Source organism: Varanus komodoensis, unplaced genomic scaffold (assembly GCF_004798865.1).
Source record: "Varanus komodoensis strain SLA01 unplaced genomic scaffold, ASM479886v1 scaffold16, whole genome shotgun sequence".
NCBI lineage: Eukaryota > Metazoa > Chordata > Lepidosauria > Squamata > Varanidae > Varanus > Varanus komodoensis.
The window spans coordinates 8,037,658-8,181,836 of NW_025335468.1; the positions used below are offsets into that span (position 1 = coordinate 8,037,658).

At 44.9% G+C, this 144,179-nt stretch overlaps 1 protein-coding gene and 1 long non-coding RNA gene across 6 annotated transcripts in view; both read left to right on the forward strand.

Annotated features, from left to right (window-relative positions):
- The first annotated feature begins 10,894 nt into the window (after positions 1-10,894).
- LSP1 (lymphocyte specific protein 1) lies at positions 10,895-114,664 on the forward strand. 5 transcript variants are annotated; one of them, XM_044425740.1, is made up of 11 exons: positions 10,909-11,271; positions 74,780-74,932; positions 82,596-82,776; positions 90,302-90,601; positions 92,973-93,086; positions 93,686-93,729; positions 94,873-94,954; positions 96,988-97,125; positions 97,385-97,465; positions 98,842-98,958; positions 113,225-114,664. In XM_044425740.1, exons 1-10 carry the CDS (start codon positions 11,192-11,194, stop codon positions 98,932-98,934), a joined length of 1,266 nt encoding a protein of 421 aa, XP_044281675.1. In that variant the 5' UTR covers positions 10,909-11,191; the 3' UTR covers positions 98,935-98,958; positions 113,225-114,664. The 5 variants fall into 5 exon arrangements, with proteins under 5 accessions (XP_044281678.1, XP_044281675.1, XP_044281679.1 ...); XM_044425741.1 differs by having other exon boundaries at positions 10,919-11,271; positions 82,596-82,775; positions 90,310-90,601; XM_044425742.1 differs by lacking the exon at positions 10,909-11,271 and adding an exon at positions 50,369-50,500.
- Positions 114,665-131,600: 16,936 nt separating this feature from the next.
- The window catches only part of LOC123021157, a 12,718-nt gene continuing 139 nt past the window's right edge, over positions 131,601-144,179 (forward strand). The window contains exons 1-2 of the long non-coding RNA XR_006414266.1: positions 131,601-131,663; positions 142,813-142,847. This is a non-coding gene — a long non-coding RNA (uncharacterized LOC123021157). The remainder of the gene's footprint in view (positions 131,664-142,812; positions 142,848-144,179) is intronic.

The following is a 144,179-nucleotide window of genomic DNA, read 5'->3' on the forward strand; positions in this document are numbered from 1 at the left end:
GATAGCCGGTGAAAAAGTGCACTCACTATTGGTTTCTTTTATTTGGGGGCAGATAAAGGGTTTTTTTTCCCATGAAGTAGATCTGACTTGTGCACTTCAAGCTGCCCACCCTTGCCTAGAGTTAACTTTTCCCTTAACACAGGGCTGGGCAACCCTTTCTCTCTGTTGGAAATCCTGTGGCACTCTGGATTTCCCTGGACATCTGATGTGGAACATAAGAAAATCTGTTGGAGTGCTAATGCTGTGGTCCCTCATCTTATGCTCAGCCTGTATATGTATGTGTCAAGAAACCAATCTTCTCTTTTTGATCTTACTGATTGTGAAAGCTCAGGTTTGGGAAGATGGATGGATCTGCACACACTTTTTAAACCATCTGCATTTGTTGCCTTGTGCTGTCAAGGTCAATCAGACTGAATCATTTCAGCAGGGCTTCTGTGAGATCTATGCAGCCTGCTTTGGGGTTTGTCAAAGGCTCTGGGGTATAAATAAGCAAGTATGGCTATTGTTTGTCTTTCTCCTTATATATGTCTTCACTTTGCATCTTGCTTTTTGGTTTATGATTCCTGGGATCATGGATTGGGCCCTGTTCCATTTCTTAGGTAAGGTAAAGCACATGCCCGGGTGGTGGTGGTGATGGTGGTGGTAGGGGTGGTGGTTGTTGTTGTCATCTAAAGTGTTGTTTCCAGATATGTTCTGTCTCTCACATGTCTTTTCTTCCCTCTTCCCCCTTCCTCACTGCAAAGAACCCCAACATGTACCTCAAAAGTCCTGTGTGGTTAGAAACATAGAAACAGAGTGAGTCGGCCTCCCGGGCCATCTAGTCTGACCTCCGGCACCAGCTGGTTCCACTCACGACATGCCCACCATGTGGACGTCCAGCCTATCCTTGAACACCCACACCGATGGAGCCTGAACGACCTCTCATGGAAGCCCATTCCACACCCTTGGGGTCCCAACTGTCAGGAAGTGCTTCCTGGCATCCAAATGAACCTTGGCTCCCTGAGCTTTGATCCGTTGGAGCGCGTCCTGCCTTCCTCTGCAGGGGAAAACAGGTCTTGACCCACCTCCGTGTGACATCCCCTCACATACCTGTATGTCGCCAACAGATCCCCTCTGAGTCTCCTCTTCTCCAGGCTGAAGAGACCCAGTTCCCTCAGTCTCGCCTCACATGGCATCTCCTGCAAACCGGCCACCAACCTTGTGGCCCCACGCTGCACTGACTCTAACCTGACTATATCCTTTCTGTAAAGAGGGGCCCAAAACTGAGCACAATACTCCAGTTGCAGGCGTACCAGTATAGAGTGGTATACTTGATCTGGAAGCCACACTTCTGGCTATGCAACCAAGGGTGGCGTTTGCCCTCTTGACCACTGCATCACACTGCTGATTCATGTTTAGCCTGCAGTCAACCAGTACCCCAAGGTCCCTTTCACAAGTGCTGCTCTCCAGCCACTTGTCCCCTAACCTGTACTTATGACAGCTATTCCTATGCCCCAAGTGCAAGACCTTGCACTTATCCACATTGAATGCCATCCTGTTGTCTCCTGCCCACTTCCATAGTCTGTCCAGATCCTTTTGGATCTGGAGTACCTGCTCCTCAGTTGTGGCCACTGCTCCAGTTTTAGTGTCGTCTGCGAATTTGATCAGCAGACTGTTCACCCCTTCTTCCATGTCATTGATGAAAAGATTAAACAGGATCGGCCCCAGGACAGAGCCCTGGGGGACCCCACTTGTCACTGGCTGCCATCCCGATGATTCCCCTTGGTTCCTTCTGAGTGAGCCATAGCACTAAATCCAGAGACTTATGCTTGGTGAATTGCTACTGCTTTTAGGTCTGAGGCTTGGCAATGGGGGTGGTGGCTCCGAACCCCTATTCTGTATGCCTCAGAGGCTCCTGCAAAGTCTGAGAGTCCCCCTGGCTCAGGTAGAGGTGGATGTAATGGGCGGTGGCAGCCAACTTGAGGGACTGTCCCTGCTTAGAGTGTGGGGAGCCAGGGTAACCTCATCTTCCCTTCACTCTATGTATAAATGAATGTTATCCCATGGAAACATCGGGAATCTCCAGTGACCTCCTCCTAAGGAAACTGGATCCTGACCAAGTGCTGAACCCCCTGAAATGTCTCACCACTCAGAAGCAGGGTGCGTGCACCTAGCAACAGCCATCTCTGTTTCTCAGTGCCCAGCTTTATGCAGTCAAGACAGCACCACCCTTACATGAAAGGGAGCATCCAGAGGCTTGGGGGAAGTCCATGGTTTGCAGAAGTATGCAAAACCATCGATCTGTCCATCTTCAGGAGAGCTCCCCTCATAAGAAGGGTAAATGCCTCCAAAGTAGCTCAGTGAGGATTCTCAGGGGAGCAAAGGGCTGGCTGACTTCTAGGGAGGGGGCATGGAAAAATGTGGGAAAGGGAAGGGGAGGGAATCTCCTGGAAGAGGGCACACAGGTCTTGTTGTCCTGCCCACTTGTATATAATAAATGAAACCCCAGAGCTGCTATGTTGGACAAACTGTGTACGTACAGTGTGGCAACTCACTGCTCTCATCTGGAGTAAGTACAACTCCCATAATCCCTGACTATTGGCCATGCTGGCTGAACTACTAGCTAGCCTACCCATTTTGCAATTCTTGGGAAATTGTTTGTAATCTACTGAGTAGCTTTAGCACAGGCAGGAGCTGCTGTAAGTGAAGCAATGCCTTTTAATCTGCCCCATAAAACCAAGGCATTTTCAGAGCTGGATTCCTTCCGATGCTTCTCACTGGGGGAAACAACATCCAAATGAATAGCAATGAGGCAGAAGCTTCCCATATTCAGAGATCTGTAAGAACTGCAAACCTGAGACAAAAAAAAAAAAAAAATAAAAATAAAAGCAAAGGCCATTTATGCCAGCCAGCTAAAGCTAAAGGTATTCTTTGAAAGCTTCTCAAGCTGAGCAAGGTTGAGAAAATAGCCATTCCTAATGAAGGACAAAGCTAACAACAGGGGAGTGTTTGCCCGGAATTGGAAGCAAGAACTGATTGAGTAGGCGAGCAATAGATTAACATCATTCTTAGGTGGGTCATGCTCTCCCCTCCCCCCCAAGGCAACAGGCCTAAGTCAGCATACCAGCAGTTGTGTAGGGAAGCCGGGCTAATAATAAGTAGAGATGCTGACATCTTTAATAAGTAGAGATGCTGACATCTTCTGCCTCCTATGTCAGAATTCCCTGGTCTTTTAAGCTTAATTCCAAACTTCAGATAAGCTGGATGGAAATGTGTTTTCCCAGTAATATATTGGCTTGATCTTGAATGGGCCACTAAACTTTAGAAAAGTCCCTCTTCTGGTGGAGATGGAAACTGCTAAAACTGGTCTGTGGATATGGATCAATTCATCCAGATGCAGTTTTGGATTCTCCTGGGCAGAATGGCTAGGGACACTGCGCTTCCAAATTTATCCTACACCACTGCCCACTGGGCTCCCCAGTCTGATCCACAAAGCTTCCTTGGGGTCCTCAGGGAAGTGCAAAGATCTCCTCCTGAGCAAGGAGGGTGCATGCCCTGGGGCTGGGCTAGTGCTGGGAGGAGCAGCTGCTTCTCCCAACAACAGCTAAATCCCTTTCTTCATGCTGAGAGAGACACAAAAAGTGAAAATGGGAGTGTGGGGTGAGTACAACAACGGTGGCCATGACTACATGCAGCCTGCCGAGCAATTTGGCCCTTTGCTGAGGATTACTTCTGTACTCTAATCTATAGAGAGAATGTATTTTCAACAATTTCACACCCTTTCGGAAGTGTTTATCCAAACCAGCAGGAGTAATCAGAGTGTGGGGAGAAGCTTCCATACATGGACACTCACAACCCTTTTTGATCAAATGTGCATGGATTTGTGGGGAAAGAACCCCTCACGTCAAGAACCACGGAGTGAACATGAACAAGCATGAGAACCAGTGTGGTGTAGTCTGGATCAGGGCTTAGAAGATCCAGACTGGGTTCTGGTCCCCACTTGGCTGTAAAGCTCACCAGATGATTTTTGCCCAGTCATGGACGCTCAAGCTAACCTAGTGAGGATAAAAGAGAGGTGAAGTATTACCCAATCTGCATTGGCCTCCTTGCAGGAAAAAAGTGAAAGATAATTATAATAAATGAATAAAATAAGCTATGCTCTGGCTCCCCAACCCTGATGTAAAGAGCACTGGCAGTTCTGACAACACTGATAACTGTGGACAATTTAATCCAGATCCCCCTCGTCCTTCTGCCTTCTTGAAAAAGGGGAACAACAGTGGCAAATGTTGATGGTGATGTCCCCCTGTTCAGCTGGGGGAAGTGCAGGCACACGGAAACAGCCGTGAGGGGTTCTGCTAGACAGGAGGGTCATTAGATGAGACAGTATTTGGATTGGTTGTTGTTAGTATTATTGTTACTAAAAAAATGTAATGCTGCTATGAAGCCTGTCTGTATACATATAGTAATGTTATTTTGCATTATTAATTTAGCAGAACATTTATGCAGGAGAGCATTTCTTTATTTATTCTATAAGACTGTCAGAATCCCGGAATCTCAACTCGGGTTCGTAGGAAAGATCAATCTTTATGAACCTCCGCGTCTTTATTGTCTATCCCACAGTTCCCACAGCTGACTCACAATAATGCATTACCAGGCTAGCAGAGATAAACTCACTGCAAATCTTCAATACCATTACAGGGCATTTATAGGTACACAGGTACAGGGCAACTGATGACAGAATGCAGAGATTACAATAAGATTCTGAGGTCGTCACATACAGAACAGATAAAGAAATGTCAGTCAATCACACTGTAACAATGAGATTACAATATTTCTAATTGTCTGTATTGAGACTTTAGTTGAGTAACTTGAACCCATCTCTAGGTCTGCTCAGACATGCAAATTCAAGCTACTAGAAACTATTCATGATAAGCTCAGACCCTTATCTCTAACTCTAAACATTCTGCATGATCAGGGCACATGAAGCCCTCTGGGCTATCAAAAGATTATTGAAAACTGAATTCCAACAATGACTATTTACAATGTATATTTGGGCTAAAATGGCCTGTCTAGTGTAGCTTACAGCTAAAAGTGAGAGAAAGGAGCAGGGAAATGCCACAGTGACAGCTTGGTTTTGAGAAAGAAGACAGGATTTGATCCCACAATGCAAAGGCACACAGGAGTAATGCTTTTCAGACAGGATTTTTCCAAATTTTCCCAACAAGACACAGACATTTAAGATAGCATTCAGCTAAGACAGCCTGTTCTCCTGTTGGCTGGAATATTTGCAGGACTTGTTGTTGTTGTTAGTTGCAAAGTCGTGTCTGACTCATCACAACCCCATGGACAACATTCCTCCAGGTTTTCCTGTCCTCCATCATCCCCAGGAGTCCACCCAAGCTCACACCGATTGCCCAGTAATTAAATCTAGCTACCTCATTCTCTGCCGTCCTCTTCTTCTTTTGCCTTCAATCGTTCCCAGCATTAGGGTCTTCTCCAGTGATTCCTGCCTTCTCATTAGATGGCCAAAGTATTTGAGTTTCATCTTCAGTACCTGGCCTTCTAAAGAGCAGTCAGGGTTGATCTCCTCTAGGACTGACTGTTTTGATCTCTTTGCAGACCAAGGGACTCGCAGGAGTCTTCTCCAGCACTCATGGACAGTACCAAAAGGCAAAATTTGCAGGACAGCAGAATACAAAAGAAAATAATTCTAACAAATGCAAACAAATACTAACAGTGAACATTTATTTTGTTTTCTTCAAATTTACATACCCCCTCCACATCTTTAAAATATATTTTTAGATTTACTTAATTTAAAAATGGAGAGTTTTTATAACTTTATCACATAAACCTGGACGAAAGTTAGGAATTCATCTAAAATGTCGTCAGTTGATGTTGCAATTGTTTGGAATTTAACCTCCTTGCCCATTCAATATCTTCTCAATCTGCACATTTTGCAATCAGAAGCTTCTGTGGAAACATGGCTGCAAATGCTGCAGTGTGTACAACCATGAGAAGAAAGCAAAGCCTAAATCAAAGTGCAAGGCAGAACTCAGAGTAGGACCGGCTCTACCATTGGGCAGAGTGTGGCAGCTGGCTCAGGGGGCAGATGCCAGTGGGTGAGAAGTGAGTTGGTAAAAAGATCTATGTGCACTACACAGCTTGCTCTGCACCCGTAAATGAGCATTCTGCCCTCAAGTGCTGTCCAGGATGCGGTCCCATTGTCAGTTAAAGTAACCTGCGAGATGTAACTACCAGATTGCCTTTGACAGACTCTCGGTTTTCATACTGCACAGAATGAACACTCAGACGCATGGGGAAGATCAACACATTTGAACTTCTGCAGCTTTATTGAATCGGTACCCCAGTACCTGCAGTAACTAACGACAGAATGCTCCCAGGGAGAGACAAATGCAACTACAAAATCACAGCCCATGTACAGATACTTTCATAGCCTGCTGGTTGCATACATCAATACAGTGCTAAGTTTCCAGATAATGTTAGTACAATAGCATCTTGATGACTTTAGGTATGACATAATGCCCTAAACCAATCAGAAATACTGGTAACAATAGTATGGAAAATGTTACTGATTGCTTTATTGACATGTCAGTTCAGTAGATTCCTTGCAGTTTGGATCAGCCTCTAGTGTCTGTTTAAACATGCAAAAGTGTCTGATTGAGGATCCGGTCAGGAAAACTGGTTTGGCAGCTACACTGTGCTTGCCTCTGTGGAACTACAGTAGATGATTAAATGGGTCCATTCAGAAACAAATGAATGTCTTTGTTGAAGGAGCCTGATTAGCTTAACTAATGTTATTTAGTTCTAGCTTAACTAACTCTATTTGCTTTTGTAAAAAGCTGCTTGCTTGAAAGCTTGGTTAGCTCAGTTAACGCTGCCATTTGCTTTCTGTATAACTGCTTGCTTTGGAGAAGAAAAAGGGGAGGCAAAAGAATGTTAGGCAAAAGAATGTTGATAAGGTAAGATAAGAAACATAGACAAAGGGGTAGTGTGAAGAAGACTCCCTGTGCAAGGTCTGGCACACTGTGATCTGATCACACTCGGTCTGTGAAGGGATTGGATGGAGATAGCCTCTTCCACAAGGGCAGGCATGCAGTGGACTTGCAGACCCCGTAAGGGGATTGGGCAAAGGGTCAGGCAGACTCTGGGAGGTGATTGGATGAGGGAACAATGGGGGTGAGATTGTGTGAGAAAAAAAGTAAGAAAAAGAAAAGCTATAAGAAGGATGCGTTGATGGAATGTGGTGTGTTGCTTCCTGCCTGTGTACTGGGAAGCTGACACCTGGTTGCTTTTCTCAGCTGAATAAAAGAACCAAATGAATCTCCGCCTTGCTGAACCTTATTGGCATTTGGTTTAGGGGTCTGTAAGTCACCTGGCTAGCAGGGACATCAACATTTTCCTCAGCTCCCTGCAACTGAAGGGAACACCATACTTCCCTACTGATAGTGTTAGTCTACACCAGCTTCTCCGTCCAGCTAAGAATTCCATCTTCTTAAAGTAACAGCAACACTAAACAGTAACCTGGAATTCTGCTGCTTTCTGAGAACGGGTGCAGTTTTGATTTTATAACAGAAGGGCACATATAAGCAACCCTTTTCTACCAGCATTTATCTGAATTTTCCCAGCACCTTCCACATGTGGAATTTGAGATGCCATCTAATTCATTGCCTAAGGAAACAAATTGTCTTTGGTTGTGTGGCTGTAAGCCCTTTCCTTTAACCCCTCCAATATTTTGTGTCAGTCTTGATTGGGCCTATGCTTTGAGGGTAAGAGAACAGGAATATGTTTATTTTTAATTTTTATTTAGGTTGAATGCATTGTCTCTCCACCAATGGATGCCTGAGATGAGATGTTGTCCAAAACATTGGAACAATTCCCTAAAACTAGATCAAGCTTACTGTAAAGCCTGTATCCAAACCAGAATTCAAACGCTGAAAAGAATACTGAAAATGGGATACAGCCTCAGCAGTTAACCACTCCTGAAGTGAACCATTCCAGAGAAAATAAGTATCGTTTTGAATGTCGGACTGGCTACATGTCTTAACAGGCAAAATAAAGTTAATAGCTGGAGATTTTTCTGGAATGTTCTAAATTAGCAGACTGGTTAAGCCTCAAATCACAGACTTTGGTGAAAAGTATGAAACTTGGCACACTTATACACTGACCCATATTAAACAGTTTTGATATGTATCCCAGTAAGCAATACCCCTTGTGGGACAGAAGACCAACAAATATGCTATTCTGTATTTTAGTCCACAAGCCAGGGCATGAATTCTTACCATATGTTATGAATAATGCTGATAGTGATTTTTTAGAAAGGCTTACATGCCAAAAAAGGGGGGAAAAAGTAGTAGGTTGACAGCAATCATGTGGCTTTGTGGTTAATCACAATGTACTTCAACCTCACCCCTGGCCTGCCCAAGGTGAAGAGACCTGCCTAAAGTAGCACCAGCAGGATACAAGGCCCAGCATGCTTTGTGTAGTTGTCCACACCTCTGGTGTGGTGTCCTCTGAGTTCACACAGAGTACCTCTGCATATTTCAGCACCAGCTACGATCGAGTGGTCTGCCATCATCCCCATATCAGGGAATCCATGACTGACTCTTTTTGGGTCTGAGTTTGAAAGCCATGTGTTCCAAACTCCTTTGTCCTGTTTCAGAAGAGTCGTTTCATGCACGAGCAGGGTTTTGAGCAAGATATTAACACAGAGAAAAGGAAGGCACAAAAAGGAAGTGGTTGGGCGGTTAGCGTAGTTGCTTCATGTTTTCTCATTTCCCCTTCCTTAGCAGAGGCAGGACAATCAATTTGCAAACCATCCTAAAGACATCTCTTGTTTGTTAGAAAGATCCTGTCCTCTGACACACCTTGTTCCTCAGTTTTGTACACTGAGTGTTTTGGATGAAACTCTTGTAAAGAGCCTTCGGGCTGCAGATTAAAATTTTCTGCATAATTAAATAAAAATGCACGATCAAGTCATTTGTGTTTGGGTTAAACTAATAGCTGATTTAGCAGCACAGTGCAAAGGCCAGTAGTCAATTGGTTAAGAATATGAGTTTTAACAGGAGTTACGTCCATGAAGGCTGATGACAAGCTACATCTCTCACAAAAGCCTGGTTGATTCTGGGGCAAATGGTTTTTTGTGCTTGGAGCACTTTGGAGGAAGCATCACCAGGTCATTTTCAAGTCCTGCCTTTACGGATGTCTGGGTCAGAGGCTGAAGGAACTCTGGCCACTTGGCAGGACGGTTGTGCCTGAGGCTCTGTGCATTCATTCAGAGTGAGCAAGTTAAAGGCAGAAAGGCTATTGTGCTTGGAAAGTGACTCCTCAGGACTGCTGGCACTCTTTGGATGAGTGATTGTGGCTGAAAATTGGGGATGTTGCTCATTTGTACACTTTCAAGGCCCATTTCAAATAGTACAGATGATATCTCAGGTACAGTATTAGGACAAACAAGAAGGGAAGGTGAGTACTTTGTAATAGGTTAAGACTGCATGCACCTGAGAGCAAGTCCCTTTGGAGCAAGTCTCCAACAGTGAACTCAAGTGGCAGAGTGCCTATCAGTTTGGAGCAAAATGGGGTCATTCAAAAGCAAGATCATGGGTTACGTAGTCAGCCAGCTTCCTGGGGAGGTATATAGAGCCATCTCTTTACACTGCAAGAAAAACGTTTTGTTTAAAAATATGGCCTGAAAAGCACCAGTGAACCTTCAGAATTCAAACTGTTGATAGTGGAGAAAGGGACAAGAGGGAGGGAGGGATAGGTTTAGAAAAAGCGGAGCTGGACAGGCAGTTCAGGTTTACTTCAACACATTTAAGGATTGCATGCAAAGCCGCCTCCAGCATTCTGGATACCACTGAGCATGGAGCTGCAGACAGACCACGTTGGAGGACGGGTGGTGGGGAGGCAACAGGCATGAGGGCAGGGGAGGAGGGAAACCGATGAATTGGGGAGGGGAGGGAGACGGTCACGGGGGAGAAGAGGGAGGCTGTGGCAGCGATGGTGCCGACAGAGTTGTGCCAGTGTTGCACTCCATAGAGTTCTGATGAACCAGACCAGTGTCATCTCTGAAGAGTAACCCGCCTGGCTGAGTGAAAGGGGTAGGTTGCCATTGTGATGTACTGGCAAGAGCACTGACTGGGATGCAGGAGATCTGGGTTCAAGGCCCCACTTATCCATGAAGCCCATTGGGTGACTCCAGGCCGGTCACTGCCTCTCAGCCTAACCTACCTCAGGTTGTGAAGGCAGAATGGAGAGGAGGAGAATCTTATAAGCCTCTTGGGTTCCTTGCTAGAGGAAGGCAGGCAGAATATAAATGTAAATGTCTGGTAGTAATAGACTGCAAAGCAACCTATTAAGTCATAGCTGGGCCAAGACATTTTGTTGTCACAGACAAAATAGCAGACGGTGCCCCTTCCACTCAGTCAGGCTACATGGTACTCACTTGCCAAGTAATGAGGCAGAAACTCCCACAGTGGCGCACACTTTCTGGCTGTAAAAATGCAACAGTACTGCATGAAATAATATCCCAAAGCAACTATCCAAGGCAGCTAAATCTGTCCCCTCTAACAGGACATTTGTATGCGATTCTGGCTGCTTGAGAGCCCTTAGTGCTTTTACCCCCACCAACTTAAAACAGCTCTTCCTGCTCTGCTGAACTGGACGTTGTCTGAGGGCCATTCCTGCAAGTCTGTGGACTTTGATCCTCTTTCCATCCCTTCAGATATGCTGCATGTAGATTCTTGTTGAAGTTGTGTTGCAACTGCCAAAGCTCCAAGCCCCTGCTATCTGCACAAAGGATCCTTACATAGTCAAAACACAGATAAGTGGAGAAAGAGACGTGAGGCATCCTTGCATGCAAGTACTGATGTGTTGATGCAACACTGTGAGTTTCTGCTTGACTTAAGGACAAAGTTTCCTCGGCGAGCTGCCTGTTAGCCTTGGTTCCCCTTCTGGACTGCATTACTCTTGTGCGAGTGAGTGAGTGGGGATTAATTTTCATCTTTTTCTGCTACGATTTTTCTCTTTCTGAGTAAAACACAAAACTCACACCCGCAGTCCCCACATGGTTTCCGGTACTTCTGCCTTTAGACTCAATACAGGAAGAGTGGAGAGAGAACAACTGTGTTAACTCGCCTTAAAAGACAGTTTGCAAAGAAAATTGCCTCGGCCACGTTCCTAACCAGCAACGAAAATGTCTGATGTAGAGGAATGTCTGAGAGGTGCTGAGAGCGAACTTGGGGTGGAGGAAGTTGCCCAAGGCGAGACACCAAGGTAAGGGCCTTTTCACGTGGCTTGGCTTCACGGCTGGACTTCTGGGTTTCTAATTCTTCCAATGTGGCTGTAATAGCTGGGGCAGCAAATATTAAATGGGAGGGGCTAATTCGAGGCTCACTTAGCAGAAGGTGCCGGGACCGATTTCTCCAGCTACTTTGGTCCGTTCCTCATGTGGTTCCCACATGCAGAATCAGGCCGTTGCTGTTCATGCACAAGGGAATGAGTGCCTAAAAGTGTGAGCTGCACCTGGGTCCCCAGGCCCAACATAGTCTCAGCCATGAACATGCTGGAGGTGGAGAGGGGCCTAGTTTCCACCATCTTTCACTGCAACATTTGCTGTGTGGGTATCATAATTATGTGCTTGGTACAAGTAAGGATAATTAAGGCAAGGTGTCAAGTGCTCCAAATGCTCTGAAGTCAAATGCTGGGTGCTGGGGCCAGGCTAGATGAGGCGATTCCCTTTTGGACTGGCCTCGGTCATGTGGCCCTGTGTGGGGAGCTGGAAAACCCAGTTTAAGGAGCATGGAGAAGAGCTTCAGAACTTCCTTCTTCCCACAGCCGATCTCCCCACAGTTTGCAGGACCAGCCTGAGGTCTTGCTGTGCAGGGTCTCTCAGGGTCTCTGTCCTGCTGCCAGCAAAAGCAGCTTGCATGCTCTGCCCCCTCCTTGCCCCCAGTTGTACTTTTCCTCAGCAGGACACTGACCCTGGGAGTGTGATCTGCCAGGGCAAAAGGTGTGGGGTCTGCAGGAAAAGTGATTGTGGAAGGGGAAGTGTTTTTTCCTGCTCTCCTCAGCCAAGCACCCCTTTTGCTCCTTAAGCGGGACCCCAGTTTTAAGCATGTGGATCTGCCACCATCATCTCTCACGATAACAGTGGTGGGGAGTGCCATTGCCACACATCTCAGAGCATGTCTCCAGTGCCAAAAAAGCTGCCTCTGCAGCTCTGTCCTTCAGGGGAGGCGCTGGCAGAGAAAATTTAATGGCTACTCAGATGCCCACAATGTTCCTTTCGCATGGGAGACTTGGCTGTGCCCTTTCCTAGCAACAAAAAAGTACTGCTCAGCAGTATTATGAACCTGAACACAAAAGTTGCTGCATTTTCCTCAACACAAAGTTATGAAAGTCCAGATGAGAGCAAGCACTGCTGTGCCTGCTTGGCTGGAGGGTTCAGCATTGTAGCCACCCAGGGGTAAAGGGCGGACTGCTGAGGATTGGAACCATGGTGTACAGGGCTGAGGAAGGGCTTTTCTCTCTGCACTGTGACCTTATGACTCCCCACCACCACCACCCACTTCCGCCTGTCTGTCGACCACCCAGGGGATGCTACCATTGGCCCCAGTCACTACAAAGGAAAAAGAAGTTTGTTTGATGCCTGCTTTGCAAGTATCTTTTATACAGATTTGGGGTTATATGACTTATTTCTTAAATATGACTTATTTCCCCTAATCTTACAAGTTAAGGAGTGCAAAAAAGAGACAAAATGACATTTAAAAATAATTAAGTATAAAAATGAGGATTGCTGCCTAAAAATGAAAGCACATTTGCATGATCCTTGGGCATACTTACTGCCAGATTACTCCTGAACCAGTTGGCATTGACTCTTGGCCTTGACTCTGGAGTGCCTTAGTAGATTTATTATCTGAGCCCTCTAAAATCACAGGTGCAGATCCATTTCTCAGCACAATACTATAAATGCAAGGTGACTTTTTGGGATGGACAGTTAGGAGCTGGCCATGTGCCCAAGGCCTGATCTACACCAGGGATTTTTACAGCCATTTTAATGCCTGCCTGCCTGGCACGTCACATAATGCTCATCCGGAATGGCCCTTCTCCTGCAATTTCTGCCAGGATTCAGATTTTTTTTTTAGAGCAGTTATAAAATGACTTTGCTTTCCCCAGGGGATGTGCTTCGGTACTGTTCTGCTGGCAGGGCAGAGTGGTTGCGGCATGTAGCGGGCAGGGAGGAAAGCGCTGAGCAGGGCTCTCAATCGAGCTGACCGCCCTCTGCTGCTATCCTGCCTCCCTTGCCCGCCATCTCCCTGCCTTGCCCTGGGCCCTGGAGGGTGGGTGCAGAGTTGCCTCCCTTCTCCCAGTCTCTTGTCATTTGCAACAACAACAACAGTTTGTGGTGGGTTTTAAAGGGCCATGGTTCTCAACTGGCTCCTCTGTCCTTTTGCCTCAAGGAACAACAACATATAATCCAGGCATATAATCCACTCAGAAGTAAATCCTCTTCTTTTCCATGGCTGTACTCAGATGTAAATCACATCTGTGGGAAAGTCAGCAAAGGAGAGGGACTGTGCTTGCTTCTGGGTGGAGGGGGATGGGGGTGCTGAGCCTGCTGGCTTCATCCCATATGTATTTATTTATTTGATTTATATCCCACCTTTTCTTTTTTAATGAACTCAAAGTGGCTTACATCATTCTCCCCCTCCTGCATTCAGTCTTATCACCACAACAACAACTCTGTGAAGTAGGTTGGGCTGAGAGTCTGTGACTAGCCCAAAGTCACTCATTTGCTTCCATGGCTGAACTGGGACTAGAGCCCAGATCTCCTCAGTCCCAGTCCTGCGCTCTTAACCACTACACCACACAGGGTCCCATGGGAAATGGGAGGATGGCAACAAGCAGCACCACAGCTTCCCCCTCCCCTCTCTACTTCTGCAAGATTTTGTGAGGGTCAGAAAGCAGCCTGCTCCTTTGCATTTATGCCTAGTTTGTGGCTGAACAACAACTTTTTAAAAGGGGCTCTTTCCCTGCATATATTACCTTGTCAGTTCCTCCCACTTCTCCAGCAATTACATTTGTGTGTGACACAAGATCATGTTTTCAACACAGTGGAAACCGCACTGCATTCATCAGCATGAGCCCCAACTGTGAGAATTGCATTCTGCATCAATATTGCAACTGTGTGGCTTCATTAAAGGGGGGTGCTCTTGTGTAGACTGCAGCCAAATGTACTTCATGAACTCTCATTTTGCACAATGTCCAGCTTCCTTGAGTGAATCTGGGGTGAAAGACAAAAATGAGTATAGAATTTAAAAACGGTCCTACAAACTTGTGTAAACATGGTGGAAACGGGTCTGCCCTTTAACAGAAAATGTATGCATAGTGATTTGGGTGAACAAGACAAATCTTACTGTTAAAACATGCTAAGGATGAAGGCATCAGTCACCAGTGCAATCTTGAGAACATTCTCTGAAACTGTGTGGTTTTAAAAGTTGCGATTAAATTACTCTCCTGCCTCTAACTTCTGCTTCTGATTTTACTCTCCTCCCCACCGCTCCACACTTTGAATATGAATGCAGGGACTTGGTCAGAGAAGGTTGTTTTTGCAACATAAGTATGCTTAAGTATTACCTTGGAGTAAGGCCCAAGGTCTTTGCAGCACTCAGACCTGTATCTATTTGTCCTTTTGATTGCAAACATTCCCAGTTAGTTTCTGAGGACTCACTTCTCCTTTGCACATTTTTGAAAAAGTGTCCCAAACTGCAAAGATGGTGATAGCTGTCTGTGATGATCCACCACGTTTCTGACATGAAACCAAATCTGTGGATAGCATAGTTCCTCTGTGAGGCTAGATTGGGATGGTTCCTCTTTCTTTTGGAAAGGTTGTACAATTTAATAAAATGTTGCTGGTGTAAATCACTCTTTTCTGCCCATTTGGGATGGTTCCTTATGCGGTTTTTCTGGCTCAAAATTGTTTGGTACAATATACTGAACGATAAAGGCAGCTTTCCTGGAGTATGCCTTCTCTTGCCAACTGGACAGTATTTTTAACAGATTTCACATGTAAACTGCATTGTGGCAGGAACCCAGGATCAAGGTATAAAAGCCACAATCAGAATCAGCTCTAGAATTATTCAGCCACCCAACATCATTCCTTCTTCGAACAGAAACATTGAAATCAGTGCAATTTATGCTAGTCGCTGTGTTATGTTAGTCAAACCCATTTCATTTTATCATTTCATTTCATTTCATACTCCTTTGAGTAGGAGTAGCATTGGATACAACGTTCTGCCTTGGCAGCATTGGCCCCTTCAACAGGAGCCACACACGCACAGACACTCACACACACCACATACACATTTTTTCCACCATGAAATAGCATTTAGCAGTTACCTCATGGTGGGAATCCTGTCTTAAGACTGGCCCAGCATGGCCAAACGTGCATCCCACAAGCCTCAAACACCACGTCTCTTGACCTTGTGCAACAAGTGTTGTGCCACCTACAAGAGTGGGAAGCAGGCAGGAAGCCCAGACCTGGAGCTACAGAGGACACACTTTGCAGTGCCAAGAGAACCGTATGAGCCTCTCCTTCATCTCCAGCGATGCAGGCACACAGGCCTACCATGCCAGCAACATTTTCTCCCACTGGGGGCATACTTGTGTTTGTGGGCGTGAGAAAAGCCAGTCTTGCTTATGAGGGAATGTCCATGTTCTAAGCATTTGTATTTGGCCTATGTAGGACCACCATGGAGGTCCTCCTGTGTGGTATAGGATTGCAGCCTAAAGCTGCAAAACTAAGCATGCTTCCTAGGGAATAAGTCCTACTGAATACTTCTGAGTTGAAGTTGCAGAAGATTGCACAGTAGAAGAGCTAGTGTGAAGATGTCTGTCCCTCTGTAATGAACTATTTGTTAACCACTTCCTGTTTTCATTGAACTATAGCTTGGACAATCACAGTTACAGACAACATAAAGTGCTGCACACATAAGTCAGTGGAAACTCTTGCAACACACACATTCCTCAATCAACAGACCTACCCTCTCCCTCCTTAACGCACTTCAGCAGTGCAGGGTTTGAAAACAGAAACTGAATGATGCTGCCTTAGCACCCATGAGATGTTCCAACCAGGAGCTTGGTGGCCGCTGCATTTCGCACCAGCTGAAGCTGGGGCAACCGGAGTGAATGCGCAGGACAGGGGCGTTTGTAGAGGCCAACGTCTTGTGAGGCCCTCGCACACCTCTCTTGTGAAGCTATGAAAATAGTATCTTACAGACACAATCAACTATCCGTATACAACCTTCAAGGTTGCCTTCCTCTTCTTGGCTTCTTATTTCCAGTCCCCAACTAAGCTCTGAAGCTGCCCATGTATGGACATTGATTAAGACTGGCTTTGCTGTGCCAGCAGGCTCCATCCCTTCCTTTTGCCACGTTCATCCTCAGCTGTCCTGAATTCTCTAGATCCCTTAGAGGAGACTTGGACAGTCCTAAGTAAGATTACAGCAATTGCTAAGAATATCCAGCACTGGAAGGAGATTGTCTGGGAAAGCTGATACCTGCTGAGGTATCCCTGGACTCCTTGGAACTGCGTTCCAGAGGGTTGGGCAGAGGAATTGCTGCTCTATGTATAACTCAAGGGTGCATGGGTGTGTGTGTGTGTGTGTGTGTGTGATGAAAAAGTAACACTTTCCACTTCAGTGAATGGAAGAAAACTGAAAGGTTGCTAGAGTTTTGCAGTGAAGCACAATTTATGATGCCAGGTTGCAAGGAACCCAATTACCAGTTTATTTAAGGCAAGGTTTCTTATATTTTGTTGTTGCATATCCCTGAAAACATGGGTTTTTATTGTTCCTGATTTTTTGAAGTTCTCTTAGTCATGTCTAGGTTGACAATTAGCATGACTGCGAGGTGGCCGGCACCCAGCAAGGGACTGTGGCCACTCTTGTGTGTCAGACTAAGACTCTTGATAAAACATACTCAGTTACAGTCATGAATATTTGTGCTTGTTCTGAGAAATATTCAGAAACTTTGCCTCAGAAGTTAAAAACAAAATGGATTCACAGTATCAGGTTGTTGAAAAATCAGTGAGTGTGTAGTTCAGGTCCTTTGAGGAACACTCAGAGATAATAGTTGTTTTGCTAGGCTTGAGACATGTCTTGGAAACAGTGCAATTATCAAGCGACACCACCAGACTCTGTGAGAGCAACAACTAATGCAAATGTGAGTTTTAGATACCCTTTATTCAGCTGCAATCCTAAATATGTTTACTAGGGAATAATCCCCACTGAACTTAGTTCTGGCTAATTGTCCTTAGGCCGGGCAGCCATTAGTTTTTCATATCTCCATGAGACTTTTATTTGTGAAGGTCATGAAGGACATAAGCCAAAGGGAACCACTTCAGTTTTCAAACAATATACACTATACAAGAAAAATGCCTGCTGGATTCTTCCCCATTTGAGGGATGTGATCATCATTTAAGTTCAGCAGCGTCATCAGTCTTCCATGCCTTCAAGAAAGGAATGTACTTGTGTTTGTGGTGGTGGTGGTGGTGGTGGTGCTGGTGGAGGGGAGACATATACCAAAACTAGGAGGATGACAGATATAAGAATCTTGTACAGACATCTCAAGAGTCCAGGATGTCCAAGTCATATCATCATAACCAGATGTGACTAGAGAGGAAAAAATGTGCTTGTGATAAGCCTTGCATACATGATAATTCCAGGAAAATGAGCAGGAAACATAGGAACTGGGTAAAGCTATTGTTAGTATTGCTATTAGTAGTACCATTGATGAGCATAGCATTTTACAGACAATGAAATGACAGGTTCTACTCCCAAGGAGTTTACAATATAAAATAAAACACATGGGAAGCAAAAGAGTTAAGGCCTGAGGGAAGTAGAGACAGGGGTAACAAGGAAATAATAATTATTACTCATTAAAAGTGTTTACAGATGAATTTTCTGCTCCCTAGGGCCCTCAAGACAAGTTCCAATGTAAAACAAGAATTAAATAAATCACAACAGGGTAAAAGATGAACTTGCCTATAAACCTTGGTGTCTTCCTCTGTTTTTCTCCATATTGATCTGCACATTGCTATGGATTTGAGTTTGTGCAGCACTTTGAAGGAACATGGAACAATTCAAAGGGTTCACTTTTCTTCAGGTAGGAGAAGAAGCAAGCAACTCCAATATGTGCCTGTGAAGGAATGTCCACATTTGGTGGGCATGCCAAATCAGGCTGACTTTATATGAAGACAGGAAATAAGTGCACCTCTCAGAAGTTTTCCCACCATTGTATGGTGGTACTCCAAGTTGAGGCTGTACATTTTGTTTTACATCTGTCATAGAGGGTTCTGTAGTGGTTATTACATTTACCATGGTAGAAGGCTGCATTATCCAACATAAATTATTGCTGTCAGTCTAGTTTGGCATAATAGTAATATTAATTTATTTATTATGGTTGATTTCATAATATTTATTTATTTATTTATTTATTTATTTATTTATTTATTCTGATTGATTTCTATACCATCCCACAGCCAAAGCTCCCTGGGTGACTCTCTCTTGGAGAGTAGAGATACGATCTAAACATAAAATAAGCATTCGCTCCATATCCCCCATGTACAGCTGTAGTCATATATTAAAGAATTGTATACTGGATGGCTGAAATCCTGGCCTCTTCATATACAAGAAGGACTGTCTGGGTCAGCATCATGGGTAGGCACAGCCAGGCACCTGCATGGGAGGAGCGGGAGATGCCATGGCTTACTTGCCACTGGCTACTGCCTGTCAACCAAGCAAGTGTAGCCAAAGTGAGAAAGAAGACAAGGAACAACAGCTGGTGCCAGGGTGGCAAGAAGGAAGACTTGCTGAAGGGAAGGGCCCACTGGGGGTGTCTTGCTCAAAGGCCTTCCAAAACATGGAGCCACCAGTGTTGATGGCTCCATGTGGTCTCAGAACTAATAGCTCTCCAAAGTCTTGGACTGCTACCTGAGCTGGAGATGCCAGGAATGCATGTCTTGTGTTGCCAAACTGTAGTAGATGATTGGCCATGTTTGCTGGCTCGTGCAGCTGGGCCGTGCTTGAGCTTTCTATCAGTAATCGCGTCTCCCAGATGCATGGCTCTTTGAGGGAGCTAAGCAAAAAGCATTTGTCAACCGGTGGCTGTGGCAGGGGAGGGGAGATGTGAAAAGAATGGTCTAGCAGAATGCAAGAGCTTCAGAAGAATGAGCTTATTTCCATTATCCAGTCAGATAAGTGGGAGCTGAGCCTCTTCCAGCCTGATGGCCAATTCCATTTCAAAGAAGCTGTCTGGAGCAAGGTCAGAAGCAACAAGGGTGGGCCCAAAATTCTACCATGCAATGCCAGTAGCTAAGCCTTAGAAGAGCATTTTTTACATTTTAGACTTGAGGTTATGCTGAAAAACTGCATAAATCCTGTGGAACCAAGTTAAGGAAAGGAGGTGGGGCCAGAGGAAGGGGACACATCCATCCTTGGAACCCTAGAGGGCCAAATCGGGACCTGAGGCCTAACATTTTGCCCCAGTTTAGTTGTTGGCTTTGTGGCCTCTACAGATTACTAGAGGTGTATTCTGCTCATAGTAGGCTTTGCCTCTTGCATCTAGAGCAGCAGTCAGGCCAAACTTACCCTCCAAGTGTTTTTGGGTGCAACTCCCATAGCCTATGATTAATGGGTATTCTGGCTGGGGATGATGAGAGTAGTCCAAAATATCTGACAAGCAAAGGTGGTTTACAGGAAAAAGGAACCTTAAATGTGCCTTTTCATTTCTCCTAGGAACAGGTTAAAAAAGGAAAGTAGAGTGAATCTACTGTGTGGGAGTTTTCATTGTGCTGACCTTTTTGTCGACACATATTCTGTTTGCAGCTGTAGGCTTCAGAGCCCTGGTTCAAATATGGCCATTAGCATCGTGTGAATTTTAAAGAAAGCATTTTAAACGAACAATTTGCTTTGCAAGTGGGATCGCACATAATTTACCTAGGAGTAAGTGATAAATATTGGGGATGCACATCTGCTAGAGCACATATGGATCTGCTCTTGCGGCCATATTTTAAATGACTGGAAATCGAAAGTCTTGGATGGGTATGGATTCATTGGTAATTTCACTTGCTATTTGCTATTACCGAGGATGTTACAATGATGGTGGATTTGCTACCAGTGACTAGAACTGCATTATTGCCCAACTGTAAATCCTTTTAGAATTGTTCTAACTGAAACCAATTGAAGGGAAACTTTAGAACAAGGGTTTACATACCTCCCATCTTAACTCTATATTATCTTATTTTAATCCTTTTCATTATTATCTACATTGCCTTTAAAGTATATTATTAAATACATTGTTACCGATCATTTTAATATTGAAACTTAAATTTTAAAAATGGCTTTCATAAAATTGTATCTGCCCCCAGTAACCAATTGAGTGACTGAGCTTCAGTTGTTGCTAAATTTAGAACAGAAATCTATTCTGCAAGAGAATGACCTTGCATTGATGAAACCAGCCAGACTGAGGAAAAAGTTTGACATTATTTCCTCTTTATTTCTTGATTTTAGAAAAAAAGATAATAAAGACTAGTATGTAATCAGTCATATATGATCAGGATGTCGATGTTATCCTATACATACCTACCTACCTGTGAGTAAGTCCCTGCAGAAGTCAATGAAACCTATGAAATTATATTTTTACCTATATACATACATCAAATATTTATTTGTAGCACTGTACAGACTACACCGCTCTTGGTATATTTGCATGTAGAGAGATCTGTGTGATCTCCTTTTCAGACAGCGTTCCTTATTTGTCTATGTGGGGAAAGTGGTGATTCAGCCGGCAGGACGCCTGCCTCCGCTTTTAAGCAGCCAGAAATCAGGTGCACTCTTTTGCTTGCCCTCAAGAGGGCAGGCTCTACTTTGAGATTTTCTAAAAGTGGTGCAAAAAGAAGGCTGCTAAAGCATTTCTGATTTTATTAAGCCAAATCTCGTGTGGAGTGGAAACACAGAGGGACTTAAACCTCTGGAACGCAAGCGACACCCTGTTCAGTCCTTTGTGCCGAAACTGAAGCGTGCCGGCTTTCATGCTCCTTCTGCCTTCATGGGAACCGTGCAAGGCATGTTTACCTGCCACGGAATGGGCAAAATGCAATCCTTTCCTGCTGGGTAAATGACAAGGGACAATATGTGACAAAGGACAATATGAGTGTTACTTGGCCAACAGCCATTTTGATTAATGACCTTATATTACATCCCAGTGAAGGTAACTATTTAGTATTGTGAATTCCCAAATAAAGACAGACCTGAAGAATTCTTGCAGCGGGTGGGACAAGGTGCCATCCAAGCAATGTGTTTATTTACTTATTTGTTTATCTGGAATTTTTAGCCCACAATTCAGCCAAAAATGGCTTGCAGAACAGCTTACACAAATTAATACTAGGGCAATTCCTGCCCTCGGACTTAGAAAGGCACAACAAAAAAGGAAATTACCTTGGGAGGAAGGAAGAAAAAGAAGTAAAACTCAGGTACTAGTTCTTAGCTTTAAACTTATAGGTGTTCTTGCAGATTGGAAGAAGTCAAGAGAGCTCCTTGCAGCTGCTCCCCTTCTGGCTGGTGGAGGGGACAGGTTCATCTCTCCTTGCCATTGTTTTTCCTGGGGGTGGGGGTGCAGCCTCCCACTGGCCCTTCATTCACATTTAATTTCGAGAAAGCTTTCACTGGGCCAGAATTCACATTCTTACATGATGCAGTCACCATTGATTGACATATTCTGGCAAGATGCAGCAGCTGTTTCATGTCCCCGCATATGGCAAGATTATAACTCTGCATGTTTGCTGTGCATTAGCTAAACCTGATTCCCATCATGACAGTACACAGCAGTTTAGGTGGACAGTTCATGATATGTGGCGGATAAACAGAGTTCGTTGCCTGTGTCTTTCACATCCACCCCCTACTCTTAAGGGTTTGCCCAAGGTTGACTCAACAGGGAGCCACAGTCAAGTCTGGATAACTGCATAGCTTCTCTGCTGAGGGACACGGCCATGGTGAAATAGTGTATCTTTAGACATACCCTTGAAAAAACCTGATGGATGAGGAGTTCCTCCATGCCATAGTGGAGAAGCTGGGATGAGTGAAGTCAGCACCAGCAGCAATCTCTGGACAACTGCCCAAAAATGACTGGGAAAGTCAAGTCACCATGGTGTTGTGATCCCACTCCCCCAGATGAGCCTTGATACAGAAGTGGGCTAGACTTGTCCCAGAAAGTGAGTGTGGGGTGCAAGTTGAATGTTGAAACTTCTTTCAGCCTAAGAGCTGAATTCAATTTCAGGGAAGTTCTTGGGGGCTGCATTCCAGTTGTGGGCAAAGGCAAAAAACAGGGGAGCTACCAAAAATACTAGCATCTAGTAGCTGAAAGCTCATGCTACCAGTGACTAAACCTTAGGAGTGGCATCAAAACTTTTTGAATGGAATAAAAAAAAAGCTGGGAATCCACCAAGTGATCAGCAGGTGCAGGTAAGGGGGTTGGAGGGCAAAATGCAGACCTCGGACCAGATTTGGGATGTGGGGCTGAGATTTAACACTCCTAGTGCAGTAGCTGTTGTGTTGGACTAGGTCCACAGAAATGTGTGTTCAAATCCCCAGCAAGCCATTGAAACTCATTTTGGGCAAACTGCCATCACTCAGCAGAAGTGATGTCACAGGTATGTTTCAAAGTTAAAAGCAGGGAGAGTACCATGTATACTGGAGCTGCCACCACCACCCCCAGCCAATTTTGTTGGATTTGTGGGAAGATTTAGGAATTTGAGAAACTGCTCTGGGCACCAGCACAAAATGCCTAATTTGTGGCTTGTAGCTTTGACATCTATTTGTCACATCCATGGATCTTAGGCTGAATCTTATTCTGTAATGACATTTGTTTCATGTCTATTTGACACCATGTCTCTTTAATAAGAGATTGTTTAAGTGCTGGTAGTACAATACAGCTAATGCTCCTTTTGAACATGTTGTTTGGTGATGTCCAGTATGTGCATCTTTTTTGGGAGGAGGTTATTATACAAATAATTTTTATGCTGGAACAGTCTTTAGTATTCTGTGATACATGTGCTCTTTTGAATTATGTACCTGCTGCTTGAAAATTAACAACCGAAAGGGGATTCTCCATGCCCTTTTGACAGCTAAAAGATGAATATTACCAAACTGGACAGTAAACACTCATCTCCTATAATGAAGTGGACTGAAGACCTTACAATGCTTTCAGTATAGGAAGAGGTAGCACATAGATATAAGAGCCTATGTATAATTACTAGACAGTTGTATACATTACATGCACATACATAGGCACATATATATATTAAACAAGGAAAAAGGGGGGATATCAAGTGCCTGCGGGATCCACATTGGGAACCCCTGATGCAAAGCATCCCCACATACTCAGAAGAACATGGTGTAAATATAATTCCTCAACCAGATACAAAGAGTGGTCTTTGCTTGGGATCTTTATTAATTGTTTGCCTATTTAAAATTGGCCATTGCATAAAACTCAAAAGCTCAGAAGGCAGCATGAAAGAAGTCAAATAAGAGATCGCCATGCCTAAGTATAGCCTCTACCCCGAGGATACCTATATGCATGATTCAGGGGTGCGTGTGCTACATGCCACCATGTCTTCAACTGGTGGCAACCCTCTGAATGAAAGCCCTCCAGCATGTCCTGCCCCTGACAGCCCTGCTCAGCGCTTGAGAACTCAAGGCTGTGGCTTCCTTTATGGAACTGATCCATCTCCTCGTTGGCCTTCCTCTTCTTCTTCTGCCTTGCCTTTCCCTAGCATTTTTGTCTCCTCCAGTGAGTCTTGCTTTCCCAGGACGTGCCTGAAGCACAACAGCATCATTTTAATCATTTTTGTTTCCAGGGAAACTTCTGGCTTGATTTGATCTACGACTTGTTTGTCTTTCTGTCAGTCCAGGGTATTCACAAAGCTCTCCTTCAGCTCCATGTTCTGAATGCATCCATTTTTTTTTCTGTCAGCTTTCTTCACTGTCCAGCTGTCCTGATTCGGGCAAATGTCATACATTATAGTAAAGGCAACAATGAGAATGCTTTGGGGCTTCTCTACATGAGGCATTCATTGTATGCTTGTGATCTCTCAGTGGGGCCTTTTCATGATATTGTCATCCTCCCATCGCCAGTCATTTCTGTAGCATTATTATTATTATTATTATTTAGAGCACAGGAAGTGTGATATTTTCCTAGATGGCTCCATTAGTCCCTACAGATTCTGATGCCTGGCATATTTTCACAATTCAGCTCTATTCCACAGCATCACCTTGTGTCGTGTGATGATATATGTAAGAACATAAAGAAAGGCAGAGAGCAAAAACCTGTTGGTGGTGGGGAGACACTTGGTGTGAAAGACAGTCTAATCTTCCCACAAAGAGAATGGAAGAAGAAGCCTTAGGAAAGGCAACAGAAGAAAAGCCACGCTGGATCAGACCAAAGGTTCACTTAGTCCAGCCCACCATACACACAATGGCAAACTAGCTGCTCACAGGATCCCTCAAGTTTGCCTTCTTCACAGCAGTTGCTCCCTGGGTGACATTTTCAGTGAGTTGTCCACTACTAACCCAAGATCGCTTTCATGCTCAGCCACTGCTAGTTCAAATCCCATCAGACTAGACTTAAAGTTTGGATTTTTTTGCCCCAACGTGCTTTACTTTACACTTGCTTATATTGAACTGCATTTGCCATTTGGGTTTGTTTTTGTTTGTTTGTTTGTTAAAAGTTTTTCTATCCTGTCCCCTACAGAACATCTCTGGATGGCGTACAATAAATAAGTAGAATAAAACAAACCCCACCTGACCATTAATATACTAAAACCCCAGTTAAAATCAATTAAACATTAAAATTTGGATGCTCCTTCTCCCAACTTGGAGAGTCCCTGTGGAGTTCCTCACAATCCCTTTTGGCTTTAACCACCCTAAAAAGTTTAGCAAACTTGGCTACTGCACCACCCACTCCTACGTCCAGGTCATTTCTGAATAGGCTGAAAAGGGCTGGTCCTGACACAGGACCATGTGGGACTCCACCGGTGACACCTCTCCATGGGGAGAGTGCTGGGTTATGTGTCCCATGGAGAGTAGCCCCTGGACTCTGCCTGCAAGCTGTGAGTCAACCGCATCGCTCTGCAGCCTTTTAAAGCGTTAACAGCTCGTGCCTGGGAGATGCAGTTAATTGCTGCTTCAGTGTGTGTCTAGCTGCTTATCTCATGTTTTAAAAATGCAATCATACAGAAAGGACCACAGCCAGGGAAACATGGTGCAACCCGTGTCTTCTCTATAATGTATGAAGTTGTCTTCTGCAAATTTAGATAACTAGGAGTTCTGATATTGTGGGTTTTCTGTAGCCAAGGGAATTCCTGCCCCGTCGAAGCTTGGGCACATTTCCACATGCATGAAAGGTCCTTTTTGCTGACAATGATTTTCAGCTTGAGATTGTGTCAGACAAACTGGCAGGACAGCTGGAACCTGAACCCCGGTTTCCCCTTCCCAGTCAAATCTCTTCCCCACAAGGCTATGATTGTCCACCGCCTGCGTGCCATTCCCAGTCCAGAAATGAAGGAGTTAACCCGTTTCTTGCTACAGATTGGCGTGTATTTTCTTTTTCAGTGCATCCATCTTAATACACTCCAGATGTGCAAGGCAGTTGCCTGAGCATCTTAATCCCAGGCTTCAGTAGTTGGAATTGTCTTTCTCACAAGGAGTAGGATGGCTGCAGACTCTCTGGGGATTTAGCATGATGAAAAATAGGGGCAGAGTGGTGAGCAAACACTTTCCTACCTGCCCCCCGCCCCCACTTCCAGCGCAGGAAAAGGCTGCCAAGACCTCAGGCTCCTAAAAGGAAAATTTAAAAACTCCCTTGTCTGCTAGAGACCGTAAGTGCAGGGGCATTGCAAAGCCTGGGCCAATGCGGTCTGGGCCCCGAATCTTCTGCCCAAAGCCCCACGTCCATTTCAATACTCCGCATGAGTTCTTGGGCGATGCCCCACATCATGGGGACACCCCTAATTGGAGCTGTTAATGGCACACAATTAGTACAGCAGGCCTGTCATTTTTATGACAGGCGCTCAGAATGGAACATGTCAGGATACAGCCAGATGGCTGCAGCAATTCTTATTAATTACCACAGTATTAAAAAAGCTTGTGCAAATTGCACAACCAACCATATTCCACACAAGAAGTGTCCCAGTGATGAGATTTATTTATTTAAAACTTTTCTATACCGTCCCTTCACAGACATCTCGGGATGGTTTACAACAGATTAATAAAATAGTATAAAAATAGAAATATGTGTAGCAGTTGCACAGCATCTGATGTTAAATATAAAACCACCAATTAAAACAGATTAATAAAATATTGGGAGAATAAAAGGGGGTTTGCCTGATGTCGAAAGGACAGAAGTGTTGCTACCAGGAAAACTTCTCTGGGAGTGTGCTCCACAGTCGGGGCGCCACCACAGGGAAGGCCTTCCTCCAGGTAGTCACCCTCCTGATCTCTTTCGAGGACGTTTCCCAGAGGAGGGCCTCTGACTCAGATCTCGAAACTGTGGCATCTTCCTAACAGCAGCACAGCCTTGAAGGGAAATGGAAGGACACTGTCAAACAAAAAGCCTTGCCTGTATTTATTGCACAATAAACAGAAGGTAAGGAAGGGTCCATAGTGATCTATGGTAGTTGCTAAGGCTCTTTATTGTCTTTAGACTGGTTTCATGCAAACAAAGTAAATGGCTAGGCGTGTCTGTAGAGGGATTATGAACCCTAGCCCAAGGCCTCCTTCTCCTCCAGCAGGCACAAGCACACTCTGCCTCCTCCTCAGAGCCCTTCCCCATGGCTGCCACCTCTTTGTCCCCCTTCCCAGTTGCGTGGCTCTCACGAAAAAAGGAAGGGGAGTGTGATCTGTGTGCGGCTGCTCAGGGATCCCTGCCCACCCTTCTCTGCAGCAAATGCCACAGTGGGCCTCTCCAGAGTACCGGCTAGAGGCGAAGAGGCAGCAGTGGTGCCTCCTACTCTGTTGCCGGATGCAGGCAGCCCCATCCTGAGGATAACTGAGCAATGCCTGGCTTATCTCTTGCCAGGCACAGTTTTTGAAGAGGCGTACACTGTGGTTGTTCTTTCCTGCTCTCTTCTGCCAGTCGGATGAAAGTACGTGGAAATTTCCCAGAGGAGCGCCTATAGTCAATGCTCTGTAAAAAATGCACATCTGGTTCGTGGAATCGCCCAGAGTGGGGCTACACATGCAAAGGGACATGGGAGCAAGTTGCAGGCTTGTGCGCATGCCCCAGTTTGGTAGATACTGCGTGTTTGTCCTTGCATGGGCATTCTGCATGCATACTCCTTTTGCATGAAAGGAGGTTTGGGATAATCACATGCATCAGGTGTGTGCATCACATGTGAGCTTTTGTACAGGGGTGCTGTGTTTGTGTGTGAGCCTGACGCTCACACTTGCGCTTCACTGTGCTGGAGCCCACATGTTGAGATGGGCCATTCAAATCTTAAGATCCAAGTGCACTAAGGATCTAAAGTACAGTGTGTGAGTGAGATAACATGAAGTTTGTGCTCACTGCAAGATGCAGCACAATTCAAAGAAGGAACGAGACACACATTGGCCATTTTTCTGTGATGATCAGTTCAGCATCCCAGATTGCAATTGTCCAATGCAATTACCGTATTTTTCGCTCTATAAGACGCACTTTTCCCCCCCCTCAAAAGTAAGGGGAAATGTCTGTGCGTCTTATAGAGTGAATGTGTGGGTGCCCGACGCCCGGGACGCTGCTGGCCGCCTGCACCACGTGGCACCACCTGGCCGGTACGCACTCGGTGCGCGCTGCTCCGCCCCGCTCCTCCGGCACAGGTGAGAGCTGTTAATCACAGGTTGGTGTGTGTTTTCAAATGGCAACCCGTCTTTTAATGAAGCCCATGGGGAAGTGATGGGGAATGTGCCTGTGATTATCAGGAAGCTTTCCATGGATCAGTTATCTGTTAGTTGATCAGACACATTTCTTTTAGGATCAGTGGATATTTGAACAGCATTACCTTCGTGTATGAAGTTTATTCTTCAAAGGCTACTTAGTCCGCTGTGTGTTTGATTTACCGTACAGTATCTCATTTTTTGTCAGAAGTTTTTTTCTATTATTTACTAGTAGGGCAGCGTGGACATTACTGGCTTTTTTAGATTTGTTATTGAATTGTCTGCAGCAGCTCTTGTATAACTGGTGTAGATTGTGGATTCCTTCAGTAATTCCACTACTGACTAAGAAAGTGATGTCAGTAATTGTGAGCAACAGAGCTTCATAAATTCTGACTCTAGTGATGATGAGTTCTATGGGTTCAACAAAAACTAGAAGAGTACTCGAACTTTAAAGTCTCTCTTTTGTTAATGACAGTGATGATGGTTCTTAATGCCACTGTTGACTGCTGTTCACTTTACAAGGTTGAAATACGGTATTACTGTGTTCTGTTATAGTTTATTAAATAGTTTAGTAAACCATTTGATTCAGAATATTTTTTTCCTTGTTTTCCTCCTCTAAAAACTAGGTGTGTCTTATGGTCAGGTGCGTCTTATAGAGCGAAAAATACGGTAGCACTTTTTCCCTTTTAAAGTGGCTTTAAAAAGAGACTGTTCTCTAATTTGTCATATTAAATATGTCAGTTTTATTTCTGACATATGTCCCTCACCCTCTGGAAGGTGCATACTATGCAAGGCTGTCTCATTTATTTTGGCACCTGGGGCAGAAAATCTCACATATACCTCTCCCTTGCATGCCGAACAATTTGCTGCCTTTCATGTTACTCCAATTCAGCCACCTGAAGTACTCAATCACTCTGCATCGTGGCAGCACTGGCCCAAGAGTACCCAAAGTTATATTCGCATCTCAAGCAGAAACTCCCACAAGTGCCTTCCCTCCTTCTTGGCAATATAAACACAGTAATGATGAATTAAATAAACAGCAATTTGCAGCCCTGTGGTGATGATGGCCAAATCAGCTGTCTGAGGAAACTGCTTCCCTCCACCCAATCATGGGGCTGGCTCTTCAAAATGCTATTCAAAAGGGAAATTGCCACCAGAAGGCGCTGGCAGCAAAGATGGGGTGAAGGCTCATATTTGCTTGTACTTTCGAGGCCAGCTAAGGCACCTGATAAAACTGGATTTAGATCATTTATGATTTAAATCATTGCACATGTACTACTCTGAGACAAGGACTAAGAATTTAAGAAATAGCCATGCTTGCTCTTGCTAACTCTGCTTCCAGATCTCTAGAAGCAGACTGCTTGTACCCCCTGCAGCTCATCTGCCCCCTTTTTATATTAGTAGCTATGCAAGTGCATCCAGAAGAGACACCATGTGGAGGTTCCAAAGTTTCTCCTCTACTTTACATTTGTAAAACTAGTCATGAATAGGAGGGCTTGTGATGGAGGGCCTATGTAGGGAGAAACTTCATATGTAATGACTTCTGTGGGCACATTGCTCCCCCATGATTCTAGCTGGAGGGATCCTGTAGGTGTTGTCTGGATTGTGCTTCCTGAAACAACTATTAAGAATGAATGGCATTCAGTTCTACAGGAGAAATGAAAGCAATGTGCTTGAGGATTAGCTGAAATAGCAGCTAAACGTGCTCAAAGCCCCAGGCACTCCATGGCAAGGTTTAGCTGCCTCACTCCTTTGTTCTGGATCTGGAACTTATCTATGTTGCACTACAGAATTAAATATATACCTGTCTACATAAGTATATATTTCATGTGGCCAGGTCTACCTGGTTACATTAAAATGTGACACATTGGGCAGTTCAATACAAAAGACTCCTTTTGCAACCAGTCAGAAAACATTCTGCAGGAATTCCATCTTTTTTTCCTTAATGGATTTTTTTTCCTGGTGAGAAAAAAGATGGCACAAGGGATGGGAAAGAATTGCAGGGTGGTGAATACAAGCGATCATTAGCTGGAACTCCTGTAAAATTCCATGAATGAAGATGGGCAATTTGAACAATAAAACCTTGACTGGACAAACCTATCATTGGAAAAGTCTTAGGACTGAGTCTTAGGAACTGTGGTCAGCCTTCCTCCAAGCTGGTGACCTTCAGATATGTTGGGGTGATGGGAATTGTAGTTGATTTGGATGCAGTAGGTTTGGGAAGGCTGTTATGCATTAGGAAAAAGGCATAGTCAACTATGCATTTGGCACCATTTGAGACTTTGGCTGTTGCAGTCAGAAGTAGCTTCACGGTGAAAATTGTTCTCACCAGATCTACTGTAAGCATTTTACTTCTTGCATCTCCAGGGATTTATGTGCATATTTCTACACAGGCCAGTATTAAGCAAATGCAAATGTACATAAAGACATGACTGCCGTGCTGGTAAAGTCTTTCTGTGCAGGAGTCTTTCAGATTGATAGTGGCCCTTAAAACATGGATCGGAGGGCTATCAATTGTTTATTACTGACTTTGGAGAAATCCTGGGCATTTCTTAAGTGCTGCAGCTTGGCTTTCTTCATAAAGATAAGGCAGTTTACACCAACTGTGAACCTAAACATCAGATAGACATTTTATGTAGACAGCATACTAGAATCATCAAGTTTTCCTATGATTTATAAGTTTGCGCAGCATTTCATGGAGTTAGATCCAGATTTTGCCTCCTGTGAGAGGATTCAGCTGGATCTCAAGGGCTGGAAGGGCTGCCATGGGGAGGAGGGGCAGGGAAGCCCACTTCTGCCAGCACAGCTGCTCCAGCATAAATCTGCATGCACAGACCTGGCCTGCTGCTGCTCATCATCTAGTATGTGTGATTCCCTTAATCACACTCCAGACAGCATGGAAAACATGGTCCTTCCCGTCCTCATGCTTGGGATGGGGAGCGCTGAGAGGGAGCGAGGGGAGGAAAGCATCTTTTGCTTCACCAATGGCATGTATGTAATAAGCAGAGAATGAGGTTCCTCTAGATCTCTAAGAGGAAAATTGTAGCTTGCTGACCAGCCCTCCATAGTCTTTACTTCTAACTTGCTTGGAAAGAGAACTCTTTGTTTCAGAAAGTCCCATTCTGGGCTGCATTTGCTAACAAGCCATTTCTGTTTTTCAAAAGAAATAGCCTCCCATCTCCCAGGGTTTTCTTGTAAAGCAGTTCTTGAATCTTCAAGGCCTTGTTGACAAGAACACTTCAAGTGGGTTAGATAATCTGTCACATTTCAAGCACCATTTTGTCCAGTCAGAATGGCCAAGCCGTGATAAAAAGTCAGTTTCCAAAGCATTCTTTTTTTATTTGTTTATGGCAACCTCCATTTTTTCTTTCCCAATGAGTTAATTTGGAAGCTTTTCACAATCAAGAACATAGAACAGAAAGCATCTCTCCTGCGTCCCTGAAATCCTTTGGGGAAGCATAAGGAAAGAGCGGACAGAGTCTGCCTTTTCCCACATGTTAATTCCCCCCAGGGTTTGAATGAGGAAGGATTAAGACCATGTGCAGACTTGTGGCAGCAGCTTAGAAATGTTTGTGGCTCTTTTACTAGGGGGAAAGTGTAGCCTCCAGCACTGTCATTAAGGAGTTGCCACTCCTTTGTGGTGCCAGATTTCTGAAGAGCTGTAAAGGAGTCACACTGCTTGCTCTGAATACAAGTTTAGATGCTGCTGGAGATCCAGCCATAACATTACAGGGAGCCCTGCTGTAAACTTTTCAGTGACTACCCAAGGAGGCTGATGACTCCAGCAACATGTTGGAGCTTCTCATCTGGTGCAGGATTTCTTTATGGGAACTTTATAGGAGCTATCTGTGGTGCTGAACTCCACTCCCCATATGATCAGCACTATCGAGCACTCTGGAGAGCTCCCATCCAGCTCAAAATACAAGCTGCAATGGGTAAAGAACCCCACTGACATAGGAGTCCCCAACCTTGTCCTTTGAAATAAATGTCCCTAAAAATTGTGATCTAAATGGGCAACAAATGCATGTGTTATTCTTTGAAGCAAGAATGCTACATGAGAGTTAAGGATGGTGTGATACTTCAATCAAATTTATTAATTAGATTTATAGGCCACCTTTGTTCCTCTTGCAAGGAACCCAAGATGGTTCATAACCACCCTGTGAGGTAGATTAGGCTGAGAATTAGTAATTGGCCCAACGTCTGCCCAGTCCCAGTCAAGTACTCTGACTCAAATGTAAGGCTTATCTGGCCTAGGGATTGGAAAGAAATGTGTTCAATTTGCATTGTGATACTGTTACCTAATTTCACACTTTCAAACCACCATGCCCTTCTCTGGGTTTTGGCAGACAAAAATTATCCAATGAAAAAAATGTATACAAATGTTCATATCTTATGGGAATAATGCTAAAGTGCATTATAGTAGTAAAATTACTTGCAACAATTTGTACAGCAGGTAAATATGCATTACAACTAAATTCATTAGGAGAAATTTGCTAATGAACATGTGAACCAAAATAAAAAACCCCTCAGTGTTAAAGATGACTCTGAAGAATGAGTAACTGTGAGAAACAAAAATTGATGAATGTGTCCATGCCTATCCTTATCTCAGCATAATTCTTACAAAAAAAAAAAAAATTGCTGGGCCACACTTCTATGCAAGCTTAGACAGAAAAGTACCCTTCAGCTCTCAGTAGAAAACCCCAGTCAGTAGGTGTTTATTTCTGTTTATCCATCAGTGCCTTTGCCTAATTTACATGTAAATTCCTTCTGTGTGAGCATGTCCACTATGAATGCTATAAGGCTCCTTCTTTTATGATCACCACCATTTATAAAATAGTTGGTGGAAATATAGTAGATGCACAGATCACAGAACTGCACCTAGTTTCCTGCCCCAAAGAGCATACACTTCATAGTTATACAGGAAGAACTTCAGGTTTGCACAACCTGTGATCCAAGCTGGCATGAAAAGGGTATCACAGGGGTGAATTTTGTCAAGGTACCAGTCAGTTATGTAATTGACCGGATCCAGTTTATTGATTTAAAGCCGGTTTCCCCACCCTCGAGCCCTGCGGGACTTGCCCCTGACCTCCACTCATTGATCCAGCCTTCCATAGAGAGCTTCAGTGCATACAGTTTGCTGGAACATGGGCTCTGTTCAGAAGGCTAGAGGAACACTCAGAGATCAAAAGGGCAATCTTGTACAAGCCTCAGTGTCTTCACCAAGAAACTCTTTTAATCAAACTAACAAAAAAGGTCCCTTCTAAATCTTGCTGCTTTGTGAGACATGAGGGCCAGCAGATGCAGTCCTGGACCCCTCCTGCCATGGATTTATTCCCCAGATATGTTGCTGCCAGTGGGCACCCGTGGCCTTCTGGTACTGGTGACCATGGAAAAGCAGGGTGGGGGCTGGGCTCTGATGCTGCATGTGGCTGCAGTACTGATCTTCATGGCTGCAGCAGAGCAGCGAAGCAATTTCATACCCTGGGCTTAACCGATCTGCATATTTCTCCACTTGTGAAGCATAGCTAGCTAACCCTTCTCTCCCCAATCTCCAAACTGCCATCCCATCCTTTACAACTTCTTCATATTTCTTGGAATACTTGTCAGCTCTAATCAATCATCCTCATCCTCTTCTGAGTTTCGCATTTCTACTGGGGCACACATTAGGAAACCTGCTGGCTTGGGGTTGTGGGGTTTGATCACAAAGTCTACTATACACCTTATGGCACCAGGCTAAACCCTTTTTATTTTCTCAGACTTTAACTGTTAAAATTTTATATATTTAGTGTAGTTTATTATATATGAAACTGGTTATTTCTTTAATTAGCTTTTGATGTAATTATTTTTAATCATTTCTATTTATTTATTTATTTATTTATTTATTTAAAAAATTAGGCTGTCCATCACTGTTGTCTCTAGATGGCTTACAACATTACTCTAAATCCTAAATAAAATAAATTAACTATTCCACAACTCAGCATAAAACTACCCTAGTTAAAATAAATAAAATAAATCTAATACAATTAAAATTACTTAATGTTAAAATATTGAACACATAAAAAGGTCTTGACCTGGCGCCAAAAAGCATATAATGACTGCCAGGCGGGCCTCTCTAGGGAGCACATTCCATAGATGGGGCACCACTGCAGAGAAAGTCTATTAGACTGTATTCCTGATTTTATACTTGTCTTTATACTCATTAATGTGATATTTGTATTGGTTTTATCTTGTGATTGTTTACATCTATTCTGGCAGTGCATGTCATGTTTTAAATTTTTAATATGTTGTAAACTGTCCTGGGGACTGCAGGTGGCGCAGTGGTTTAAACCATTGTGCTGGTAGATCGAAAGGTCGCTGGTTCGAATCTGCACAACGGGGTGAGTTCCCCTTGCTCCATCCCAGCTCCTGCAGTTCGAAAGCATGCAAATGCAACTAGAGAAAAAGGTACCACTTCACTGGGCAGGTAAGAGTGCTCCGTGCACTTCGGTGTTTAGTCATGCTGGCTACATGACCACGGAGACTGTCTGCAGACAAACGCTGGCTCCCTTGGCTAGGAAATGGAGATGAGCACCGCCTCCTAGAGTCAGGCATGACTGGACTTAATGTCAAGAGGAAACCTTTACCTTTACCTTTTAAACTGTCCTGAGAGCCATTGACTAAACAGGAAGTATATAAAATGCCTTAAATAAATACATAAATAAATAAAGTTCAGCATGGCGTGGTTGCAAGTCACCACTGGTGCAAGTGCTCCGGCCTAATTGCTTCAGCTCTTCCTTCAAGAGGCTTTTAATTTTCATTTTCTTTCCAAGGTTGTGGAGGAGGCTTGGCCTCTGTTGATTCATGGCTAAGTTTGGCTTCTTAGCTGCTGTCTCCTCCGATAACTATTAGTTAGTACTAGTGTATTTTGGTTTCCCATTGTAGTCAGAAGGAAGAATTCTCCTGTACCCCACTATAATAATTCTTTATTACTAACTGGGGAATGCTCCACTTGTAAGCCACTACACACTGTCCAAACAACTTTGTATATTTATGCAGCATATGCCTTGTGGAAGCAAAAATAATATATGAGAAATCCTGGGCTAAATTTAATTAGAGGTCATGAAGAATGGATTCCAGGAGCTAGAAGGAAAAGAAATGGAGGGCACAATCCTATGCAAGTTTGGACAGAAAGGAGGCCTTCAGCTCCCAGCATGCCCCAGTCAGGGGAGGGCAGTTGCTATGGGAGACACACAATAGACAACACATGCCAGTATAGTAACACATAAAACATAATATGAAACCGTGCATTTAAAACAGAACACAAGGAAAGCAGTAAGCCGGATAGAAGTCAGCAGCAGTGCAAAATGCATTCACACAATTTTTAAAACTGCAGACCTGTGAAAAATAAAAGGGTCTTCCTCACTGGAAAGGCTGCAAGGCAAGTTACAGGCATTTCACAACAAGGGCTCTGCTATGGAAAAGGCCCTCTTAGTAGCCGTTCGCTTGGCCTCTTTCCACAAGAAGAGACAGAGAAGGCTTCTGAGGGCCCTCTTGGGGCCAGGCATATGGAGATGATCCGTCAGGTAACCTTCAAGGAATAAACGTTGCAACATCAGAGGAGAAATTCATTATTTCATACTAGGAAGTGGGCCTAGGTACTCCTGGGTTGGAACAGCCTGGATTTGGATACAGCAGCACTCTGGCAGCTGTGTGAGTGGGACAGATTGTGCCCACCCCATCTGGGTGAGGTGACACCCACTGGTGCCCGGAGGCTCCTCTCCTAGAGCTGTCCCCTCCATTCCCCTGGGACCCACCGCAGGGCAGGGACAGTCACACAGGACTTTCTGGTGCCCCACAGTCCTTGCACCTGTGCAAGGCCTGCAAGATCTGAAAAAAGTGGTGAGGACAGGACTGGGGATTACTAGTTGATAAAGACAGAACAGGCTGGGCTTTGGCATGCCTGATGACATGACAGTGAACAGAGGAAGGAAAGGGAAGGGTCAAACTTGGTTCTAAAATTAATATTCTGAACCTCTGACTATGTTCATGCAATGTGGACATGCATTGTGGTTTGCCACTTTTGATAGCTTGTCATGTTGTAAGAACCTGGACCCATTCCAGAAGGGCGGTGTCTGTGTGGGCAACAAACCACCCTGACAACACATGGGTTGTTATAGGGGTTGGGTTGTCGTGTCATCTGAACCCAGGTGACTGAGGCCGTCAGGGTAGAAGGCAACCCAGGCCAGTAAGCTGCTTGGCAAGAGAGGCAAAGCCCCCTCCCGCTCTTGCCAAGCTTGCTGTGGTGCTTGCCATTGCCAGCTGCCCTACAACTGTCCAAGCAGCACTTTCGGGTGACTGACCCCATCAGGATGTCCCCTGCCACAATTGAGCCATTTTTGGCTCACTGCAACCTTTTTGCCTGCCAGCTCCCATTCTGACAAGGCAAAAGAGCTGCGATGAGCCCAAAGTGGGCTTGTGGGCATGGTAGGGAGCAGGAAACACGCTGGTCCTGCTGCAGTGTCCCCTGGGATACCCATGGACAAAAGGAGGGAGAAAGCAGGAAGGGACAAATAACCCATGGTGGGCTCTATCCTGTGTCGGGTATACAGTGTGTTAATTGTAGGACAACTAACCCATGCTGGCTTCCTGCCAGGGTGGCTTGGCATGGCATGCAAATACATCCCTTTCCTTCATCAGACACAAGTAGGAGAGGCAGAAGAAATGTCAGTGAGGCAAAATGAAAAGCACAAGGTAAATAGCTAACTTTGCATTCAGTGGTGTCAGGCCTTCTGCGTTAGCCAATTTGTAACACTGCCTTTTCTCCCACTAGCCATTTTTCAAAGCGGAAAACCCTCTCAAGAGGGTTCAGCATAAAGGAATAAATAACCTGTGTGGAATAAAGCATGACATGTCACCTCATGAGTCGGGTGAGGAGAAGTTGGCCTCAGCACTCCAGGAGCTGAATTCCAGGGTTCCAAAGATGGATGTTGGGTTGGGGGTGGAAATGGCAAGGAAAGATAATGGAAGAGAGGAAGGAAATGTCTGAAGGGTGAGAAATACATGCCCCAAAATCATAATTCTCCATTCCTTTTCCTGCTCACACCTTGTTCTAGTCTATAGGCGAGTGGAGGAGCAAACTGATTCCCATCAACCAGGCTCCACAAAGCTGTTCAGACTTGCTATGAAAATATTTACATTGAGTTTTCCTGACTGCCTGGGCAGTGGCCACAAATATGCCTTTTTTTCTTTACCTCAATTTGTCACAGACCCAAATCAAAACTCCTTGCAATAACTTGGCCTACACAAGCTCTCAAAGGGTTTTCACTTTCTAAATCTCCACAACAGCAAGTCTCAGTGATAGCAGGGCTCTTGTATAAACATTTTCTTATCTTTCCCTCCCTCCTTTTATGCTTGTATTCTCCAGGTCTTACTGGAACTAGCTTACTGTAACTGCTGAATGTAGGACATTGTGTAGGAGGCAGGCATGGAACTGGTGCTCAGCACTGGAGCCATGCATGGGAAACAGCCATGCTGTGCAGCCCCAGATCTGCACATATTAAGTTTAGGGTATCTTAAGTTTTAATAAAATGGTGCTATGTACAGTGTGTATATTTCAGCCTAAATATAATCCCATTTCTCTAACCAGTGATAAAAAGTCCCAAGTTTGATAATAGTATGTGTCTTCTTTTTCCTTAAGAGACAAAGTCAGTCTGTCCATTTCCACACAGTCCAGTATTTTCTTTAAAATCAGTTCTTCAGTTGGTAATTCTTTGTTCCTCCAGTGCTGTGCAAATACAGAAAGGGGCACATGTTTTGTATGCAGACAGTCCTAGGTGTAATCCCTGACATCTTCAGCCTAAAAAAATAATGGTGGGGATGGGCCAGGTAGCAGGTGTTGCAAGTCAGTGTAGGCAAGACTGGTTTAGATGAACAATGTGTAACAATGTGTGACCAAGGGGGCAAAATCACATGGAGAGCTCCCTGTGGGCAGACACTTGCACAAACCCTTCAGATGTGCAAATGACTCTCTACAGAGCAGGAGCAAAGCTCACTCCCCTCCCATGCTAATGTTTACATCTGTTTAGAATAAGTGCAAAGGGCTGCCAGCTTCACCAAGGCCACCCTGTGATTTGGGTGACTGTGTGAGCTTCTGCATCCAAGTCTTGGTTTAAATTCAAGTCCTCAGGGAATTACCCCACACTGGCTTTCTTACCACTATTGCACTGTGCTTGACCCAATTCTGTGCGCAAGGCGATTTCAGCACAATGGTAGGATTTGCACCATTACGGCACCACTTGGTGCTTGCTTGGAGGAGAAAGGTGCTCTCGTGCGTGTTCCTCCACAGCACTGCTAGAGCCAGAGCTGGGCAAATGGAAAGTGTGGGGCGTCCACACAGGCCTTTGTGTTGTGCTAGCAACTGGGGCTCACAGAGCCTCACTCTGCATATTTCCTTACTGCAAACCCACAGAGCAACCACCCTGGGCTTGTGTGATCATCAGAGTCACCTCTGAGGAAGGGGAACTCCTGAGTATTCTGGTCAGGCTCTTCCCTCTTTTCTTGATAGTCACCGGTTAACTGCGACCCAATAGCAACTTCTAGGAACAGTCTCACCATGGTCTCACAGATTCCTCTTTGAAAGATAAACAGGTATTCGGTCTTCCCATTTCCTAGGAGGAAGCGGAATCACTGAGTGCTGCTGCTGCACTCTTATTATGCATCAGAACATACCTGAAAGCAAAGCAATTCGGGGGGCCCAGTTTGTGTTTCAACTACAAAGCTACCCGTGTTCGTGATGACGTGGGTACGTGATTGCTCTACCTCATTCTCCTCTCAGCCCACAGTTAGTAGCCCATTGCTAGCCATTCTCAGCAGCTTAGTGCTGGCTTGATAAACCGGGGTTGTGCTGGAAAGGGTTCTCATGGTACACAGTCCACACACCCAGTTCAGCACATGTTCAGTCTGTCAAATCCAACTTCTTTGGCAGTGCACAGTGCACTTGTTCAGCTCACTTGTTCATGCATACACACAGCATAGGCCATGCAGACACTACAGTGATTCCCCTTAATGCTCATACAGCAGCTATTAGAGGTTAAGCTTTGCAGAAACATGTGCAGGAAAGAGGGAGGGAGGGAGGGAATCTTCATGTGATGTGGCATCTTTACTCTTGCACTTGTTACACCTCTGGCTGTATGCTAAAGTGCTGAACCAAGAGCATAAGAAGTTTTGGTGCGAATGTAACAAAAACAGCCTGGAATGAAATGGAGGAAAAATATTTGTAATAGGACTCTTCTTGTAAAGAAAAATATGTAACCAACAGTGTCAGCTGGCTTCACTGCCCTTTCTTGTCTTCCTTGCTGATCATCCCACTCTGCAAGTGAATCTCTTCCTTGCTTTTCCTTCCCCGAAACCTGAAATGGTGCATCTGCTCCTGAGGTATGATGCCAGCCTTCCAAGTTCGGGAGGTTTTGTACTGGAAAGCATCCAGACATATGCTCTGGCTGGTATGGCCCAGGGAGAGAACAGCACTATTTGCTATGGTTGTGCACTGATGTCTTTTTCCTCCTTGATTCCTAGTTTGAGACACTGCTTGCTGGCACATCTGGCAGGCTGCTCTTCATGTGATCCTGCCCTTTTGCTCTTCCCTGGCTCCATAGTGGAGCACCCAACACAGCCCAGGTTATTTGTTCATTTATTTATTACATATATTTTTAGGCCGCCTAGAACTGTCGAGTCCTTCCTAGGCGGCTTACAATATCAATCCCCACCATCACCAGGTAGGGCTAGGTAAAATTCCTTCCTGATGCCCACCTGATGGACCTGGGCTAGATGGACCCATGGTACGACTCAGCCTATGGTGGCAGCTTCCTCTGTTGCTAACCTGAGTTTTCTTTACTGTGTTTATTCCTTGTAAAGCATGGTGACGTAGCTCAGCCTATTCTTTCTTTGCTTGTGGAACACAATAACTTGCTAGATACAGACTAATCAGTTAAGATTATTGGGCACTGAGATACTGGTGTAGTGGAATGGGTTAGATAACCATCCATCTTTACAATCTGTCCATGTGATTCGATCCTTGGTTAATGACAGTACCAAGCTATCCTTCTTGGGAATTTGCGAACAAATGCTACCAAAGGGATCAGCACAGCATAGTTCTTAAACCTTCAGTTTCATGGGGATTATCTTTAAAGAGCTCAGCCTTTTAACCTAAAGCCTTCATTAAGTGAAAGGGATTGTATTAAATGGGATCCTGCCTCTAGACAACAGGCACACAATCAGCACATCTTTGTTTTGCTGCCCAGAGCTGGACAAACAGGAGCGGAGTACATGCCCATTGGACTGAGGGCCCAAGTAGCATGCCCAATCTCTAGAAAAAGATATAATTCCCTAGGTCTAGTTTATGCCACATTTTCATATGGATTTAGATTTCAAAGTAGAATGGCGGGATGCAGATAGTTTTGCTGGAGATGAACAAGAACGCTCAAGCTGGTGCAGTTCTCCTCCATGATACCAATGTTTTGAACATCCCATTTTAAAATGCAGCCTTAGCTGACTTGCAAATGACTTGCAAAGTGTAGCTCTGTCTTAATATACTTGAAGAGAAAGTTGACTGTTGCAAAATGCAGTGGGTTTCTGTAGAAATCTCATGTCAGGAACCCCATCAATGAATGGAAAGCATCGAACGGAATTGACAAAATGAAAATTCTTTTCCCTTCCTTTCTTCTTTCCTGCTTTTTGAAATGATGATATGCCAGTGAAATGGGAACTTGGTTTTTGTTGCTGGTGCTGGTGATGTTGTTGAACATACCACCATGCACATTGATGGGGCTAGATGAATAACTAAAGGAAGCAAAGGCGAAGAATTCAAGCATCGTACTGAAGCGCATGTTTACCACATTAGCAGGCAGTGCTGGCCAGAAAGTGCAGATACCTTGGCATGACTGTAAACAGAGAACTGATAAGCAAATTAAATAGAAGAGAAAATGTCCTTGAAAAGAATAGAGATCAACAAATATGGAAACCAGAAAAGTTAAATATTAGCAGTAAGGACATCATGGTTTAAAACTATCTTGGCAAAGGGCCATCCTACATGCAGAAGAGAGACTGGGCTTTTTCCAGAAATCTAGAGGAGGCTCTGAACTGATATTCAGAAATACTATTTCAGTAGCTGGCCTTGCCAGAAACCCAAGTACTATGTTTACATCTTTAGGATGCAATCTTATCCTTTATCCTTGAGTAGTCTCATTTAACTTAATGGGGTTTATTTCTGAGTAGACACATGTAGGATTTTGCTATTAGTGGATATTGGTCTCTAAATCATGTACTGTAAAGCAGTGCATTGAATCTTGGTGGTACTTTTGGAGAGGGTGGTTTAAGGTTCACACAGAAAATGTATTAGTTTTTTAAAAATTAAAAGCACATGAGCTTTGTAAATTCCAACCTATATAGAGAATGGAGATAAATCTCTTCCAAAGCTGAAGCTTGCGTGTCTTGTTCTCATAAATAGGTTTCACATTCTTGAATTAATAAGGCCTAGGACCATGTGTGCGGTTTTTAAATCCCTCTGACTCCTATAATTCAAGATATTGATTGGAAAGGACCTGTTACAAAGTCTACCAATGTAGACAAACATTGCTGAGCATCCACCCTGCCCAAGAAAGTAGCTCTACAGCCCATCTACATAAAGCAGGAGGCTATCCAGAGTTTGAGAATTGGGTCTTATCACTATGAAGATGATACCCAACCCCACCTCTCCTTTTTGACTGATGCCAAGGAAGTTGTGGAAGTCCCAAACTGCTGCCTGGGTGCAGAGAAGGACTGGATGGGGGCTTAGAAGTTGAGGGTCAACCCAGATGAGATGGAGGCTCTGTTCTAGATATGGCTGCACTGTCCCTGAAGGACAGGTCCACATCTGGGAACCGGCATTGCTTCAGAAGGGCCAGGTGGGTACTGCTGCAGTGCAGAGTACCTTCCCCAAGCTGCACCCCTTCCTGGAGAAAGCAGGGCTGGTGACAGAGACCCATGCCTTAATTGGCAAGATCCTGCCCCTGTACGCCCTCCCCCACCCCAGTATATTGTAGCTTCAAGATCTTGCTGTTAGCACCTAAGCCTTAAGGAAGGCATTTGGACCCTTTAGAATGGGAAAGAACTGCCCAAATGCTATGAAGCCAGCAAATGAGTAATGGTCAGTCATAGGGGTGAAGTGAGAAGTAGGCGATGGTCTTCTTGGGAGGTTCAAATTTGTATTTCGCCCTTGTGCCTGAGGAGCTGCAGCCCTGCTTAAATGATTTGGGGCCAGTATATCTGAAGGACTGTCCCATATGAGTTTGCCTGAAATGTACGATCTTCACCAAAAGCTCTGTTATATGTCATACCACCAAGACTGGCTTGGTAGGTCAATGCATGCAGTGGGGCCCTTTCTATACCAGGGCTCCGATTATGGATCTCCCTGCCTAGGGAAGCCAAAGCAGGGCTGTGGCTGCTTAATTTTAGACAGGTTTGTTTTTCTGCTTCTTCTTCAGCTCAGCTGTTTGATATGGGTTTTAAAGGGAATTCTGTTTTGCTTTTAACAGTTCTCAGTGTGTGTTATGTTTCAAAGTATCTATTGCCTTGGGACTAGAAAGTGATTTTTAAATAGTTCACTCAGATAAATAATAATTAAAATCCTCTCTTGTCTCTGGGGTAGTTTATCAACTTAGTTTAGGGGAGATGCGAAGATAATGCAGTCAGCATATATATACCTCTAGTTCATAACAATGATCCTTGAATATAATCAATAGTCCAGAAAATGGGGTCCCATATTCACAAACAGGAATGCAGAGTAGACTTCTTGCTCCAGTTATAGTCATTCAAGGAGAGAATGGGGAAAATTCACTATTTTACCCAAGTTGTGAACCATCCTGAGGATCGGTCTGTTCCAGGCCCTAAAAGGAGGTTATTATGAATAACCTTTTTATTCTTATCAGTGTAAATGGTTTAGAGAATAAAAAAGGCCCCTCTGGGTGAGCATATAGTCTAAAATTTGACCCAGTGGAAATAACAGGGGAATCAAGAAAGAAATGACGGCCACACTAAACAGGAAGCAAAGCACTGCTGTTGCTTCAGTTTCATGGGAGTGAGGAGGTAAGAGGGGAAAGGCCATGGAGACCTTTGTAGGTGAGGACAAGGAGCTTACGCTGAATCCAAGAGCAGACTGGATTTACGGAGGGAGGCTTATGATCAGACCAACAAGACGGGTGAATGATTTTGGCAGCAGAACGGATGTGAAGGGACCAGATTGGGGAACAGAGGACAACTATGGGGGAAATTGCAGTGGCAATTACAAGACGCTTGTTCCTGGGGAGAAAAGCCATGGCAAATCTAGACAGCATACTAAAAAGCAGAGGCATCACCCTGCCAACAAAAGTGCGTATAGTCAAGGCTATGGTTTTCCCAGTTGCAATGTATGGCTGTGAAAGCTGGATCGTAAGAAAGGCTGAGCACAAAAGGATTGAGGCCTTTGAATTGTGGTGCTGGCAGAGACTTCTGCGAGTCCCTTGGACCGCAAGGCAATCAAACCGGTCAGTCCTAGAGGAGATCAACCCTGACTGCTCTTTAGAAGGCCAGATCCTGAAGATGAAACTCAAATACTTTGGCCACCTAATGAGAAGGAAGGACTCCCTGGAGAAGAGCCTGATGCTGGGAACAATAGATGGCAAAAGAAGGGGATGGCAGAGGATGAGGTGGCTAGATGGAGTCACTGAAGCAGTCAGCATGAGCTTAGGTGGACTCCGGGGGATGGTGGAGGACAGGAAGGCCTGGAGGAATGGTGTCCATGGGGTCGCGATGGGTCGGAGACAACTTTGAGACTAACAACAACAATAAAAGAGAGCAAAGCAGGGTGTGGCTGAGGAAGCAAGGGGAAGGCCATGCCATGCTTTGGCAACATTGCAAAGGGAGAACTGACACGGCCATGCGGCTTCTTCATACAAGGGCCCTAATGCAGAGGGCTGGGTGGATGCTGGGTGCATCCATGCATGTGGTAATAGCCTCTATGGCCTTTCCTCCTGACCCCTAACAGCATTCCCCCAGGATGCTCCCAGTCTCCTGAGCTGAGCCCTTCCTTGGGCTTCCAGGGCTGGTTTGTTGCTGGCTGGCTCACCTAAACATGCTCTCCCACCGCGTGGCAGGCACTGCTGCCAGGAACAGTGCCCGGCTGAGCCATCTGGCAGCAGTGCAGAGAGCCCGAGCCCTGACATGCAACACGTATGCAGGGATCACAAAGGGGCACACTGTGCTCCATGGTCAGGGCCCCTGCCTTGCCTTCGGCATCTGCTTGAGTGGGCAGGGGGAGCAGGGGCTTGCAGCTGGCCTTGGTTCTGCACCACTGAGGCTGGCCTGCCACCCCAGGTGGGGTGGTCAGGATGCTGTTGCATCACTGGTGGTGATCTGGACAGCATCTGGACAGCAGCAGGTGGGGCGAGCCTGGTCTCTGTATCCATAGGGGAGGGGCAGGTGAGTTCTCATGCAAGGTGTTCAAAGATAGGCTGGACATGCACATGGTCGACATGTCGTGAGCGGAGCTGGCTGGAGCCGGGGGTCAGACTAGATGGCCCAGGAGACCCCTTCTGACTCGCGCTGTTTTCTATGTTTCTCATCAGCACTTGGAATCTTCTTTACTTCAGCTATGACAGGCAAATGAGTAATTTTCACACTGGGAGGCTTCTCCTTTTCTGTAGGTGGGTAAACCTAGGGGGAAGAGGTGGAGATAGGTGTCAAAAAGATCTGGGACCCAGGCCCACAGGCCAAAAGATGTGCGAATCTGTGTATGCTAATTAACATATGCTCTGATGTCTCTCCCTGTGTTTAAAGGACCCTGTCCTCTGAGGACATCCTTATCTGTAAAAAGGAATGCATGCATGGGGATAGGAAGGCATTTGATTTCAGGTGTGTGTGGGGGGGATCCTCAGGAAGAAAGATTCAAGGGAAGGGCAACAGGAGGTCAATCACACATGGACAAAAAGCCAGCTCATCTAGGGCAACAGAGATTCTCAGGGCACCTGTACCTTTATTTCCGCGGGTGCCCATGGGCAGCAGGATGGTGGGCAGAGAGGGCCTCCTAGAGATTAGGGGCTCTAAATGAAACATTCAGGGCTCCATCCCTGGTCTGCTGGCCCCTAACTTCTGTGAGTGGGCTTTTTTGGGGGAGCAAAGGTGGTTGTTTTCCCTTTTCAGAAGCATTTAGTCACCAGGCTGCTTGACTAGAGAACTCACTGTTCCCTTGAATTGGGACCCACAGTCAGGAGTTCCTTCCCTAGAAGAGTCTATTCCCTCACACTGATTTTTGCAAGAACCTTCTGACCATCTTGCCAAACATGTTTTAGCTTTTGGATTCTTTTGCAACCAGCAGCACATAGCAAAAGGATTGTGTAACTGATGGAGGCTGCTCTGGCTTTCACTCTCTGGGACTCTCTCCCGCCCACCACAAAGACTGAATCATTTCCTCCCTTGAAGTTTCCCTTACCTTTGAATTCTTCCACTTTTGCCATGAGTGGAAGACTGGTTCCCTGTGTAATGCTTTTGTCAGTTTGGCCTGCATTTGCCCTGCTGGACTCCCAGTGTGAGACATCCCTGCTCCGGGGTTCCTTTGCACATGTCTTTCTCACGGTAAAGTGCAAATCAGAGACAGGATAGGAAACTTGTTGGTGCTCTCTACTTTATTAGACTACAATTCCCATCAGTCCCAGCCAGCATAGCAAATAGACAGGAATTTGGGGAGTGGTCATGGGAGGGTACCAGATTTCCTACTCCTGATGCTTAGAACCTTCCAGACTATGGAGGGAGCTTCCCGTAGCAGTTGAAAAGGCGTTAGAAGCATCTGTTTTGGGTATCAGCAACACCAAAGATATCTGCCCTACACTAAAGCACCCCCATAAATCTGTCACTGGTGCTTGTCAATCAATCAATACAGCCACAAACCCATTCAAGAAACAAAGACACCCTCAAATGCTCAAGTTTAATATAACATAAACTGTGGTGTGTGAAATGAAATAAATCATGAAGTACCTTAGAATTACCAAGATAAACATGCAAAGTGCTAAACTGAAATGTACGGACTATGATATGGGATGCTATGGCTTGGCTTAATCCCAGGGAGAAGGGAGAGATGTTTTCTTTCCACAGATGGGGGGGGGGCAGGAGGAGGACATCTGGTTGGCCATGTGGGAAGGGGGTGGCCAGTTGTGACACTCACATCCCAGTTGTTGAGAAGATCAAGGCAATGTCCAATCCATCACTGCTGCTCTTTCTGGGAAAAGTTAGCCCGTATTCCTTTCTGCTGGTGGTTTTAAGAGTATGAGGACAGCCTTCTCCTGGGGACGGGTGTGTGTGTTGGGTGGGGTGGGGGAAATGAAAGTAGAGCAGGGACTCTTCTTTCTCTTTCCCTTTCCCTTGGCAGGACAGTGAACACAGTGATGTACTCTTCAATGTACTTTACTTCAGAAGTAAAGCTGCAATTCACAAAGATCATTTTGGAATCAGCAAGCTGCCTTTCCACCTTCCTGGACTCTCATGCCTTGTGTTGCATTAAATGGGTCATCTGCTTTACAAAAAGGATAATATGGGAAAAGGTGAAAGCCTGCAGAGAGGTGCTTTGTTTTATCTGGGTTGAAATGAGAAACAAGAAGTCATATGGGAGTTGAAGTATTTTTGCAGTGAGTGCATGAGAGGACACAAAACAAAACAAAACCATGGAGAGAGGCTGAAATAATCACAACCCTAGGGAGGAGCTTCCTTCACAAATATTTGACTAAAATTATTCCATCAATGGTAGCATCTATTCACCTGACATGGACTCCATTCTTCATTAAGTTCAACATATCTTTTCTCTCCCTGCATCTGCTTTCACCTTTAATGCCTCTCCTCCTTCCCATGTGGACAACTAATCTCATTGACTTCTCCTGGATCCTCTATGCCCTGTTAGCTTAGGAAATCCATCCATTCGCAAAAGAAGCAATCAAGTGCTCTTGGGTATTGAGGCATGCCTGAGAACACGGGAGGGATGAGGGCTGCTAGGGTTGGGCTCACAGTGGAAGACAGCACATTTGGTGTGCATTGGTGTGCTGCTGCTGTGCGGAATGGGAGCTGTTTCTCTTCCATATGGCATGAGGTGCCTGATCCTGCCTAATCTGGGCTGCTAAGCAGAGTTGGGCCTGGTTGAAATCTGGATGGGTGACTTGAATGTTGAAATGTTGTAAACTGCCCAGAAAGCTTCGGCTATGGGCAGTGTAGATATGACATGTGATGATGATAATGGTGATGATGGTGTTTCTATTTTACAGTAAGTCCAGGTGAACCTGGGATTTCAGCCAGCAACTTTGGGGAAGGCAATTGAGCAAAGCAGGTTCTTCCAGTCTTATGCTTAGCCTGCTCCTCATGACAACCACACTTCCAGCCTCCCTCTTGTCACCCAAGTCAGCTTTTGCATTCTTCTCTGCCCCTCCTTAGTTTGCTACGGACTGTGCTACATTCCAGACTATAATAAGATCACAGTGGCTGTAGGACCATCTAATTAACTAACTATGGGCACTATGTATGTTTAGACAGAAAAAGTCCTAAAGCTCCTAGCATCCTCTAGCTAGGCATGCTGGCTGGGAGATGTTGGAAGTTGTAGGACTTTTTTAGTCTGAGCATGCACAGGATTGTACCTTAACTAAAACAATTTCTAGACTTCTGCCTTCGGGGCAGAATAATCTCAAAGCAGCATGCAATATAAAAATCACACAAATTGTTCAGGATACAAGGCTGCATAAAAACATGCTTCAGTCAAAACCATCAGAACAGAGATTGCTAATTATAAACATTAAAAGCTAAATTTACCAATAAAAAACAAAAGCCTTGACTTAAGGGAAGGTCAGTGAAAATGGTATGGTTCCTCCCAGGGACCTGCAAAGAAGGGACCTGTCAGAACCTGAATGGAAGTTTCCGTTCACTCCCTTCACTGCTGGTGAAACCATCTGAAACTTTTCAGTAGGCTTTTAATGCCCTACTTCAGAAGAACTCTTTTGACACCTGTGGGATTGCTTTAGAAGACCGAGAACTTTGGGGATATCTACAAATAAGCTTGCAATTGTTATGCTCACATTACTGTCACAGCTTAGCCTAAAGAGTCTTTGAAGTGTAGCTTGAAGAAGCGCTGAGAATTCTGTTTGAGATCCCCAGACTTTCTCCACACGACAGTTCCCAAGGTTCCCTGGGGAGAAGAATTATTGTCAGACTTTGGAAGTCTAGAACCTTTTTGCCTCACGGTGCTTGAGCTTAGAGGATTTTGCTCTTCACTGATACCAGTGCGCTGTTAGTATCCCTGGGAAATAGCATCTGGATAAAAACTACCTTGCAGAAACAGCACACGGAGAAGGCACTTACGTGTACCAGAACAGAAGAGAAACTATTCTTGGGTGCCTGAAATTGTTATTTAAAAAATGATTATTATGCCCAACACATTTTAAAACAGAGGAAATATTGGAAAGCCTTTTTGTGACTTATCTGCGAAAAGAGAAGCAAAGAAAATCCTTTCCAAAATGTGTTTGACATAATAACAAGTCTTTTCAGGCCCCAGAGAATATCTTCTCTTGTGCTTCAAACCTGCTTTGCAGACATCAGTGCAAGCTTACAAGCTTATTTTTACTGAAAGGCATGCTTCCTCCCCCTTTCCACCACAGTCTATGCAGCTCCATCATGGCTCCTGTCCTTTTGAATCTGCCATGATGTTTGCCTGGCCATCTCCATCTGAGGGAATTGTATCAAGTTTCCATTTCAGTTGGGATTCCTTGCTGCAGAGAGCAAAGGATATGGGGAATGTGGTGCACTCTTCCATTCTGCTCTTCTATTCTCCACAGTACCATTTCTCTGCACTGAGAAAAGGTATTCTTTCCAACACTGGCCATTTGGATTCCTGCTTATAAACAGGATGTGAATGCAACAGCTGATCACCGCTGAATACTCTGTGATTTCATTCTGGTTGGGAAGTGATGGAATACCAGATATGCCACAGATTCCTAACATGCAAACAAGCCCTTGTTTGGTTGATGGGTTTAGCAGCCCAGTCTAATACTCATTGGCTATGAGCTGATGTGCATGCAAATCGGAAAGTGCCCTTCTATCCCAGCCTCAGCAAAGGTTGCTGATGATCAGATCTTTTTCCAGCTATCTCAAATCGATTCCACTACGTAATTGTCCCCTCACTGCCTGCAGTATGCACATGAACTGGAAAGCACTGTTTAGCAGTGGCTTCCCAGCATACATATACAATGCATGAACATGTATGAAAACCCTTTCATATATGGGTTGCATGGTGGGGCTTCCCTAACTGAAGTTTATTGTGTTCTTGTGATTCCTCATCCATGGTAGTTTGAGGGTGCTTTACATGATGGTGTCACCCTCTAGGGTCTCTCTCATTCTTTCTGAGCAATTCTGTGGCTTTTTAAAGAGCATGAGTAATGAGCTATTAAAGGCTAGCGCACTATACAATGCTACAAAATGTTCGTGTATTTTTGCAATTCCACTGTACTGCAGCATAATCTTGTGGTTGTACATACATTATAAAGAAAGAGAAGTAAAAATCCAGAGTAGGGGGCAGGGAAGGGTCTTAAGGGTCCTGGACTTAATCTTGCCAAAAAACTGGAAGTAGAAGCCTTAGTAAAGTGATGGAACAAAACAAATTAAAAACTTAATGCAGAGGAGTGCTGGATCTTACAGAGGAGTGCTTGCTCTGGAGAAATTTGGAAACAGTGTCAAACAGCCCTGATTTCCAAGGACTTGTGCTGGACTACCCTGGATCAATCTTTCTTAGGTGTAAACTTGGCCAAATCCTCCGTGATACTGAATATAGTTCTACTGGGTCAATATCTCTGTGTCTTAGGAGCTGCTTGCTTGGTTCTTACTAGTAAACGACTTATATTCTTGCTGGGGGTAAACTTTTGCTTCCCGTTCATATAATGAGGAACTAAACAGTGAATGCAGAATGGACCAAAAAGGGAACGAAGGACTAGGCGGAAGAGGTGGTGAGAGAAGAAGGAAAAGCACATTTTGTAAAACCCTGGGGGTGGGGGGGGTGGGGGGACTAAACATGAAAGAAGGGAATCCAGTAAGAGGAAAATATCCCAGGCAGAAAAGACACTCTGAACTTCATCGTGAGCTCACTGGGCGATCGGATGGGAACAGGGAGGGGTCCTTTGCTGGCTTTCCGAAAAATCCCCCCCCCCCCGCTGACATTTCCACCAGGCTTAGGAGGAAGACGTTGAGGTGGAAGAGACCAGGGAAGGGTGGGGTGGGGAGTGGGGTAGGGGGCTTAGAGAAACAAAAGGAAACCAGCTGCAGAACTTCCTGAACAGGGGAAGAAAGAGTGAAACAGAGAGAGGGAGAGAGGGAGGGAGGGAGCAGCAAGTAACAAGATTGTTCAAAAGGAGGGCGAGAGACAGCGAGAAGGAGTGCCGCTGAGCAGCCGTGGGTTCATTTGCACCCACCATGACCAGTGCGGTCTTGAGGCGGAATTCCAGTAAGCAGGGCTTGCAGAATCTGATCAGGTAAGGCTGTACCTGCCCGCAGGCAGGAGCGAGAGCATCGGCACCTTTCTTTGTTTACCCGGGGCTGATGCCTCATCTCACGCCAAGGGATCTCCCCCCACCCCACCCCCACCCCTTACCTAGCCACGAGATGTTGCACTTTTTCGGAAAGCGTCGATGATTTATTTTACTGCATCTTTACTCGAAATTTTTAAAGCAGCAATTTGCGAACGCGGGGGGTGGGGGTGGGACAAAAAAACAAAACAAAACAGAAAGAGCGAGAGAGAGAGAGAGCTTGCATTCGGGGAGGGAGCGTGCGTGAGTCGTGTGAATGGCGGGTGTTGCGGGGGAAGAGTGGGTTTAGGTCTGGATCTATTGATCGCTTTTCCAGAAGTGCCTGGGGGAAATCGCTACCCTGAGTTGCGCCTTCCCTCGCACTTTACCTGAACCTGCTGGGTGTGACTCTTCGGTGTGAGCATCTCCTGGTCGAAGAGTGGAGCTCTCTTCACGAGCCCAAACATATTCGCTTCCCGAGGGTCGCCTCGTCGGCGGATGGGCTGGGGGAGCGCGCGCGCGCCGCTGATAGCTTTTGCAGGGCTCCTAAGCCGAATGAGGCGCAATTAAAGGGACAGAAAAAGGGACAGGTCATTCATTAGTATAAAGGACGCGCCCGTTCACACAGAAGGATACCAACACGCCGGAATCTTCAAGGATCATTTCTGCACAGTGCAAACCGGCTTGTGTTTGTTATTCTCTTCTCTGAATCAAGGAAAGGTGAATTGAAATCCTCTTAGGGGGACTTGGACTGCAAACAGCATGGGAATGATTCCCGTTGGATTTGCTTCTGAGAGTAAGCAATACGTACATGGGGCTGCTATGCAAATCTTTTTGGGAAAAGAGTGGGGTCGTAAAAAAGATTAACTGTTTCTTTTTATATTGAAGCTCCCTCCAGAAAGATGAGGGAACTGAAATCATATTGGCAACTGAGCCACAATTTGGGCGTTTTCACCCTCCAAGGGAGGGAGGAGATGACGCTGAAAAACATTTTTGGAAAATGTTCATTGTTCATGTTAGTTTGTGGGCAGTTTTTAAATCATCCTATTGTCTAACACTGAGAATGGATTCAGAAAGTCTTCTTAGGTGGCAGCCATACTGAGCATATCAGGATGTGTTTGGATAGATTGGGTCGGGTTTTTTCCATGGTTTATCCCCCCAGATGGTCATAGCCACACCTTTTCCCTCTCCCCACACCAACTGTTTGGTGGCTTCCTGGCTTTTGTCCAGCTTCTCCCCATTCTAAATGCTTGAAATGCCTCCCCAAGTTTAGTTACTGCCAGCGAGAGCGTCAAGCTGAAATATGTTGGTAGTCGGGGCTAACCCCTGAATTGTGACTCCTGAAAGCTTTTCAGAAATGGAATTTGGCCCTCAGAAAGAGGTTCTGCACCCCCGGGGTAAATGTTCTCTCTTTACACCCAAGCTCTTATACACACTGGAATACACAACATTGCTCCGGACCGGTGTTGATGTTAGGGTTGTGGGTATAACTTCAAAGCAAAGGTTAAAACAAGTATTAGCATGTGCGCAAATCTGAAGAAATGGGATTAGACACAGATTGTGGACGAATGAAACTGAAGCCCAGTGGTAGGCACAAAAGTTACTAGAGGAGGCAAAACTGAGGACCTTCTTTCTAGAAAATAGGCCTCCCTTATAAGCATTGCTATGACGTATGCTATGAGATGGAAGCAGCACAATCTCTTTCGAAGATGCTGGCCCAAGTTCCAAAGTAGTTTCAGTGAAATCAATGAAGCTACTCTGGGGGGAGGGTTCAGCCCCCTGGACAATATATTTGCCTACAGGTGGGAAGTTCACTCCCCATATTTGGTTTCGAGGTCCATTCCTACCTGCAGGAGTGGAAGGGTGCTCATTTCCCTCAGTGCAAAGGAAGATTGTCTCACTTTGCAATGAGCAGAGAGAGTCTGGCTTGTATAAGCTGGTCCTGGAGAGCAGTAACCAGCTGTGGTAGGAAACCTCAAGATGACTTCAACTATGCATTAGATAGTCATCTAAGATAGCTGAAGTCATCTAAATAGATACTTGACCTAGTTACCCATTCATTCTTTATTCTTAAGCTGATTCTTAATCTTGTTTGATTTCCTGGGTTGTAACATTTTGACAATGTTGGTGGAACCCTCATTGTGCAGTAAATCCCACCAGCTTCAGTGGGACTTAATCCCATGTAAAGTTCATAGGATTGCATTTTATCAATTCAGTCCTATGTGTGTCAACTCAGAAGTGGGTCCACTGAATGCAGGGGGCTTTCCCCCAGCTCCAAGTTAGCATATCTGGGATTGTAACCTAAAGCTCACTAATTTCACTGGAACATTGGCATTACTTTTTCTGGATTGCATCCAAAAGTTATATCTTTAAAGAGTTTTTTTTTTAAAGAAAACAAAATCTGCCTGAGGGGGTTAAAAGAATCTAATCTGAAAAAGAGAAGCCCATTTCTCAGCGTGGGGCACAAGAAGTGCATGGAATGTCATTTTGAAATAACACCATTTGTGGGAAGTCTGGGAAATGTAACTAACTTCAAGTGTCATGGAGCTGTCAGAGGCAGTTGCAATGCTCCTAAAATACAGGGTGCTTACACTTAGGAAACTGAGCTGAATTGGGTGGTAGTAAGTTTAGCAATATAAGACCAGCTAAGATAAAGAGGGGCTGCCCTATTTTTTTCCAAATTATAATGCTGAGCAGAAATGTCTTGCTGTGTGGTAAACAACACAGACGTCAAAACGCATTCTTATAAATTATGGGATGAGGCAGAGTCAGAAAAGCATTGAAATCAGCTGCCAGGACTAAAGTGAATTCCTTCACTTGCAATGATCCCAAACAGATTTACCATCCTGTTTGTAGTGTTCTTTAATGAAAAGGAGGAGTAAAGGCACTTCATGCTTGATAGTCATTCAGTGCTGAATGTGGCATGGGTTTAGTGTGACAAACCCCAATGGCTTAAGCAGCACTGTAAAACAGGCAAGAAACCCCAGAATCCTCACTTCGGGGGTTTTGTGGAAGAGAGCTTCAGGTACCTCCTTTCCCTTCAAGACAAGAAATATCGTAATCCCCCTGAGTAAGGTATCTGGCCTTACTCCAACGAGAGATATTCAGGATACCTTGTGCTTGGTGTTCTGAATATCTGAAGTGATGAATAAGAGATTACACTAGAGCCAAGGATCAGCATGATGGAACCTTGAAACACCCCTCAGACCAAGGTACCAGTGCAGTATATTTGAGCTCAGGCACTCGCCTAGGTAAAAGTCACCCTTCATACAAGATATGCTAGTGCAGCGGTTAGACTGCTGAACAGGAAATTCATATTCTGATCCCCACTTTGGGCTAGTCACTGAATCTCAGGGTAACCTACCTCACAGGACTGTTGTGAGGCTATAGTGGAGAAGAGGAGGATCTTGAGGATCCCTTCCAATACAGCACGATCCTCATTAACTAATACACTCAGTAGTGACTCTGGAGAATGCTGTGCTTAAGTGTAATTGATTAACAAATCAGTTAAGAAATGAGTTAAAAGGTTCAGTATCTTAAAAGGATAACATACAATCCTATGCATGATAGACCAAAAAGCCCTACACTTCCCAGAATTGCCTACCCAATGTGGCTGTGTATGTCCCTGTCAAACAAACAAACACAAAACCCAACCAATTACCCTGTTAAAACACTGTTTTACAGTGACCCAGGATTTTGACAGCTAATTGTCAAAAATTCTTCCCCCAATAAAGCTGGTGGGATACACTGTTGCAGTTTCCTGGGTAGTCTTGTGGACAAGTGCAAAATGCGCAAGAGGACAAGAAAATGATAACCATCATTTTGCAAACCATCATATATATCTCACTGCCCCCTTTTCATGAGCCAAGATCCTGTGCAACTTCGCTTCCTTTTACAGTTTGCCTTTTGACAGCTGTCAAGAGGAATAAAAATAAAAACCCTAGTTAGAACCTCTTTGGATCAATGTCTGGTGTTGTTATCTGGAACACTTTGACAGCAGCAGGTACCCCCCCCAAGTTATTGTTCTGAGGCTCCCCATTTCCACATGTGTAGAACTGTGTGCTTCTACAGTTGTGCAAATGACGCCAAAAATCTTTTTTTTAATTATGATTTTTTTTAAGGAAATAGTTTGCCAATCATGAACTGCCCCTCTGGCATGCTGCTTCAGCATTTGAAGGGGCTGTCATTGTCTGTCAAAATGGGGATTGTGAAAACTGGCTGTCAAACCTGAGGTTGTAATATTGACAGGGAAGAAAAGGGTTAAAGTGGGGGAAATGTGGCAAGCGAAAAGGGACCTGTGATTGCAGTTGGGAGTGGGGGGAGCCGTGATGTCAGTCTTGCGGCAAAGCTGCCCACAGAAGATTTAATAGTGGCAGGAGCTATTGTTTCCCAGCTATCTGTACAGCTCCAAATGTATTCATTTATTTGGGTAATTTTTACCCCGTCCAATGCCCAGTGGGTCTCAGAAGGGCTTACAGTTCTTGACCATCGGCATGTGCCAGGGCTGATTTTATCTGTCAGGAGTTCTCTATCTATGCTCAAGCTATATCTTGTTTTGTTTCATTGCTCCAGCTTGTCTAGGGCTTATTACATGCTGACTCATCTTTTGCATCCACTGGGACTTGGATTCTAGTGTTAAACCCAGTATTAATCAGGTGAGGTATCCAGAGCACAGTCTTGGCCAGTTGGATTAGTTTCAGCTGTTGGCAAGGTGACTGGACAGTTGAGCAACCTCCTCCGTTATTGGATCTTTGTCCCTCTTGGCCGAAAAACTGCCAGGAAGGAAACAATTGCCTGGTCCAGGGAGAAGATTAATGCCTACTTGTGAGATGGGGTGTCCTGGGCTATCTCAAAGCCACTTATGAAGAAATTCATCCTAGACCCCTCTTATCTTAATGATTTTAGGCAGCTGGCAAATTCTGTCCCATCCCCAGAAAGGTCCCTGAGCAAGTGGTGGGCAACCAGTCCATACAGTCTTGGATAAGCCCAATCATCTGGATCTATTTCAGTTGATTTCAGGCTAGGATTTTGCATGGAAACAGCCTTGTTTTCCCTTTATGATGACCTATGTTGGAAGAGAGAGGGAGAATGTGATCCTGCTGATTCTCATTGAACTCTCAGTAGTTTTTGATACCATGGGCCATGAAACCTTTCTGGGGCAATTGTTTGAGTTAGGTGTGGCGGGGGGTCGTACTGTGCTGCAGTTGTTCCACTCCTGCTTGGATGGTGTCTTCCAGAAGGGATATCACTTGGCTCCATGAATTCTCCAATGTAAGATTGCACAGGAGTTGGTTTTGTCCTGTGCTATTTAACATCCACTGAGTGGGATTCTCTGGAATTTTGGAGTGCATCATCTTTAGTACACTGATGACATGCAGCTCTGTTGCCCCTTTTCATCCTCATAAGGTGAGGCTGTGGATGCTCCAGATGGGTGGCTGTCTGCAACAGTGGACTGAGTGCAGGCCAGTCAGCTGAAACTCATTCTAGGCAAGTGAGATGCTTCTCCTTCCTGGGTGATTCTGCTGGCTGCTTGGAATGTGTTCAACTTGTTCTGAATGGGGTTGAACTTCACCTGATTGGGGGATACTCCTGGAGTTGTCAAGTGGCCTTGAGGACAGGGAATGCTTTCTACTAGCTTTGGTTGCTGGCTCATTTCTGCCCCTGTTTGGACAGTGATAACCCAGCTTCAATCGTCTGTGTTTCCTAACCTTCATGCTGGATTACTGCAATGCACTTTGAGTGAGGTTGCCTTCCAGGGGCTGAAGCTTATAAAATGCAGCCACTAGTTTGATAAGGAGAACCAGACGGTCTGAACCTTCTAGCCCACTTGCCTTGTCTGCCTACATGTTTCTGAGCTCAATTCCAGGTCCTGGTTTTGATCCATTAGCTTGGGACCACAATACCTGTCAGAGCACTGAACCTTCTCAGACAATGCTATCAACGTCTGAGGCCCTCCTCTGAGGCCCTCCTCTCAAGGAGGCTGTGGCCATGGTAACAAGGAAGCAGAGCTTCACAGTGGTACCCCACTTGTGGAATGCCTCTTCGCTGAGATCTGTCTCTTGTCCACTTTGCCATCCTTTTGGTGTTACTGCCCTCTGTCCTCAGACATCTGATGAACTTTTTAATGTCAGCTGTTTTATAACATCCTGTTACCATATAATAACTTTTAAAAAGTTGTTTCAAATTGCTTTTCAATTGTGTGTGTGTGAATATTTTTACATTTTTGTTTTATCATCTTTGTATACTGCCCAGAGAGTGGTGTGGATAGTATAAAAATGAAAAGAAATATTTTCCAGAGAAGGTACATATTTTGCATATGCATATTTGCAGTTTGCCTACACCTGCGGTTTCTCTAGAGCAGGGATAAACAGCTTTGGGGGAATGTGGGTGCCTTCATCAACTTGAGAAACTGCTGGGCATCACCACAAAATGGCTGCCATGAGACTATGGCTAATCACAAAGCAGATGCAAACTCCTAAAAGAGCTAACCACAAGGCAGAGACTAGGTTTCAGCCCAAATGCACCAAATAATTCTTTGGAACCCATGGTTTTCAGCACCAGAAAAAAACCTCTTTCACAATGATCCCATGCATCAGTAAGAACATGTTTTTTGTGTTACATTTCTATGCCCCTGAACATGTAGGTTACAACCTCCTCTTCTTAACAAAAAGGGTTTCAACTTTTTCTATGATTTTTTAAAAAGTTTCAAAGCCACTGGGGCAGTGGAGCTGAACATTTGTGATTTGGTATTTTATATTTTCTCCCTTTAGCTTTTATAATCCTCCCAGAGAATGTCTGCTACTGAGCCCATTCCAAATGCTATGGATGAATCATGTTTGCATGCATGTGCGTACATACATGACCTCCCTCTGATGCTATCTGGCATCTCCTCATCCATAGTTTTTCTAAGAGATCTTGAAATACACGAAGAGGACAAAAGCAGTTCTGCCTGTCCAATAGTTACAAAGCTACCAAGACCACTGTTTGATCTCATTGACTTCACAGGAATTCATCAGAAACAAAAGAACAGCCTAAGCCTGAACTAATCCAAAAAAAAAAAAAAAAATCTGTGCAATGATTTAGACAAGAGTGCAAGCTCCAGACCTTACTCTGGGTAACCCCATAGATCGCTTCACGTGATCCATGTTGTTAGACTGTTTTGGAGTAAGTACATTGAGGATTGCAGCCCTGAAAGGCGCAAATCTAGTTTGGATCATGCCAGAGACCTAGTGATGGTACTGGGAAGAAAAGGATAAAAGAAGCATTGTGTTCTGTAAAATTGATGTGCAAAAAATTGAGTGAGCCCATGTCAGCCCATGAGACTGAGACAGAAGAGGATTTAAAGGGGAGCTTGGGCAGGGTTTTGGTGGTATACAAACTCCCCCAAATGCTAAGCATTGTTGCAATTGTTTGCTTATTATAAACTGGAATACAGCAACTTGAAGCAATTTACCCCTAACAAAGGCTCTGTTTAACAACCCTGGCAGGCAGACACTGGATAGGAAGGGGAGAGTCAGATAAGACGATAATTGTCAGTTCTCTTCCAGTGTCATTTCTAGTTAATTACTGAGCCCACTGGCAATAAGGTCTCCAAGCAATGACCAAACTTATGCTGGACTCCTTTAGCTTGATGGGCACTTCCCAAAGGCCAGGCTTTTCAGATGCAAATTGAATGCTCCTGTTTCTATGTGAAGCTACTGCTTGCTGGTTCTTTTCAAAGGTCATAAAGGATGCAAAGCGTACCTGGGTTAGGGTGTTAGGGCCACTAGAATGAGGTTTTCCCACAGGTGCCTTGGGGTTGTTGCTAGAAGTGGCAGTCAGGTCTGCAGAGAGACCTAAACGCTTTTTCAGCCTGAGGGCCAAACTCAATTTTGGAGATGCTCTTGGGGACCAAATTCCAGTGGTGGTGACAGTTAAAGGGCAGGGCAAAACGGGGGAAACTGTTGGGTGTGTGTGCAAAACTACAGGACAAAATTAAGCATGGGCAAAACAGGCTGAGGAAGAAGTTCTATCCGTCTGTAGGATGGATAAACCTAGATGAAAAAAGAATTGTAGATGTTGCTAGTCCATAAGAATTTCTTAAGAGTAACATGCTGCCCCGTGCATACTGCATGTTTCTTTTGTAGCATGCTCTTGCCCTGAAAGCAAGGAAGAGGGAACAAACCAGTTCTTTTGCAGTTTATAGAAACATTTCTGTACTCCAGGAGGTGTAGCTCTCAGGCTCAGGAGCCACTGTGGGTGTTAAAGCCTGGCAATTCTATAGTCCATGATTTTTTTTTTTTTTTTTTTTTTGGAGAGAACATAGGTATATAGAACTCGTGGCATAAAAAAACCCTACTAAAGTGGCCCCTCTGTCCCAAGCTCACCATAAACAAGAGAAATGTTTCAGTTCAGCATGAGTAGTTTTGGATTAATGGAAAGGAAGCTTTCTTTTTTCTTCGTCTTCGAACCTATTGCTAAGCATAGTTAAGCCGATGCAACCCATAAACAATGGCATGATAAATCAACTAAGATTTCTTATGAAGGTTGTCACCTGCTTTAACTACCTGTGGCAATGTCTTATTCCTTTCAGGAAGCAACCCTAAACATACTTACTTGGGCGCAATCCTGATTTACACAACAGGATGTATTTCTGACTAAACATGCATAGAAATGTGCTGTCAGTTAAGGATTTAAGAGATCTGTTCAAAGAGTTAACATGTTATCCAAGTGAGCTCCACCTGTGTCTGCTCTTTCCCCTTCACAGAGTCAGTTTGAGGCACTTTGCAGGGCAGATCTACAGAAGAAAGTTAAGCTGATATCATACCAATTTAATTGCAAATGCTGCTGCCCCTCAAGTTTCCTGGAAATTTTAGCTAAAGCAGCATGTGGAACATTTCCTGTGGGAGACCCTTAGTCTTCACATTCCAGAACTGCAGATCGGAGAGCTTCCCGGGAGGAGGGAAAGGGTCTTAATCCAGTTCAAAATCTCTGGTGCAGAGAATATAGTCTTAGATAATCTGCAACAAATCAGAGGCGATGTCAGGAACAGGACAAACAGCCTTGGTTGTGCTCAAAGCACTCTTTCACATCCAAAAGGTTAGCAAATAGCAGGAAATCAGAGCAGTGCCAATACATAATGGACTGGCGGATACACAGGAGCGAGGAATCCAAGTGCAGGAACCACCCTTGCCGGCCACGACAGCCGTCCTCCCCACCCCTGGTGTCGCAGCTTGGAAAGCACCATGAGCCAAGCTTAGCTCCAGCCAGCAGTTAAACTGTCTCGTGCTTCTTCAGCTGAGTATTCATGAGATACCCACATTCCACTCTTGGTGCCCACCTGTCCCTTGGAGGCTTGGCGGCTAATGCTCTTCTGCGTTAAGAATATGAGCTGTCTCACCCCTCACTCCCCTCTCAGAATAGTGTCACACTCATTCCCAGAATTTCAGAGCCCTGCGGGTTGCAATATTGTGAGTACTGCAGCTGCCCTTCTGCCCAGCCCTTGGCTGCAGGCCCCTCCTCTGACTATGCTTGAGGGCTCTCCATGGCATTGATTGTGTAATGGACTGCAGCATGATGGAAGATCAGATACATGCTCAGTGGGTGCACGAGCCTTTCCTGGACCTCTTTTTCTCGGACTCCTTGCCCACAAAGTCAGTGTGACCAGCACGTAAGTCTCAGTTAGGTTTAGAAGCTCATTTCTGAAAGCCAGTATGTGAGATTGGAGCGATGCTGCACAATGGACTGAGGAAATCTGGGATGGCTTGAACAGGTAGGTCAGGGAGGTGGATGGAATGGAGAGACTGCAGAGGAGGCAAGGGATGCCCTTTTGAATGCTCTACCCATATGAATTTCCCCAAAAGCAAACGTCTAGTGCAGCTTTTCCTAACCTGGTCCCCTTCAGATGTTTTGGAGTTCTCTTACTCTTACCAGCCCCAGCCAACATGGCCAGTGGTCAGGAATGTTGAGAGCCGTAGGCCAAAATTTCTGGTGGGCACCTGGTTTGGGAAAGCTGCTCCAGACACTCATGGATTAAACTAGTTTTCTAGATTACTTTCAATCAGGTTTTAGGCCTGGTTTTGGAACTGAAATGGGCCGCCCCATGAAAGAGAAGGACCGGGAAGTGCAACCCTGTTGGATTTCTCTGCAGCTTTGACACTAACAGTCCTGGTACACTTTTGGATAGGAAGTCAGAGAGGAGCGGTGGAGAGACAGCTTGGTCGTGCTTCTGCTCCTGTTTGGACAGTTGATTCCAGAAGGCTGTGCTGGCGGATGATTATTCGTCCCCTGGCAATTAAGTTTCAGGGTGCCATGGGGCCCTAATATACTTCTTAAGCTGTTCAACAGTTATAGGAATCTGGTAGGTGGTGCCCTCTGAAGAGGTGAACTGATGTGTCAATAGTGTGCAGATGACATGTTGCTCTCCGTCCCTTTTGTATTTGAATGCAGGCAAAGTTGTCCCAGTTTCTGGGCATTGCCTAGGGCTGAAGAAGGATCAGTAGACTGAGAAGACAGAGTTACCTTTCATGTGTGGATCATCTGCTCAGCTGAGTGGTATTTAATATGTAGCACTACCTGTCCAGGAGACTTGCTGTTTGTGAGTGCTCCTAGATGCACTAGGGCACTGTCAGTGGAGAGACAAATGGCCGAAATGCCTAGGAGTACTTTTAATTGGCTCAGGTTGATATATCTGGACAAAGATGGCCATGCTGCCATTCTCTATGTTCTAGTTAACCTCTTAGCTGATCTGCTACGATGCGTTGCATGTGAAACTGCTTTTGAAAATGTCCAGAAACTTAAGCTAGCCCAAAATAAGGCAGCAAGATTGCAAGCATGCATTGGATGGTGTTAGGCCATGTTTTGTCACTTACACTGGCTTCCAGTCCATTTCTGGCCCAATTCAAAGTGCTGGTTTGAAGCCCTAAATGCTTTGGGTAGATCTCTAGATATTTTAGACTTCAGCTCCTAGAAGCCCTTGCCAACAAGGCCAATGGTGAGGAATGCGGGCCGTTGTAGTCCAAAATATCTGGAGATCTACTTTCTGCCCACCAAAAGATCATCTCCTTCCATAAAGACTGATCTGGACACCAAATTCATCTTTGGAGCCCTCACCCTGGGTGACTCCCCCTCCAACAAACAAACTAAAGGAAGCACCTAATTTCTGTGTTGGTGTCTGGAGGCAGTTTTGAGATGGACAAGGGCAAACAAGCTGACCTTAATTCAAATAAAATAGAGATACTAGTCCTATAAAGGCACTTGTGTGCAATGTAGGAATGGATGTGTGCAAACATGTGCATCATACCCCCCAAATATCCTGTCCATGTAGGACCAGTATCTTGTCTGGATTAAGCTTAGTTTGTGTGCACTCATCAATCTCAAAATAACTTTCTAGGAGTGCTTGTCTTAAATGGGATGCTGGCATCAGATCCCTATTCAGCTGTGAAATTTACAGGTTGATTTGGGTCTCCTTTGTCTGTCCCCCATAACATAAGAGTATGGACAGATCCCATTCACAGTACACCTCACAACGCCCTTCAAAAGTCTGTGATTTCTGGGTGATGGCCATAGTCCAGATCTGGACTTGTAAGGCAGTCTGGGTCAAAAGGATTCATTCATACCTCTTTTGCCATTGTCTTCAGCTCCTCATCTAGAATCCCTGTACAGTTGAAGGCGCTGATTCATCGCAAGCCAGTCGGTGTTGCCCTGTGCCTCTGTAGCTATAATCAGCGTCCTGCTAAGTTGCTCGGTGTCTACAGATGCGCGCTGTGGTCTGTGGAATCTGAAATCTGGGCATACTGCCAGCTGGACCGATTTAATATCTGATTTCTAAGTGGGAGGATCCCCCCTCCTTAGTGGTCTTTGCATGAGGGCTTCCCATAGCTTTTTGAATGCCTCAAAGCCAGGCAACTGCAGAGCCAGAGCACGGAACTTGGTAGAACTTAATTTCCCATATCCTTGGGCTCTCCATACTATGTATACAAGCCAAGGACCTCTCAGTGTTGAACCTCAAAGTGTCCCACTAGCGGCACATTCTTTATTATATCAGGAAACCTGTCAGTCTGAGAAGGCTCTCCGGGGGTCTTTCCTCCGCGTCTGCTTTCATCGTTCATAGTCTGCATTCTGAAATATGTCTCGTCTTGCCTTGCATGCTTGTGGAACGTATAAATCATCTGTTTCAAGCTGTCACTGCCCATCACTTCACCATGTGACAGTTTCTCTTTTTAGAAGAATCTAATGTCCTGGAGGATAACTTTAAATTTTCCTGGGTTTTGCAGTTGTTGTTTCACTGTAAATAAATGATGTGGCATATTTGTCTTCCTCCAGACTTCAATTTTCTAAAGAGCTTGTGCTGAGATTTCACATGGCAGGTCTCACCCAGGCTCTCTGCTCCTCTCTCTTCTGCTCACCAGCTGATGAATAAATGAATAAACCTCCACGCCACGATTCCCAGGCTGCGGCCCCACATGTGGGGCAAACATGGACACAATGTCCTGTATGAAAGGGGTTCTGGCTTCTGCAGGCTGCTGCATAGCAAATTCCACTGCAAAGGGGAAAATGATTGATGGGGATTCAGTGCAATGGCCGAAGGGCAGGGGGTGGAGGCTAAAACTGGAAGGCACAGTGGGAAAAGGCCTCGCAACAGCAGGCCTCATGTAGCCGCCATCTTTAGCTGAGAAGTGTGTTCCTGTATAAGAATTTAACTGAAGTCGGGAGCTTATCAGGCTGAAAACCTGTGCCAGCTTTCCCCAATCTGATGCCCTCTAGATATCCCGGAGTACAACTCCCATCGCCCCCAGCCAGCATGCTGGAGCCATGCTGAATGGAGAAGATACTTCTGGTAGTCCAATATGTCTGGAGGGTACCAGGTTGGGGAAGCCTGACCTGCCCCCTTCCTTCTCCCTGTGAGGGTCTCCACTGGTTTTTGTTTTAGATCAAGGGAAGTGTAGTATTATCTGCAAATGGTAGAATGAACCCGAAGGAGAATGTTGTGCTGTGTTGCAGTTTTACTATACCAAAGCATTACCTTGTGGCCAGATAATGGAACAGATAGAAAGGCAAATAAAGAAGAACCTTTCCAAAAACACAGACCCTCTAAAGGAGCCAATCTTAATTCTGCAAAGAATCTGGAAGCAGAAGCCTTGGTAAAGTACTGGATACGGAGAAGCTCACTGTCCTCCCTTTTGGCAAGGAAGTTGTCACTTTAATCCACCTAGAGATGGGGTTGCCAACAGTTTGCTGTTTTACAGGGAGCCACGATCAGAGCCTGAAAACCTGGCAAGCCTCAGACCAGCCAATGTGGTTCATTTTTAATCCCATCAGGTTCTTTCCACAATGTATCACCTGCCACTTATGGTTGATCTGTTCCTGCCACACTCAGTTCTGACTGGCTTGCTTCATTCACCGGCCTCTAATTCCCATGTGGCTCGAATGTTAGTTAGTTAGTTAGTTGGAGCATTTCCATCCAGTTCTCCTCCCCACCTCCCTTCGGCCACTCTTGCTTTTCTGGCACTTCCTAAGCTCAGCGCAGTGCTGATGCTTCCTAGACAAGGCTTTTGATTGTGTGCCACCACTCAGCCTTGTTCACATCTTCCACTTGTAACTCTTCCATGTTTTCCCTTCCATTTTTCCATCATTTTTCTTTCTGCTAAAAGAAAGGGTGCGGGGAAGCATGAGCCCTGAGATCCACTGAATTTAGTGCATGCTCAAATATACTCCATTGTCTGAAGCCATCCAACAAGAACGGGCGTACAGAAAGGACGGGGTCATGTTTTCATCTTGCAGGCCCTTAACTGTCTTTGGTCCTTTTGTGTGAAAGGTGTGGACAGACAGTCCAGTAAAAATTGGGCGAAGGGGAGGGGCACAGGGTCAGACAAAATAGCTCCTGTTGTTATGCTTGTTCGCTTTACTTCTAGCTCCACAGACAGGGCTATGCTTGAACAGGATGCTGCTTCATCCAGAGCATCATGTGCCTTCTCATCAAAGTACTACAGAGGTAGAAATTCAGAGGCAGTTTGCAAAAGGACCACATGGGAAAGCTGCCTGAGCAGATCCACCATAAATAACTGGCCATTTTGGTATTACAAATCTGAACCTTCAGAGGACAAAACTAGCCTTCAGGTGTTTAGCCCTAGTCTCAAGAAAGGGAACCTAGAGCTGTTTCCCCATCTCTTGACCAGGAAACTACTGTCAGGCTCTTCCAAGATGTTGGGAATGTGACATTGTAGCATTGGATTAGGGACACCATAGACACTTTCAGACAAGGGTCTGAAACGTGGACAGGAACTGTAGCAAAACCACTTTGGGTAGGAGGAGGAGAGCTGGAGGATGCCTGTGTTAAATGACTTGCTGCAAAATTACTGAAAATTCACTGGGAATACATGTATAGCAGAAAATACATTTCCCTGTCCCTTTAAAACAAAAACAACCAGAGCAGATTATTCATTTCAAGTAGTGAGTATATGGAGCTATTTTTCTTTCTCTAGTAGGTGTAAAGCATCCAAATAGATCATCCTTAATCCATTGGTTTGATTTCTTAGCAGAAACTAAACAGACTACTCTACAAGGCAGGGAAACCACCAAACAATGTATAACTGGGGGAAAGGGGCATGGCCATTGGTGGTGGAGGGTCCTGAGGCCTGGCTTGGGACCCCAAGCTGCCCAGATTTGGCCCGTGGATCAGAGGCCATGTTCAAGGCAGCCCTGCCACAAGCCAGTGTGACGGAGCCATCCTTCTGTTGTATTGCAGCAGCCCTGTGGGAACCTTTAGAGGACCCTCGGGCTTAGAGCTTTCCTAGCAGCATTGCTTGTATGGAACTTTTGGAATCCTGCAAACTCGTGCAAAACCTGATTGCTCTTTCCTCATGTATATGGGACGCTCATTAAAAATGCATTCTGGTGTATTAAAAATGCAAATAAATCCCCAAACTTGCTTACACGAATTGTCAACACTTCAGAGGTATCTCATTGTTACTGCAATCCTGCAACTGCCCCAGCGTATGGTCAGAGAGACTCCCAAGTGTTTCAGCTGGGCCCTGTATTGACTAGAGCAAAGGATTCACAGGATGCTGTGGGCAGCTTTGAATAAGGGGCGGGGGTGTTATCACTCTGGTTTTGACACTCCCATGCACACATGCTACCCATGAAAGATGTCCGTGTTTTGTTTCTTTTTTAGCCATTTGTCTCTTTGAAATGCAGGAGAGCTTGCAATATGCCATTCTTTTCCTAACCCCCTCTCTAGTGTATTTTCAACCAGGGTGGATAAAAAAAACATACACACACAGTTCTCAGGGTGGGATAGGATAGATTAAAAACAAGATACAATAACAACAATATTCCACTTCTCCTCTGCTACTGTCCTCTGAGGGTAATCTCCTGAACTTTGCTTCTGTAATTTTAATGTCAACTACCCAGAGGAGTTTCTCAGAGGTTGTCCCTAATCTTTGGAATGGCCTGCTAGGAGAGAGACATTGCATATCCCAGCTTGGTACCTCTGCACTGTTTGGTGTTCCATGCATATTTGCATACCAGAGATAACAGCCTTGTGATTGTTCTATGATCACTTTTCACTGAAAGACAGCAGGTCAAAAGTCTGCTTTTTCCAGAGGTTGATCATATGTTTTCAGCTTTCTTCTGCCTCTGATTCACTTAAACAGAATGAAGTTAATCAAGGGGTTGTCTGACCACAATAAATAATTGTGCAAACAGGACCAAGCCACAAGAAAATATCTTTTCAGTGTATTTCTTTTCTTTTGATCATTACTTGCTAGTTACCCTATAACCAGTGGTCTCATGGTGGCATGTCGCACCCCCTGCAAAGAGATACAACAGATAAAGCCACAAATTGCACATAAATAAGGTCAAAAGGGCATTACATGATTCAATCAATCAATCAATCAATCAGGCAGAGACTACAGGCACAGAAGAATGAAAGCTTCACAATAAAGTTGCTCTTTTAAGAATACTGGTGAGGTGTTCAGAATGATGTGGAAATGATTGCATTTCTACCTGCAGTTCCCAAGGTCTAAACTGAGCATTACAAGAAGATGTGTGGATCTCCCAGATATGTGCAAATGAAGGAGAAAAAATTGACATGATGGCATTGTCTTAGCAATTTCCTCCCTGGCTGCTGTGGGTTGGGGGAAACACAAATGTGACATGGAGGAGATGTGTAGATCTCTCTATATAAGGTGGAGTTTGGATCTCACACAGTTCATGGACATAGTCAGGTGTGTCCATGAACTCAGATTCAGTTGTACTCTGATACCTTTGTGCATAATTTCAGTATCTTTGTACATTTTCAAAACCAGGGATAGATTACATTGGATAGCTTAAAAACAATGTTTGTGTGTTTTTTGTGGGAAACTTATAATTTCAGAGGGAAGTACATTTCCTATTTATGAGGTATTTGTATATGTGTTTTAATGAAACCTGAAAACATTTAGACTAAAATAGTCATCACAGAGTTCCACAGGGGAAAACTAATTTCCTGCCTGGCTGTAGTTTGTAGTGAGTCACGGTGAATGATTTCATCTGTGATGGAAATAGGGGATGATTCCTGTTTTGTTTGCCATTTTAGTTGGAAGATGCTGAGGTTCATAAGGCCCTACTTCCACAGCATCTCTCTCTTGTCTTTGAGAAGGAGCTGGCGGTGCTTGTGTTAGTATAGTGAGGTTGGTGAAGGAAACTGAAGCACTTTCTGGTGCATATAAATCACAGGTGGGGACCCGCAGGCTTGGGGGCGGGGGCAAATCCAGCTCTCCGGTTTCCCTTGCTGGCCATGCCCCCTCCCCAGGGCTTAATACCCCCCACCCCAGCTCTTTGATGCTTTTCTGACCTGTATAAAGTTTTTTCCTCCATCCCAAAAGAGAGAAAAGCCTCTCCTAAGGCTTAGTTGCTGACAGTAAGGTAAGTTTTAATATGCTGGTATTTTGGTGCTCCCCATGCTGAGTTTGGCACCGCTCACCACTGGAATGGGGCCCCAAAGCGCTTCTCCAAAACTGATATGATGCCCAGCCTGAAAGAGGTTCCTTCCCCCACGATGACAACGGAGATCAACTTCCTGCTTCTGCCAGTAGGACCAAATGGTGCACATATGCGAGGACAGGGGCAGGAAGGAGAGCTGTGCCTGGGAGGCCAGTTTGCAGGGGGTAATTGTAGCAGTCAATTAGGGATTGGGATGCAGTCAGACCTTTTCAAAAGGGTTCCCTTGAGCGTGTTTGTTGCCCTTGTTCTTGTTCTAGCATGCTGCCGGTGCTCTTGAAGCAGCACCCTTCAACTCCGAGCAGCCAGGGCAACTGAAATCACAACTGATTGTGAGCTTCTGAGGTCATGGAGAGAAAACCAGCCACATCCCGCTAGGAAACAAAGGCAGCAGTGAGGAGAGACTACAATGGCAAATGAATGCCTCTCGCAAAATTCCTCATCTGCTCCCAGTGGAGTCCTCTAGGGCAAGGGTACAAGTGAAACCTGGATGGGATGCCATGATTCCCACTTTAAACTCTTTAGACTAGGAATGCTGGGAAAGCACAGCTTAAAAAATCAAAGGAAAATGGGAATTCCTAAGAATTTCAACCAAATATATGGCTTCCCCTTTGCACTGGGAAGAGGCAAGCTGAAAAATAATGGGTTAAAAGAATTTCTGAATTAGAGCTTTTATCATATTTGTCACATACATAAGGGACAGAGGTCATGATGGAGTGTAATGAATGACTTCATTTAGATTTTTTAAAAAGCAGCACAACACCTTGGCTTCTTGCCAAGGCGCAGACAACGATTTCCATGGGAACTGTGGAGAAAACAGTAAATATGAGCACAGAATGAATAAAGAAAGGGGTTTCTCAGGTCTGGTTTCTGATAGGTTTGTTCTGGTGTACCTCAGAGCAAGGAATGGTGTGAAGTCAGGAAACAGAATGGGGGGAAAGGTGCTACTTCAGTCACTGAAAGCAAATTTTACTCTCTCTCTGTATGCATATGCACACGTACACACCTAATACTTTTCATCTTAGTAATGACAGTAATTTGCTTGATAAGCTACACAGTGAGAGAAAAATGCATGACTTCACTTAACCCCCACACGAGTCACACACACGTGCACGTGCTCATACAAGATGCACACGAGTGCAAGACACATGTGTTTTAAACTTGATCTTGTCAATTTCAATGCAGGCTTTGCCATTCTCTTCAGAGTCCCACGGAGAGGTTTGAGTTTTGGACTTGTTGGCTTGTTTAAAAATAGGGGCAGGAGATGTGGAAACTGCTCCTCTTGAAAACAATGCAAGTCCCTGATCGCAGACAAGCCACATACTGTATTTGCACCTTTGTCTGGTGGGCTAGCAATGCTTAATGCTCAGTCAAACCAGAAAGTGTTGTAGCCAGTCCTGCTGTCCAATAAATCATAAACATTGGTCCCAATCTGCACGGAGCTAGCTTTGCTAATCCCACTGAAATCAGTTGCTTGACTTCAACAGATGTCTTTGCATGAGTTGGTGGCACACATGTTCCAAAATTTGCCTATTTCCCCCTTCTCACTTTTTCACCACTTCCCACATCACATCCAGCATAATTTCCTGGGGATCCAAAACTCTAAGGAACAACTTTGAAGGGGAGGGAGGCAGCTAAAGGGAGTGCAATGTAAAGTTCCATGTTCTGGGGATGGAAGCCTAGAAATCTAGTCACTGAATAGAATCCATAAAGATACTTAAGACTGACTCACAGTCCCCTGACTACAGCGCCACCTTGTATCTGGGTTGTACTCATTGTCAGTTGAGAAAACAGGGTTATACAAAAGCAGGCAGATTTTTCCTTCAGTGTGAACAACACAATCACTTACATCAACTACATGGCGCTTGCCACTATAACAAAATAAACAAAAATGAAAAAGAGAGAGATTTATCCCAGAGGAGTTCCCGGGGTAAGGTTTGAGGGTGTTACAACAACAGAGGAAGGAGAGCAGCACAAAAGTAAGAAAGAATGAAAGTGTACAAATCTTCAGAGGTTATTACAGGTGCCCCAAGTAGGGTGGATGCTTACCCATTGCCAAAACGTATCATCAAAATACTTACATAAATGTGCATAAGCTAATGAGCATGCATGAATGAAAATTTAGGCACAACTGCTGTAAATTAAAAAGAAATGAAACACTCAGACTGCTGTCCTGATACTAATTGTTGATGGGCAACTTCAGGGACCTTCTCCTCCCTATTTATGGTGCTTTTTTTTGAATTGGACTTTGACCAGACAGAACTTCTGACTGTCCTCTAGAAAGCAGGACTGTCCTCTAGAAAGTAGGACACAGACCCACCCCAGACCAGCAATCACATGTGGCAATTAGGTCTGAATATACATCTCTATGGGACTGCAGGTGGCGCACTGGTTTAAACCACTGTGCTGCTGGGCTGGAAGATGGAAGGTCGCCGGTTCAAATCTGCACAGTGGGGTGAGTTCCCATTGCTCTGTCCCAGCTCCTGCCAACCTTGCAGTTTGAAAGCATGCAAATGCAAGTAGATGAAAAGGTACCACTTCGGTGGGCAGGTAACAGCATTCCGTGCACTGCGGTGTTTAGTCATGCCGGCCACATGACCATGGAGACTGTCTCCAGACAAACGCTGGCTCCCTCGGCTAGGAAACGGAGATGAACACCGCCCCCTAGAGTCAGGCATGACTGGACTTAATGTCAAGGGGAAACCTTTACCTTTATACATCTCTATGGTCCAAATCACGACTGTTGGAGCTGAGAGAGCATCCTTTTCTGGTCCCAGGAAGGAGCCCGTGGGACACGATGGAGCACGACAGCAAGGGGAGCTCTCAGTGAGCCATTTGGCTCCAAAAAGGTCTGCCACCAAACTGAAAGCCGTTGTATCTCGACGTTCAGAGCACCCTCTGCTGGAGGGTGCACTGATCCACTGCTGGAATTGGACACAGGTTTTGAAGGGTTTGGCTCAAGTTTGAGGGCCTCTGATATCTTGGGATCGGGATTCCCCAGTTCTGCACTGGTGTATCGGCCTGGGGTCTGTTCCCTCGGCACAACTGGTTCCTTACCCACTGTGTTTTTGGCTGGTTTGCTGCTGGATTCAGGCGTCATGGCACTGGCTGCCAGCACCACACACTTTTGTTGCCCGGTGTCATCGACGGGACTGCACTACTTCTGCCTCCAGAAAGCAGCAGAGGACACTCTGGGAATCAGGCTCCCACTGCATACAAACGGAGACAAGAAACATTACAATGTTTGGAGAAATCTCAGGGAAGAATTATTTTCCCAAGCTATAGAAGGAAAATTGTGGGGGGCGGGGGGCGGGGCTGACACTTCCTTTTGAGCAAAAGACTGCAAACCATATTTTCCCGCTCCTCCTTCCTTCCACCCATCACTCAGCTATCCCTGGTTGATGATGGACGCACACAGAGGCATTGCATGAATGGTGACTGTTATCCATGTCATAGCTGGCAAAGACTGACAGAATGGAGCTATTTGTGATGGCTGACACATCATAGAACCAGTAGCCAAGCAAACAATTTTATTTTAAGGGTGGGAACAGTCAGACAACATTTGTGAATATTTTATGTTCAACTTCAGCATCTAACATCCAAAGATGTGCCACAGAAGTCAATGTTTTGACAGTTTTGGACACTTGGGACGCAGTAGCAGTTCCCATTTGGCATGCTGGTATCTGATCATTTTTGGCAGATGACATGAAGTAATGGCTAGGATTTGACAGTATCTAAGAGCTGGCTTACAGTAACAGTTGGTATTTGACTCTACTGGATAGCTGAGATGCTGTACTATGTGGTTTGATAGTATCTGAGAGATAATTTGTGATATTGTTTTTTATTTGTTTATTGTTTGATTTATATCCTGCCTTTTTCCTACAAAGGGCTCAAGGCAGCTTACATCATTCTCCTCCTCCATCTTATCCCCACAACAACAACCCTGCGAGGTAGGTTGGGCTGAGAGTCTGTGACTGGCCCAAAGTCACCCAGTTGGCTCCATGGCTAAGCGGGGACTAGAACCCAGGTCGTCTGAGTCCCAGTCCCATGCTCTTAACCACTACACCACACTGTACGCTCTCCTTTCTGAAAGTGTGTGGCTGGAAAAGGTGAGGCCCTGGCAGGATGGCATTTGCACCTCAGAGAAACCTACAGAAAGGTTGTAGGTGTAAATTTCACTGGTGTAAATTTAGTGTCAGTGGAATTCTTGACAACAGCAGGGAAATGGGGCATTCGGCAGACAGGTTGGGTGAGGCTTGGATATGTAGGGCCCAATGGCCCCTCATTTTTCTGACAGGCCCATCAGGATCAGGCCTTGAGTTAGTGTGGATGCCTTCCTTCTGATCCCTGTCAATGGCAGAGAAGGTAAAACACAAAAGCCGTTATGCAAAACACAAGATGCTTCCTCCCCACATCTCCTGCCCTGTTTGCCTGAGGAGGCAGGGCTATCAAAAGTCACTCCTCTGCAGGCTTCCTGCTTTGATCTGCACACTTGCTCTGCTCACACATGTCATGTTAACATCCTTTAGACCTTGCTTCTCTGCCAGTTTAGGCACAAAAACTAGCACAAACTCCTAGCATTCTCCTGCTTGTCCAGTCATGCATAGAATTATGCCCCTAAGCAGCCAAAACATTTAGATTTTGAGGTCCAATTTCACTTTTGGAAATCTGAATGCTACATAGTGATGTCAAATTTTTGCATTAAGTTCTGAATCTCAAATCTTCTGAGTCAGACAGTCTTTGAAACTTTGGAACCAGTAAGTTTCAGTGCTGACTGAGAGAGGCCCTTAGCAGTGCGATCCTATGCATAGAAGTACATAAGTTCTGCTGATTTCAGTGAGGTTTCCTCCCAGGTGCATGGGCCGCATGTGGCAAAATGTGTCCACGTGGGTTGCAGGGATGGTTTGTGCAGGCTGGCCCTCAGCTCCTGCACTTGGGTGCAGCTGGAGTGGCCAGGGAGTAGGCAGAGAGTAGGCAGTCCTCTGTTGGAAGAGGTGTCCCGTAAAGTCTGGTTTAAAGTTCAAAACCATCTAAAAACGGAGAACAGGGCCTTCACGTTGCCCATCAGCCATTCATCCACAGACAGTAACCAAGCAACATGCAGGACACAACCTCCCCTCCCACCCCAGTCAGATTCTTCATACTTCTGTTTAAGTTAAAATTACGTTGAAGTTTGTACCCACACATATATATTTACTGATTCAACTGTTGTGCAAATTAGACCTCTTTTGTGATGCAGTGTGTCTTCTTTTTTGCAGCATGTATGTGCCTGTTCTACTGACTTATGGCTGAGTAGCAATAGGAAAATATACCTTGGGAGAAGGGACAGGCTGGCCTTCATACAGTATTACAAGTATGCTAATTTCCACCCATGTGGGAATACTGATGCTAGATGAAAAATTTTGCTCCTGCTGAAAATTAGAAGATAGGTCCTGATAGAGCTATTCTGTTCTGCTGGTCTTAGAGATGCTGGAGGGTCCATGAGTCACCCTCCAGAGTGGCCTGGCAGTTTCACAGAAGTGCATCTGGCTTGCTGTGAAAACAGGAGAGGAACGGCTCTGGCACTGCAGTTTGTGTTATCACCCATGTTGGAATGCCGCAGACGCCTTATCGCTTGCTCGGGGATCTGAGAGGCCGTTCTGCTGACAGAGCATTTATTATCTGGTGACTGGGACCTTCTGGGAGGAGCCATGTCAACACGTTAATCTCCTGCTGGGGAGGAAGAGAAACAGCAAAAAGCAACGGGGTGGCTGGGACTGCTCTTGGTGCCCTCCTCCAACATTCCTTACCCCCTTTGTAGCAACACAACCGCTTCTCTAAGGAATTCCGATTAAAATACAGTGTTTCTAAGAAAACACAAAAGTCCTGCACCAGCAGGGATTCTCTTTTCCTGAAGGCAGTCCAGGGGCCAGAGCTTCTGGGCCGCTTTCTCACCCTGGCATTGGGCTCTGCATCCTAGCATTGGGCTCTTTAGTTCCCTTTATTCTAAATTTACTTTTATTTTTCTTTACAAGCATAGCACTAATAGCTGGATTGACTGAGTCCTGTTGCTGGCTCCCAGAATTCTTCTGCCCTTGCCCTGCATCACATGTTGCTGATACTGACATGGGGAGCTGGTATACCCTGAATGGACCCCATATTCTGGCACTGGGCAGTACCGGCTGTGTCAGTCCAACAGCATCAATGCTGTTGCACTAGCAGAAGCTCGGTTCTGGATGCAAGAGAGAGAATCCATTTGCGCGTGTGTAATTGTGCATTATGCTGATCCATTTGGTTGTGCAGACCTCCTGCGGAACTGCTTGTGCACCCCGCTTGTGGTCCAACCTGTTGTATAATTGGCTGTGCAATCATAACAGTGAACTGCTGCTGGTGAAATGGAAGGTTTCAGTGGCGCTCCACTAGCGCCATTTGAGTCTTCAGAATGACACTACTGAATCCCACCCATTACGTGGTGCGCCATTTGTGCTGCAGTTTTCGCTCTCTCCCCCTGTCCTCATTTCAGGCCTGCCACGAATGCCACCCAAGAGGACAAGCCAGGATCTCCCCAAAGCCTCCGCCGTCCTCGTGGTGGACACAGCAGTGCTCACAGTCCTCAAGAGCCTCCTTCTCTCCCCCTCATTATCCCCTGGACAGGCTTCTGCAGTGGGGATGCAACTGGCCAGGAGAAGGGAGTCCAGCAGGCACTTGGCTTCTGCTGGAGCTGCGCAGTTGCTGCTTTCACTGTCCAGTGTTGCTTTGTGGGCTGTAAAAAGGCAGGCCTTCAGTTCCTTGACTTTCTAAGAGGAATAGCAAGGGGCTAGTGAAGCTGGCTTTGGAAGCCACTCTCCTTTTCCTCTCTAAGGGCCAAAGCTTTGGGAATGGGAGAGGCCTCCATGGGTTGTTGTTGTCATCAGGATAACAGTGGAGTGGAGGAAAAGTTGCCTTGGGCTCCTCCAGGAAGAAAAAAGGGTGAGATATAAATTAATATGTAACGGCAACAATAATAATGGTAAGAGCCACATCTGTAGCCCCACCCACTTTGGAACGCAACACCCAATGGGTTTTGGGCACTGGAAGGAGGACCTTACAGGGGGAAATCCTCCCCCCACACCATCCCCTACACTGTTCAGCATCGGGAAAGTGATGGAACGCATTAAAGGACACACACTCAGTTCACAAAGATATTAGTGCCCCAAGTGATCCAAGGGCAGGTTGCGGGAGCCCCGTGGAAAGCAACCTCAGGATAATGTGACACCCACCATCTGCTGTGCCTGTCTCTGATGTGACTGCCTTTGCTGTGACTGACAGGCTGACAGCACAATGGAGCGTGGAGGATGAGGAGGAAGCCGCTAGGGAGCGTCGCCGAAGGGAACGGGAGAGGCAGCTGAGGTCCCAGGCAGAGGAAGGTCTTAGCAGCAGCAGCGCAGCCTCCGAAGGCGGAGTGGCAGAACAAGAAGGCCGGTAAGAAGTGCCTGAGCGTGAACGGCACCTTTGCTTTTTCCAGTCCGGTGTAACATCACACACGTCTCCGTGGAATGATGAAGGATTCTTTGCAAAGGGACAGCATGTATATTTCTGCATCCAGTTAGTTCAAGAAAAATGAACGTCTTGAAAAAAAATCTCAGATTTAATAACATGAAGTAGTAAAATGTGATTTCATCCTGCAGTTATGCAGCCCAAATGAATTGATTTCCATGTGGCTACAATGTGTGCATTGCACCGTGGAGCCCAGCTTCACATGGAGAACTTCTCGGTCTCATCACAGTGGCTGTCAGAAACATCTTGGAGAGCCATTAAATTGTCCATGCAAATCAAGGGATCACCCACAAGTTACCCCACATGGCACGAGACTGCATGGCTCAGCCACCAAGTTGAATGCAGCTCACCAACCATGTTTTGTGGTTCCTTAGGGCCTTGACCAGCTTCCTGGCCTTGTTGAAAGGTTGTCAAGTGCTTGGCATATCACAAAAACCTAGTTAATTGTGGGGTGGCCATGTGTGCTACCTTACAGGGGACAGTCCTCTATTTGGGGATGTCCTCTGCTAGAAGGGCGCTTCAGTCCAAGTCCGGTTTAAAGTTAAAGAAACTTACAAAGGGGGAGCACGCCAGGGCCTTGTAACTGCTCATCAGTCATCCCTAGACAACAAGCAATTGGGAACCTGCTCAGTCTTCCTACTACATTCCCTAATCACACACTATAAAAACTCTAACATGCAAAGTTAACATTTAAACAGGTAAAGCAGCTAAAATAAGACCCTGAACCTGATAGAAGGCACTAATATGAATGCCCCATCATGTAACATCAAATTCCTGGGAGGAGAGGACAATCTTAATCTGGCACCAAAAAGATGACAGAGTTGGTACAAGGCAAACCTCAGAGGGGTGATTATTCCATTTAACCCATTTCTAAATTTTAATCTACACACATAAATTAACATATGCAAATATTATGCAGATCAGTGCCCTGCTTTGTTCTGTGGTTTGGGGATGCATTTCTTCTTTTCTACTGGCAATGCTTGAGCAGCTACTGTAAGCTTCAGGGCTGTGTTCAGCTGCACAAAAGAGCAACCACCTTGGAGAAACTCTTTCTGCTGGCCGCCACAGGGTGGCTGCCATTTTGTGGCAACAAAATGAGAAAGCACATGAAGAGAAACTGCATTCCCACTAATTTAGGAAGCATATCTCTTTTCTCTGAGGTGGCAATAATTGAGGTCTTAGTCCAGAGAAACAGTTCGGTAATTTTAAACTCTGGACTTATTTGTTTTACAGATGCACCTCAGGCAATCTGTATTAGTTCAGTCCTTTCAAACTGTGGTAGACCAGCCCTGCTGCTTTCAAGGGCCCTTCTTCTCATTCTGCTGAGCTGGACCTTGGACTTTTGCCCCAAATTCCTGCTATGATATCACCTGTTTTAATCACTCCTTAAGCTCTGAAAGGCAGAGTCTGCCTCTATTGCATGGAAATTCTAACTATTACTCATAGATCTTCACATGAAAATCGGATCCCTGCAGAATATCTTGCTGTGTATGTTCCTGCTTGTTTTGGGGAGCAAAACTGAGAGTGCAGGAACTGCTCCATTAAATATGGACAGAAGTACCTGTTGAGAGAGAGCCCTTCATAAGAAAAGAGGTGCAAGGGAGGGCAGGGGCAGATCAGCGGACCCTTCTTCAGTGTGCCATTTCCCCCCTGCAAATGTCTCCCTATCTTTTCTTTTCTTTTTTTGCAAAACCTAGTGGAGCAGGAAAGACTGTTTCTGGGAAGCAATTGCAGGAAAGGTTAGTTAGTTGCAGGAAAGGGGGTAGTTAGTTATGGCTAAGCATAGCCATAACTACCCTTCCCATCCTCCTGCCCATCACTACAAGTGCTCCCCAACTCTCGTATTCTTATGGGGATGGGACCACAAGTTTGCTGAAATAATGCTGAATTGGAGGGTGAAAGCGTTTAGTAGTATATCTAATAGCTGGATACTGGAATAGATATTTAGCCTAGCAAAAAGGCAAGTGAGGGGGACATGATGAAGGTGTACAAAGGTAGGCAGGATGGGGAGAAGGTGGCTAAGGAGACATTTTTTCTCCATCTCTCATAATATTAGAACACAACATGAATCTGATGGGTGGGAGATAAAACAAAGAACTTCTTCACAATGTGGTGAAATTATGGAATTTGTTACCAGAAGATGTAGTGATGGCCACCAGTCTGGACAGCGTTAAGAGGAGATCAGATTCATGAAGGTGAAGGTTATCCATGACTACTTGGCTATATTGAGGGCTGCCTCCAATATCAGAAGACGCTTGCCTATGTAAACAATTGCAGTCAAGTGCTACTTTTTGGGCACTGTGGGAACAAACTACTCTGCCTGGTGGAACTTGGTTGATTCAGCATGCACTTCTATTCTTCAGCATTAATTCAAAGGGAAAGAATGTACACTTCTAGATATTTTAGACACTTTTTTTTTCATTTTCATTTTTCTATTGTGGGCTTGATTATTTCATTCTGCTCCCCAGACATTTCGAAGCTTTTTTTGCAGCTGCTGCTCTGGATGCAAAGGTCAGCTTATTAATTGCAGCTTTCTCTTGTGTAAACTCAGCTCCCCCTTATGGTGACTCATCCTCCTTTGGTAGCTTGTGCTCTTACACATGGTCCATCATTTCCTTGAACAAAATCTCCAACAAACAGCTGTGAAAACTCATCTGTAGGTCCGGATGGTGTTTGCTGGGCATCCTTCTTTCATCCCTTGCTCCAGAGCAGCCATCCCCAACCTGGTGGCTTTCAGAGGCATTTGGACTGCAACTCCCAGAATTCTCATCCAGCAGGGCCATTGATTGGGAACTCTGGGTGTTGCAGTCCAAACATGTTTGGAAGGCACAAGGGTTGGGGAAGGCTGCTCCAGAGCATTGTAAGAACACCAGAAGAACCTTGCTGGTTCAGACCAAAGCACACCCTGGCCAAGCAGTTGCCTGTGAATGACCCATGAGTAGACATGGCTGCAATGGCACCCTCGTCCTCATGCTCCCCAGTAACGGGAACCTCACAGACACCCTTCCATGTTCAGATGCTCTACATTTCTGAGTAGTGAACGTCTGGGACCAAGAAAGAAGGAGTGATCACCAAATCCCCGGCCTGATTCCAGAAGCATCTTGCTACTGTAAGGAGGAAGAATGAGACATGAGATGAGAATCTTACGCTCGTATTTCAGAGCACTACAAGTTCAGTGAAGTTCTCCTGTTCTACAGTACTGTTTATTTTAAAATGTTGATTCACCACTTGACTGGCGCCAGCACACGTACACACTTGCATCCATGCTACAGCTTGTGCCTGTAAAATCATTTAGGTTTTCAATCTTTCTCTCACTCTGGTCCCTGCCCAAAAGTTGTAGATGATTCAAATCTTTCATTGCATTTGTCTTCATTGCAACGAAGACAAAGCATGTAATGTTTCCTACATTGCATTTGAAATGTAGAGCCAGGATTTTCTGACTGCATGATTTAGCCCACTCAAAGGTCATCACATAGTTGCAACAGCTGCCCTAAGATCCCTTTTCAGGATTTCTTCACCTATTCTTGTCTCCCAGAGGAAATAAAGAAATGAAAAGAAGAGGCTAGTCTTTATTTTTGACTTCCACGTGCATCAGATGTATCAAAGGTTTAAAAACCTTATTGACTGACACTGGAACCAAACTTTAAAATATGCACACAAAACAGCAGCCACAGAAAGTGGTGCATGAAGTAGAATTGGACTGGATGTTTATAACCAGCCTATCTAGTTTGCTTGGAAATGCTTTGAATTAATTAATACAATGGAAAGTGCCCTCTGGGCTTTAAGGGCCATAGATTTGGCCAGAATGATTCATTTGCATGGCGCTCAGGATTCATATAGTCGTGAAAAAGGGAAATAATTTACATCACCTGCATATATGAAAGCATATATTTTTCTGCATAGAGGCAATCTCTTTATAAGGAAAAGTACTGCATATAAAGTAGCTTTTAGCTAGGGCCCACTCAGTATCAATGAGAGATGGCTTTTTATTTCCTGCCAAGTTCCTGCTTCCTTTTTCTTGTCACATCAAATATGCAATGTGTTTATATGCAACATGCGAGCTCAAGTGTGCCCTGGCTAATACATTCTGGCCTGCCGGGTCCTGCAGAGCCCCGATGGCCCCTGCATTGTGGGGCAGCTCGGGCGCGAAAGGCTTTGCGTTCCCAGAGCTGCCTCGGAGCAAAGAGGCCGTGCTCTGCCTGTCTGCTGAGTGGATCTTCCATCAGGCAACAGTTGATTCCAGACAGTGAAGGAAGCCCAGGGGAGAGGAAATGAGAGGAATAATGAGCGAGGCCCCAAGCAATTCCCTCCAGCACCCCCTCCCCACTTAGCTGATTTGCCTTTAGTTAACTCTGGTCTATGGGTTTGTGCATCTTTGTATTAAATTGCAGCCATTGCATTTGATCATCGCTTTGGAATGCAGTCTGTATACTCTGAAGGCCAAATGACAGACTCTTGCCAGTTGGGTATAAGAGCTCCTTTCTCCCTCTTCCTTTATTAATGAAGAGAATATTCTCTCCACACACCACCACCCCAGATAAAAAAATGTAGGAATACCTAATTTCAGCTTGGCCTCTTTCCCACTACCCTACAAACATTTAGGGTGCTTTAATTGTTTCAGACTGTACGCTGGGTGTGAATTACCTCAGCCCTTCTTGATGGGTGGTGTGGTGGGAAATATGCCTGCCAGCTCACTCAGGATCCCTTCAACAATAATTTGGAATGAATTTTAAGGACATTGTTATTCTGTTTCACTTAGTGCCATGGGGCCACGTCCATCTCACTCTGAAGCAAAAGCAATACTTGCTGATTTTTTTTATTTTGCAATCTTGACTCAGGTCTGGAGTACTGAGAAGTTGCATTGCATTTTCTGGAAGGCTATTACCACTGAAGAATCCATGAATTCTCACAAGGCAATCCAAGGTTAATGCCTCTCAGGCGAAAGCTATTAAGATCAACAAACATAAGAGCCCTGTAAGAGCCCCTGCCATATCTTCTGAAGTCCCACTGATGAGGCTGCAATCCTGTAGGAGCCGGACTGAAACCGGTGCAATTTACTTTTGAGCAGATACATTTAGAGTTGCACTGTCAAGCATGTGCTTAAGGCTGCAGTCTAGGGAGTAAAGCCTCACTGTACACAGGGGAATTAATTCAGAGTAAGCACGAATAGGATTGTGCTTCATATTACTTCACTGAAATCAACAGGATGGTACTGGAGCTTAATGTTGCTTGACTTGTGCTCATAATCACAATGATACGTCACAAAGCAAAAGGCACAGAGAAATTCCTGCAAATTAAACACCTTTGTGGTTTGCACCAAATCATACAGGTATTTAGTATGGGCCTTTATGCAACGTCAGTCAAAACATGCCTCCATAGTATTTTAACCCATTCTTTACTTTGCATAACCCTTGGCAAGTACATTTTCCGTAACAAGATCATTATAACCAACATGATTGCTGGCGAGAACGGACAATTGCCTTCCTGAACGGAATAGTATTCTTTCTTCTGGGGAATCCTGGGAGCTGTAAGACTTTTTTCTAAGCATGCATAAGCTTGTGCCCTTAAACAACAACTGGTTAGATGTGAGGAAGAGAGGGGGAGTGCTCGATCTTCACAGAATTAAGAATAAAACAATATGACAAGCCTGCTTTTCCTGCTGTTGGTTTAGGTGTGTAACCTTCCTGCAGTGCTCTTGCAACAAGGTTATACAGAGCACAATGAGAGTTTGCACAGAATTAAGTTTCTAGAGGGGTGCTTTCAGAAAATGAGAGCCAGTGTGGTTTCCTGGAACTCAGGCGATCTCAGTTCTAGTCCCCACTCAGCCATGGAGCCAAATGATTGACTTTGGGCCAGTCACAGCCTCTCAGCCCAACCTACCTCACAGGGCTGTTGTTGTGGTGCTAAGATTAAGAGCAGCAGGAGAAGAATGATGTAAGCAGCTTTGAGTTCTTAAAAAAAAAGGGGCAGGATATAAATCAATCAAACAAACAAATAGATAAAATGACATGGGCAGGAGACTGAGGATCGTTTTGCCTGTCTTTGCTGATTCCCCCCCCCCCCCACAGTCCCTGGGCATTTCCCATGAAAAACATTGATATTCCACAGAACAATCAGAACAGGAGCCAATGTGCATTAGTATGCCAGAAACACAAACGTGAAGGAAGCTGGGCAAACTGAAGTGGATGAGAGGGCAAACAAGCATTTATTCAGCAATAGACTGAGGGTGTGGCAAAGGCCCTGGAGGGAGCAATCCCATAGCCCCTTGACAGCATCCGAGGGGCCACAGGATATTTTGATTCCCTGGTCTGAGGTTGGAGAGAGCACCCCCTCCCCTGCCCTCCCCAGAAAGAACTGTGCTGGCTGTCCTTGGCTTCTCTTGTCCTCAGAGGAGGGAGCCTCTTGGTGGGCAGGGGAGGAAGAGCCTGGGGCAGCCAGGAGTTATCCTCCTTTCTTCTCCCTTTGCTGAGCCCCAGGTAAGTGGGTAAAAGGCCCACCTGGTGCAGAGAAGGAGGATGGGGAGGCGGTGGTTGCATCGGTTGCATTTCTCACCCTGTATAGGGTGCTAATAAGCCTCTGCCTTCAGAGGATCATTGCTCATCCAGCCCATAAGACTGCACCAGAAGGGAAGGAGAGTCCATAGTCAAAGGTGAAGCCAAAGTGAAACTTCCTAAAATGTGCGTGATGCCATCCCCCAGCACTTTAGGTTCTTATGCGAAATATCAGAAGGTACCATCCCCCTTTCCCTGAGGCTGGGGACTGCTCCTTTCTCACCTTGCCTGCCTTTATCACACTCAGAACTCCAAGAAGTCCTCTTCTGCATAACCCAATTCCCATGTCCACTCCAGGGGTCAGCCTGACCCACTCTTCCTAGTGTTCGTCTGTAGTCCAACACACACCGGAGGTGTCATGTCCATCGCCAGCCCTCTGGCCTCCTCACCTGCTGGCATTCTTTACCTACCTGCTGCTAATGCTTCTTGACCCACAGCACCAGGTCCTCTGTTTTTCCTTAATTCCTTGTTATTCCTGAGAAAAACACAGCAAAGAGTTGCTGTTGGCTGCCGGATTCAAGGAATGGTGCCAATAACCGTGCACACCTTCTTGGTTCTGGAGATGTTGAGATGGGAGCTGACCAGAGTCTAGGACTGTGAGGTTTATATCTAGAGCCTTCAACCATTTTTGGTCAAGGCAGCTGCCCGAAACATCTCAGTGATTCTGGCAGAGAACAGAGTATGTTGGGAGCGGGCACCTTGCTTCCCAGCTCCTGCCAGCCCACCGAACAGCTGTTGAACAGGCTACTGGGAGTCTGATTCTGATGGGGAACAAGATGTTTGCTCCCCAAGTGCTTTGTTTCCAGCAGAAATGTTGGGATTTTGGGAGTGCCTGTGGCGGCGGTGGCAGCAGCACTGTGGTCAGGGCCTGGGTGGAAACTGCAGACAGGGTCATGGTGGGCCAGATGCAGTCTCTTCCTGCTCCAGGAGATGTTGTCAGACTCAAGAGGATGGGCAGGTTTGTGCATGAACACCTACGCTGTGTGTTGTCTTGCGCTTGCACTGCATTCACTGCCTTTTTTCTTCCCATGTTTTAGCATTGATTGTAAGCCTGCCGGGACTTCAGAACTGGAAGAAGATGAGGGCTTTAGTGACTGGTCACAGAAGCTTGAGCAGCGCAAGCAGAGGTGGGCAGGAGAGGGAGTGCAGGAAGAACAAACATCCTATGGTGAATGGAGAGAAGCCCAGCAGGTGGCACCTGTACACTGTGAAGGGAGGTAGGAAATGTTTTTTGCTGGTCGAAAGGAGTTGGCTCTCTATTCAGCATCAGTGCTTCTCTCCTGTGCCCCTTCAGATAATGCTGGAAGAATGCCCTAATTCTGTGCAGTTGAACTTCAGGTGATGCCCATGCAACTTAATTGTGCTTACTCCAATTATGTAGTGAGCATCATTGTGCTTCCTAAGGGTACATAGTATGGCTTCCCCTCAGGTGCAAAGCAAACTGCTTCTGTTTTCAGGGTCCTTTTCAGTCTGAATGACTCTTCTGTACTATCCATGTGCTAGTTCAGTTGAAGAAGGTGTCACTTTGGCCATGTCTGATGTGTTGGATCTAGAACGTATTGCATCTATCTTTGACTTTAAGAATTGCTTTGAGGTGAAAAGAAAAAAAAAATGCTCATCCAACTTCTCAAAGTGTAGGACACAACAGGGTTGCTAATTTTACTTCACATAAGGCTGTGCAGCAGATGTTCAACTGGTCCTGCATTTTCTAGCATGGAGAAACAGAGAAACCTTTATCTGGATTGCAACTTTACAGCTGATAAAGACATCCAGCAACTGTCAGGGTGAAGAAAGGTACCACTTTTAAAAGGGGGCCGAAAGGAGCTGATACTGGACAATTCCTTTGCACAAGAGTGGCTGAGTACAATTTTCAAAATGCTCATTGCAGGCTACTCTCCTGAACCAGAATGAAAGGAGGAATACGGTTGTAAACTGGTATCACAGAAGGAAACCTGGACTATTGTGATGCTGTTTGATACTAGGACTACAGTGTTGTTTATTTCCACAGAACTAGTACTCCTGCCTTAGAAAATTATTTTCCTGTCCACCTGTTGTAAGGAAAGTTTCACTTTTGAGATGGCTGGATGCAGAGGAGGACAGGACTCCTATACCTTTAATGATTGCATCATTGGGCTTTTATCCCTCTTCTAGGCAGCCACTAAAGATTCAAGAGCCCTGTTTTCTTTTGCATGTGGCCCGCTCAATCACTTCCAGGCAGTTTAGTAGGGAAAAGTTAGGAAATGGCACACAAATAGATGCCTTCCCCTTCTACCTTCAGACTGTAGGCACTCTTCATACTCTTCATATGCACACTAGTATAGCTTTGAAGGGGGAGGATGGTAGTATACATATTTGTGGATTTATTTGCAGAGCAGATATTTTTACATATGCCTACTAAATAATCTGCACCTTTACCCTAAAAACACAACAGCTTGCACATGAGAGGATATATACTGTCATGGTTTTTAATTGATGGGTAAAATAGATTGTTTCAGCTGAGAGTGGGAAAATTAAAAAACACACCTGCAGGAGGTCAGGGCAAAGGAAGAGGAAGGGTGTTATACAACAACATTAATTAGCCTTATCAGGAAAACACATTTAGGTATGGTAGTTGTGCTAGTTTTTTTTTTCCTGTTCCTGGAGGCAGAGGGGGGAGGCCCACAGCTGAAGTGTGAGTTGTAGCTTGACAATGGGTCTCCTAGAAGTTGTAGTAGCCATTTTACCAAGCATTTCATAAAGCTCCATTCTTCCCTTTTGATTTCTCCCTTCTGTAATTTCAGCCTTAAGGACTGTTTAAAAGCTTGATTTTTAAGTTTAACGATGAGGTTCTTTAACCTATATTGCAGGTATTATGTAGCATAAGAAATTATTTCTGTTATAAAATAGGGAAATGTGACTGTTACTTCCTCATGCACTGGGTTGGTGGTTTTTTTTTTTCCCTTCTATTTTATTTATTTATTTTTTGATTTATATCCTGCCTTTTCCTACAAAGGGCTCAAGGCAGCTTACATCATTCTCCTCCTCCATCTTATTCCCACAACAACAACCCTGTGAGGCAGGTTAGGCTGAGAGTCTGTGACTGGCCCAAAGTCACCCAGTTGGTTCCATGGCTGAGCAGGGACAAGAACCCAGATAGCCTGAGTCCCAGTCTCATGCTCTTAACCACTACACCACACTGGCTCCCAAATGGTTGGTTGCTATTTCTGGCAGATTGTTGGGTTATTGTGGAGAGACCATATGGGGGGCCACATAATGCAAAACATCCTGCAAAGAGTTGGGATAAACCTGTCTGTGAGTGATTTCTAATTTGTGACTCAGGGTCAAGCTACTTGTGGCTGAGAGCGTCAAAGGAACATCCCGTTTCCTCATCCCAAAGTAAATGTGGGGAGCACAGTCTGGATTTGGGATTTTAGTGTTGGGAGTAGGAGGGTGGTTCTAGTTTGCTCTGCCTGCCAGTGGATCTATTTTTAGACCTTTACACTGTGGGCATGAGATGAGTGGGGGTGAACTTGATTGGAACTGTGGCTGGAAAAAAAAGAGTAAAACCCCATGCAAAGAGTTAGGTATGCAGCTGGACCCTGTCTGTTGGGGTCCTGATCCTGATTGGCTACTTGTGTGTGAGTACCAAAGATGCTGCTAATTCTGTCCCTGAAGAAATGTGGTGTTTGGCCCTTAAATGCAGGCTCTGCACAGGAGGTGCTAACCCAAGCATTTAGTTTTCCAGTGCCACATGGGCATGGGTGCTCTCTGGCTCCAGTGGAGGGCTGGTAAATCTGGAACATGTTTTGACCTATGCCTTTAATGGAAACTAGATGCCTTGACTGGAGGACGTGATGAAAACCATGTCTAGCATCTGGAGATGCTGATTCTTGTACACTGAGTTACTGTTAAAGGCATGGGGTTGCTTTTCTCTGTCTGAATGGCAACCTATGTGCTTGCTACGTGGCCGGATTTTTAAACGCTAGTGTGTAGATGTTTTATTTTCAGCATTATAATGGTATCATTTCCAATCCATATGAGTGACTCAGTTTTATGCAGTATATATTGGGTTTACCAGAAAAGCTGATAATAGGATTGCTGTATCTTTGACAGGCTAAGCAAGGGATAGAAACATGCACTTGAGCTTTCTGTGGTGAGGCTGAAGCTGAGACTGCCTCTTCTCTTTTAAACATGTCCCTGCTTACCTCTCTATCAAAAATGAGAGCCCCCTGGGGGAAGAGGGGTGGCTAAGGCCCATAGATGACCTAAAGCAGGGGTCTCAAACTCAACTTACCTGGGGGCCGCTGGAAGTAGAGTCTGGGTGAGGCTGGGCCGCATCAAGTGTTCCACCACCGCGGGGGTGGTGGGCCGCTCATCCCGCGGCCGCTGGCGCTTTGAAGGCCGCAGGGGCCCTTCCCCGTGCCCCGCCTGTCCCAGCAATTGGCCCGCAAGTTTGAGACCCCTGCCCTAAAGGGTGTTCTCAGGTGTGCAGAGAATTGCCATTTGCACATCATCAACATGAGGACAGTGTTGGTTCCAATTCATAAGGAAAGATGCACACTTAAAGCCAAGGACTGTAATTTAGTAATACCTTAGACTTCACCTTAGGTTGTGGCCAGTCTGTCTGTCTCCTGTCCATGCACTAACTAGTGATGGGCAGTTTCAACTCTCTTCTGATGGTTCCATAGAACCATCTATGAGGATACCTTTGTTTAAAGGACTGTTCTCTGGAAAGGAAGACATCTAGTTACTCACCTTCTATAGCTGTAGGAGGCACTACAAGATTTGGGATGCTCTGATGTAAATTTCATAAGATAAAAAACTCAAGCTGCATAAAAAGGCTTCAGTCGGAGAGAGGGAAGGGGCTTCTGTCGTTCTCCTTTTTCCAGCCCCTGGCAAAAATATAGTGAAATAGCCCAAGTTTGAAAGCTGGGTAGGAACGCACAATGACTTTGAAAAACTCATACCTTCATTGCTGAAGAGTCTAAATTCTTGAAGTTTCATAGAAGAATGGTAATCATCTTGGGCTGAAATCCTATGAGCTGTTACTTGAGGGTTAGTCCCAAAAACTCAGTGGACTTTCTTCTGGCTTAGCATGCTTAGTAAAGGACTGCATGGCATCTAGCTCAAACACTTCTCCGCCGTCTTGAGGGACATGGTTTTGACCTCAACAATGATGTCTCAAGCCCTAAAATCCCACCTTGCACTTTCCCACAGCTTTAAATAGCTTGGGGCTATCTACTTTCCTGCCTTCTTCCAGATTCGAGAGAGTAAACTGTGTATGAGGGCAGAAGGAAAAACTTCTGCTATAATAGTGGTTTGTTTGCTGCAATAAATCCCTATTCCCACGTGCTTAACACCATTTCTTCTTTCAAAGAGCAACAGCAGGGTGGGGACTGAATACATCTCTTGTCCTATGCTGTAGGCACTGAGTTTTCACATCATAATGTCCCTGATGTCACTTTAATGCAATGCTGTGGTTTCATTTTGGGAAAGAAAAAAACCGTATCTGCAAATATTCCCCCCCCCCCCCCGGTGCTAAAGCTGTGCTGAGAGCAGGTAGAATAAGTTTCAGGAGACAATGAACTGAAGTAGACACTTTAGACTAGTCCCAGTGGGTTGCTAGGATGTTTCCTTTCCAGGAATAGACTTCCGGAAACAATTCAAATGCTGGCTTTGACATAAAAGCGACCATGAGAGGTGGGATAAAAGGGAGGGGGCAAGCACTTTCTGCTCACGCCCCCCTGTGTGGACAGAACATAGCGAGATGTGCACTCTGGAAAATGCTCTCTGAAGACAGGAAATTCCATTGCAGTCCTGCTTGTAGCTTGAAGCGGGAGAGCAATCCATGCGCAGCAGCAGGCACTGCCTGTCTGGAAGCATCCTGACTGGGAGGCCATTTAGAAAATGATTATTCACGGTCATTTCTGCACTGCTTTGGTAGAGAGATGCTGCTTCCCCACTTGCAGAGACATCCTAAGCAAGGCTGCTTGAGTTGAGCAATTGTTTTAAAGAGCGTTTTAAACTCTGTATGGAAATTGTATGCTGTGTAATTGCATTTTTTGCATTTCATTTTGTTGCATAAATTGCCCAGAGAGCTTTGATACTGGGCAGTACAGAAAGGAAATTAAACATGAACAAATATTTGGATACACTTTATTATGAAGTATATTGCTAACAGGGCTGTTTATCTCTGGAAGAAAATTCATTTTTCTTTGTTTTCTAATTGCTTCTACAGTTATAGCGCTTGATGCATTAAAAAGGTGAAACAGAATAACAGTACATGAATTGCCTTAGAGAGAGGTTTCCTCAGATTGATGACACAGGTGTGGCAAATTATAGGCCATCTGCTTTTTCTGGTAAATTCTTGTCTGGTAGCTCTAATAGGTAGCTTTCCCTCCCTGGTCCCTGAAGACTTTACATAGATCTCTGGTGTTACTGCTTACTATGCGGTCACTAAATCTTGTATGCACTTATCTCTTGCTTCAGGTGAAATGGAGGGGAACTAGTTTGCTCTAAGTACAGCCAGCATTTATTCAGTTAATCTGGAATGTGTATCCCTCTTGCATGTTTGTACCCTGTTCCTCTTGAATTTGGAACATCTGCTTCTCTTCAGAGCAGAGCAATGGAACTGTGTAAACACACCTCCTTGTGGTGTCTACATACATTCCCAGATGTTTTTTGTATGGACATTGTGGGTCAGTTGCAGGTTAAATCAACTTCAGCTTGGTATTTATATGCACAGTCATTCTATAGGCAAGTCCCCTGAAATAGTGCATCAGTCCAGGAGATGGAGAAATAAATGACTCGGGGACAAATCATACATGATGCTAAAGTACTGTGTATTTTTAGAGCAATTTTGATTGCATTAAAGTTAAGCCTCTTTCTCTCCTCTCCCCTGCCCAGCATTGCTGCAGTCATCATCTTGCAACTCTGAGCCCCCATCCTCTTCCTATCAAAGGGCAAAGGACTGATATTGCACCCCTCAGAACCATATGTGGTCTTTCTCTCCCCCCCTCCTTTGTGTGATCATAAAACAAGGTGTGGCCTGCTCTGAGATAGAGTCTAAGGTGCTGTGCACTTTGGCTGAACCAGTTACATATAGTTCAGTGCATTCTGATTATTGTGCCCAAGATCTGAGATCACTGATTAGTCAAAAGTCCAGAACAGCGAAGGGGAATGCTTCACACGAGGCATCATGACACTGGGGAATATTTTACAGCACCATGAAGTGATGGCCACTAACACAGATGGCTTTATAAGGTGGCTAGACAAAATCATGGAGGCTGAGGCATGTTTTTCAATACTGGTTGCTGGGGAACATGGGCAGGAGGAAACTATTGCACTCATGTCATGGTTGTGGGCTTCCCACATGTATCTGGTTGGCCGTTGCATGAATGGAATGCTGGTCTAGATGGACTTTGGAGTGATGGCTCTTTCTGCTCTTAAAGTCTATTCCTCAAAGGTCTCTTAATCAGTTGGTGCTTCATTTCAGCTTTATCCGCACACACTGTGCAGCCTTCTAAGTTTTCCTGCACCTTGCTGAAGCCAAATCCAACTGTGTAACTGAACTGCGATTAATATTGTGCTATTTAGCAGAACTCCATGGTTGCTCATTCCCTTGAACAGAAAGGGTGTTCGTGTGTTTTTTTCCAATACATTTTTCCTTCTGAATTGCTCTTCTCTAACAAGGATAGGCAACCTCATGCACTCCAGATATAATTTAAAACACCTCCCATAGTCCCTGGCCATTGGCCATGCTGGCCAGAGCTGGTGAAAACTAAAGTTCAAAACACCTGGAAGGTACCAGGTTGCCTAGACCTAGTCTATCAAATCAGCTTCTAGGCCATATGTTGGTTCTTTGCAGTGAATACAGAAAAGTGGTTGGTGCACTTGTCCAGTAAAGAGGCATGACCCAAGGGCCACTGTCACCAAACCTGTTAGTTTGAGTGATTTGAGACAAGTATCAAAAATACTGGAGTGAGGATGAGCAACTAGAGTGTTACTTGGAGGTACTGTAGAACAGTTGCAGGCCTGCAGCTCTCAGCAGTGAACGTCTCTATCCTAAAACCTTAAGTCTTCTGCCACATCCCCTTTTGTTCTTCTGGAAACCATGACCCACTGTCTTCTGTTCAAATGTGTATAAAATTAGAACTTGGTTGAATTAGTTTGACCATTACATCAAGGAGGACAACTTTATAAGCAGTTTCTGGATCCCTTGAGTGCACTGGGGATGGGGCTGACTTCCAAATATTTTTGTGAGGCAGAGACAAAGGCTTGTGTGTTTTGCTTTGTGTGTCAAGCTGACTTGGGCTAAGTCTGGAACCTGGAGGCTTTGTTGCGATGGGGGCGGCATAAAAATGTTTTAAATAAATAAATCTTGCTGTTTACAGAATACCAAGCTCTCCATATAAATGCTGTACTGGGTAGTCCCAAATTCTTTTTCCTATATGCTTTCATTATACCCTGTGTCTAGGGAATATTTAGGAAACACAAATGCCTCAGCACCCTATGCCTTTACCCAGGAGCTTATTTCCACAATATTCTATTTTCATATGACCATGAAATTGGAATGATCTGAAGTTGCCAGTATTTTCTAAAAACCCAATTAGCATATTGTATAGTCTTCCATATTAGTATTGTATGCCTGCTTACCATTTTAAAGATATAAAAGGTTAATGAGCTCTCTTAAAGAAGAAAAGTAATCAGGTATCTCTTTCCTTTCTCTGCTCCATTCCTCCCCTGGCCAACTCTCACTGGTGGATCACCAAGGCATTCCTATGGGGAAGAGGATGGCAGTCTGACGGGCACAACAGCCAAGCTGGAGCAAGTCCACCTGGATCGGGAGTCTCCCACTTTCATCCACTTTGTACCTGGACCTTCAAACTTCCTCAGGTTTGTTTCTGCTTCAGTCTCAGAAGATCAGAGGGAAGCAGAGCTGGAGGAGCAGCAGCGAAAGCTTAGTGATGCTGTGGATGTTGGAGAGGAGAATCAGGATGTCAAAGAAGATCTGCAGAATTTCACAGAAGACAATAAGCAGGAAGAAGAGCAAGAAAAGCAGGAGGTCAGAATGCAAACCTGGTTTCTGTCATCGTCTCTGCCTTCTCAGGTTCAGCTGGTGTCTGGAGGAGGCAGTAACATGGAAGCTGCAGGGCTACACAGGCAGGGCTGGCTTCAGGGGCAGGCACCTGCCAAGGGCTCACACCCCGGTCCTACTCCCCCTTGCCTTTGCTGTGAGGCTGCACGTTTGCTCTTGCTCAGGCCCAGAGCCTTGTGGTGGTATGAGGGGCAGCAGCCCACTTATCCACTGCCATGACGACGAGGTGGAGGAGCAAGCGCACCCGGTGGCAGAGGCAAGACTGAACCCCTTTCTCAGCATGTTCAGGGTGCCTTGGCCTCAAAAGCCCAGAGCTGTCATAGCATGCAGGTGGCCCTAATAATTCCCCCTCCCGCCCCGTAGCAAGTTTTTCCCCAGTTCCTTGTAAATGACCCAAGAGACACTTAGGGGTGTTTCGTTCTCCTGGTGATGTATTTGTTCATCTTACGTTTGACAACGAGTAGGCTAAACTGAAAAAAGGCACAGGGAAGCTTGGAAAATGGACAGAAGGACATATAGAGAAAGTGCTCTGGGAGACACGTGTAGGCGTGCGTGCTGCCGCCAATGCAGCAGACGGCCACTGTGAGCGAGGGCTTGTGAACTCTCGTGAAACGGAAGGGGAGAAGTGGGGAAAAACATTTAAAATGACCTTGATAGAATGAAAAACTGGACTGGGACTAACAGAAGGAAGTTCAACCGGGTGAAATGCCAAATGTCGTGTTCAGGCAAAGGTCCAACAAAAGCAAAAAGCGAATGTGGAGATATTGGATGGGAGGCGCCAGGTTTGGGAGCAGTGCATGGACCGCAGTCAATCACAAGCTGCGTACGAGGCAGTAATGTGATACGGCTGCAAAAACAGAGTGATGAGGCTTTGGGTTGCATTAATAGAAGCATTGTTCCAAGCCGTGGGGAGTAGCAGCACCACTTTATTCTACTCTAATCAAACCTCACTCAGCTACGGCATCCAGTTCTGCGTGCTGCACATTCAGAAGGATGCAGACAAAATGGGATGGGTTCGGAGGAAGGCAGGGAAGATCATCAGGGAAAACAAGTCCTATGAGGAAAGATTGTGGAGAATGGGTACCACTGACTCAGGGCAGAAAAGACTGGGATAGGCTGGCAGAAGAGAGCATAGGAACATGGAAAGCTGCCATGGCCCATCCTTTGAGCAGACCCTTGGCCCATCCAGCCCAGTTCTGCTGATGCTGACTGGCAGAGACGGCTCTTCGGGGTTTCTGGCCGCAGTCTTGGTAGATCTGCATGTAGCCCTTCTCGTTTTGTGAATGCAGAGCAGATGCTGCATCACATTGAGCTGTAGTGCGTGTCAAACTTCTGGATGGCTGTGGCATCAAGAGCAAAGGTTTGTTCTCTTCTTCCCTGGGGAGGGCTTAAGTTACAGGACGGTAGACATTGCATGAGCATCGGGTGAAACTTTGTGAAGGTCAGAGCAGTTGGAAATTATGCAGGGGACTGGTGGACTTTCTCTCACTGAAAGTCTTTAAGCAGAGGTTGGACAATCCTCTGTTGTGGACACTCTGACTCTGGGTTTCCTGCTTCAAGCTGGGGAGTGGACTAGAGTTCCTTCTAGCTCTTCTGGCCAAACTACATGTTAGATTAATTCATGGCGTGGACCTGAGCTTGATTGTTTTCTTTACTTTATTGTAACTGCCCGGTTCTGGATTGAGACCAGCCTGCCCCAGGAGAAAGATCTTCCCTAAATCTTCCCCAACCTCCTTGCATTAAACACTTTTTTCTGCTTGTGCACAGCCCTTCCTACTCAGTGGCTGGCTTCACACATCACAGCAAGCAATCCTACATGTGTGTGTGTGTGTGTGTGTGTTTTGCCTGGGTGTGTCTGACAGATGATAAAGTGGTTTTTATGCTAGTGTGGTTTCCATCCTCCTTGCTCAGTCCTCTTGCTGTTGTCATACATCCCATCAGCTCCTGTGCCTGAAATTCAATCCCATGGTGAATGGCTGGAAGAGCTCCTGTAGTTGCTGCTCATTCCAGGAGACTCTGTGGTAGCTGCACACGAGCACCATGGAAATGATTATGATGGGTTCAGATGACCAGAGAAACCATAATGAAGCAAGGCAACCTTAGAACAGACCACTGTTTCTTCTTTTGGTTTCTATAAAGCCAAACATACAATGCCGAAATGCCATGACAGGCATTGTACAACACAATAGACCACCCTGTGCATGAAACCACCATGGCTTGTTGTGTTGTGTGAACCCAATATGTGACAGCTTGTGTTGTGGTGAGGCATTAGTTGTTAAGTGAGCAAATATACCCTCCCTCTGTTGGTGAAATTGACATCCACTTTTTTCTTTTTTAGGAAAAGATAAGACAATGGAATAAGGAGGAAGAAGCACCAGAAAAACGGCAAAGAACCCCAAGTGCCTCCAGCCAGGAGGAAGATGGTCAACCTCCCTTAAGTCCTACAATAAAGGTTTGTGTGGTGCTGCTCAGAAGAACATGGAGAATGGTTGGAAAGGGTGTTTTTTAAGGAATATCATTCATTCCAGGGGAGGAGGGGAGGGAGGCTAAAGAGTGGGCTAAAACAGAGATACAGGGTTGTTCAGATGGGGTGGAGGAAGGGCACCCAGGCCTATTAAGCCTAAAACCTTAGTTGGCACTTCTGACAGAAGCAGTGAAAGATGTCCCTGTCCTTTAGGCCAGGGCTAGGTAGAAGGTAGGTCAGGATCTATTGGTAGATCTCTGGATGATCTGCAGGAAAAACAGCTAATTTCCTTTTCTTTAACATTCATGGCAACAAAATGACCTCTCCCTGCTAAATTAGAGGGCTGAAATTAAGAAATTGGGATGTGGGGAGAACCAGAATGGAAATTCATGTAAAAGAGAGTGTTCTGTTCAGTTTCGCTAGTTCCTGGGCTAAAAATCTTTCAATTCCAAGTGTATGTTTGTTGTACCTGGCTCTAGTTAGTGGATCTTGGTATTCTACTAAACAAATATACACGCAAATCTTGCAAGCCTAACCTGCTTTAAACCAATGAGCAAACTGTTAAGTCTGTTTTATTTGTTACTTAGATCACGGAGAGAACTGAATCTCTGAACCGTTCCATACAGAAAAGGTAAGCACCATGCATGGACTGAATGCTGTGAGCCGGCAAGGGGGATAAGCAGATGTGTGGCCTTTGGGTAGTACGACTTGAACTCCCATCAGCCCTAGCTAGGATAGCCAATGTTGAGAGGTAATTAGAACTGCGATCCAACCATATCCAGAGGGCCAAATATTCTCCAAGGCTGCTCCAAGCTCTGTGTTTGTGGACTTTCAATTAGCAGCAATTATACTGAAGGCATTTTATTATCTCCAATATTGATATGCTGCTTCCCAGATGGCTTATATAAAAATAGAAAACAGACCAGATAAACATGGCAAATTTAAAATAATATAAAACTCACTCAGATAACCTTCAGTTAAAAGCGGGCTGAAATAAGAAATCGTTTGAAAGAACATCTTAGAGCTAATAATGATGAGACCATAAATGTATCACTCAGGAGGGAGTGGCAGAAATAGGGAGCCACCACTGAAAAGGCCCATTCTCTAGTTTTTCCCATCTTCATATATCTTGAAGCCTGTGACCTAGAAACTTAAGGCATGAGAAAATGCACAAGGGAGCAAGCAGTCCTTCAGATAATTTGATCCCAAACTATTTAGGGCACCGCCTGTTCTCTATACAGAGGTCACAACACAGACTGTTTCTTCTTTCTCTAGATGTATTAGTAACAACCATGGTTAAATATTTCACCTTAATGTATTAGACCACTATCACAAAAATGTGTAATCATGGCTTCTCGTAGCCAAGTTAAGCCAGCCATTGAATAAACCTTGGTTGTGACCATTTATCCACTTCTCTCTGCTTGCGGAATGACAAGGTGGTATTGCTCATTTCTCTCTAGACTTCCTCTGAGGCAAGCAGCAGGGCAGAATTCCTTAAACATACTGAAGTACGGTTTTCTTGAATGCTCAAAATCTTAATCTTAACTAGGGTTCAGGCAGCAAGTTGTGGGGAAGTATTGTCTGCATTGGTCTTTGCAGTGGACCAATGGACACATTGGTGTGTGTCGAGTGGTGTTTTTGTGTTAAACACACACACAGTTTTAAGAGACTGGCAGACTGGCCCCTGGCCAGAAGACTGCAGGGTGATTGGGCAGGCTCTGAAAGGTCTGTGAGAAGCCCCCTTTCCCACGAGCATCTTCTCTTCTGCTTCCAGTAACAGTGTGAAGAAGACCCAGCCGCCTCTCCCAGTTTCGACGATTGATGACAAGCTTGAGCAGTACACTCATGCCATTGAGGTAGATGACGCTCCTTGACTTGGTTGATGCTTCCTGAGTTGAACCTGCGTGCTTCTTTTTCCTCCTTGTTTTTGGGTTTTGTGAGCCTGCTTCAGATATTACAAAGCAGGAAGAGTGGGCAGGAAAATGGAGCCCCTCCACCACTGACATTCCTGCATTGACAGGAAAGGTCTGCAGAGCAGCTGTGACTAGTGGTGCTGCCAAACTTCATAATAATGTGCTTGATGGTCAGAGCTTGTCTGTCTGTATAACTCAGCTTTGCAGCACGTCCAGATCAATATATTACAAATGGTTACAAGTCCAGAGTTGATTGTCAGGTTTGGAACATGTACGGTAAAGTGGTGCACACACTATAATGGTACGCAGAGCCCTCCCCCCGTGATTCAGCCATCCGACATCTTCCCCTTAGCTGCTTCCCTTGCTGTGGCCACTGCTGCCATCCTGACTCAGAGGAAAATCAGCAGGAAAGCTATCAGGATCCATCTTCAGGCTGGCAGTGGCAAGTACAAACCACGGGGCATCAAGCAACGAGACAGGCGGCGCATGGTAGCACAAGGTCATGTTGCTGTACGTGATTCCAAATAGCTAGGATGCACCTCGATGTTGCACACATGTAAAAAATTGTACACACAGAATGAGATGGCATATGAATGGAGAGCTCTTGTCTCCTTTGTGACTTGCGAGTAGATCATGGATGGACTTGGCCTACGTTTTGCCACTGCTTAGTGTAACTGTTTGGCGGAACCTGAGCAGGGCTCATGATCTCATGGGGGACTGGAACAGTGTTCAGCCAGTGGGGTTCTAGTCTCAGGACAAACCCGCTCTATCTGCCTGAGCTTGAGGGATCGACGGGGCAGGGCTGTTCCCCCTCTGCACTTCATAATGCCTGAAAAATTATGTGGTCACTGACTTCTAAGTGCTGGCCATCTCTGGGGGTGGTCCTTCTGTTACATGCATAAGATTCAGCTCCTGGCATTCGTCTGCAAGCAAGCGCTTGTGGTAGCCACCAGTGGAGTCTTCATGTGATGCTGAGTATAAGTAGCCACCTTGTCCATGCTGGTATTGTCTGCTTTGCTTACCCCATGACTGCTAACCTTGCAAGTTGGCCCTTGCATCTGGCCATTTGTGTGGTACCCTGCAAAGCTCCACTGTGTCATGACTGGCACCGCTGATCTCTTGTGGAGACATTGCAACCCAGTGCGGTTATAATAGCTTCAGTGGCCTGATACTATCACAGCATCTCATGTATGCAGACGAGGAAAAATAGAAAGGCGTCAGTCGTTCAAGCTGATGCAGAAGGAGCAGCATGTCCAGAATGCTGATACCTCCCAAGGCATGGTTCCAAAACACCTGGAAGACACAATTTCTGGGATGCCTGACTATTATCTATGCTGGCTGACCGGGAGTTGTAGTCAAAACATCTGGAGGGCTTCAAGTTGGGGAATGTATGCATCTGGAAGTGGGAGTGAGAGAGAGATGCTTGTAAGACGATGTATGAGGCCTGAGGGTAAGAGGTGAGTTGGTCCAGAGCAGGGCTGGTGTGCCCGGGGAGCGTGGGGAGGCATCCACAGGAGATGGTGGACCTGGAGGAGTGTGCTGCTGCCAACCTGGCCCCAGTCTGGTGTGCCCTCCATCACTTCCAGTGGGTGCTCTGGCCCTGCCGGTGCTCTCCTCTGGTGGAAGTGAGGGAGAGGCCAGAAGGGCTGTTTGGAGCAGCCACCAGCCCTCTCTCAGTGTAGGGCTCCAGGGCAACCATGAGAGCATGGCACTGGGCCAGCACCTTGGAATATCGAGCCACCAAGAGCTCACCCTCCATGCTGTCTCCGGAGAGACCCTGTGCAGTAGCAAAGCGAAGGCAGCGGGGTCTCTGGGCTGGGGTTTTTAGTAGCAGGGAGAGAGTTCTGTGGAGGCGGCGGCAGCAGAAAGGGCTGCATGGAGACAGTACAAATTCTTGTGCTTCAGGACAGGAGAGGACTTGTGGGGGGCTTGGCTCAGCAAAGGCACTCGCTCACTGTTGTGTATATTCCTTCCAGACTTCCAGCAAGACTCCCAAGCCCGTGCGCCAGATTTCCATTGACCTTCCCACCAACAGTGCAGCCGTGGCCAGCACGAAGACCCTCTGGGAGACGGGGGAAATGGCCCAGTCTCCAGTGAAGACCACGCCCTGTAAGGTGGGCCTTCCGCTTTGCTTTGTCTTCATGGTGTTGGAAAAGGGTTGGGAGGAAGCTGGGAGCTGATGCTGTGGGTTAGCGAGAGAGATCCATTATTGCAGAAAGTGTTTACAGGTTGACCATTTAATGTGCAAACTCTCCCAATCAAATGGTTTCAGAAGATGGCTTTCTGTAATCCAGATTTATTTCTTGGGCCAGTTACAGGTCCTTGCATGAAGGGCAGCTTAAAATCCAATTATTATGTTCATCTTCCTCCTAGGATATTGTGGCTGGAGACATTGTGAATGTGAGAAGCATTTGGGAGCAGAAAGAGGTCTCAAGTGTAGATAAAAATACTAAGGTGAGAGACTCTTCTTTTGGGGGGAAGCATGCCAAAAGGAGGAAATGTTGCTTTGAGTATTCATATGCATTTGGGTAGCTGGAGGGAGGGAATCAAGGCAATTTTTCAGTAGTTCATGTAGTCTTATTTATTTATGTATGTATGTATGTATGTATGTATGTATGTATGTATGTATTTATGTATTTATTTATTTATTTATTATGTATTTATTTATTTATGAAAATTTCTATGCCGCCCCATTCGCTGAAGCCTCGGGGCAGCTCACAAAACATCAATTAAAATACAATACACTAAAAATATAAAATGAATTAACAATATAACAATATAGTCCAGATATGTTGGACTACAACTTCCAGAATCATTCACACAGCATAGCTGAATGTGACCGGATCTTCCTTGGTCCTTGTCTGCAAGCTCTAGTGTATGGAGTGGATGACTCACGTGGCTGTGTCACTGCTGCACGTCTCGTCTATATTGCAGTGGTGGAGAAGCTTTGCAAAGAAGCAGTCCCCAAAGTGATCATGTGGATAACCCCCAGTCCAGTTTTGTAGGACTTATTTTTTTAAATTGCACCCTAATGGTTGCATGGAGGACCCCTGAAATGGACACCATAAGGGGTGAAGAGGAAATACTAGATATTCTAGCTTGGAAATTCTCTGTTTTCTAAATGCAAAACAGCCCTGCCTCTTAAGGATGTTTTTTAGACTTGTAAAATGCTGTATACTACTTACGTGTTTTCACATGAACTCTTTGCTCTTTCTTAAAAGGCACAAATTATTTCCAAACTGTTTGTTTAGTGTTCTCTGTATTCCCTTCCCATTCCAAATCATTTGTATAGCCGCCACCTAGAGCTGGAATTAGTGAGAATGGCCTTCTTTTTGCAACTGATACTTTGCCATTAAAAGAAAACATGGGGAGAGATGGCAATGGAATGTCTCAGCTGCACCAAGGCATCTTGGGATGGCCACCTGTATATTTATTATTGGTATTGCAAATAAGTTTTCTCTCAGCACTTTGGTTTGCTGACAATTCCCGACATCTTTTGGGCTCCTATAGAACCATTTATGGTGGCTCTACTGGGGCTTTTTGGAGGGGCACTACAGGACCTTCTGTTACTGGCTAATCCCACAGTGCTGCGGTTACACAACCTGAAGGTTTTGTAAAAAACGAAAGAACAGTTGCTTCTTTCTCTTGGGTAAATCAGTAGGGCTATCAGAGGTGCACTGCTGGGCCATTAACCCAAAGCAAACAGAACCACTGAAAGCTCTAACGACTGGGGCCAACCAGCAGAGCCACTGAAAAATGGTAACATGATAGGAGGGTACGGACTTGAATCTCAGTCCCTGAAGAAGTTGCATTTCTCCTCTCGCATTTAGGTCAGGCTTCCTGGCAAGAAGTACAAGTATGTGGCAATTGGGCATGGCCAGTACAAAAAGGTGTTGATAGAAGATGAGGCAACAGAAAAATAGCCTACTCAGGCATCAAACAAACCGGTAGGTATGGAGTTCAGTTAAATTATCATGTGTCATTTGCGTATTAGTGTATGCATACCCTACCTTTCCTCTCTCTCGCAAGGAAGCTACAGTGGTTAGCATGGTCCTCTGTGAGGCTGGCTAGGTTCAATCATTGAGTGGCCCAAATTCACCCAGTGATCGTCATGATCCAGTGGAGACGATAACCTGCATCTTTTGGGTCATGGTCTAACACCTCACTCTGGCTCTGGCATGCAGGTGGAAGCTTTTCTTTGCAGCAGTGGAAAATTTCTGTGCTCTCCGGCCGCAACGTCCAGCACTCTTTTTCACAAAAGACAGCATTTAATATTTTATATATTTTCCATAGAAACACTTTATTCAATCTATACATACAACGTTTGTAAAGCCGCCTCTTGATTCAGGTGGCTGGGTTTTGTGAGAACCGCATCTGGACTGCACAGACGATGCAGAGCTGTGGAAAAAAACCTCTAAAGCTTGGTGCAGAAGTCTGGTGGATGAAGGATCTGGACGCCTGTTAACTAGTCTCAGCTGGAGTCCCCAGCACCAACCAGCCAAATTACGGTTCCTTTTCCCACACTTCCTTATTTTGCTTCAACTTATCTCCATCTTTCCATCTCCAAACATGCCTGTTCTTTAAATTAACACACATCCTTCTTTCTGTATTCCATGTTATTGTCTCAAGATTGGCACAGTCTTTCTACCAGACAGGTGACATTCAAACGTGACTTGCATACCCTTTCTTCAGTTTAGAATCTCTTGCATCAGGCTATTGCTGGTAAAGCCCACCTCTGAGGGCTTTACACAAAGGCTGACCTCTGCCTTGCACAACCACCATAAAGGGAGGAGGAGGCTGCTAGTGTGGGACATTCTATCACCTTGCATTTAAAGCAGAATGGCCCCCTAATTGACAGAAGCTTAGCTTACCCTAATTCTGTCATGAATTAAATGGGATGATCAGCTCCATATCTTCATTTGTTCCTGTCAGCTATTGCTAGAATAAATGGGGAACAGAGTATACTACTTAGAACAGTTTACATACCTGTTCATCGGATGTTGATGCACAGCCAACAGGGAGGCTGGAAAGCGCCAGCTGCAGAGTTCAACCACTTCAGCTTTGTCCTTAAGATGCTGCTGAAAATGGGAGGAAGGTGGCAACTTGCTTGTTCTAACCCTACGAAGGGGACTAGAGTTAGAAGCCTCCTGTGCAATATGCTTTCAAGCCTAAGGCAACAGACTGTGGACAGAAGATCTGTCTTACACATGAGCTGAAGAGCAGCATGGTGAAGGCTGCATGAATTGTGATCTACATATTTATCCAACTTATATTCACATTAATTAGTCCAAAGGACAGTGGGTTGAGAAGGATTTGAAAAGCATCAAGGCTGTCAAATGTAGTGTACTTCTGCTGTTGGGGCTTCTAAGAATCTTCCTCTGAAAATCAGTTTGATTTACAGAGTGGGTGCTTTCTTAATTATGCATCAAGGAGCTACAATCGATGTTAACTGAAAGCAGGAGTAGGTAAACAGTGCCACCAAGATATTTTGGCATATAATTTCCCCAGTCCAAGGCCAGGGATTTTGGGCAGCAGTAATCCAAAATAGTTGATTTTCCCACTTCTGCTCTAAATGGACACCTGGCATGCTTGCTGCCACTGGAAAGTGCAACGTTAGGTGGCAGCACTGTGCGTCGTGTGGGATAATGTGCAAGTCGGGAGACTGGCGTTCGCAATTCATTTCACAAGTTCAGTGCAGGGATAAAGGACTGGGGCCTGAGCTGGCCCTGCAAGTGCCAGCAGAACCAGCAACATCTTTGCAGGGTCAACTCGGGCCCCAGTCCTTGCAGGGAACAGCGATTGTGCAGTGCAGCTGGAGGCCCCCGAGACCAGTGTAAAAGGCCCCCTGCACTGCTGGGTTTTGCCACAGTGATAGGAGCCGCGCTTGTGACTCCCTCCTGACTCCCTCCCTCCGCATCAGCTTGCCTCACCTGAATCCTGCCCAACTCCAGCCGTAGCCTTTTCCTGCCCTCATCCTTTTCTCCAATCTGACCCTGATTCCTAGGTACCTTCACCATCCTTCCTGACCTCACCTTGCTCTTGGGTCTGTCTCCCTGTGCCTTTGGATTGTGATGCTTTGGACTGTGTTTACTTGGACTTATCACCTCCCTGGATTGTTAAACAAATGTACCTCTTCTGGCCCACTGAACTTGTTGCGGGACTCCACCTTGCGCCTGTGCCCTGGTCCCAGTGTTCCAGCCTTAGTCCCCCTCTGCCCATGCCCCAGGCCTTACAAAGCTGTAGGAATGTGACTACGCTGCTATATAAAGTGAAAATAAAACTTGCATCTAGCCATCTTCCAGGCAACTGCCTTAACCAATCTGAAGTCAGAGTACATCTGAAGGGAGCTGGACCCAGCACCTCCTCTAAAATGGGGGAGGATTCGGGCAGGTTTCTCCTGTCTGTGTTCAATCTGAAATGCTTACAAATGCTACACTCAAGCTAGGAAACTTCAGAGTTTCAGGCCATAACACCTTGCTGCATTGGTGGTGCTGTGGCAGTAAACTCACTCCTTGCTGTGATGGCAATGCCTCTCATAATGGAGCAGCGGGAGTAACAGCATGGGTAATTCATTCTGCATGACGAGGCAATGGTAGAGGGGGTAAAATACTGTAGAAGAGCAACCAACCTCTGAGTAAAGCCATCCCAAAACAAACTCTGTGCAATGCTCAATGCTGAAGCTGCTTTAAAGTTGCTAATGAGCTCAAGGTATACTATGGGTTTTGCAAACATAAACATGAGCTATATAATCGGCTCATGATGAAGCACAGAGATGGCTGCTTCAGCATTAGCAACTCTTATTCTGGTGCTCCAGTAGTGGTTTGTGGACCATCCCTTGATCATTCACTGCTGCAGTGTGGGGATTAAGCAAACAACACTTCAAATCAGTGATCATATCATTACTTATCAGCTCACTTTGTTCTCAGTGTGAGCAATTCCCTTTCCACCTGCAACTGAATGCACACCTCTGCAGGTAAATGGAGTTGTGAATCAGGTGCTACACAGACAGAACAGTGGCACTGTCAGTGACTGCTGAAATTGGAACGAAGTGCTGTGTCACTAACAGAAACTACTACAGAATCCTTTTGCACATGCATGCACACGTGGCCGAAGACAGCTTTTTTCTGCTTCGGTGTAGAAGCGACTACGACTTGACCCTGAGTTGGCAGTAGTTCATGAAAGGCTTTTCTTCCTACTGTCCACTTGGGGTTGCTTCCAACAGCTGATTCTTGTGTTCCATAAATATCTGTACTGATGATGAGAACATGGCTGAAGTTCTTTGCTTGAATGCTGGAGTGGTGAGGCTCCATGTATGACATGCATGAATCCCTTTCTGGCCACTTCTGTAGATGTGCCCCCCCCCACCCACCCGGACCAAGCAAGGGCGTGATGGGGAGCAGCCATGCATGTCAGCTGAATCACATTAAGTGGCTGATGAAACCTCTGAAAGACTGGCAAAGCTACAGTCTTTGTGTGCTGGGTCAGCTTCCCCATGGAATATTTTCCAGATGGCCTAGAGTCATCTTTCAAATAAATCCATGGAAGGAACCAACACATCTTTTTACTTAGCATAGTTCCTTAGGTGAGACACTGACAAACATAAAAACAGCTACCAATTTGTCAATCTTCTAACTTGCTTGCCTTGAGGTAATTAATAATTGCCAGTGGCCATTGGTCATATTAGATCCAGCAGGACACTGTGTTTGTGATATTTCACCTCTTGTGTCTTTTACTTTCTGAAAGATCAGGCCATGCTCATTCTAACTCCTGTTAACATTACTGGATTACTGCAATGTACGTGACATGTTATGTGCTGTCGTTTCCAACTTATGGCAACCCTATGTATGAAAACTCTCCCAAATGCCCTCTCTATGACAACCTTGTTCAGCTCTTGTAAAGTCCAGGTAGTGGCTTCCCTCATGGAGTCAATCCATCTCATATCTGGCCTTCCTTTTCCTTTCCTGGCTTCTACTTTCTCTAGCATAATTGTCTTCTCCAAGGAGTTTTGTCTTGTGCTCATTAAGATGACCCTTAATGAGAGTTCAGAATGTGCAACCACTCCAGAATGCCACTGCCTACCTTTTTGTAGCGGTGGGTCTCAGGGAAAAATCTTAGAATTCTGCATGGTTCACCTGTTCAGGGTGCTGGTTCTGATCCATGAAGTCCTAGATGGCTTGGCCTCGAGACTGGCTTCAAGAATCCTACTGGGTGGGCATCTGATACGGGCCCACACCCCAGCAGAGGGCTCAGGGGCAAAGAGCTCCCAGATGTGCTGCTCCTTTGCACCACTGCCACCCATTGTTCACCGGCTTCTTGCTCTGACAGGCAACACTGGGAGGGAGAAGGAACAGGAGATGCTACTGCCTGCCCCTCTGGTAAGCAGGCCAGGCAACAGCAGTGAAGATGAGAGGGAGTAGCTGCAGCAGGAAACAATGGTGGTGAAATGGCAGACTCCCAGGAGGAGCGCTGCCTGTTAATGGTGCCTTCCTGCAAAACCTGGAAGCAGCACCGTCTGGCTCTCAGGGTGCCTTAAGGAGTATCTGCTTATATTAACCTGCTAGTCTGCTCCAGATTTTGCATCTATGGGCACTGAATCTATAAATGGGCAGAGCAGGGCCTTTTCATTGGAATTAGTTTTTCTCCCTCCAAAGACACACCTGCCAAGTAATGTTCTATCGTTCTGTGTGCCAGGCCAGTTCCCTCTCTGCCTTTGCATGTTTTGTACTTTGTGTGTTATAGGAAAGGACTGGGCAACATTGGTCAGCTATTTAAATACAAGTAGCTAACAATGGTGTGTTCGCATCCTTATCTTCCAAAATGTCAATTATTGCTACATGAGTTTCTTCTCATTCTAGCTTTCAAAAAGTATTGGGCTTCAGACTGAAGAGTTTGATAGAACTATCAGTGGCCAAGCTCTGTCTGTGCCCAACCTGCTCTGCATTGCCTTTCGGTCAGGGAAGGATGATAGAAACTGTAAAAAGCTTTAACCAAAGACCATAGCAGGCCCAGGTAAAATTGGGCAGCTGTACCCCTGTGCATGGTGACTTGCTTGATAGACTTCTAAGGACCTACAGTGGGCGCACAGTGGCAGTTTGTGACTTGACCACGATACCACTTTTGCAGAACAGATGGCCAGTTCCCCATCTACACAGAACAAATCCTGCTCCATGTGTAGGTTGAGGGAAAGAAGCCAAGAATAGTGTGACTATTCCAAAATAAAAATCTCGTATTGCAGAGTAGGCCAGCAGATTGGTTTCCCACTGTGCATTTACTTTGCTTTAAGTAGTATTTCTTAAGAAATATATTATACAGTTGATTCAACTGTGTAAAGCCGCCTTTGAAAGCCTTTACACGGCAGGCTTTCTGCAGACCATTTCATTGCATTTTATGTTGTTATTTTTGTAAGCCGTCCTGAGGCTCTGCAAAGGATGGGGTAGAAAGGTTTTAATTAAATCTTTTAAAAAATTAAAATTGCCTTTGCTTGCTGTGCTACCTGAAATTCTTAGTGCACGTCTGAGGGAAGGATCGTTTCCCCTCCAGATCCCACCTTGCTTAATTAGGATTGCCACATGGCTTTTCAGTTCTAGGGACAGCAAGCAACCTTGTGGAGGATTTTAATCTCCTCCCCCCACCCCACAAGTAATTTTGTTATGGTAACCTTTGCATTTATTTCAAAGCCTCCCAGCAGGGGATACATCCTCCAGAATAAACCTTTATTCATCACTCCCCTTCACCTGCCACCCATATGCAGTCCTGTTGAAACTCGACAGTGCTTCCTCAGGTGGCTCACGTTGGACTCGGCGTACCTCAAAGAGTGTAGTGATCTTTGCCATGGGCTTGGAAGCCAGCTCTTTCAGCTTCCGTGCATCAAAGCGTGGCCTGTGAAGGAGCAGGGGCAGACGTCGCCGAAATGAGAACATTCCCTCTCTCCGTATTTCTTTTTCCTCTGCTTGCTGCTTTCTTTCCTTTCTGACTGTCATCTGGTACAAGATAGCATCCCACATCTTGATGGCTCTTGGCTTCGTTATCCTCTTGTCCTGGCCGGCGACATCATGGGAGTCTTCTGCCTTCTTCTCGTCCCTCGCCTGTTCGGATTTGGCTGGCCCTGGCTCTGAGACAGGAAACTGGGGAGGCTCAGATTCCACTATCAAGTGCTTCTTGAGGCGAGACCAACCACTAGGCTTGTTTCTAAGAGGAGGCAATGCTGGCTTTGGTTTTGGGGAAGTGCTCACAGGAACTGGAGAAGGAGCAGGTGGTGGTAGTGGTCCAGTCTGCTTCCCGGCCCTGTCTTCAGGCAAAGCAACGTGGGTGCTGGCGTCCGGCGGGGCGGGCGGGAGTGCGTCAGGCACCGCTTGTTTCTGCAGCGCACTGGGGCTCGGCTGCCTCCACGCCTCTCTGTGTGTCTCAAGGCCTGTGCTGCCTCTGGGAGTTGTGGGCCGGCTGAGCTGAGGCGTTGGGGAGGCGAGCACTGCCTGCTGTCTGGGGACATGCCATACTTCAGTTTTCATCGTTTCTGGGGGAGGCTCTGGAGCAGGAGTGTCTAACTTAGGGGCAGCTGTGAAGTGTGTGGTTGGCATCTGAGGTGGTGCTGGTGGGTGTGGGTGAGCGGTATGCAGAGGGACAGGTGCGGGCCCACTTTCGCTCTTGGCATGTACCGCGGACTCTTCCAACAGTGGGGTCTTAGCCCTTGGTGCCTGCACGCTGTGGAACTGGGCGTGCGTCTCGGCAGCGTGAGTGGCCACCACTGGGGTCTCCTCCATGGGCCTGGGGGAAACAGAGTGTTCGGGGAGGATAAAGATGGAGTGAGTGGTGTGTGAGGGGGACAGTGGTGCGTGCGTGTCCGGAGGGTGTCCTGCGACCTGCCGCCATGGCTCCGGCGTGCTCTGCCTGTGAAGCAGCAACGCGGCAGGGGAGGTGGTGAGCTGGAGATGCTCCGCGATGCTCCTCTGCTCTGTGACCGTGAATGCAAAAGGCTTTCCTTTAGGGAAGGGGGACGAGACATGGTGGGTGACAGGCCTGAAGGAGAAGCGAGGCGGGAGGTTGATGGTGACGTGCGGGGGCGCGTCTGCGGCCTTGAGTGGGGAAGAGCGCTGGCTGTGCTCCAGGTCGGGGCTGGCTTCGCTCACGGGGGAGAGGCTGGCCCGGAATGCTGTGGCTTGCTGTGCTGATAACGTTGCTTTCTTCTTCGCAGCTTTTTTCAAGAGTCTCTGTAGTTTCAGGTTGTCTGCTGCAGGCTTGGGTAGAAGAGGAGGGGGCGGCGCTTGTGGCTGGAGAGGGGCTGGCACATGGGGTGATGTTACCGTTATCAGCATTTTAACCCCCTAAAACAGACAGACAGACAGACAGATGGGATTTTTTTTCCAACTGTTGATGCAAAAATCAGTTGTTCGCAGTAGTGGGGATTATGTTTGTTATTGTTATTATGTTCATTTCTATTTTGCCCAGTAGCCAAAGCTCTCTGGGTGGTTTCCAGGTATGTAGGACTGAAACAAGACTTCTGTGCAGGAAAGGACGGATTAAGAATCTGCTGCATCCAAATACTTAAGGCTAAAAATGTGGGGCTGAGGCATGCAAATGTGTTTATCACAGGGCTGAGCCATCCCAGATCAAGTGCCTCTGGAAGAATGGCCACACTGGTTCCTAGCACCTGGGACACCTGCCTTTTAGTGGAGTCAGCACACACAGTCAACTGCAGACCCTCTGTGTAAACTCAGCCTTCCTCAGCCCAGTGCCCTCTGGATGTTTCGGCTTTCAGAGCCCATCAGCCCCAGTCAGCCTGGGCCATGCTCAGGAATGGTGGGAGCTGAAGCTCAGAACATCTACAGGGCACCAGACTGGGGAAGGCTGGCTAAAGGAATCAAAGAATGCAACATGCTCATGGATGGGCAGACCAGCTCTTAGCCGTCTGAAATAGCTGCAGATACAAAATGGCCAAGTGTGTGTCCTTCCAGGCATGGGTTAGGGTTAGGCATGGTGCTGTTAAAGACACTGTGAAGTTACTGCATCTTTTCTTAGCAGATTTTTTCTGATTAGACAAAAGGGCACAGGAAGCAGTAGAGGAAACACTGGAGAGCTGCAAAGGGCAGAAGCTGGTATCGGAAGCCACTGCACAAGGAAATGTTCCTGCTGGCTTTTTGCTCCCCTCCCTAGACCCCTCATGTGTTTGTCCCTTGAAGGAGGACTGCAGGTACAGACAACAGCAGGTCCAGAGCACTACGTACCCAACACTCATTCATTCCTGATTTATAAAGTTACACGTTGCCTTTGCCCAAATGCCAATATACAGTTAAAATGGGCAGCAATTTAAATACTTTTAAATGTGGCTTCCTTGCCTTGTCCCGACATCCACCCATCAAGTGTGACCATTTCAGAAGAGGAACCATGTCCAGGGTATGAGGGTTCCAGCTGCTGTGGAAGGCCATGCATGTCCCCCGTGCAATTCAACATCTGCATGAAATGGCTGAGTAAGGCCTATGACCAAGAAGACTCTTTTCCAGGGATGTTTGCATTCGCTCATTCAGCTGTTTCTTATGAGCTAACGCCAAAGCTTCTGCTCTTCTTTCTCTTCAAAAACCCGCATACCAGGCTTGGGCTAAACAACCCTTCCAGCCAAGAACCCTTCACACAGAGGACTGTCCTCCGGAAAGAAGGACACAGAGCCACCCAGCAGGAAGGCTAAGAGGCTTCATGACCTGGGAGAAGGGCTTCCCTCTTAGGCCCAAATGTGTCTGCCTGTCTCCCTCTCTCTCCAAGTGCTTTTCTTCTAGTTGTTTTCTTTCATTAGAAGTGAGCCCAGCTGTCTGAAAAGGGCACAGCAAAAAGAGCTGCTAGGGGAAAAGTGAAGGACAGGTGCTGTTCTGTTGAGGCTTTTTGAGATCTTAATTCTCCTCCCTTCCGCCCTCTCTTGGACTATGCATGGGATGGGCCCATGTTTAAAGATGCACTTCTGCCACTGTAATGCCTACCTTAAGCTCTAATTTTATTTGCAACATGTTCACGCTTTAAACAAGACTTTCCTTTTGCACTCTGCCTGCCTGAATTTTGCAGTACTACAAACCAAGAGTCAGCTAAAGGTGAGCAGTGGAACATGAGAGCAGCTAAGGAGCTGATGTCTCCATTGAATTTTAGCTCCAGGCAGTAGATGGTGTTGAATGTCACTTGTAAAAGTTCATCAGGGCTATCAGGTCCTCTCTGCTTCTTGGTGATTCGTGTGCTTATTTCAGCTGCTGTGACTTGCAAGCCAAAACTCATTGCTCAGTTTATAGCAGGTCCTCTAGGGAGAAGGAAGGCAGCCTCAGTGATGGAAAAGCCTGGCTTGCTTAATTCACATTCTCAGCCTTTGATACGGAGAACAGATGTTTCCACTTGAGTCCGCTTAAGTGACTGGAGTGGAATTTGCCTAGGTTGCAGTTTACCTTTCAGCTCACACTCATAACTCCTCTGGAAGGATAACTTTGTGGGCTGCTCAAAGGGGACTCTCTGAAGAATCATTTGTCCAAATTTTCTTTCTAAGGCCCGTGTGGTCATGAAATCCAGTGGCTGGAAAATGCCTGAAACACACAACTTCTCATATGACTAACTATTCACATGAAGTAGCTTCTCAGCAAACTGGAGGAGGCAAATGCCAAAGAGATTTAAGAAGGCCTGATGAAAACTGCAAGTACCGTGCGGACGGCCTCCATGTGGGAGGATGGCCTGCCAAATAGAACAGCCATGTGCAAGCAGCTGCCATTGTGCTCAGTGTGTGTGTGTGTGTGTGTACATGCAGCCTGGCAAAGTATAGCTTGGTAGAGGTCAAGTATAACCTAGAAGGTAGCACAGAAACCCTGCTGCACAGCACAGGTGCTACTGACTGCGAAGCACAAAAGCGGTCCCTGAGGGTAGCCTGCTGCATTTGAAACATCAAAGGCCAACATGCACATCAGTCCTTCCTTGGGATTGTGGTCCCCAGCGCATGCAGGCTGAGCCCTCTCCCCTCTTTCAGATACTACAGAATAGAATGGGAGACACGGTCCACTTGTGTTTCCTCTTCCCTAGCTGCTCAAGATGCTTGACGGTGTATTCATCCAACTTTGTAAGAACGGCAAACAATTACAGTGGGTCTAGACAGATTTTAGGTTTGTGGGATCTAGTAGGTTTTCTTTTGCGGGGAGGGGCTTGAAGGGCCACTGCAAAAGGGCAGCTCAGGTAACAGCCAATAACCAACTGTATTCCATGAGCCTTATACTAAATAAGTCCAACTCTGCATCTCAGTTACTGCAGATCAAATATTCCAATAGCCTTTTTTGTGGGTGGACTGTTGGGGAGCCTTTAACTTGCTATTGCCAAGATGGTTGGGAGTTGAAAGCCCTTGTAATCAACTGCAAATTGATTAGTGATTTATAGTAATCTCAATTTTATCTTCTGTCCATTCCAAATCAGATTGCATAAGATGAAACTGAATCCCAGGCTTATTTTAAAGGGACAGGAGGTAGCCCCTTGAGCTGCAGATTTGGCTTTGTAACGTTTATTTTATTTATTTAAAACATTTCTATGCCGCCCCATTCGCCGAAGCCTCGGGGCAGCTCACAACATATTCATATTCATTCATGTTTATTCATGTGGAGTCATTCAGACACCAATTGCTAATAGCAAAATAATCTGAAGAGAATGCAAAATCTTTAATGTTTTTCTTATCCCCTTAGAAGCCAATGTAGGAATATACTTTATTTGAAGTAATCTCTTAACTGGCCTATTAAGTTATTACACTTCTGTTCTACCCAATAATTAAATAGACTCTGGGCTATTTAAGAAGGAGCAAAAAACCTTCTATGGAGGTCATCTCCCTGGATGCTGTGCCTGCACCCTGCACTGAGCAAAGGGCTGGACTAGAAGACCTCCAAGGTCACGTCCAACTCTGCTTCTGTGACTGTAGTGTTACTGCCAACAGGCCCGAAAAGCTCCTTGCACCAGCTTTTTCTAAGGCTTTTAAGATATATAGAACATTGGCTGTTTCCAGCTGCCGCTGCCCCCATCCTCATCCCCTCATATACAGTCTTTTATTTGCATCTAGGCATCTCTCTGTCTGTATAAAACCCTCTCTACAGTTATTCTGAGAGCCTGTTTACATTTTCCAGTTCCAGCCTGGCCAAACTGTAAATCTGTGTGACGGAAACGTTTGTTTTTCAGCTCCAGATTTGCTTAATATCACTTTTCATGTTCCTGAGCCAAGGCTATAGTCGATGCTCTCATTAACTTTTCTTTGAAATCATGTGGCAGACTTGGAAGGCCGGTGCCCACCCCCATCAGTTCTTGCTCTGAATCCTTTGCACATGCCTGAACAAAAAAGAAGGGGGAAAAAATGCCCACTGGCATTTTGGGTGGTCTTTTGCTGAATTAAGCCATTTTTTTAATGACCGATCATGGCTACGTAGCTGAGTAAGTTCTCCAGGACTTTGCATAGTATGGGACTCTGGCACACTGAAGTTTAATGAAAGCAAGAGAAGCGTGAAAAGGCCAGGGATTAACAAGCATTTCTTTTAAGCCAGTGCCAAATCACTTTGCTGCTTGGGAAGTGCTGCTGTGTGTCAGTTTTGCACTTAAGCCTTCAATAAGCCTATATGTCTAGCTTTAGAAGATCAGAGTGCCAGGTTAGGAGAGGGAAAAACCTGCGAGCTGGAGAAAGGGTTTGCAAGCATCGAGTCAAATACAGAGGCAGCTGTTCTGCTTGGAGAGACGAGGGAGATGCAAAGAAACTTGATCTTGTGCCGCTGCAGCCCAGCTGCTGTGGTAAAACTGTCACCCCTCTGCTTTTCCAAGACTGAGGACGGCTGAGAGCTGCATTTCAGTTTGCTTTCGATCGTAATTTGCCAACATTCACAAAGGTCTTCTCATCTTGGATGGAGAGAACTTGAGGTTAAAAAAGAAATCCAAGGCAGGAGAAAGCAAAACAGGCACAGCCATTCATCCCTAGCGTTGACAAAGGCTTTCCCCTCCCCATGATTTAAGGAAGACGAGGACAATGGATGGCTGTCCACTGATCAGGATGTCCGTTACACAGTATAAGAGTGCCATGCGCTCCTAGTTGGGCCAGTGTCCTGAGGAAGAGGGAAAAGGAAGAGGCTTTAGACCCCTGTTCTCCATGCAGAAGCTCCCACAGCCAATCCTCAGCTTCTCCAGTTAGTGCTAGGAAGGACTCCTGCCTGGAACCCTGGCGAGCCTTTGCTGCCGGTCAGAGCCAACAACACTGGGCTTGATGGACCAAGAGTCTGACCCCATACAAGGCAGCTGCCTCTGCTCCTGTATTCCTGTTGCTGCCATTGCGGAAGGAGAGAAATCTGCCAGTGTTAATATGCATTTATTGCCGTTTCATAGTGCCCCTCGCAGTGCAATGAAGTAGAAGACTTGCAGTGGTCAGTGGGTAACTTAGTGAGAACAGCTTCTGTTTCTGTGCCTATTTTTGTGGGGTGCTGGAGTGTGTGTGTTTCCTTTTCTGACCACAGACTAAAGGACATCACCCTGCTCCCAAACAGCATAAAAGCCACCTGGCAAATGCTGTCTGGGGCACTGGAAAAATGTTAAAAGAGGAGCTTGTAAAATCAGAGGGCCTGGACTCCCAACAGTGAGTTTGGGGGCTCTCCAAAGGGGAAGAGCTTGCTGCAGGCAAAGATCAGATGCTGATGGCAGCTGTGTGAGCAAAAAATAGCTGTTCTGAGGCTCCACATGCAGGCTGCATGTTTCACAGTGGGCCTGAGAGGCAAGAATAGAAAATAGCAGCAAAGAGCAGGGGGCTCCCTGAATGGATTCTCAGCCATGCTGTGGATGACCTCTTAGCATGCTAGGTGCAGGGCCTGGCTATCTAAGGGGCTGCTTGTCTTGCTTTGAACCTGCCTGGACATTAAGATCTTCAGGAAAGGTCCTTTGAGGGCATTAATACTCAGAGAGACCTACTGGTTGGACATGTATAGAAGGGTTTTCTCTGTGTTGCCCCCAAACTGTGGAATGTGCTTGCTTGAGAACTACAGTTGGCCGCCACTATCTTGGCCTTTATAAAGAGTGTGAAATCTCATCCTTAGCCACAGCTCCAACAGTTTTGATCTTGCTTTTGTTGTTCTAAAGTTTTGTTTTAAAATGTTCTGAAGCAGCTTAATCACTTCTGAGCAGATTTGGCAGCATAGAAACCAGCTAGCAACACCTCCTTTCCTGCAGGCTAGAAAGTGGCAGCTAACCAAGTTGATACACCCGAAACTCTTCCGAAACCCTTCTTTTCTCTGAGGGACTGATTGCTTTCTAGATAAGTACCAGGAAGGTCTGATGTGACATTCTCCACTTTCGAGGAGCGCAACTGTCACCCGTTTTGCTGTGAAACAGGGATTGTTTTCTATGGGATTGCCTCCGGCTTATTTGGCTACTTGAAGGGAAGAAGGGCTGTGCATCTACATCACAGCTTTAGCCTCTTTGCTACTCTACCTTCCCTGCTCAGAAAGTGGGGGATCGGGGCCGCAGCACAATGGCAGAGCAGCTGCTTTGCACACAGACAGCGCCTGCTTCAGTGTCCGCTTCTCCAGCTATGGCTGGGACAGACCTGTTTGAAACCCTGAAGAATCACTGGCAGTCAGAGTAAGCCAGAATGAGCAACTTGTGCCTTTCAGATGTTGGACTCTTACTGTCCCAGAGCAGGGGCCCTACTGGGCAGGGATGATGGGAACTATACTTCAAAGTTTCTAGTGTTAAGCACTGGACCATCCACTCTGGAAAACCCCTTCTTTCTCTCTATATATATGCCCATGTCCATATATGCCCAGCCGCCCCTTGAGATCAGCAGGAGAGGCCCTCCTCCGGGAGCCCTCAGTGAAGGAAATTAGGAGGGTGGCTACTCGGAGGAGGGCTTTCTCAGCGGTGGCGCCTAAGTTATGGAATGCGCTCCCCAGAGAGGTCCGCCTGGCGCCGTCGTTATTTGTTTTTCGGCGCCAGGCGAAGACCTTTTTATTTATGCAGCATTTTAAATGTTAATATTATTGAATTTTATTCGGCCAGGGCGGCTTATTTTATTTTACTGTATTTATTTTATTTTACTGTATATATTTTAATTGTCATTGTTTTAATGTACTTTGTATTCGATGTTGTAAGCCGCCCCGAGGCCTTGGCAAGGGGCGGCATAGAAATGTTTTAATAAATAAATAAATAAAATAAATATAGCTGTATGACGCCATATTGCTTGTGTTTGATTTACAGCTCTGCTTGGTCTTCGATGGATCACCTGAGGCAGTATTTCTGTGCAACGCTGTTTCCTCTGCTAAAAAAGAACGATATTCAAAGGATGTCTTCCCTGCCTTGCGCAAAAGGGCAGCCTGCTTTCATGCTAGCTACAGATTTCTTCACAGATGGGAGAATCTCTCCAAGTTAACCTTCATTTGGACTTGGACATAACTTCAACTCCTCCTGACATTTAACTTTTTTTAAAAAACTGTCCCTAGATTGGCCTTTTGTTCTCTTAAGGAAATTAACTTGCATATTGTTCTGTGCCCTTAATTTCCAAATTTTGCACCTAGGCTTGGCTAGGAGAAATAGGTGGGCCTTTCTGTCTACGCTGTATAAATAACCAGGAAGGAACTTTAGTATACCGTTTTTTGGAGGGGGGGAGTTATGAGTCAATTCTAAAGATCCATCCATCATCAAAATGGCAATGGGGGCCAGTACCTCAACTACTGCTTGTAACTTGATGGCTTTTTTTTATGGTGGGAGATGCATTTCATCTCATACTACTGTTCTGAACTTTTAAAGATTAAATAAGTAGAAAATATAATATACGCACCCACAGTTTGGTCCTCTGAATAAAAAAAAGGTTGCTCAGTCAAAGGAGGAAAGTTTCTACTTTATGACTGATGCTCTCATGGAAGGACTTCTCACAAACTCCCTTGCACTATTTCAGTTGGGCTGATCATCACATGGCCAAGAAACACTTCAGGAAATCTGCCCTCTCCCCATAGGACCCCAAAGTGTTTGCCTGACCTACAACGTGTATTGCAAATGTTGGCTTTCCTTGCTTTCTCCTGCCATAGCTAGTTCAGATGTGCAAACCCTGAAGCTTCCTTTCTGTATTCAGGCACAGGGTTCCCTCCTCTTTGGGCATAACAGTTTAAACTAAGCTGTACTGGAACATGGAGGTACTGGAACATGGAGATCTAGTGCTCTGAGGTATGGTTTGTGAGTGGGTGTAGGATGCAGGCCTGAGCCTGAGTTGCGGCCCAGAGCACATTGGAGACCAAGTGGCCTCTGCCCTCACCACGGAACCATTTCTGCCTTGAAGGGAGTGCAGTGGTAGTTCTGGCAAAGTTGTTTGTTGTCACGAAGGGCATCTCCTGGAGCCCAGCCAAACCTTCAAAAATGGCTGCTAATGCTTGCATGGAGAAGCTGACCTCATGCAAATAGTCCCATGCCTTGAAATAGATCAATGCATCTCTTTACCTGCCAAGTATTAAATACTATTTGCCTTCCCCTAAACCAAAACAAAATGGGCCACTATAGCCTGTTTCTGTTCTCCTAAGACTGGAATATTGCATCTCAAGAGCCTAGATAATTTCCTGTTTTCTCTTTTCTTTTGCTTTCACCTGCTAGGTTCTGTGTGACCTGGAATTGTTTTGTAAGCATTTAATAAAATTTCTGAGAAACAAACACCTGGCTTCTGTAGTATCTCTGAACCTCCAATTTCCAGCACTGGCAGGGGGTGTGAAACTGAGCAAGTGGTTTTAAAGTGGTGGGTTCCAAAATCCTACGAGGAGGGTGGAAGGAGAAAGAAACACAGAACTGGTGCTTTGGAAACTTTTCATAGTAGCCATAGAAGCGTTCAGGTGACTTGCCCTGCTTTCTAAGAACATGCAAGAAGAGCTTTTGTAGTCTCCAAAGGTGGTTGTGATGTTCAGTCCTCTACTTGAAGGGCTGTCAGTGGAATGCTCTCTGTTTTGAAAGCATCCTCTGCTGGGATATCCAATCCAAGTCCATTATGAAGATAAAAAGCTACCAGAAGGAAGAGCTGGGCCTTGAAGTTACTGAGCCCGCAGCAGCCCAAGCAAGGCTCAGGCTGTGCCAGGGTTTTTCACATTATGGTGAAAGGCCCTGCTTATCTATTTAGATTATAATTTCTATTTTTATATGTAATGCAAATATGGGCCCCTTTTATTTTTGTGATGCATTTCTTTGAGTGCATGTGGTTTCATAAATGGCCACCTTACAACCATACCCACACCATAGGTTTGTGCTGGACAAAATGGCTTTGTGTGTCCCAGTGTACATATGTAAGCTCTTCTGTGTGATGTGTGTGAGCTATTCTAGCCTAATAGAGGCCCCGATTTTGCATGAAGAGATCCCATCAGATATGGGTCTGTATGACTGGGCTACTGCAGTCATGAAATGGGGTTCTGGAGGAGTCTGCATCTAGGAAAAGAACATACACCTTCAGTCCCCATTCAAGCCCTACAGTTCTTTGTTTCTGTATTCTGCTGTTGGTTTTACACAGTGGACTGGGTCCTTGTTTTTTTTCTTGCCCTTCAGGTACCTGAAATCCATGTCTGACCACCAGATATTTTGAAGTACAGCTCCCATAACCAGCATGGCCAATGGTCAAGATCCATGGGACTTGTAATCCAAACCATTTGGAAGGCACCATCTGTTGCTGGTTAGATGAACTTCGTCTCATTAAGGTTCCCAGAATTTTGTAGCACTGCATAACCACATTTATGTGGAAGTCACAGTAATTTTCAGTTGAATATCTGTGTAAAGGATACTTTCACTTATTGCACAGGAACTAAACTCAAGTTAACTACTGAGTGAACTCACACTATGGCCTTCCAGGCAATTCGAATGTGAAAGATATCTGAAAAGTCATCCACATGTATCTTGTTATGTTTACACTTTGCATTTTTTTTTTAGTTCCATGGTTAGTTTACAATTATAGGAATAGGAAATATGTTAAGAAGTCTTTGATGTATTGAGGACTGCTCAAGATGTAAACCTGCTCTCAGAGCCTTGGGCTTTGCATGGGGAAGAATACTTACTCTTTCCTATACCAACAGAGTCCCTCTTCACCTGTATCCTGCTGCCTGCATCCAACTGGAGAGCAGAATGTAGGGGAATCTCTGATTATCTCTGATCTGAAACAGGAGGAACCCCAGGAGTATTGTGGGTTGGATGGGGCAGCCCAGCAAGCTGGATTAGGCCAGGTCTCTGTTCATGTTTAGAAAGGACACTAAGATTTCATGTTACATTGTTCAGATTTTTGGTACCCCATTCATTTCAATATTTAAAGCTTTACTACCAATACAATACTGACAAAACGTGATCCACTGGAGGAGGAAATGGCAACCCACTCCAGTATCTTTGCCATGAAAACCCCATGGACAGTACCAAAAGGCAAAAAGACATGATGCCAGAAAATGAGCCCCTCAGCTCAGAAGGTGTCCAATATGCTACTGGGGAAGAGCAGAGGGCTAGTACTAGTAGCGCCAGAAAGAATGAGGTGACTGGGTCAAAGCCAAAAGGACACTCAGTTGCAGATGTATCTGGTGGGGAAAGGAGAGTCCAATGCTGCAAAGATCTATACTCCATAGGAACCTGGAATGTAAGATTCATGAATCAAGGCAAGCTGGATGTGGTCAAACAAGAGATGACAAGACTGAACATCGACATCTTAGGAATCAGTGAACTAAAATGGACAGGAATGGGTGAATTTAATTCAGATGACCATCAGGTATACTACTGTGGGCAAGAATCTCTCAGAAGAAAAGGAGTAGCCTTCACAGTCAATAAAAGAGTAGGAAAAGCAGTACTGGGATACAATCTCCAAAATGACAGAATGATCTCAGTTCGAATCCAAGGTAAACCATTCAACAACACAATAGTCCAAGTCTATGCCCCAACCACTGGTGCTGAAGAGGCTGAAGTTGATGGGTTCTATGAAGGCCCACAACACCTTCTAGAATTAACACCAAAAAATGATGTCCTTATCATTATGGGGGATTGGGATGCTAAACTAAGAAGCCAAAAGATAGCTGGAATAACAGGCAAGTTTGGCCTTGGAGTACAAAATGAAGCAAGGCACAGGCTGGTAGAATTTTGTCAAGAGAATACGATGGTCACAACAAACGCTCTTTTCGAACAACCCAAGAGACGACTCTACACATGGACATCACCAGACGGTCAACACAGAAATCAGATTGACTATATGCTCTGCAGCCAAAGATGGAGAAGCTCTATACAGTCAGTAAAAACTAGACAAGGACCTGACTGTGGCTCAGATCATGAGCTTCTTGTTGCAAAATTTAGGCTTAAATTGAAGAAAGTAGGGAAAAGCACTAGGCCACTCAGGTATGACCTAAATCATATCCCTGATGAATATACAGTAGAGGTGACAAATAGATTTAAGGAATTAGATCTGATAGACAGAGTGCCTGAAGAACTATGGACGGAGGTTCGCAACATTGTACAAGAGGTAGCAACTAAAACCTTCCCAAAGAAAAAGAAATGCAAGAAAGCAAAATGGCTGTCTGAGGAAGCTTTACAAATAGCTGAGGAAAGAAGTGAAGCGAAGGGAGAAAGAGAAAGATACACCCAATTGAATGCGGAATTCCAGAGAATAACTAGAAGAAATTAATGCCTTCTTAAATGAACAGTGCAAAGAAATAGAAGAAAACAATAGAATAGGGAGGACCAGAAATCTCTTCAAGAAAATTGGAGATATGAAGGGAACGTTTCATGCAAAGATGGGCATGATAAAGGACCAAGATGGCAGGGACCTAACAGAGGCAGAAGAGATTAAGAAGAGGTGGCAAGATTACACAGAAGAACTATACAAGAAAGACCTTAACGTCCCTGATAACTACGATGGGGTGGTCACTGACCTCAAGCCAGACATCCTGGAATGTGAAGTCAAATGGGCCTTAGGAAGTCTGAGCAACAACAAAGCTAGTGGAGGTGACAGTATTCCAGCTGAGCTGTTCAAAATCTTAAAAGATGATGCAGTAAAAGTGCTATACTCAATATGCCAGCAAATTTGGAAAACTCAACAGTGGCCACAGGATTGGAAAAGGTCAGTTTACATTCCAATCCCAAAGAAGGGCAATGCCAAAGAATGTTCAAACTACTGCACCATTGCACTCATTTCACATGCTAGCAAAGTTATGCTTAAAATCCTACAAGCTAGGCTCCAGCAGTATGTGGACCGAGAACTACCAGAAGTACAGGCAGAATTTTGAAGAGGAACTAGAGATCAAATTGCCAACATACACTGGATCATGGAGAAAGCAAGGGAGTTCCAGAAAAACATCTACTTCTGCTTCATTGACTATGCTAAATTCTTTGATTGTGTGGATCACAACAAATTGTGGCAAGTTCTTAAAGAGATGGGAGTACCAGACCATCTTATTTGTCTCTTGAGAAACCTATATGTGAGTCAAGAAGCAACAGTGAGAACTGGACACGGAACCACTGATTGGTTCAAAATTGAGAAAGGAGTTCGGCAAGGCTGTATACTGTTGCCCTGCCTATTTAACTTATATGCAGAGCACATCATGAGAAAGGCGGGGCTAGATGAATCACAAGTTGTAATTAAGATTGCTGGGAGAAATATCAACAACCTCAGATATGCAGATGATACCACTCTAATGGTAGAAAGTGAAGAGGAACTAAAGATCCTCTTGATGCGGGTGAAGGAGGAGAGTGCAAAAGTTGGCTTGAAACTCAACATCAAGAAAACTAAGATCACGGCATCCGGTCCTCTCACTTCCTGGCAAATAGATGGGGAAGAAATGGAGGTAGTGACAGATTTTATTTTCCTGGGCTCCAAAATCACCACAGATGGGGACTGCAGCCAAGAAATTAAAAGACGCTTGCTCCTGGGGAGGAAAACTATGGCAAATCTAGACAGCATACTAAAAAGCAGTGACATCACCCTGCTGACAAAAGTGCGTATGGTCAAGGCTAAGGTTTTCCCAGTTGCAATGTATGGCTGTGAAAGCTGGACCATAAGGAAGGCTGAGTGCCAAAGGATTGAGGCCTTTGAATTGTGGTGCTGGAGGAGACTCCTGCGAGTCCCTTGGACCGCAAAGCAATCAAACCGGTCAGTCCTAGAGGAGATCAACCCTGACTGCTCTTTAGAAGGCCAGATACTGAAGATGAAACTCAAATACTTTGGCCACCTAATGAGAAGAAAGGATTCCCTGGAGAAGAGCCTAATGCTGGGAACAATAGATGGCAAAAGAAAAAGGGGGCGGCAGAGGATGAGGTGGCTAGATGGAGTCACTGAAGCAGTTGTTGTAAGCTTGAGTGGACTCTGGGGGATGGTGGAGGACCGGAAGGCCTGGAGGAATGTTGTCCATGGGGTTGCAATGGGTTGGACACGACTTCACGACTAACAACAAGAACAACCAATACAAATTTTACAGACTTATTTTCTTAGTTATGGAATGAATATATTTTTCATTATGTTATTCTTGAGATGACCCATCCCTGTTAATACCTCAATGATGCACCCAAACTGATTCCAATTTGGTGTTGCTCAACATTTTATAACCTTGAGAGAAAGTATTAACTTGTATCTTTGGAGCACCCTTTCCCATTACTTTCCTTGTATATTTGGGCAAAATGGGTACAGCATGACTTTAAGTGCACATCAACACAGCTTTAAACGGACTGAAATCAATTGGCTTAAAGAAGGGCAGCTGTGGTGGATGTGTGGCCTGGGTGTGTTTGCACTTAATGGTTCAAAGTAACAGTAGCTTTCTCCCACAGTTAAATGTCTGGTAAAGTACTTCCCTGCTATGCTGTCTGCACAGTGGCTCCACCAGAGATAAAATACCCCTGCAGCATCTGCTTTCCATACCTGGTCACATGTTGCTCTGCACTCAGTAAGCACTGTGCCAAGAATACCTGCACAGCTTTTCAAGGAGGTTTGGTGAGATGGTAATTATTAACATCACACGATCCACAAGCACCCTGAGCCTTAGAGCAACAGCGGTTCTCTTCAACACACAATGCAGGACCGTCTAGTCCCAGAGCCTTCTTTAAAGATTATGTATAGTAACTTGACCCCGCAAGCCTTTCCCAGTCTGGTGCCTTTTGGTCTTTTAGGCTCCACCTTCTACCAACTTCAGCCTTCATAGCCAATAGTCTGTACGGCTGGGAGTTGCCATCTAAAAGGACTGGAGGGCACCAAACTGAGGAAAGCTGCTGTAGCCCAGTGCAACAATGAATTTGTGAGGATACACAACTTAGGCCTTCCATGTTAACCTTAATAAAGCTGTTTTGACAACAGGTGTTGTTGGGTTGTAACAGTTTAAATGTGCAATGACAGTGCACACTTGCTATTTACAGCAGGTAAAGTGCCAGGTGATTGGCATTTCTATTTAAAAAAAACACCATCCTTCGGAACACATGGAAAGTTCCATAGTCTAATAATAGCATGTAGACATTGCTATTTGGGGAATCAGTCCAGTCCCCATGTTTATCTTAGAAAACAGTTGCTTTAGCACTGTTGAAATACCACTTTTTGCAATCAATTGAAAAAGTGGAATTAAAATTCCTGCAATGAATAACAGTATTTCTAAATCACCCAGCAAGGCCAAGACACTTATAATGATTATCCACGTAAGTTCCTGCCTGTGAAAATCCTGTTCCGTGTTAAATGAGACTCTTCCTATCCCATTGCAACTTCTGCCTATGCTGCTGCCTGTCCAATTTCAGCAACACCCCTGATGAACAGCTACTTAATTGAATGTAAATAAATCGATTCCTGCTCCTTTTGCATGGGTGTACATGGCTTTGGTTCTTATTTCTTGGCAGTTCATATTGTGTCTTTGCAATGAAAAAGATAAGGAGAAAATGACAGGAAACTGGTAATCAAAGCATTGCCACCCCATAGGCAACAGGAACAGAACAGGGACTCCTGGTAGAAGTATTCAGATTAACTTAATTCCAGATATGTATATTTGAATAAATAACAAAATCTGGGAGCTAGTAATTGATTAATATCAATATTCTAAAATTTAAATATTCTAGAACCCTTATACAGCATTAATCAGTTTTGATTATAGCAGTGCTTTGTCACCCTTAGAGTTGCTGAGCCCACATGGCCAATGATGGAAGCCCCCTCCCCTTCTAACCCCTCTGCTTCCAGTGTCCATGGGAATGGACAGGGCATCAGTCTGGTTTTGGCTCCCATCCCATCCTTTTTCCTAGTCCTTGCATCTGGAGGAGGAAGAAAGGGAGGAACAGAAGTGCTGCCTTCCCTGCCATCAAGGTTATTTTAATCTTGACTTTTAACACAGATTCAAAACAGCTAAATGTGCATAACAGCATTTTAATCTAAGTGAGATTGTAAACTGTACCATTCATAAAGAAGGCCAGGTAAGATCAGGCCAGGCTACTGCTAAAAACTCATAATGACTTTCAGCTTTTATGAAGGTTAACACCTGCTGGGCATTAATGGAAATAAGATAGGAACAGAAAGCTGCTGAGCAGCAAAATGGCCAGTTGGGCTCCTTGTTTCTTGGGTGTTGAAGTTAAGCTCTAGGCCTGAGAGTACTATGCTTGTGTTCTTTGCTTCTGTGCTGAATACAGTGAAGCCAAAAGAAATGGCAGTGGATTGGGAAGGTGCAACCGCATTTGCTAGAAACCATTCTGCAAAGTCTACAGTGTGTTCCAGGAGGACACTTGGAGATTCACATGGCAAGTTCTGGATCTTGTTACCAGTCCCTTGGCTGTCCTGTCTGCTCAGTTATTCCGGAGCACATGAAATATGGATCTAAAAATAAGGTACAGTTGAGGAATACTGTGGAGCAGGTTCATGTAACTCCATAGACCTCATGGGACTAGTCTGCCAAGATAGATGAGCTTAAACTGTACACTAGATACCGATTTAATTTAAATTTGTAAACTAAAAATGAAAAACCCAAGCCCAAGAAGTAAGAATATCTGGAACTGCTAGTAGGGGCTACCCAATCTCCCAGGTAAAGGTCTTGTTCCACATTTGCTACCTGAGATTCTTTTAAATGGAGATGATAGAGATTAGACCTGTGGCCTTCTAGATGAATGGCAGTTGCTCTACCTTGTATTTCGAAGTGCTAATATTAAAATAAGTTGAGGCAAGATTTTTACATCTCATTTTGGTTGTCATTTTTGTCCCTTTTGGTTCTTGTTCCAGATCTACTAAATGACTAGTAAGGGACCTATATAATGACTGCCTCAATTTCCAAAGGAAGGAGAAGTAATACTAGCTGAATGTAGGCAATATGGAACTGCAAAAAGGAAGAAGAGAAGCTAGCAAGCAAATATGTCTGTATTCAGGCAGGTATTTAGCATGTGCAGCTGCTTCAATGCTAGAGGTTTTGGTTTTTTTTAAACCATCTGGATTATTTTTATCTCTTCTCATTGCAGTGTTTTAAAATTGTGTTCTAATACACTGGTTTCAGATTGTTTTAAACTGATTAGTACTTGAAATTGAGATTCTGTTTTTATATCTACTGTTGTTAGTCCTCCTGAGTACCTTTTTTGGTGGAAATGTGGGATATAAATTTAAGAAGTAAATGATTAAGTCATTTGTGAAGAACTAGTATTAAAATGGTTTCATGAATTCTGAAGACATGAAAATGTCCATACAAAATTTGGGGTAGTACAGAAGAGAAGTACCAATTCTATCAGAACAAAGGATATGCCAAAATCAAGGCAAGGGATCACAACTTAGTGCAAAGTTTGCACTTGCACATGATCAGAAGCATCAGGTAAGCATTTTCTAAAGTAGCAAAAGGGCTTCAGTAATTAGGAAATAACTTCTGACGAGCCACTGCATCCTATTAATTGGCTACTTCTACTATCTAGGGAGCTTGTGTGTTTGCCTCACTCCTAGATAAAGTGTGCCTGCACGCATGCACATGCAGGTGCGCGCACACAAAGAGGCTGGCAGCTAAGTCTATCAACTGCTACCCGGTGCTGCTCATCCATAAAGGCTGCCATACTGCTACAAGGAACAAAAATGAGATGCTATTTTTAAGTCTATTACATTTTAGGAGCCTTGCCGAAGGACAGCTTATTACCTCAGATGGTGGTTCCATAAACTACCCCACAATTCGAAAAGATCCAGGGGTTTCAAACAAGCATGGTCATTCTAGAAATAAAATGTATGCCATTTTTCTTAATGATAATTTGAGAGAATGAATAAGGCAGCTGTCCCCACCTGGTACCTTCCGAATGTTTTGGACAACAACTCCCAGAATGTCTCACCATTGATCGTGCTGGCTGAGGTAGAATGGAGTTGGAGTCCAGACCATCTGAAGGGTGTGTAACTGGGGAAGGTAAAGCTTGTAAAATGGAAGACTACTGGCAGAATGCAGAGCTAGCTTTTTTCCACAGCTTCTGCTGAAATTCCAAATGATTTTAGGAATGCAGATGCTTATTTCTATAAAGATGAAATCAGAATTCAGTTGGGTCTTCCAAAATGGATCATTGGTATTATTGGCATTCTGTGATTATGATGCCAACATATGTAATTACACATCACTGAAGTGCTCCTATCTTTAACAAAACACTTCCAAGATTCAGCACATCCTGAACCCAGTTTGGAGGAGGTTTGTTATGGACAGGCCTCCAAATCTTCATTGAATTATGGTAACTCCCAATAATTCTCTAGTATCTGTAATAGTATTACAATATAATCCTATGCATGTTTATTAATAGTAGGTCCCACTGTGATCGATGGGATTTAATCCAAGGTATACCAGATTGCAGTCTATAGAGAAATCATAATTCTACAGATATCTATGCAGATGTAACTCTCATGATTTTCAGTGGTGCTTATTTCCAGGTAAATGTGTATTGCTGCTTTAATCGCCCATATTGCAATTCTGCAATTGGATGAGTCAGTCAATATTTCCATTTTCTTTTCCTCAAACCCAGTCCCTGTTGGCCAAAAAGATCTATCTACTACATTCTTCTTTAGGACATCCCTGAGCCAGTGCTCTTATTCCATTTCTTTTCACTTCTTTATTCCTTTGCAGTCTCGGAATGAATTTTCACCCAGGTTCTCATTCTTCTGTGTTTGCTCCTCTTGGAACTGTAGGCCTGTGCATGTTCTTACTGTGTTATACCAAATGAATTATAAATTTGCACACTTACGCCTATGCAATCATGTTTATACTCCTAAACATGATGGAGTGTGCTAAGAAAAGGAGAAAGCTTGAGATACCATTGTGAAAAAGCAAGATGTTCAGATCTTGCTGGCAGATGAATTTTTAAAAATTTCTTCTGAATAAATGAGTACAGAATGCAATGCTGCAAACACCTTGGGGAAAAATGCAGGTTCTGATAAAAAACGCCAAACTAGATATGGCATAAGTGCTCTGTGATTAGAATATCCTAGGGCAGGGGAGGAGGTTGTTTTACCAATCTGAAAATTGGAGAAAGGATGCTCTTGGTTTTTAATGTACTTTCTTTCCTTGTCCCTTTTCTGTTCAAAATCCGCTCCCCTTCCTCCCAAACAAATACTAGCTCTGCATTTATGGTTATAAGAAACTTGTAGAAAGCAGTCTAGATCAGGAGAGAGGCAATAAAAACACTGGTTAACAGAGCCTTTCTGAATTCCATTTCCCTGGTCTTTGAAGCAACTGTATGGGATCTCTAACAACAGAAAGAAAGGGTATGAGGGAGTGGCTGTAGGAGGTCCTAACCATGAATCTCTAAAGTTACATTTAACCAGAAAGAGTTGATGTAGCCAGAAAAAGGAATTATCTAAGTTTCTTTTCCAGATCAATGATGCAAAAGCATCCATTCTTCTAAGACCATTTTTGATAAGCAAGTTCAAATACAGATCACAGGACATAGACAAAGAAACAGAGCGAGTCAGAAGGGGCCTCCAGGGCCATCTAGTCTGACCCCGCGGCTCCACTCATGTCATACCCACCATGTGCATGTCTAGCCTATCTACAGGACCCAGTGTTAGATCCTTTCTTCCTGCACATATCAAGATAAAAAATGAGAGCAGCAAGTGTGAACACCCAGCAGCGTACTAGGGAGAATCTTTCTCCCTGACATACTAGCTGTTGGGAATGAAAGAGAGAGTTATTCTTGTTGTGCTTTCCAGGGCCAGGGTGGCACTGATGTATTGGATGAGGACTGTGAGGCTTGGGAAGTGAGGTCTGTGGACACAGATGGCGGAAGAGGGAGAGCTTATCTCAAGGCCACCATCTCCAAGTGTTAGGCTGACCCTGGCAACCAGCAGGGTTGGAAGTGCCAGGAGGGAAGCAAGAGGAGACTGGTCTACGACTTGATCCCAGGATGCAGTGTCAGGAGATGGGCGCTAGCCAACCAGAGGGTCTGGGAAGGTCCAGGAGGATAGCCCTTTTCCAACACGGCACACCTGGGGCGGTGGAGCCCAGGGCTACTGAAAAGCAGGTTCTTGGAAATAGTTTCTAGTTTGGTGCAACTGCTCTGTGCCAGCTCCCAGGCTTTTGCTCTATTGACTGCTAGTTTGCTGGCTGTACATTGGAAATAAAGTGCTTTTTGCCAAAGAACTATCCATTGATTGAAAAGGGGGGGGGGGACCACAGACCCAATACTAGCCTCCCATGGCTTTTAATGAGAGGAAACACAAAATATTGTACACGTTCCCATATCTGCACTTAGAAGAGTTACAGCCCAGAAAGGACTATATCGCACGACAATTGCCACTTCTTTCCTTCTAATTTTCTTTCAAGAAACACACTTTTCAAGAAACTTGCTGGTCAATAATAACATGACTGTGAGATATAGGGTTTTATTCAGTGGTATCTCAGTGCTAGTGCTAATGTTGTGCGAGCATAAACCACACTTGTGCAATATAGCTACCACAGTGAAAAAAATTGCTATTTGCCAGAAAAATCTGGTGCTGCGGCAGCAAAGAAGGGATAATCGTTCTTCAAACAAGGTATGCACTTCCTATTTCCTTGGACGTTTCATTGAATGTATGGGTTCTTTCTCCCCATTATGTGTGACCCCCACCTCAATTCATTAGGGACAGCTGGTGTGTTCACTTGAGTAAGCTGGTGCTAACCATGGTCAAAGCTGGTGTCAAAATACCAGTTAACCATGACCAAGGCCAGCTGGAGAGTGCGGATTTGCACTGGAGAGTCTATAGATGACATGATTCTAAACCTACAAAGCTGCATTACACTGAAGTAGACTGGTGGTTCAGTGAGCCCAGTACTACCATCTTTGGCTGACAGTGGCTCCCCAGAGTCTCAGACTGGAGTTTCTCTCATCAGGCTCCAACCTGGAGCTTATGTATGGAAAGCAACAGCCTTCAAGCAGAGCGATGCAGAAGGTGAGAACCTGCTGCCTGCCTGCTGTAGTAGCTTAACACTTGGTACACTGGACTCCTCAGTGTGCATCTTTCCGTGGGTGGTGAAGTTCATTTTATTCCAGTGAACATTTTTTAAATTTAACATCTATGGTATTTTTGAAAATCACCTTCATTGTCTTTTTTGGCAGGAAAGTGGAGCATAAATTTAATAAATACTGGTATTACTGAAAAGGTAATTTTGATTTTATGGTCTGTAGAAGTTGTGAAGTATTCTACATGTATAATTCCCAGAATCTCCCAGGTAGCTACATAGTCCAATACAGGTGGAGGGCAGCAAGCTGAAGAAGGATGTAGTCAAATGGTAAGAGCGAAGTCACTGAAATATAAACTAATGATGGTATCATGTATAGTGTAATTTATCCAGTGCTATGCAGAACTCAAGTTTAAGTGTCCAGGCTAACAAAGGTAACACTGTTAACGTAAGACTTTACGCAGGCCTACATATACAAGACTGATGTATCAGGCATAGGTTTGGGACCGAGTCCAGGATCCCACTCAACAGAAAAATCAGGTGGGGTTCCAAATGCAACAGGGTAGACTTACCTCTTTCTGAAGTGAAGCGATGCACATTAAAGCACAGTTGGGCAACAAGCAGCCTCACTGTCCAATTTATGCAAAGACTGATAAAGAGATAATTTTTGGAAGTGGGGAAGGCATTCAGATCACCTATGGAGTGCCCAGTCAAAATCAGATTACAAACAAGCTAAGGTTAACCCTTTTGGTTTTCCATAGTAGCTGCTGATGCTGTTAAAAACAATAAGCATGATTAATGGGGTGGATGTACAGTCCATGGTGAGGGAGCATGGAATGGCCCCTGGACTGCCTGCAGCTGCCCGCCAGTGAACTCAAGTCTCCCCCTCAAAGACCTTTTCAGTTCAGCACCTACTAGTATGTACCTGTTCCACTATATGCATCACCATAAGGATGCAAAGATGTGCCTGTTTTGTTGCCATGAAAATTTACTGAGTAGCTAGTTTTCAATATGTGGATGTTTAGTGATGCTAGGCAGGAGTACAGAACTCCTTACCACAAAGGTAACTAGGGGCTTGGGACAGACAGAGGGTAGAAGGCAAGAAACATACGAATACAACATATTCTGGGTATAGATGGGTTACAAAGGTTCCAGCTTTGCAGTCAGTGGTGGTTTTGCCCGTAACAGAAAACCTGAGCTGGATTATGAAGGACATGTGGGAAGCAGACGTACAGAGGGCAATAAATATATGAAGAATGCGATACACAACCAAGCATTTTGCTGCCTGAGGTGGGCACATTCTGCCTCCCCCACCTGCATACCATGCACAGCAGCTGACCAAACTGGCTGATGGATTTTTAGTTCAGCACTGGCAGTGGAGCACCTACACCTGAGGACCAGCAGCTTAGCTTAGGGGGCACAGGGCAGGCTGCAAGGCACAATCTGCACCTCACTGCTGCCCATCCCCAGTATTGGCTACCTGAGGCAGTCCCTTCACTGTGGCAAATGGGAGGGCCAGCCCTGTAAAGATGTACGAACTTTGATTCGACAAACCAACAGTCCAGTTAGCTTTACATTATGGGATGCTTCTGTTAGAATAAATGTGTTAATCTTTAAGATGCCACAATACTCTTTATGGATTTTGTTGCAATAGACCATAAGTACAATCCTAGACACATCTACCCTTTAGGTCTCATGGGGATGCTCCCAGGTGAATGGCTGCCAGACGGCCGATTAAAATGGCTATTCCTCTGGAAGTCATCAAATAGCTCTGCACACCCCATAGAGATTTTCGGTAGTAGCTTTCAGCAGCTAAGCTGAAGCCTGCAACTTCTGATCGGTCTTTCTCAACTGCACCAGGCAGGGGAGAGAAGGTTGCTTCCAAAAGCCGGTCAGATGAAAACCACTCATTTTAGCAAAAGGCTGCCTTCATTTACACAGGAGAAGAGGTCGGTACGTTATGTGCAATACAAGAATCAACATTTCCCCTTTTTATTATGTGTGTTCTGATTTGGGGAGATGCTAGGCGGCAGCGGCGGCTACTGTTCAAATAGGAGAGCGGCCGTCGCATCAGCAAGTGGGCACCCGCACGCACACACGCACAACTACTAGGCGCAGATCGCGCTCCGGCAGCCTTCCCTTGCCCAGCGCAGCGTCCAGACCAAGAGGCTGCCGTCCCGCATTCTGGGGAATATCCCACACGCTGCAAATGAGGTTGCACGCCTTGCATCCGAAAAGCAGCGGACACCCCTGCAACCGCTCTGGGGAAGGGCTAAGCTGTAAAACTTTCTGAAAAACCGGGGCGAAACACCTTGTGACCAATGCTTTACAAACGCATCCACACATGCCTAGGGGCTACATCAGGGCAAACTCCAGATCTGTCACGAACCAGCCTTCACAAAAGTCGGCATTAAATCTGTTCGGTAATTTATCTCTCCCCACCTGTCCTGCAGCGTCCCCCACCCCAACAAATCCGGAGAGGAAGAAAAATCTCTTTCCATATGCTATCAACACAATTCCTGACTCTCCGTCGAGTGTTCCTTCGTACCCAACGGAGGAAAAGATTCTATTGCCGCAGAACCGCAATCAGGAGCGAACTGGGGAGCACGGAGAGGCGGCGGGGGGTTGTTATTCATTACCTGGTAAGTGCTGCCGAATGGTTAAAGGTTGCAGCTTGCTGCTCTCAGCTCCGTGTGTTTAAAAACCGGTCGGCGCATCCTTGCCTGGACTCTCCTTCCCAAAGGAGTCGTGTAAGCAGGGCGGGGGGGGGGGGCGGGCGGACTGGGATTCCTGCCCAAAATAAAACCCGCTCCACTGCTCTTGGCCTAAAGGCAACCGCGACTCTTCCCAGGCTGCTGGAAAGCGAGTGCTGGGCAGCAGGGGGCTTCCTATCAAAGAGCCTTGCCAAAGCGATCCTGGAGTAAGAGGCAGCAGAGGGAGGGGGCCGGAGACATGAGAGAAAGGCGCCTTTCGTGCGCTAGCAAGCGCGGTTGCAACGAAAGGGCTCCCTCCCCGGTTGCCCGGGTGTCGCGGGACCCCTACTGGCAAAGCAACGCAATGGCGCTCTGGCCCTCCAGTCAGTGCCGCAAGAGACCTGGGATTTATCTGACTGATGGGGATCAGAGGAAGGGCTCGGGACTTCTCGTGCTTTCCTCTGGGCTCTCGCATGCACACTCCTCGAGGAAGCGCGCCTGCAGAATCCAGCCTTTCAAGAGCTGTTATTGCATTACGTTTACACCCCGCCTTCCTTCTTCCTGCAAGGAACCCAAGGAGACTAGCGAGGTTGCCCTCTTCGCCATTTTAACCTCACAACAACAGCTCTGTGAGTGGGTTAAGCCCAGAGTCCGTGACTGGCTCAGCGTTACTCAGCGAGCTTCCCGCATCTCCCCAAATCCCAGTTCAACACTCTAAAGGAAGAAATCCACCATCTCAGAGATTTCCCTTCCCCATGTACAGTTCACTTCTGGGAACCCGAGAACCTCGAAATATACTCCAAAAAGGCATTTGTCATCCACGTTCTAAGCATACATGTAAACCCATTGAGCAAAACTTTGATACACAAATAGTTATGCAAAAGAAAAATAAAACAAATAATAAGCAAAAGGGCGGTGTCAAGGGTTGCCAAGGGTTGGTCACTCATTCAAAGCAGTCAGAGGTGGTGGGATGATGCCATCCTTCATCTGTGGCTGTATATAAAGAGTCACAATATAACTGTGACTCATGGGCTTTTGACAAACTCAGCTCAGAGCAGTTTGCCTTCAGCTGGGTCTGCTGCAAATTCATGAGTAATGTGGCCCAGTGCCATGAACCACTGACAAGTATTTAGCATTGGAAAATCAGAAGTCTTTTAACCCTAAAATGTGATATTTGACAGCATGTCCATTCAGATTCATCAGATGTAACAATTCCCAGGGAGTCACCCTGATAATCGGTTGTGCCAAAGGCAACAAGGGTGCTTTATGGCAAGGGCTTTCTGGTGCCATTTCCCTGCAGTGGTTATGGGAGTCTAGTTGATGTTATCTTCTATTTGTTCCCCTCCTGTGTTTTCTTTGTACAGCTTCTTCTGCCTTTTTTCTTAATGCCACTGAGAAAGATACAGCCCAGCTGTACCTTGCAATTGATTTTTGCCACTAGGAGCCCTCCATCTGGAAGAACCCGTGAGCTATGGCACCTTAAAAGCTATCACATTTCATATTGTAACAGGTGAAACTGAGGCCTTTTAAATATCAGAAGCTGATTGCCAGAGAGTTCCTAAGTTTTGGCATCTTGAGCTGGCACTCCTGCCTGTGTGTTTTTCTCCACTCACTCCATGGAGCTTGCAAGAAAGTGGGCATGGCTTCCTGTTTTGTCTTATCTGCTAGACTATGCTGTTGATCGCAAGACATGTGTTGTAAGCCGCCCCGAGGCTTCGGCGAATGGGGCGGCATAAAAATGTCTTAATAAATAAAATAAATAAATAAAATGTAGCTCCTCACACAGTTCAAACAGCAGGACTCCCTTTATTACTGACTGTACACAGGCTTCCCAGATCCCAGAAACATTGTCCTCTTTGCCAGAGTGTATTCCACTTCTGATCCTTTAGAACAGCAAACATTCCATAATGTGATTAAGGCTGGAACAATTGTGGTACATCATCACCACATTGTATTTATATTCCACCTTTTTCCTCTTGTAAGGAATTGAAGGTGACTGGTTTATACAGTCCTTCACTCTTCATAACCACAACCCTCTTAGGCTGAGAGGCAGCAGTGACTGGCCCAAAGTCAGCCAGTGATCTTCATAGCAGAGTGAGGACTAGAACCTGGTCTCCTGAATTCAACACTCTTGAACCTGGTTCAACACTCTTACCACTGCGCTGCACTGGCTCTCAACATGTATTTTAAAATAACACACACTAATGAGCAGGACTGGGCTCTACTCTTCGCTGCATGCTTGCAAGCCTCCGACTCCTTTGCGCTGAGTGACCCTCTTTAAATTTTGCTTGCCTGGTCGGGTTATAAATATAGTAACCTAAGCTATAGGGTCCAAACATGTCCCTCTCTCCAAACATGTCCCTCCCATCTTAGCCTAGTGCAGTTCCTTCAGCTGCTCCTATACTTGGTATGACCTTTTCCCATCCCTGCCCACCCCCTTCCCATCCCTCTCTCCCTTTCCTTGCTCCTTCCCTCCTTCGTGTTGTGAGCCTGATGGCCAATGAGCTTCTCTAGAAGATCAAATGTCACTATAACAGGAGGACTTAATCGCCTGGTGGCGTTTGCAGACCCTGCAGCCTGTCCCATTCGGCAGAAAGCTCCTCGCGTCTCTCAGCTCCCCCTTCTCAGGTAAGAAGGAGGTTCAGGAAAGGGATAGATCTGTAAGGGAAGAGAAGGAAGAACAGACCCTAGTCTTAAATTCTAAGGTTAGGAAGAAGTGCAAGAGAGATGGAGAGATGGTTATAGGCCTAGAGTAAGCACATATTCTTTTCCTGTTGGACGTGCATCTTCTTCTTAGCTATGTTAAGGGAGACTTGCTTCAAGGCAGGGACAATTATTGATAGTGGTCCATTTAAAAAATCAAACCAAATTGTGGGGTGGGAAACACATCAAAAGTACAGCCTGTGAATGAGAAATATATGGCTCTGGAAGTGATCAAGAAAAGTCTGAATCGTATACACAAAACACTCAAAATCTTCAATAGCTGTAATCATTTCAGCTGAAAATATTGCTCCAAACAGAGATTTTCTTGCAACTTGAATTCAGTTTGAAAGGAATGGCAAAAATATATAAATGCAATCCTTTTATGTGAAGTGGGGCATTGATAGACAGTGAAGCTAGCTGTCAGAAAGGTGTCAAGTGAAGTGTTTGCATATCTTTGTGTGGTTAATGTGTGTAGTTTTTAGTAAATCAGTGTAAACTTAAGTTACTTAAGTCGCATTGACTTTGACCTAATGTAACACAAAGAAAGAGCTATGGTGGCATGATTTTGAACTGGGGTTGTTGACTCAAAAATCAGTATGACAATCTGGGGAGCTGAGCTTAATTGGGGAATAAAATTATAGTGAGTAATAATGATTTTTTAATTACATTTTTAAAAAACTTGATATAATGATTACATTTCTACACTGGAAATTTTTAAACTGACTAATATGCAGTTGTCCTCTTGGAAATCAATAGGTTTTTGGTGGGCATGAAAAGGCCTGAGTGCGAAAAATGGTCAGGCATCAAGATATGGCAGCCTCTTTTTAACACTTTTTCTTAATGGCATGTTTCTTGAGCAAGGATGAGTCTGTTGGGCTGTTTTTGAATTTTGTAGCCACTGTGGTAATTCTGGCTCATATTATCCCAATAACTGGCATAGTGTTCTATGTCTTCATCTTATGTGGAAAGACCCTTGATGCTTCTAAACAGGAAGGAAAACTGACCCAGGACTTTGCTTCCCTGCAGTTATAATGTGGGTTGAATACAACTGGGGGCATGGCACAGGACTAAGTCTTAGGGCATACGTTGTCGTGTCCATGCACAAGTTGCTTCAGCTCTGTGTGGCAGCTGCCTCCCTGTGGCAAGTCAGCTCACAATACAGACTGGATCGCTTTCTGCACACCACTACAGGCCTTTTTTGGCTGTTTGTGGGGTGGTGGAGGAAATCCTCACTGGAGGACTGCCACCATGTGGCAGCCATGATGCCTGCACCACCTCAGTCAGACTAGGGTGTTTCGCTTCTTTATTTTTTGGCCAATAAAATGTGATGGTATGAAAATTCCAGCTTGCCTCTCACAATGAACCTCACCCTACCTCATTCTGAAGGGTCAAAGATCAAGCTGAGGCTGGCAACCCTCAAGATCTGGCAGTACCTTCTATTATCGTCACTTACAGCACAGCTCACTTGCAGGCATCGTGTGTATGATTAAGCATGCTATTAGTCTGACAGGTACAGCTAGCCTTAAATTAGAGCATTAACTAATCTACCATGGGAGTGCTTTTGTGAGTAAGGGAATCTGCTTCCCTAATGGAGATGGGACGGGGTCATCTTTCTGTCCAGGGGGAGGCAATCATCTGTCTCATTCATGGAATCTTGTGGGAGGTCCAGATGTTGTCACCATCCACTTGGAACCCTCCTGTGTTTTCCCACTGTGGCTTCTATCTTTTTCTTATGATACTTCCTCCACCTGGAAGTACCTCCATTCTAAACCTGTAATTCTAAACAAATCTCATTTTAAAGGGAAAACCAGAGAAGTTTAAAAATTGAGATATCGCATTCTTATGGTGTTCTATAGCAGTATGAGTTATGCTGCCTTTGCCTTGTAGCCACCAATCGACAGCATAGTTTACTGATACATACATTTATTTGCATGGACAGCAAATTTTAATACCATCTGCAACCCCTTTAGAGTCTTTCTATTGCCAGAAAGATAGCAGAAATCTCACAAAACATTCCAGCAGAGGGTGCAGCTGCATGAAAGAGGATCAGGAACGTCAGGCCAGGTTTCATTCTGAATCTTTCTTATACTTAGCGAACTCTGTGCTTTGGAAACAAGCAGAGCCTGACAAGAGACCACAAGCACAAATGGATGGGATTAAGAACGAACAACTTGAACTTTCTTTCTTTTTCTTTTTTTAAAACTCCGGCTGTTGGTTTCTTGGTCCTGATCGTGGGATCATGTTGCAAGTTAGGAAGAATTTCTATGAGATGCAGAAAGTAAATGGAAGGAGTGCAAAGAAAAATATACTAGAAGTTATTAGGCATGTCAGACTGAGTTGATAACCTGGCAGGGGTCAAGATTTATCTGCCAGATGACAGATAAATATTCTAGGTGTCACTTGCTTCCTCTTCCCCGCTCAGACCTTGTGCTATACCTGCCAGGTCTGCTCTTGAGCATTTGCCCATTTTCTTTCTTTCCCCTCCTCATCATCTTGCCACCTCACTTCCCTTGTATGGCCAGGGAGACAGAATGATTGATGGTGGCAAGGCTATTTTCATAAATGGCCTCTGAGGTATAAGGGAGTAAATTCAATCTATCAAGGGGAAGATGGGAACATTCTCAGCTGTTAAGAAGCTCCTGAGGAGATGGGGACTGTGCTTTTTAAGCCAAGAATTGGAATAGATTTAGGCCAAAAGAAATGTATGGTTCAGAGCAGGAAGCAGAGATGGTGCAGAAGATTTATGTCACAGACTCATGATCCACTTCGTCTACTTCAGTTTGAAGTATCAAACTTTCAGTATCAAATGTACTACTTTCAGTATCAAACTTTCAGTATCAAATGTCCATTTGATACTACTTTCAGTATCAAATGTCCATTTATAATGTCTGCCCTTCATATAGGATTTATTAACCTTGCTTGTTTGTTTATTAAAAGCTTTCATATAACGTCCACTACAAGCATCTCAGGATGGTTTTACAATTAAAGCAAGATGATATAAGATAAAATAGAGCACAGCATCCAATTTCCAATAAATAAAACCACCTTAAAACTGATTAAACATTAAAATAATGGGAAAATAAAAAGGGTTTCGGGTTTCTGAGTTTTCTGGAAGCTCCTTTGAACTACATATAATGTGCAGCTTTCTGATAATGATTACAGAATGGGTTCATGTGCTAGTTTTCTTTTTCTGTCAGTAAAAACAAAATGAAACAAAAGGGGGGGGCACTCCTGGGTCTTCCATACTTCATTTGTGTTCATCTTGGGTCTTTTATTGTTTGCTGAAAATCAGCAAACCGAAACATCTGATAAACCATGGAATGTATTACCATGCCTCTCAGTGTCCAAAGATGATATGTCAGGACAAGACAGAAGCAGAATTTAATGCAGCCAAGACCCTCCCAAGGGAAGAACCAAGATTCTTCGGTAGTCATTGAAAATGCTTCCACCAAAGAGCCCCGAGAGGTGGGAGTAGGCCGCGTAATCCCACAGGGCACACAATGTACTGGAGTGCAATTCTCAGATAACTTATGGTTACAGTTGATCTAAATACTGCATCCAGGGAACACTGGGACGGAAACTTTGAGATTGTATACTGCCTCTGTTTCCTTGGCACCCAAGGAAGTGCCACTTCAACCAACTGCTTGGAGTGCTTCTGCATTTGATATGAGCATTGCTTTAAATTAAGCATTTCTAACTTTTTCAAGAAAGTGTAATGCCCATTATTCCTTGGTTAGTAAGTGTGATTGCTAAACAGGTTTGGACACTGATTATATTTATGGGGTAGACCTGCCCTTAGAACCAGCTTTCCATGCCAGAACTCAGTTGAAGTACATGTGAAATGTTAATAGAGAAGTGACTGCATTTGAACATGCATGTGGAGTACATCAACTTTGCTTCTGCCAACTATAGCAGCACTGAACATTTGGGGTAAAGAGAAAAGCGGATCCTGGTACTTCCCATGGTTTAATGATCAAGGCATGCTGCCTCTGATGCAGAAAGCCATATATAACCAAGAGAGGGGTTAAGCAGCCATTGGTAAGGATGGAGCATCTAAACTTAACATTCCAGGATGCTGTTTAGGGAATAATCTCCCAGCAACTAGGACTCAGGCCATACATGCTTGGAGGAAACAGGAAGCTTACAGGTATTAAACAGATCAGTTTAGAATCAATAGGAGAGCCCTTAATAGAACAGGTTGGAAATGGCTTGATGACGCTCATTTCTACAATGTGAATGAGCATCAATTTCTACCCTGCTGCTATAATTTTTGATCCATACCTGGATCTTATAAATCTTTGATGTGCATAGTATTCCTTCCCTGTCAGGGCCACCAAATGTTGCAAACTGGGTTTACCTGAGACTGTGATGATTCATAGCATCTGAATTTCCTTCAGGCCATTTGGATATGGCTGGTTGTATTCTGTTATTTAAGTTGTAACAAGGTGTTATAGTTTAATTTCTTAGTCCTCTGTTCCTTCATTACAAATCAGGTGCTATTTGCAGAGAATTTGTCAAGCATAAGGACACATTCAAATACCCAAACACTTAAGTTTGAATTAGAGTTTCAATTTCTTGAAGTAGATATCAGATTCACTTTTTTAAATCCTTCCTGGGTGTTTTTTTCCCCTCATTGACTGCTTTAATAAATGAAGTTAGTATTGAAGGAATCAGCTCCAGCCTAGATGGACTGCCTTTCCTTTCCATCTTGAAAAAGACTCAGTGGTAAGGAATGGAGAGCAGGTCTACCTAGAAATGATGCCAGGGAGATGCCGTCACTCTCAGTTTGCTCCCTTTACCCTCAGAGACGTAGCCAAATTGGACCGACTCTGTTCTGATGCTGCTTTATCTGGGAAGAAGAGCCAGTTTCAAACAAAGCAAGATGGTGTCAAAACGACAGTCAGCCAGTGCAGCAAAGAGCTCATGCTCAAAGAAAGAGCATTTGAGTGTTGCTGCTCAAATGCCAAATGGAAAGCAAGGGGGCAGCTGAAGGTGTGGCAGGGGCTACACTGCATGAACACTTTGCTTCCCTTTTGTTTCCCCTCCAAACTGCTGAAAAGCAAGAGTGCATCTTGCAGGAGGAGAAAATGTCCATGACAGGAGCTGGCTGTACCATGAGGCAGAGTGAGGTGGCTGCCTCAGACAGGTTGTGTACTCTGTCACGAAGAGCAGCAAATTTGGTGTGATTTAATTTGTTGTTGTTTTGTTACCACTGTGTATGGGATAGATGTTTCTGGGATGTCCTGCCTCAGTGGCCGAGATAACCTGACCAGCCTTGAGTATCATGCACCCTGACTTAATTTATTTAATATCTATCTGTTTATTTAATTTCTATACCACCCACTAGCTGAAGCTTGCTGGGTGGTTAACAAAGCACATTAGAAATAATAGTAAAGAAGAACCATCTTATTAAAAACACATGAAAATATCATTAAAAGTTGAAAATATAAAATTTAAAGCCACCATTTAAAGACTGATATATAAATTTATGGGACTGCAGGTGGCGCAGTGGTTTAAACCGCTGTGCTGCTGGGCTGGTTGATCAAAAGGTCACCGGTTCGAATCTGCACAATGGGGTGAGTTCCCATTGCTCCATCCCAGCTCCTGCCAACTTGCAGTTCGAAAGCATGCAAATGCAAGTAGATGAAAAGGTACCACTTCGGTGGGCAGGTAACAGCGTGTTTAGTCATTATGCACCCTGACTTTTGCTGCTTTCTCTCAGGCAGCAGTATGTCTTCAGCCAGCACTGATTAAAGGGTATCTGGGTGATTTGGGGCCAATCACAGACTCTCGGCCCAACTACCTCACAGGGCTGTTGTTGTGGTGCTAAGATTGAGAGCAGCAGGAGAAGAATGCTGTAAGCTTCTATGAGTTATTTTTAAATGAAAAAGCAAGATATAAATCTAATAAATAAATGCATACATAAAGGGAATAAAACTGGTAATCCATGCGTGACCCTGGATTCATTATCAGCCATACATAACCTGCTCCTTCAACACATGCTAGGAAACTGTAGCAATGCGTTTGTCGACAAGACTGTGTTGCGTGTTACAACTTGTGTGCTGAAATTTGCTACAGGGAAATCACTTCCATTGAAGTGAGTTTTAATACCGCTAATAGCCTGGGAGTATCAGGAGACACAGAGTGAGTGGTGCTTTATCAGGGTTTATTGTATTATATTTCTATATTGCCTGTAGCCAAAGCTCTCCGGGTGGCTCACAATATTTAAGTCACCCATCCAGATTTCAATCAAGCTTGATCATGCTTAGCTTCCAAGATTAGGCAGGATCAGGTACTTCAGGCTATATGGAAGCATTATATTTTGTACTGATTTTTATTGTTAACTATGATGTTACTTTTACCATTCCACTTTGTTACACAGGGTTTTTTTTTTGTTACAAGGACCTAAGTAATAGGCCTAGAAATTATGGGATGGGAAAAGGGCTTAAAGATATATTTTTAAAAAAATTAAAATGACAAATTTCATCCCCTATCCAGTAAATTTTAGGCCAATTTGCCCAGTACTTCAGCAGCCTACTTCACTAGCACCCAATTGTCTGAGGTGGAGAGACACATTGGAATTGAAGCAAGTGATCCTAGCCTATATTGAGGGAGAGGGTGCTGTTGGTTTGGGCAATAATGGTCATGCATTTAATTCCCCCACCCCTTAAAATGTCATGAACTTCTTTCATTAAGCCAAATATGCCCCCTTGTAGAGAAATAATTCCCTTGGCAACAAAAGTCAAAGTAATAAGACAAAGTCAAAAGTTAGATTTCCCTCAGGTTCCCTGAAAAAGTAATAGCATATCCCCTATTTTATCCCATTGACATGTGGGGAAAAATTGTCGGTTTAATTACAATTTCAACAGAGTGTTTTCACAGCAAAGTGGAAGAAGTGGGATTGTTTATACAGCTTTAAAAACGATCATTTTGCACCTGCGTTCACAGTGATTTTATAGTCTTTCATTAGTACTTCTGTTTGTGTTGAGATCCCTCCCAGAACCATCTTCGTTTTAGAAGGTTAGGGCTGGTCCAGCCTTGAGAGAAGCAAACGTCCCTGCATCAGTTCATGATACTGCGATGTAATTTAAAAGTAGAAAGCTTTGTCTGAAATACGCCAACCCTGAACTCTAACCCCACTAATTTCAGTCTCTTGCAGTGGCAAGGCTGGGCTCACTCAATAGCCAGTGTGGTGTGGTGGTTAAGAGTGCTCTGGGTTCTAGGCCCCAGTCAGCCATAAAGCTCCCTGGGTGACTTTGAACTGGTCACGAACTTTCAGCCTAACCCACCTCACTGGGCTGTTGTTATAAGGATAACATGGAGAGGAGGGACCTTATTAGCTACCTTGGGTGCCTTGTAAAAGGAAGAAAATTCAGATATCAATGTAATATAATTTAATAATGATAATATTCAAGGGCTTAGTATGGGTTCATTGTAGATTTATTTATTTATACATGTATGGGTTGTGGTTGAACTATGAGTTGTGCTTAAAATGTGGATTATTATGCTTTCTGAATTCACTGCACAAACAAACCATGGTTTGTTAAGCACAAACAACCCATAAAGAGAATTCATGGTTTGTTGATGGGTTGCAAAGTATGTGTTGTTTATGGTTAACAAATGATGATTTGTTAGCACATCTGGATTCAAACAGCACAATAACCTGTGTTTTGAAAACAGCACACAGTTGAATAGCAATCCACACTCAACCGATACCAAACCCTTGAATATGAGTTCTTGGTCTGCCTGAACCATTACATGAGAATACTTCTAAGGGGGTGCCTGATATGTTCATTACACCAGTTTCATGGAGCAGTGGCTCCAAGCCAGTGCCACACTGTCCCAGAAGGTAGCTCTCAAGAGCACCTGTTCTAAGACACAGTTATGCTATTGACATTTCTGGTGACATCTTGGAAGTGACCATGATGGAAGACTAATATACACACCCACATGGATTCTGTAGGCAACTGTCCAACAGAAAAACCACTTTGTTAACAAGTATAATCCCTTAAACCTTACTAAAGGGGCTTTTTAATGCTAGAATCTTTGTGCCTAGGATCTCCTATTATTTTTCAACTTCCAATGTGGAAGTGAAACATTTTATTTGCTGTGTTCTGAAAAGCCATTCATGGCAGGCTACGTACAAGGCTCTGATGACTAATAATTTTGGAATCACTGAACCATGGGAACCTCTCTGAAATGCCCATATTATTATTATTATTATTATTATTATTATTATTAACATTTCTATGCCGCCCCTTGCCGAAACCTCGGGGCGGCTTACAACATGATAAAATGCATTGAAATACAATAGTACATAATAAATTACCATTAAATATAACAATACAAAAAATACATTGATTTACAAATACAAAATTAAAATTATCAGTATAAAATAAAAATATAGGAGGAGAAAGAGAAGGAAGAAGAAGTTTCCCAGGCCAGATCATATGTTTTAACAATTGAAATGATGTTTAAATAAAAAGGTCTTTACCTGGTGCCGAAAAACCAGTAACGACGGTGCCAGGCGGACCTCTTTGGGGAGTGAATTCCATAGGTTGGGCGCCACCGCAGAGAAAGCCCTCCTCCGGGTACTTACTCTCCTAATTTCTTTCATGGAGGGTTCCCGGAGAAGGGAGGAAGAGTAAACTAAAGGGCAACTCCTTCTTGAACTATTGTATTTATTCACTTAAAACAGATGTATCTTTAAGAGGCTTATATCAGATCTGTAAAAATGTCTGCATATCTTTCCTGTTAAAATGCATTCTGCAACTTGTCATCATAATGACAAGTTAGTCTTTAAACTATCAATCCCTCTGTATTAGCATTAGGAACTCAGAGGGATGTAGTAACTTCCAACATACACAGAAATACTCATTCAACTGTTCAACAAAGTCAGAAGAGGAACCATCATCTTTGGCCAATTTCATCTGTTGAACAGCACTTAGCAGCAACCACCCGATGGCTTCATGCAGTTAAACTGGCCCTGTGGTTTCCTTGGACTTACTCAGTGAAGAAATAACTTTTTTGTTCCTTATTTCCAAGGAAAGTTGTTAAGTATGAGAACTGCCTGAACAGCCTTCTCCAACCTGGTGTCAGCCAGATGCATTGCAGCTAACACATCTGAGAAGCAACAGGTTGGGGGATCCTACACTGAAGGATTGGCCAGAAGTCCCACAGAAACCACTTTTGGATAGTTTGATGGGAAAGAGCCTTGATGGACTTTCTGTGCTTTTTATTCTGGAGTGCCTTACCAGTCCTCCCTGTAATTTTCTCTCTATATATATCATTTTCCTGCTGGTGGTTCGCAGTTTACGACTGGAACACTTGGGGCCTCCTGACATGGTGTAGGCGGCTGTGCAACAACGCACCCTTTTGGGTGTTTACACTGTCTCACAAAGTGTTGATACTGGGAGCCGGGTAAGAGCCCTTATATGGCAGGACTGTTGCCTCCAGGATTATTAGACCCTTCTGAAATAGAAACCTTGAGAGCCGCAGATGTTCCTTTAGGACACACATCCATCTGCCTGTTCCTTCAAGACCCCTTCCTTCTCATGTATCAGCTGAGTAATGAAGTCAAGGAAAGGGTTGGGTTTCCTGGGGAGGAGCTCTGTTTGCTAATTAAAGTTCCATCCTTTGTGGTTCAAGGTGGACACGGGATGAAATCCCTCCTGCAGAGCTTTATCCCTGACCTCCTTAAGGGCTTCTGACGCTTTAAAAATAGCTCTGCAAAGGCATTAGCAATTGTCACCAAGTGGGGTCAGTCCACTGCTGTTTCAGGCCACATCTGAGGTTGCTGTTCCACTGTTTGGGCGATTCAATGACCTGCATTGCTCAATGTATGCAGTAACTTCTGCTTTGTGGGGAAAGGCAAGAATGGGGTCCATGGTGCTTAGCTGTCTGAGCAGAGTTGGTGCATCCCTGCACTGTCTCTAGCAGAGCAGGGTATTTGCTGCTGCATGGGATTGAGAAGGCCATATGCTTTAAAGTGAGAACATCAATCCCTCACGATCCCAGCTTTTTCTGGAGCTTCCCCTGTGGTATAAAAGCTGGCCGTCATAAATACAAGCCAGATAACATTACATAGATAATCCTCTGAATTCTGGCATTTTTCCATCCACTTCTTGTAAGTGCAGCTGATCTTGCCCTGTTTGTCTCCGGTATGAATACAAGCCTGGTAACCTTAGCAACTGCACGTGCGTATGTGTGTGCACATGCACAATACACCATAAGAGTTCACTATACGAGGTGGGTCAGTGAGGCCTAATGTGCAGAGTGTTAATTTGGGCATCAATAAAAGAAATCCCAGATCAACTCCACTCCCAGACTTAGCTCCCCTATCTGCAAGGCTCCTTCCATGAGTTATTCTGAAGGAAAATGGGAAAGAACAGTAGCACTCTGCCCATTAAAAAGTACATAATTTATTGCTTTTATTAATAATATATAAGAATATGAACATAGAAAGAGGGTGATAGTTGTGCTGTTGCCAGAGCTGGCATGATAGCTTTGAAGGTCTAGGACAATATCCTGGCCTACAGTTCCCATCAGCCTTCATCCTTTTCTGTGCTGGCTAGGGTTAATGGGATTTATAAGTCAAAACATTTGGAGGGCCCCAGGTTGCCAACTCCTAAACTCGGGGCAAATTACTCATTACCAGATACCACCTTGATATGTCTTAAGATGTTTATTTACATACATGGCACAGTATGGGCCTGATTTTGTTCCATTAGGGCTGATGCTGTGTGTACTTGGTGGGCTTGAAGGCCACCGTCTTTGATGGTGAAATGTAATAAATAGATCTCATCTCAAATAGGAGTGAAGAATATAAAGTAGTATAAGGGGGAAAGGAGTTGAGTTCTGCTCTGATGAGTGATTGGCTAGCACAATCCTTTGAGAGACGATTAATTTTGTGGAAAAGTTTAAGTTCCTGAACTATACTGCCAAGAAAGTTCCTTTATATCAAGTTAAATTTACATTATTCTACAACTAAATGTTATGAGTTTTTGAGCATCTACAGAAGGATCAGATAATAATTCATAAGCATGTGTGACACTTGTTTATTTTTTTTCCTTAGAAACCTCCTGCCAACATGTCTGACACCGAAGAAGTGTAAGTAGAAATAAATCTGCATGATCATTAGTTTTAAAGGGCCATTTTATTTATTTATTTATTTATTTATTTATTTATTTATTTATTTATTTATTGCTGGGCTCCTTCATAGAATCAAATTACCACTTTGCACAGGCACAAAGAACAAATTCCTATTCCAAATGAAGAAATACATCTTTCAATTTAATGGGTTCGCATGACTGAGGGACACAAAATCCAAATATCCAAAATCAGTGTCACAGCGGTGCTTCTGTTTCTGTCAAATGCAGTACTGGCCGGAGTGTTGTGGCTTGACAGTACTGTTTACATTTGCTATTGATGCATTTGTAGAATATGACTTCTTAGTGGTGCGTTTTGGATTTAAGTGCAGAAAATGTGAAGGTTAGTTGAACTATCTGGAAACAGAACAAAAGCAAGTCCCTGGGCCTTTAAAAGTGTATAAAAAGATATGGGGTTCTTGCACAGAGTTATTTCATATCATACTATAATCGGAAAAGTTGTCTCTGCTTATAAACCTTTCCTCTATGTCTACCTCTACATACCTGTTTAGGGTTTTCTCTTGAATTGCAAACTTGTGCTTGGACTGTAGCACTCCAGGGTATAAGTGGGAACGCACGTAAATGACTGTTTCTTCCTCATTTGCTCCTCATTTCCCCATGTATGAAAATAGATGCCAGGGAGAAGGCTTTGAGCAGCTATTTTCCTGATTGTTTTTCTGTGTGGAGGGTGCAGTGAGGGTGGTGGTGGATTGCACTGAGGTGCATTTAATCTTGTGAGTCTCTATTTACAATCTGAAATGCTGCAAGGTGAGGCACAAGTTTATCATCTCCGTGTGAACAGAGCCATAGAAATGTGTCTGTGTCTCCCCCAGAGTTAAATTTTACTCTGGTAAAAACACAAAGCAAAGGAAGATGAGAGATTTATCTTCCTATTGAGATAGATTAGAGGAGGAGGGTCATCTGCAGTGAGGTGAAGGTAGAATGGTTTGTGGAGGAAGCTGAACAGGTGGGGGTTGCAGGGAAGTGGGAAGCCTTGGTGGCGTCTTAACTCAATGAGAGAGAGAGGGAATGCGGTTTCCAGCTTGAGGAGCAGCATTCAGATCTGCTGCCTTGTGAGGTGCTTCTGTTCTTTAGTCTGACAACAACTAAGAGCTGAAGGATATTCATTCAAATAAGGCAGACTATGTGGATTAGATTTATAAACTGCAAGACAATCGTGTAATCCCTAAAATGTAAGAGGAAGCTGGCAGTAGGCACAATTGAACAAAGTGGGACTTATTTCCAAATGTTTATTTATTTAAAACATTTTAACCCCATTGTTACCCAAAATGGG

Excerpts from the sequence above, each read along its gene's own strand:
- LSP1 (XM_044425740.1), top strand. The coding sequence starts at position 11,192 with ATGTCTGATGTAGAGGAATGTCTGAGAGGTGCTGAGAGCGAACTTGGG. Across the intron at positions 82,777-90,301 it reads CTGTACACTGTGAAGGGAGG|TCACCAAGGCATTCCTATGG; the intron begins TAGGAAATGTTT and ends CTCACTGGTGGA. Across the intron at positions 93,087-93,685 it reads CCTTAAGTCCTACAATAAAG|ATCACGGAGAGAACTGAATC; the intron begins GTTTGTGTGGTG and ends TTTGTTACTTAG.